The sequence below is a fragment of the Lonchura striata genome, chromosome Z (genome assembly GCF_050655825.1).
Source record: "Lonchura striata isolate lonStrDom1 chromosome Z, ASM5065582v1, whole genome shotgun sequence".
NCBI lineage: Eukaryota > Metazoa > Chordata > Aves > Passeriformes > Estrildidae > Lonchura > Lonchura striata.
The window spans coordinates 75,573,899-75,710,843 of record NC_140740.1 but is presented as its reverse complement, the minus strand read 5'-3'; the positions used below and the strand labels follow the sequence as shown (position 1 = coordinate 75,710,843).

General features: G+C 41.7%; 3 protein-coding genes and 1 long non-coding RNA gene across 11 annotated transcripts; 2 read left to right on the top strand and 2 right to left on the bottom strand.

Annotated features, from left to right (window-relative positions):
- The first annotated feature begins 7,166 nt into the window (after nt 1–7,166).
- On the top strand, nt 7,167–42,782 carry SERINC5 (serine incorporator 5). The gene is made up of 12 exons (XM_021531127.3): nt 7,167–7,313; nt 19,930–20,097; nt 26,284–26,462; nt 26,763–26,845; nt 29,661–29,754; nt 31,289–31,500; nt 32,222–32,317; nt 35,888–36,014; nt 37,592–37,658; nt 41,189–41,228; nt 41,915–42,062; nt 42,313–42,782. The coding sequence occupies exons 1-12, from the start codon at nt 7,290–7,292 to the stop codon at nt 42,458–42,460; spliced, it is 1,386 nt and encodes a 461-aa protein (XP_021386802.3). The 5' UTR covers nt 7,167–7,289; the 3' UTR covers nt 42,461–42,782.
- A 9,530-nt stretch (nt 42,783–52,312) lies between these two features.
- Nucleotides 52,313–91,433, bottom strand: THBS4 (thrombospondin 4). Its single transcript, XM_021531126.3, has 22 exons — nt 91,275–91,433; nt 87,150–87,353; nt 82,821–83,068; nt 81,580–81,685; nt 76,794–76,876; nt 76,170–76,221; nt 74,142–74,314; nt 70,935–71,072; nt 70,249–70,326; nt 66,836–66,988; nt 65,404–65,508; nt 65,072–65,179; nt 63,507–63,666; nt 62,693–62,811; nt 61,786–61,838; nt 59,570–59,763; nt 59,110–59,288; nt 57,649–57,697; nt 57,353–57,549; nt 56,679–56,851; nt 54,443–54,582; nt 52,313–52,551 (listed from the first exon to the last, which is right to left on the bottom strand). Exons 1-22 carry the CDS (start codon nt 91,357–91,359, stop codon nt 52,490–52,492), a joined length of 2,859 nt encoding a protein of 952 aa, XP_021386801.1. The 5' UTR covers nt 91,360–91,433; the 3' UTR covers nt 52,313–52,489.
- A 5,972-nt stretch (nt 91,434–97,405) lies between these two features.
- On the top strand, nt 97,406–108,080 carry MTX3 (metaxin 3). Of its 8 annotated transcripts, none has more exons than XM_085567243.1 (9): nt 97,406–97,533; nt 98,683–98,752; nt 100,231–100,307; nt 101,826–101,918; nt 102,968–103,150; nt 103,288–103,364; nt 104,206–104,363; nt 104,757–105,074; nt 106,189–106,475. In XM_085567243.1, exons 1-9 carry the CDS (start codon nt 97,507–97,509, stop codon nt 106,323–106,325), a joined length of 1,140 nt encoding a protein of 379 aa, XP_085423369.1. In that variant the 5' UTR covers nt 97,406–97,506; the 3' UTR covers nt 106,326–106,475. The 8 variants fall into 8 exon arrangements, with proteins under 8 accessions (XP_085423369.1, XP_085423371.1, XP_021386800.2 ...); XM_085567245.1 differs by having other exon boundaries at nt 97,416–97,533; nt 104,757–104,845; nt 106,215–108,080; XM_021531125.3 differs by lacking the exon at nt 97,406–97,533 and adding an exon at nt 97,747–97,853 and having other exon boundaries at nt 104,757–104,845; nt 106,215–108,080.
- A 942-nt stretch (nt 108,081–109,022) lies between these two features.
- LOC146763890 (uncharacterized) lies at nt 109,023–135,785 on the bottom strand. Its single transcript, XR_014951474.1, has 4 exons — nt 124,142–135,785; nt 123,755–123,825; nt 114,775–122,372; nt 109,023–114,637 (listed from the first exon to the last, which is right to left on the bottom strand). It is a non-coding gene; the product is annotated as an uncharacterized LOC146763890 (long non-coding RNA).
- Between the last annotated feature and the right edge of the window lie 1,160 nt (nt 135,786–136,945).

The following is a 136,945-nucleotide window of genomic DNA, read 5'->3' as shown; positions in this document are numbered from 1 at the left end:
GCAAAACCAGTGAGAGCCTTCAAGTCAGAAATACAATTTATTAGAAAAAGGGGAAAGAAACAAAATACATTCAGCGGCAGATGTGATTCTGTCAGAGCAGTGATCCTTTAGAAGGGTGTAGTCTTCCTCTGAAGTTCCAGTCAAAAGACCCAGCTTTTCCTCTTGGGAACCAGTGGAAAGGTTGAGTCTGGTGTCCCAAAAACCCAGATTATATCCAGTTAGGAATGCTTGGCTCCTCCCTCTGGGCAGAGCATCTCACAATGGGGTGTTGCAGTTCTTATCAGTCAGGCAGTGACATTCAGTAGCCCATTATCAGTAGATGTCTCCTGGAGGGAGAATTGGTTGTGAAAGAGATAAGGAAAACTGACACCCATCAGTTTTTGAATATCATTTAGTGTCTTAACAGAAGACAACTGCCATACAGATGGCAAATGGAATACATTTTGTCTTGCATCTGGGACATAGTCTCTGATCACTCCCTCTCAGTGATTTATAGTTGCAGGATGCTCTTGCCTTGCACTGGCAGATCCTTGGGTTGCTGTGGTGTTTGCCTGCTGTGCCTGCCCAGCCTCCACACACAGTCATAAGGGTGATCATCCAGCCACAGCACTAAAAAGGGCTGGGATAATCCAACTTTCTTCTTTTCAGGCCCACAGCTTGGGCATACTATGCTGTTCCAGCTGCTCCTAGCATGATTCCTAGGGTATGCTGGCCAGTGGAAACCCTTGGCTACCTACAAGAATGTGAGATGTGGTCCATAATCCAGATCCTGGTGCACACTTAGGAACAAATAGAGAAAGCTGTGACTTTATTATGGTCTTTAGCCACCTAGACTGCATGACATAGATGGTCTTGCAATGACACACATGTAAAACTACAGGTGGTTAAGTACGGTACTTCTACTGTCTGATCACACCTGTGCACAGTGCTTCCCTATACTGGAGTATCTTTTCCACAGGAAATAACTGTAGCAAGCAAGTAATGTCATTGGCTGGATCAGAACTCTGTTGTGGTTCCCAGAACCTGTGCACATATGTAGGTGCCACCACACACCCGAGCCCAGGCTTGCTCTCTGTTATTCCAGCGTGGTGACTGAGAAGTGGGGAACTGCCCTGGATGGGGTGGAGCCCAGGCAGAACTTTAGGGCTATCAAAGCTCTAAACAGAGAAGCAGTGCTCCTAAGCAGTGGGGACGGACTAGGCAAAGCAGAAAGAGGAGTCTCTCAGGCTGTGAAGTACCAATGCACTTCAACAAGATCAGAGGGACCAAGACAAGGAATGTCCCTGAGCACCTCTGTCCATGGGATTTTAAAGCATAGCAAAATGGGCTGTACACAAAATGAGTACCAACAGGGAAATACCAGAGGTGGAGTTTGGGGTAACAACTAATCAGGATAGGGGGAGGAGAGAGGTCTTGGTTGGGGATTGGCCTGGGGAATGAACGGCAGGGAATGTTCTAGAACAAGGGACAGGTTTGCCTTGACAGGCAGGGAAGAGTCTGGAACAAGGGGAGGGGACACCTCGAGGGACAGCTGGAAGGGAGGGCACAACTTCGGGAGAAACCAACTAGGGGAAGACATGGGGGATAACAGAACAGACCATTAACAATCAACTTAATAAAATCAACATAAAACACAAACCACAACACACAGACATTTCTTTTCCTTCCCATAACCATGTTTTTGTCTGGTTTCTTAACTACTAGGCTCAAGCAAAATACACATTTTCTCAAAAAGCAATTTTAAGCCTTTTTTGTTTTAACAGGCATCCAAACTCTAAATTTACAGAAGTCACCACCACAACATGTAACAATATGGTTTTGTTTTCTTTCTGCTTGCATACACATTTGGAAAAAAAATGCCATATTTAATTTCACCTGAAAAACAGCCAAGTGGTGTATTTCTTCTTCTCATTGGATGCAAACATTTTGTGCTCTTCATTTTGCCAATTGACACAAACTAAAACTGTCTAATTACTGAGAAAAACTGAAAATACATAACATTGAAAGCATCATTCTGAGTTGTAGCCTTCTTTCAGAAGATGAGAACAATGCAATTCCTAATGTCCTTATCCTAAATACACTGAGCTGGTTCATACTGAGGATGCAGAGTCTTTGAGCGTTCCTGGTAAGTTATGATTTCCCTGTGCTATGCCAAAAAGCTTTCTGCTTCACCACAAACATCTTTTGAGTTCTCTGCAGAGGCAGTGCATTCTTCTTACAGTGAAGGAATATGGTGAGAACCTCTGCTTCTGTAACAACAGCCCATGTAGCAATGAGTGGGGCAAAAGTAAAGCGGATATGTGTAAAGCTGCAACAAATGCTGGTGAAAGTGCAAGTGGTTGGCATCTGAGGGTAGTAACACCTGTCCCAGTGACCTGAGCAAAGCTGATGTGTGGGAGGTCACCAGTATGTCTAAAAATGGGTTGGCTATCTTGTGGGCCACCTAAAAGTGACATGCTTCAAGGGTTTCAGGTTCTGCTGCTCTGCCTGTGCACATTCTGGCGAGGAGAATTGTTTGCTGTGTTATAAATGGGGTCCCATATGTCCAATTTCATAAACCACAAGATTAAAATTGATCACTAATTTTTAATTGAGGTCTAAAAGAATAATACAATAAAATATAATTAAGTAGTTACAAAGAGTTATTTGGCAGTGGCTCAGATAAAGCATAAGCAAAACCAACCACTGTACAGGGAGGGCTTCCCACCCTGCCTCCTGTACAAAGTGCAAAAGAATCCAAGCACAACTTTTATATTGTATACTAATACATAATCATCAATAGTTCCCGTAAATCTCCTCCCATTTTCAATTATTGACATCTATGTCACTAAACTGCTCAGCACATGTGCCTCTTGTTGTTAAGGGGTCTTACTGGCTCTTTGGTGGTCTTGCCAGAGGAAGGCTTGCCATCTTCCTCGCTGAATGACCTGGCAGGTTGCACATTCACACTGAGCTTGATGTCATATAACTAAGCATTATGCTCCAATTGAGCCTTATTATTTCATACATAAGATCACTATATTAGGTTCCCTATCTGGAATAGTCCAAATTTTATTAATATGCAAGATCAATCCTGCTCTGGGAGTTGTCTTTTAATTTCAGTTGATGCTAGTTTTGGTTTGGGAGTCAGTTCCTAACTTCCTCCATTCCCAAGGCCGAATCCAACTCCTGCATTCTGCTTCCCACATGGTTTCTTGAATAAACTCATCTGCTTCATAACACTAATCACATATACTTTTCCAATTATTTTCCCAAATTATCGATATAATTACAACTTATTCAGCATGAGTCACATCCATTTATCACAGCTCCCAGGGCACAACTGGCTTTTAACCAGGGGTTTTCCTGAGAATTGCCCCATGGTTACTACTTCTAATCCAGTGCTTTCCTTCCTTCTTGGATCCCCGGCCCCTAAATAGAGATCAGAGTTTTAAGTCAGTTCTTGGGTATTCCTTGCCTGTCTTTTGTCCTGTGGGGACACTCCATGCCTCCCTTCTTCCTGACTTACTAGAACTCTGAAAGTCCGTGTGCATCAAATTCCCCATACAAAGCAAGACCAAAGCATCTTGCCTTTCCCTAGTGATGTAGTGAATTCTCTGTCATTTGAAAGCCCTAAATCAGAATTAGCATCTCTTCAAAGAGGCCCCCTGCCAAAAGGAAGATTTTGAGGCAGGAATTATTACTGGTTGAAATTTCTGCCCAGTAAATCAGATCAGCCTTCTCTGATTTTAGAATGTGTATTTGATAGATAAACCTTATTCTAAATGCACTGATAGTTTGAGAGTGACAGTTCTTTCCATGTAGTAATATTTGCACACTGCTTTGCTATTAGTCTGCATAAAGTTTGCCAGCAACACAGCAGGGAAGTTCAAGCCTTTATGGTGATGAATTTTTACTGAAAAAGCCAAGGCACACATCCCAGAGCTCTAGGGTGCTCTAACTTATTGGAAAGCCATTACAGAGCTTTGCTGTTTTCTTCAGTGCAGAGGCTGGGTTTGTTCATTAACAGCACTGGCTGACATTAACATATCTGCACAGAGCAGTGATTTAATGGTGCTCCCTATGCAGTGAATGCTTGTTGCTATTGCAGACATGCTCAGATTCTCCTTCATGTCCTGAGTTGATTTTGCAGATGTGGAAATTAAGCAAAGCCTAAGACAGCTTCTTGCAATTGTATAAGAAATCTGGAACAGAAATAGAAGACAATTGCAGTTTTGCTGAGTTTTTGCTATTCTCTGATCCTTGTGTTCCCATGTCTTAACCACATTCCTTGGGAAACTGACTCTGTTTCAAAATTAAACACACCAGTGGTTTTCCACTGCCCGTTGGCTGGTTATGCTGCTTTCCTGAGCTGCTCAATTCTTGAGTCTATCTCTGCAGCTTCTGGGGAAAGGAGCTACAAATCAAAGGTGTGCTGAGTCTCCAGCCCCAGTCCTGGCCTGAGGAGTCCTCACCTGATGTTGGGACTTACGCTGCTGCTACAAAGCACAAACATCGGCCACATCAGTGCCTGGACTGTGCTGGGGTCCTCTCAGATGCCCACAAACTGGTGTCCTTTGCAGTTTAATCACCATCTGGTTGACAGAATTAATCTTGTAAGTGTGGTAAATACCTAGTCTCTGTATATGCAGCAGTATATGCAGTTTTTGGAGCACCATTAAAAATAAAGTGCATATCTGGTTTTTATTAACTGTACTGCTATGGTAACTGGTCTCTTCAGTCCCTAGTATAACACCAAATTATGTAATGCTGATTCATCATATGATCCATTTCCTGAAGCATCAACTCCGTTTGTTTGCTTACGTGTGGAAAGAGGAAGGGGTTTTACATCCTGCAATCCATCCCAGTTTCCTTGGTAAGTGTTGCTACATTATCTACACATACATACTCCTATTCAGGATAATAGCTTTTAGTTGCACTGAATTCATAAACTAAGAGCAGTTAGGACTATAAATAGAGTTTAAAATAGTTATATTAAATATTACAGCATGCACAAACACACATACATACACACACACATAAAGAAGGACACAAAGCAGTCAAGACCGGGGTCTTTCCAGAGTCCTTAATTTTCCACTTTTCATAGCTTTGCAGTAGTAATTCCTATCTGTGTGGAAAATTCGTGTCGCTACAGGTTAGTGACCACAAAGGAGACAGAGGAGTTCTGTGAAAGTACAGATTTCCCCATCCATCTATGTGAAAAATGCAGATTAAATGACTGGCTCTTCACAAATATTAAATTGAATACTATACGTATTATGGTGGGTTATTTTATAATACTGTATTAATCCTTTTTAAGTAGTGTGTTAAATACAGTTTTAGGTTACAACATAATGTTAAAATAGAAACTATGTGATGTAAGATTATTTTTTATTAGCTCAAGAAAGGGATAAGATAATCAAGAAACTCTTCACACAGAGATAACAGCGACAGGACACAAAACGAGTTACAGCCTCCTTATCAGAAAAGACAGTCTTCCACCTTCTCTTTGTCTTTATGGAACCACCAGGATTAAGGGGAAGAAGTTGACAAAACCCAGAAAAAATCTTAATTTGCAAGGAATTTATGCATAATGTATGAGATATATGAATATGCATCAGTCTATTCTTTTGAGGTTTATTCCTTTGTTCACAAGGCATGTTTTTGGCAGCATAGTGCCCAAAAACATCCAGACATCTGTAATTCTTTGCTTTTTATTGTCTCATAGTGTCCTAATCCTCATGGTCCAAAATTTTATTACTCTAATTTTATTACTATTTTTATAAGTATTTTATTACTAATAAATTTTTAACATTTTTAAAAAGCGTTTTTCACAATCTACAACATATCTCCTTAATATGTAGCCCTCCTTTAGAACATAAATGATCATTAAAATTAGTTTTAAGTCTGCCCTAGGCAGAGAAGATAATATTCATCCTTCTATCAAGTCTTTGTTCTTCTTCACAAAGTTCAGTAGTTTAGCACGTCCTTGGCTGAGCAGCTGTCTGCATCAATTAGCAAAGCTTTCTAAAGTTAATGGGTTCTCTCGTTATTGTCTTATCAATCTCTGGCCTTATCTACAAGCAGTGTGTTTGTAAAGACACATTCATCTGATACGATGACGCCTGTCGTATCCGAATTTGGTTTTGCAGTTCCTGTCATCACACGGGAAGCTGAGAAATCCTTGGCTACTGCCTAGTGATACAGGGACCTGACCTGTTCAGAACTACTTAAGAGTTAAATGACTAGAAAAGAAGTAAGTGAAGAAAACATTATGTGCTATATATATGCACCAGTATCCTGTTATTCTAGACATTAGCAAACAGATGTAGAAACTTTGTCCTTGGCTATGTACTTTACTCTGATAAGCTTCCTGATTATATGTAAAGAATGCATACTCAGCAGATAGACTGTGGTCAGTTAAATAGGCCATATATCATAAAGGGAGAAAAAGATGGGGCCCAGAGCACAGAAAAACTACCACGCATGCTCGAAATAAAAGTTCAACTAGCGGACAGAGTGATGAAGACTATGGACGACCACCAGAAAACCCCTGACGACCACCGAAGACCACCCAAAGATGCAACTACGCTTGCGCATCCTTTTCTCGGAATAATCATGAATATATAAATGATTGTAATGAATATGCATGTTTTAGTAAGATAAAGCACAGCTTTCTCAGCTGCACGGTGCACATGTTAGGAAGAGAGATCCCCCATGTGCCCAGCGCTGCAATAAAGAATATCTGCTGCCCAGATTGCTTCCGTCTTTGATTCACTAGTACTGCCCATGATTCTTAGCGACTGAAGCTGCAGAAAGTATTTTGGAAACATCGAGAAAAGGTCTCAGCTCCTGCTAGGAAAGCACGGCCTCGCGGCTGTCCTTGGAACAAACATGGATTTCCACGCAGGAACGGGCGTGGGTGCCGGCCGTGCGATGCGCCACAGCAGCTTGCACCGGGGTCGGTGCACTGCCGCGTTAAACTTCAATTTGATGCCCGGCCTCTTCACACCCACGTTTAAATGCCCTATTGACTCAATTCATTCAATCCCAGCGACTCAAAACCAGGTGTTTTAGTGAGTATATGAGCAGGCAGGTGGTCTCGGCAGTGTCCTTGCGGCCGGACCCACCCTGCGCACCGCGGCAGCGCAGCGCACACGCGGCTGACGACAGCGGAAGCCGGCTGGCGGGCCGGCAGCGGGGCAGGGGCGGTGCGCTCCGCCCCGCCCTGCCCATCCCAGCACATCGCAGCCCTGCGCGCTCCCGCATGCGGGGGCAGCGGGGGAGCCGCCTCGGCCAGCGCCGCCAGCATGTCCGCCCGCTGCGCCGGCCAGGTAGGGCCGGGGAGCGCGGCAGGTGTGGGGCGGACATCCCGGGCTTTCCGCGGGGGACAGCAGGGTTCCGGGGTCGCGGGGAGCCGGGGCGATGGGCGCTCTCCGCGGCGGCGGGGCCGGGGAGGGCAGGGGCCGTCCGTGCGGCCGCGGCTCTGCGGGCTGCGGTCCGGCTCGCCGGGCTCCCCGCCGGGCTCCCCGCCGGGCTCCCCGCCGGGCTCCCCGCCGGGCTCCCCGCCGGGCTCCCCGCCGGGCTCCCCGCCGGGCTCCCCGCCGGGCTCCCCGCCGGGCTCCCCGCCGGGCTCCCCGCCGGGCTCCCCGCCGGGCTCCCCGCCGGGCTCCCCGCCGGGCTCCCCGCCGGGCTCCCCGCCGGGCTCCCCGCCGGGCTCCCCGGGCCGTCGGCGTGGTGGAGGAAAAGCAGCCCTCGCAGCGAGGCAGGGTGCTTGTGCAGCTCTGCGAGTGGTGTTGCTGCCAGGTCCCCGGGTGGATCCCGCTGGTGTTTCGGGCTGGGCGCAGCTGTCCCCGGGTGCGTGCGGACAGCGGGAGCCGCTCCGCTCCGGCAGCGCCGTGCGGGCATGGAGAGGCCTCCGCAGAGCCCTGCGCCGCCAGGAGCGGGTCCCAAAGGGCAGCCGGTCCCGTCAGCTGCTGCAGGAGGCGGCTGGGTGGTAGCCACGGCTGCAGGTGGTGGGGAGATGACACCACATGGTGTAAGAATTCATAATAAGAATTTAGCTAATCTCATAGCCCCTGCCTATCAGTCCTCAGACCCTTTCACAAACTTCTTTAAATTCGGCTTGTGGAAGGTTTCGGTATATTCAGGTGATGGCAGAGGAGGTGAGAGTAAGTGGTGATGGAGGGCAGTGCAGGACCTACACTGTTCAGTATTCATGGGGTGAGAATTGAGAACTCCTCATCTTAACCATGGTGCACTTGTTTTCTTACTTAAATCAATTCCATAGATGAAGGATCATGACTTGGAGGAGATAGGCAGTAATGAGGCCCTTTCCAGAGGCCCTTTTCCCAGCCTTTCCTTGGTTCCACTGAAGGGAAGGACTTCTGTTCCTAATAGTCTCTGGTGTGATGTTAGACATCTTCTCCCCACACTTTATTTTGTGATTTATTTTCATAAATCTCTGTTTCTTCAATAGAAACAATTTATTACTTCTGTCTACAGCAAACTAGCCAGTGAGCTTATTCTTGTTGTTTTATATATTTAAGTACCTTATGGCCCTAATTCTATTGATATTTCTTTTCCTTTGCTCATTCTGCCCACCCTTAGAATCTGATTATTCTCTTGCTCTTTTATGAACCACTTGGGGAAAAATGTTGCATCTTTCCTGCAGTTTGAAATCCTGGGGTAGATTTGGTCTTTTGTCTGTGGTTCTTTAAATCTTTAGTGGGACTCTTGCTTGCCTTCTGAGAGCTCCTCTGAGGCTCTGAGGCTCCCCACACAGTCCTGTGGACCTGTGGGACATCAGTAACTATATTTGCTAATACACTTCTTAATGCAGGGGCCTCCCTGACTGCTGCTTCCTAACCATTTTGGCAGCCTGTGAAACAAGGTGTGGAGCAGCTCAACTGAGTGCAGTTAGAAGGTGCTGTTACTACAGTGGCTCAGTGCTTTTTTTTTTTTTTTTTTTTTTTGGTGTAGCTCCTGCAGAAGTAACTTAAATTACCAAGAGGATGAAACTGTTGTGATGCTCGGTGGTGAATGGCATGGCTTTAGTGTGACCAGCCTTTGAGACATTCCTAAAGCCTCTGTCCCTACCCTGTGTATAATGTGTTTCACTATCAGGCAATCCCTGATAGTAATGTCTTTCATTGACACCGATGTGTCACTTTAGAATTTATAAATAAACTGAACTTAGTGTTGTTGAAGATGAAGCGACAGCCCTAATGTGGATGTAGTCATACTGCCAGAAATCTCTGGGGAGATTTATTCTGCTGGCTCAAGCACTACTTTTGATGTCAGACTTACCTGTGCTAATTAGGACATATTGCTGGAGTTACACCAGCAGACATAGTGTGGATAACGTTTTTATACACTATGATAATAAACAGCATGAAGCACATTTCAATAGCATGCAGTGTCACATTTTTAAAATAAAACATGGTCTTTGCCTTTTTTATTTCAGTTATTTCAACCTTGATGAGGGCATGTTTGTATAACTTGTGTGATAAATACACAAAAAAACTAGCTGGGATATAAGTTTTTCATTCTGTCTCATCCAAGCTTCCTCAGGCATTTTGTGGGTACTGTTAATCAAGCTGAAAAGTCAAGAAGGAATTTGGCCCCTCCTTCAGTGTTTCCCTGAAGATGACGTTAACATTATGTCCAGAAAGAGAGATTAAGTGCTCAAGGAAAGATAAAACTTTTACAAGAGTGATACAAAACAACTTCCATGTAAGGTCCCTGATTTTTTCCTAAAATATAGTAGTTTAATGTGATTGATGTCCTGTAGCGTGAGGATATTTTTGTGGTAAGTATTTTTGCCTTGTTGATACTCTATGCATGCCTGTCTGTGTATCTGTTTTCCTAGAGCTGAGAACTTTGGTATTGCCTTTCTGAGCTATTTAAGTGGAATTATTTGTGTGTAATTGCCATTTGTCTGCAGCTGTTACCAAAATTTTATTGTTAGTTAACATGACAATTAATTTTCACTCTAAAAAAAATCCCTGCCGGGAAGTAGATGATAAGTGATTGGTACTTTTTTGAGTCAAACCATGCTAAATGTCTAGTTGATGGTGCCTGTCAGAATGAATGCATCCAGGTTTTGCAGCCCAGATTCCTGTTGTTACAGGATATAGCAGCAAGCTGCCAAACTGCAGTGTGTTTTGGTTATGCTGATTTTGCATTTGCAAAATTATTTTAAATTATCTTAATGGACATTAATGTGTGACCTGCATCTTTGCCAAGTAGACTGTGGAAACTTTCTTTGAAGGAATTTGGCCATTTTTAAACTTTAATTTCTGGAGTTGTTCTTTTTGTTGGGCAGTGTACAACCTTGCTTTGAAGACAGTTGTGATATTTAGATTTCTGAGCTCTAATAAACTTGCTAAATGTTTCTTCTTTTGCTTGTGTCTCGTTGATAGACCTATTTTTAGAATGCAGTGAGAATACAGTTTGGCTTGGGCCTTCACAATGCTTTTGATTACATAAAAACTCTGCTTAAATTGACAGGAAACAGGATCTTATATTTGGCTTTTCCTCACTAGTGATTCTCAAGAGAATAAAGTTGAGATCATGGTTAAAGAAAGCAGCTGTTGCGGAAAATCTTTATTACAATGAATATGTTTTTTCCAGAGTTAAATAAATGTAATTTAGATTGTTAACATTCATTTTTGGTGGATGGTATCTTGTAGCTGGGTTATTCAAGAAGATTAATTTTCCAGTTTGAACTGGTAGCTATTCAAGATTATGAAGCTCTTTCTGTATGTCTTTTAAATATTGAGAGATGTCCTTAATAGTGTTCTGCACTTAGATATCATATCGGGTAGTACACAAAAGATGTGCCACAAGTTAGAAGATCAAGTTTTTATTTTCTACCCAGAATTCTAAGTCTGATTTTTTTTTTTTTTTAAGGGAAAAAAAAAAAAAGAGGGTAAAACCAGTGCTGCTATATTTTTAAGGTTGACCTTGGCACATCTTTTGACTTCTATTGACTCATAGCTTCTGGGGAAAGGAGAGACATTTCTGTGCACTCCAGGACTGCCTGTCTCTCTGCTGCTGCCTGTTTGCACCTGCAGATCGGGAAGGGGGCTTGCAGTCCTGTCCCCCATGGTGTCCTCTTTTCATTACATGGTGCAAAAGGGGTGGTTCTGTCATCTTCATCCAGATTTGTGTCCTCCGAGGTCACAGGAGCATTGCAGGACCTCTGTGTAGTGTGATCTACTGCCGTGCTGAGAGATGGTGCCGGTGGTGCTCCTGGCTTCACTCCATGTGGTGCTCCCAAAAATGCCATCTCTTGTTCTGCAGATGATCTTCCTAGGTTACAGGGGTTTGTTTAGTGTGTTTGACCTGAACATTTAGCTGCAGGTATTTCCATACCTCTGCCACTGCTGTTATTAATTGTGATAGAAGGTGAAACTAGCTGTCTGAGGTCAGGTGTAGGGTACTGCAGTGTACTCCAATATGTTAGAAAAAAAATCCTGGTGAAGGGCTATTTTCCCTGTTTGCAGAAACGTGGAGTTGTTGCTTTAAATAAATGGTTTCCTGAATAAGTGAATTAGCCTGATTTCCTCCAGCTTTGTCCATTGAGATTGGTATATCATACTGATTCCCTTTCTAATAAATACGAAGTTGCACTGCAGCCTTTTCCTTGCTTAGGGTTGGAGATCATTCTTTTCTCCACTAAAATTTTCCTATTTTCAAGGAAATTTTAAAAACTTATCTTGGAAATTTCATCTGCCTGCCATAGCAGGATAAAATATACTGCTGGATTCAAAAGTGATCAAAATGGGAAGGAAAAGTGAACAAAAGATGGGGAGATCCTGTAAGTGTTGTATCATTTTACATTGCATTTCTAGGTTGGAATCCTTTCTCTGTTACTCCACGTAAGAGGGAGAGGATGATCTTTCTCATTTCTGCCTGATTTCCAACTGCTCCCTGTTTTCTTAGACTTTTTCTCTTGCATCCCATGAGTTGGTTGTATTGTGGGCTTGAAGAAACACTTTAAATACCCATAGCTCTAGAGCTGTAGAGTGAAGGCAGTATAAGAGCAGGGCCTTCACTTTTAAAGCCAAGGGAATGTTTTTCTGTCAAAATATCTAAACTCTGCTGCTGGTTTAATTTTAGTTTTTGCGAGTGTGGGTGTTTCGGGATATGTTTTTCCCATTGCTGTAACTTTCATTGCAATGGAAGTACTTGCAGTTGTAGGTAAAAGACATTTTTAATTCAGGGATGAAGGTCTGACCTGTGGCTATGGTGGAAGCTGTAGGTCTTGTTGCAGCTAGGGACTGCTCTCATCTCAAACACATGCTGCAGTTGCATGATGTTCTCAAGTTAGCCATGTGAAGATGCTTGGACCTTAGGATGCTGCTTGTGTCCTTCTTAAGGACCCCAGTCAATGGTACTTCCATTTATTTCTCAACCAGTAGGGTGAAAGCCCTGATAGGTCTTAGCATTTTGAATGCCTGCCCTCCAAGATATTTAGGTTGCAGATGACCATTCTGTTGGTGGGATTTGACCTGCTGCCTTGTTCCAGTCATCCAGGAGATAAGCTTCAGCATCAGCGTGTTGCAGCTTGAGGGAGTGAAGCACTGAGCCACCCAGAGCCGAGGGGGACTGTAGGGTGTGCCTGTGATGGCATGTGGGGGTGGTGGCTCTGTCCCCATTTTGAAGGGAGACCTACACACCAGTGATCTCATCATCATTTTAATTAGTGGGAGCTACGCAGGAGCTAGTGTTTGCAGTTTAGTAATTGGATATTCTAGCAATTAAAGATGATGTGTGCTCAAGTACTTAAACACATAAATGTTAACAGTGTGAACACATAAAATTTTGCTCTTCTTTCTGCCCAGTAGCACTGATCCAAAATACATCAACCTGTAATCTCTGGTACTGAGTTTTTGCAGGAACTGTTCTTCATGTTTTCTCAAAAGACCTGTCTCAAGGGTTTTTCCTTTGGCTTATTACAGTCACTGACAAAACAGTGGTTCAGGAATACTTCTTCTATCAAGAAGGTGTAGGTGTTATATTTAAAAATGCTCATCAAGAAGCAGTGTCAGGATGTGAGCAGGCTCCACTTTGAACCTTCTGGTCAGGAAAAGTGTGTGAATGTGGTGACATTGATGTAAACTGAAGGATCTTTAGCAATGCTTTGAACAAGTAGGTTTTTTTTATTATAAAGGGATGAGCAAGAGTTAAGGCTTTGTCTCAGTTTATTGGCTTTTGTCTCTTTGTACAAAGTGTTAAAGTCTTTTTTTTTCTTTTTTTACTCCCCACTTTAAAGTCCTCTTGAACTCAGTGCTGAAACCATCTTTTAAAGACAGCATGTTTGTGAAGCAGCTCAAAGCTGTCTATTCATTCAAAAGCAAAGTCAATGCATATGAAAATTTCATTTTAACTGCTTCTTCACTCCAGTGATACATGGACTTAGGCAGTTACTGCCCTGCATTTTGTTCTCTGTACCTGGTGATGTACCATGTTATACCATGTGCCATCCTACCTCTAGAGTCCTGGTCTTGAGCATCAGCGCTAACCTGGAGAGAATCTGCACGCTGTATGAAGTGATAGCCCCAGTTGTGAGACTTTGCTGCTGCTCACTTCTCTTTCATTTTTCAGTTGCTCTGTTATTATCTCCTCTGCTATGAAAGTCTGAGAAGTGGCTGCAGCATGAGCTTAAACTACCTGCCGTGAAGTCTAAAATTATAAGAAAGGACGGCTGAATCTGTCACCCAGCAGAGGTTGCTCTCAGTGAAGAATGTCCAGGGATCAATGCAAAGAAGATTCAGGTCTGACTTGAGAGGATACTTAAAATTGCTCCCAGAAGCACATGGACAGATGAAAGGTCTGGTGGAGCAGAGATTACTATTGAAGCAGATGAAACCCAGATGGCAAAAATACTTTTATTTAAGTATGGCCATGTAGCTGGTTGCCCACCTTGTGTTTGGAGTGCTGCAAGGCTGAGTCCCATCCCCTTTCTGGCTGTGGGCTGGAGAAGAGAGTCAGATGGTTTGCTGGACTCTGCAGTTGGACTACCATGGTTTTGTAGGAGGGATGGGTAAATTTGAATTTTTTTGGGAAAAAAGACCATGAACGACTTAGGTGCTGGGAGGAGAAGTCCTAAAGCCTTCAATTGAGACTGAGGATAAGTGTTTTGGTTTCCTTCTCTGATGAGCAGGGAGCAAAGACCAGGAAATTAAAAGGCTGTCTAAGCTGGTAGAGAAAGCCTGGCCAGGAACCAGTGCCTGGGAAACTGTAGCAGACAAATTAGAAGATGGGTTTTTTTTTCACTTTTCGGTGTCAGATTTAAGTAACCACAGGGATGGACAGTTTTCCTCATACTGCTGTCAAATCCAGATGGTTTATGCTAATGGAAAATAGCTCAGTAGAGGAGATGGGTGATACGATACACTGTGAGGCTCACATCAGACTAAACAATTGACTTGATTTTTCCAAAATTATCAGAAGAGCAGTTGAGCAGGCTTGAATTTAGACATTTTGCAGTGATGTTATTTTCTCATGCTGAGCTGAGTCACCCCTTAGTAAGGTTTGTGCAGAGACAGAAGCAAATCGCTCTCAGCCTGGCTTAACTTCAGCTCCGCGGTGCCCGGCACGGCTCACCACGGTTTCACTCTCAGCCTGGCTTTTCTTCCATGGGTTTTGAGCTGCTGGTGGTGCATGGCAGCTCTGCCCCGGATGGCTGAGGGCAGGAAAGCCTCGCCAGAAAGCACGACTTGGACTTGTCTGGCGTGGCTTTTCTCTGAAATCTGCTTCAATTTTGCGCAGTTTGCAGTGTGAGATGTGCTCCTCAAAATAGGTCATCAGTTGATTAACTGGTATGTTGGTTCACAAGGCCTCTTGTCTTAACTCACATGGTGAGTCTGAATATTAAATAACAAGCAGTGGAAAGCCAGTTAAGTCAGGCAAAGGACAAAATAAAGGCTCCTTTTTGGTCAGTTTAGTTACTTCAGAGGTACAGACAGCTGTGTAATCATGTGACCTGTTGAAGAAGCTTTTGGAAAATGCATAACAGCAGTCAATTTTCAATAATAGTCTACTATTATTGAAAACCAGCTACTAACACTCAGGACACCTGGCATCAGACGTCTCTTGTTTTCATGAACCAGTGCACTAATGAAATATTTGCTTCTGGATGAAACCAAAAGTCTGAGCAAGGGCAGGTGTGTGGCTACTTCAGGATCATTTTCATGCAGGGCTGGCTGCTTTGCCTATCTAGCCTGTTTGGATGCTGCCTGTAGCTGTGATGGTAGATGTTTGGATGTTTTTTATAGATACTGCTGTTAACAGCTCGGTGACTGCATTATCTGCAAATCTTATGGCCCAGATAATGGTGGTAGTCAAGTAATCAAGCAGTGCATGAAAAACTAAGCTGCTCTAGGCTCCCATGAAAAGAAAGTTCAGCAAGGCACATTCCTGTGCTCCCCACAGGCTGGAAGGCACGATTTCTCCTTTGATGGTCTCACCAGGCTATCAGTGAGGAAGGAAGACATGAAAAGCTGCTAAGCCTTCATTTCATTAAAGAATGCAGTTTTTTTTTCCCTTTGTGCCCTTATCCTCTTTTATTTTTACCATTTCTGCTGAAGTCTTCCAAAAGGAAATTCTTTGTTGTGATAAGCTTGATATTTGCCTATGGTTTGTATAGTTTAAAAATACCATAGGCTATTTTGGGCAGTGATCCTGAAACTCTTCACTTTATTGACTACACAAAGTATTTTCTAAAGCCTTCAAAGTGTTTTTGGAAATGTATGTGGAAACTACATTCTTAAAATCTCACTGTCTCTATAAAAGCAGCAGGCAAGATAGGTTCCTTACTTTCAGGCTTGTATGTAAACAGTGACATGTGCTTAACGTTACTCTCCTACTCCATTCCACTGATTTATCAGATCACATCACAGCTTGCAAAAATCAAGACTTGAGTGTGTGGCAGATGTTAAGTGTGTGTGTGTGGAGTACTTATTGTAGGGAACCGATAGTTTGCTCGCAAGTTGGTAAGCTTGCTTTTTCCCTATTTTGTTAACCTGTCTAACTCTTGTTAACCATAGGTGCTCCCCAGGCTGTTGTAAGATGGGGCTGTTCAATATGTCCGTGCCTGCCGGTACTTGGAAAAGTGGTTTGCATGAACTAGGGCTGTTATGTGTCTGCTTACTTCTGCTCTTTACTGGGTGAATGTCAAAATTATTGTTCCTTGCATTGGCAGGCACCTACAGCACTCAAATTGAAGGAGGTGGTAGGAAGGCGCTGCTGAAAACATGTTCAGAGAAGGGAGAAGGTGTGTAGGACAGCTGCAAAATATTCACCTCTGCTTTCCCCTCCTGCCCATGCACTGTGCCCTCACATGAAGTGCTGTTTCTGCTGTTGTGTAATAAATTAGCAGCTGAGAAGGGCTGATGAGTAATTTTCACACCTTGCCACTAGGATTCTTTATTTGGTCACTCCCAGCAGAACTGTCAGGGCTCATGAGATGCTGGAGCAGGGGTAAGAGTGGGTGAGTGGCTGGCAGAGGAGTCACAGATTAAGGGAACCACAAGGGAAGAGACCCACAAGGATCATTGAGTCCAGCTGTTATGTGAATGGCCTATATGGGGATCATACCAACATCTCTGGTATCATTGAGAGAAAGGGTAGGTTGAATCTGGGGTTGTTAAGCCAGCCTGGCTACCAGAAGAAATAAATATCTGTGAAACTGCACTTTGAATATATTTTAAAAGAAACATTTCCCACTCAGCTTTCCACAGCTGCTGTTGTGAAACCAGTCAAGTCAATCATCATCCAGGCAGTTCAAATCTGTTTTCAGGTATAGTAGGCTTTCAGATTCTGGGGTCTCAGCAAGTTGGCTCTGTACTCTGTGAGCTCTGAGAGAGCAGCACTGAGCAAAGCAGGTGGCTGGTCTACGCTGTGCTGCCATGTGGGTTAGTGTGAAGGAGCTGGCTGATGGTGTTTGTGGAAAGCATGAACATTTGCCCACTGTTTGTAATTACTGTCAGACTGTGGTGTTCACCCTGCTGAGGAGATGTGAAGCCAGAGAGAGAGCCGGGCTGGCTGTGCTTGCTGCTCGACTTGTGGAAGCCTTTGAGCTGGGAAGGACTTGAAGCCAGAATCTGATGCAGGATGTCAAACTCCTTGTAGAGCAGCCTGGCTTTCAGGTGCCATTGTGCTGGGCTCTTGGAGCACCTTGGGGTGCTCATGAGACTGTGAAGGAGCTCTGTACATACAAGGCCTGCCTGCTGGCAGTGTTCACAGACCTTCATTGTTGGTTGGGTTGTGTCTTTCCTAAAAACTGCACAGCATCTTCCTCCTGCAGAACCCCATTCTTTGGAGAAGCTTTTAGTAATAAGTTAAATCTGTAAAAGATTTTTGACATTACTTTCTTTTTTTTCTCAGTCTGTTTTTTGTAACGCGAGAAAAATTCGTTGCTGGCTTGCAGTGGGTTTTCAGCCCCTCAATGTGCAGACCATTGCTGCAGTTGAAAGGCAAAGGATGGGCCATACCTGCAGTAAAGGATGTGGAATCAGAGTATATGTGTAGCTTAGCTGCACATTGACCAAAACTTAACAGAGAGCTCTTTGTATATGTGGGCTTGGAACTCTTGTCACTCTAAGATAATATCTTTAAAACCACTTGGGTCAGTAGGTTGTGGCCAGCATCTTAGTCTTCAGGACAGAGACTGTTCTCATTTATTTTTGGATAACACCTATTTCATTGTGGCCTATTCTGGAATGTTAGAGGTACAGTTTAAAAAAGAAAAAAAAAAAAACTTGCAAAAAACCCCAAACCACCAAATTTGAGGCTATGGCTGAATAGTCTAACCAGCTTTCTATGGTTTCCATGGCTATTCAGAGTGCTTGAAGAAATGTGTCTGGAATAAGATGGAAATACTGGTATTTTCACAAATATTTCCTATTTTTAGGTATGTGCTCAGTATTAGAAACTATCATTGAGGTCTAAGTAATGTGGAAAAGTACATAAATGACTTACATGTTCTGTTTAAGCATTTGTTGCTTTAAGTAGCACCTCCAAGGACCCAGGAGTAGAATAGCAGAGGCTGCTGGATGTAGATGAGATTTTACTGGCAGAGCTCTCTAGCACCTGGTGTAGGAAAATGTTTTTCTCCTTACATATGCCAAAGCTGCATACCTTTTTACTTCCTTACTGTAGTTGTTATGCTAAGGCAAGCAGTTTCAAGTTCATTGTAGATACTTTGGGTTTGGCTGCTACAAAATCCTTTCATGTTAAAAGGACCTTCAGTCTTACTTTTCTGTTGTTAAAATTCTGAAGTAGATGAATTACATATTTCTGGTATGCATTTGATTTGAAATGTTATTGCATTTGTTTGCTGAGTCAGTAATTTGCTGTAGCTTCTTTATATCTTAGACCTGTGTTGATGCTGTAAAAGGTAATGTAATTTCACTGCCTATAAGAAACAGAATGACCATTCAGCCACTAGAGCCTCTGTTTTGAAAGTATACGCTTTTGCACATAGTATTTTTAATTTCCAGCTTAGGTGCCAACATGAGCCCATTCTGTTTACTCCCTGTATCTGGAGCTCTGTGTTTTGGTCAGGATTTCTGTTCTGCAGTAGCAGCAGTTTTAGCAGCTGCATGCTTTGAGGCCCCGTCTCCCCTGGCATGAGATCCAGTGGTGAAGTGAGAGAAGAGCAGCATGAGGGCTGGGTTGGACTGTCCCTGTTTTATGTCTTCTGCAACTGAAGAGCTGCTGTTGAGAAAGGGAAGGAAGGGCTGGTCTGCCACCCCCTTCTTGGGGGCTGAAGTCAGGAAGTGTGACCTTGAATGTTGCAGAGATAGCAAGGAACTTATAAACTGGAAGTCTTTTCAATCAACTTCTTCAGAATGATTTGAGGCTCTTTGAACAACCAGTCTGGTTGTGATATTTTGTGGAGTTAGATATGGGTGTCTGCAAACACACATGAAGCCCTCTGCCCTTTATCGGACAAGTCTTTGACGCTGTAAGAGAAAGTGTCCTGGGAGGAAAACAGCGCCTGATGCTCGGATGCCTGAAGACACATACAGCTAATGAAGTTTGCCTGGACTACTCAAATGTGGCACTTGTGGGTTTTCAGTCTTTTGGCAAACATCCACCTTGAACAACTGCTTGCTGAAAGCAGAAGGTCCTCTGAATGTTCCTCTAAAAGCTGGGGAAAAGCCAGTAAGAAGCAGCCTTGGTGTGCTGGGGTGCCATGCTCTGGCAGCACACCATGCCTAGCCTCAGGAAGCGCCTGGAAAATGGCAGTGTAGCAGGGTGAGGTTGCTCTGGGTTGGCAGCAATGAGAGGACTGCTCCCTGCTCCTGGCTCCTTGCTGAAAGTCCCTCCTGTGGTCGTGGTTGATGGGTTAAGCACAGACAGGAACCATATGGAGCTGCTGCCTATTGCAAGTAAGGGCCTAGCCACGGACAGTGCTGCCTATGTTTATAAGCAAGGCTTACCTTTGTATTTTATATATGACTTTTCTAAAAGTAGAAGGCAGGGAAGGTGAATCCAGGTTCTTCTTTGAAAGTTAATGATACTGCTGACAGCAAGAAAATAATGAACCTCAATCTAGATACCTTTCAGGATTCATTCAGTACCTTTTTCCTTGTTTAATAAAATAATTACATGAGTTTTGCTATGTTTTGTGGATTTCATCTTGGTGGACCCTCAGATGCTGGTAGGAAACTAAAATACACAGGGAAATCTGTCTCTCATCCTTAGCAAACCTGGGAAAGCTAGACTCTGATGTGCTTAAAACTAGTGAGTTTCAATAAACAAGACAGTCTGCTTCCACTTAAATGCTACTCAGCTGGGAGGAGAGGACTTGAGAAATTCTGGAGTTTTTGCAGGAAGTCTCCCAGCTTCCCTGTCTTAACTTTTGCAATAGAAACATTAAGATGGAGAGTTTGGGTGGGTTTTTGACTTGTGGTTTTTTGTCTTACTTTTCAGTTGGCCTGCTGCTGCGGTATTGCTGCTTGTTCCTTGTGCTGCAAATGCTGCCCCAAGGTAAAGCAGTCAACCAGCACCCGCTTCATGTACGCGCTGTACTTCATCCTGGTGACCATCATCTGCTGTGTCATGATGTCCACAACAGTAGCCAACGAAATGAAAACTCACGTAAGTAACAGGGATGTGGTCACTGCTGCCCTGGAGGAAAATGCAGATCCTTCCACAGCTCTTTGTGCATAGGGGTGCTCCCTCAGAAAATCTGGTCAATTTCTTCCACCCATCCACTTCTAAACCCAGATGGGATGATTTTCCATGCTCAGTCTCTTGTTTTTTCCGTGCTCAGCATATTCCTGTAACCCACTGAGCATGTTTCACAACAGGAAGAGCCAATGCCAGGCATCATTCCTCTCTGGTGCAGAAATCTGCTGCAGTGAACCCACCCCAGGTTTGCTGTGCAGTGTCACAGGAGGGAGAAGTATTGAGGAAACTTGTTTTAGTAGAGCAAATCAGTTCCATCTAACTTTGATTTTTGTTTCTGGTTGTTTAGCAGCAGAATCAGCAAATTAGAAAATAACTCTTCAAGTGTTGCAATTTTAATTCTGCCTTCCTGGTGTGACAGACTACTGCAAAGCACAATGCTGCAGTGCCTCTACAAGGGGTTTTCTTCAGTGTGTGTTGAATCATTGTGTTCACATGGCCTCTAACCACAGCAAATATTGTTCATCTCTAATTGTCTTTTTAATTAGAGAGCTTCAGAAGCATGAAAGGAGCTGTGGCTGAAGCTAGATTTTAAAACTCAAGTTTTTTTCAGAGTCTTAATATAAGCTAAATGCTCACCAGCCTGCTTGTGCTCACATACTGGTCCTGTTGTACCACATGCTTGGTTTGCCTTCATAAGCCACCCAAGTAGCACAAATCCTCTCTCTCATCTACTACAAACTGCAGTAATAAAACTCTGCTTTTAACTAGAGGGAACAAGGGCTGCATTGCTTAATTCTTAAAAATGAAGATGCATCAAATGCATCATTGGGCCTGCTTTGGGGGCTCTGCATGTGCTTGTCCTGGAGGCTCAGAAGGCTTCCATCAGTGAGTATCTTGTTTTGTGCTTCTCTCCTAAGAGAGTGAGGTTGCACAGTGAGGCCTCTCTCCTCGTTGAACCAGTTGCTGATGCCCTGGTTACATTCTGCGCTTGACTTTTGGTTGTCTCTGAAGCACTTCCCTCCAGAGCATCCCAGATGAAGCAGCTGGTGGCAGCACCCCCTTCCTGCAACACAGTTGAACCAGCGGGTTTATATCAGGCTAATTCGGGGGCTTCTATGCTCTGCTGCCTGTGACCTTTCCTTCTTTCTTCCTATTGTACCTTTTCTGTATGCTCTATCCTAATTTTCTTTCATTTAATAGCACTTTGCATAAGTTATCCTAGTGCCACATTTTACCCCAGACCACCCCAGAAATTGATGACCGCCCTGTAAGAGCACCTGGTACAGACATGATGCTTGCCTGTAAGCTGGGACTTAAAAACTGTTCAACATGTGCGTGCTGAAATTGCTTGCCAGGAATTGCTTTGACTTACTAGATGCTTAGCTTGGCAATAAAGTGAATAACCCAAGGAACTTAAGTGTGTGGGAGACAAATCATGTGCTCATATCCAAATTTCATAAAGTTCTTTTCCATCAGTAGTGTGGTTTTAATGCAGCTTGTATCCCTAACAAAAAATACTCTTTATCCAACAGAGAAGTGATTCAAGAAGCCTTCAACAACATGCTTTTCAGTATTGCCAAATTTCTTTTCCAGTTCATAGTCTTGAAAGCTCAGTGTGGGAAGAAATGGCACAAAGAGTAGCTGTTAGTTTCAAGTGGAAGGATAATCACTGTCTTAGTTTAGAGCATTTGATGTCTTTGAATGGGAAATGGACCATCTGAAAGTTGGCTTTCTTTATCTGCTTTCTAATATAATAATTATGTTCAGGGCTATTAAAAGTTCAAAGACCCCTAAAGCTAATTCAGTTTTAATAGAGTGCACCTTGAAAATACTTATTCAGACTAACTAGTCTCAGCTCCTCAGTGATGAGCTGTGTTTTGGAAGTGCTGTGCACTTACTGATTCCTTTACTTCTGGCCAGGTCATGGAACACTCGCAGCTCCTGAAGTCAGACTGTAAGCAAATACTTCTCATGATATTTTTGGGACCTCACCCTCTCTTTTTTTTTTCTGAGAGAAAATAGATTTTGATTAATTTTAATCATATTTTTTTTTTTAATTTAGTATTTAGACAAAGAATGTCAAATTTGAAATTGTAGTGCAGTCATTTTTAGAGCTGTAACTTGGCAAGGAACCGTGTGTCTCCTTTACCAGTGTAGAGTTCAAATACTCATGCTGATCTTACACGGAAGGAATCTCGTTTGTCAGTGAGAGGTGTTTTTTCTCTTTGGTTGTTTTGCTGTAAGTTCCCAAGTCTACAGTAACAGATCTCAGGGGAAAGAAGCAAGAGGCGGTGCAGGAACAGGGAAGAAGTTGATGGTTATTTGCAGAAAAATTTTGGATAGTAAAATGTAGAATAGATTTTTCTAAGAGCAACGTTGCATATTGAGGCAAAAGATTGGGTATTCATCAATCAAGACATGTGAGGACAGTGATAGAAATACAGAAACTACCAATACGGATTTACACTTCATATTGTCCTTCTATACCTTGATCCATATATTATTTCTTTTTTCTTGTTATGCTGTTTTTTAAAAAAACAGATACACCTTTACTCTCATGTGTTCTCTTAAAGCAAAAAATTGGATTTCAGAGGCTTTGAAAGGATAATTTAGAGAAGAAAAGGGAAAGAATTGTTTTAGTCTCTCAAAACAACGTTTAGATTTTTTTTAAGTTAAGTTTTTAATATTAAAGCCCTTTCAAAACTAGTGATTTCAGTCTGAAAATATCCATTAGTAATTTAATGTCCTACTTAATTAATGAAAAGAAAAATAAGAAGGATATTTTCAGAAAAATAAACACCAGTAAACTCAGTTCAGTTGTGTGAAAGTATTTCAGTGCAGAGTTTCAGCAAAACATACTTTCAGGCTTATTTCCTCTGCTAGGTTTGTATCTTGGCTCTTAGCTGCATTATTGCATGTTAAACCCCAAATATGCTACCAGACATAAGGGTTCTGAATGCAGATGCCCGTTGTGTATTTCTGGTAAAAATTTAGCCTTAGATTTGTGATAATCTGTTCTGGTCTGATTGTTTCTTGCTTTTATTTAATTTCTCAGCTGCCCAGGACAGGTGATTTTATGTGGGGCTTTTTGCCCTTGCTTTCCCACCTACATGGATTTTCATTCATGCATCCTTAACAAAGTTTGCCTGCCATGTTCTCCCTCCTTGGATGAGGACATCCAGGTGAAAGCAGGGTCCTCCGGGGCTGTTTGGACACACTTCCTTCCTCTTCCCCTTGCCACGCTCCTGTGCTCACAGGTTTGGGTGCTGACAGAGCCCACCCAGGGATGGCCATGCCCCAGTGTTGGCTTCTTGCACCAAGGTGGTTCTGTGTGCCTGCAGCTTGCACTGAGAGGAGAGCAAGTTCAGGACATCCTCTTTCTGTAGATGCTGCTCAAATGTTGATCATCTCCGTGTGGAAGGTTGCCAGCGTTGCTGTGATAGCATCATTGCTTGCACAGCAGCTGAGGCATTTGTGTTATTGGAGCAGATACTGAGTTTCTGCAACAAGAATGCTTTGTCCTCTGATCGGAGGCCAAAGAATTTAGCTTCTATGCTTTTAAAGGTACAAAAGTAGCTATTTCACTGTATCTTGGCAAATGATGAATGTGTAACTAAATGGCTATCAAAAACACCCAGCAAATGGTTAGCATTGTAAAGCATATAAGGTGGGCAGCCTTCTCAGCAGTTGAACGTGTTTCAGACATATAGACTGAAAAGAAACATAAGTTTCTTTTGTCTATCAGTGAAGTCTCATAAGCCTTGATAAATTGTTCCCAGCAGTAGACCATCCTTTCACAAAAACATACACTTTTTATTACACCAGTTCTATTGTCCCCGGGGTTGTGTTTGTGTGTTGTATCTGTTAGGATCTCCAAGAGTTTGATTTTATTCTTGTTTTGTTCCTTCAGGACCATGGATCTCCTAAAAGAGCATTCAGCCTCATGGGACTGTTTCTGTGGCCATCACTTTTTACTGCATAGTGTGGTGAATACTACATGGTGGCTAAACTCTTTGTTGCTTATGTAGGGCAAACTGAGTATTGTTCTTGTGAATCCATCTAATTTCGCTCGGCCAGACCTGTAATAAAGTTAATATGTACAGGAGGAAAGAATGTATAGGTTCAAAAATCCCATCAAGGTTTCTGTAGAAACCTATGCAATTAAAGAAGGTGCCTATTTAGGCTAGCCAGAGATCTGTTTCTAATTAGCTAGTCAGTTAATCAAGTTCTGTGATGGTTTTGTTTTGTTGTGTTTTATTCTGAAAGTCTTGCAAGTAAAGTGAAAAGATCTTGTAAAAATCTGTCTCCTTTGTGAGTACTATCATCTATGTCAAGCAAATAAGTAATTTCCCCAGAAATATTTTAACATATTATGCCGTTTTCTAAACTCTTCTGATTGATGGTTATGATAAGCAAAGAACAGGAAAGCATTAATTGATAGCCCAGTTGTTTTCCCTGGCATTGTTTTGGCCCCTTGGCTTGCCCTGGCATCACTGTAGCATTGATTGTTCTCATAATTATTCCAGTCAATCCATTTGCTCAATTTGAATTCTGGCATGTTTGCCCAGTTTGACATTTCATTGCTTTCCAAGACCTGGGAAAAGTGTTGCTGATGCTCCAGACAATTTCTCAGGAACTTTCCAAAAGCTTGTGGATGCAAGTTAGCCACAGCTACTTGTTTAATGTCCAGCTTTTTTACGCAGTGGCTGCTAATCTCTGAGTTACTGCTGAAAGAGCAGCTCGGAGTGGCCCAGATTCTCGTAACACCACACAGCTGTGCTTTTGGTGATGAAACAGCAGATGAAACAGCAGTTTTCATCTCCTTGGCTGGTCCTAGCCCGCCAAAGATCAGCTCCAAATTGTAGTTAGGTTTGCTGCCCTTAGCTCAGCCACTCAAGTGTTGCTGTGAGCTCCTCTTTTTGAGAAACTGCTAGGAGGGTTGTTGAGCACCTGACTGGTTTGGATTCCTGGAACATGGATTGAAGTTGCATACCCTGCTGAGAGAGGTAGGCTTTCAGAGCCTGGTGGCTGGAAGCCGGCAGTTTACTTGTTTATCATTTGTTTCCTGCCTCTCAGAGGTCTTTCCACCCTGCTGGGAATGCTGCCTGATGGCTAGCACACAGATATTCTGTTTTAATCTGTTATTTTTTCTTTGTTGGCTTTGTGTACTGACCTGCTTGCTGAATAAAGGGGTTTCCTTTGCCATAGCTGTTGACTTGTGCATGCTGTGTCCTGCTGTTGGCTTCTCTATCCTCCAGTCACCTGCACGGATAGCAGCAGTCACTCCAGAGGGTTTAATGATGTTGTTTGGCTGGTCTTACCAGCCTCAGATGAAGGCTGTGAGCATACAGAGAGGCCCTTTTTTTCTTTGAAATGGATAGTGGTTTTCTAATTAAATTCCTGTGTTTCTGTGCAGCTAAATGGTTCTCTGGCTGTGAGGAGCGTGTGTCTACACAGAGGTGCCTCACAGCAGTGGGTCCTGGCCACACAGACCTGTTTTTTTGAGCACCCAGCATCATATTCATGTGGTGAAACTGAAGCCAGAATGTGCAGCTGTTTGTTTTTCCCTTTGCAGGGAAAGGCCTCAAAGGCAAATATTTAATGAGTCAAGAGAGGCAGGAATATTCCATCTTTCTGTTAATTTAAAACGAAATCGGGTCAACTGGCACAACTTCCTTTCAGAAGCTGTGATGGAGAGGAGGGTGGTTGCTGCCCCTGTGACACTTGGGTGTGTTTCAGTCTGCATTTCCAGTCAGAGCAGCACAAGCCCCTGGTATGTCTCAATTAAGCTGAATTATTACTGAAGCAATCAGAGTCTGTTGCTGTACAGCGTGGGAAGAAGGGAGAAGGTCCCTAGGGTGAGGGAATAAGCAGTAATGGACAAGAATGGCAAGAACCAGGAGAGCTGAAGGAAAGTGGACTTGCACCCCAAGGGATCTGTAAAGAGTTGAGTGAAGGCTTTGGATGAGTTCAGTCCCTTATGTTTTAGGTTGTTATATCCCCTTGAACCTTGAAATCCAGGCTGAAGGGGTGTCAAAAGTCAAATATATTACATGAAGCCGGTGGAAAGTTAGTAGTGCCCACACGTAGATGTGCTTATGTGTGCTTTGTGCCCTTTCTAACAGTTTATATATAATGTGTTCTGCTTTTCAGATTCCCTTCTACAAGGAGATGTGCAAGGGTATTCAGGCGGGTGAGATGTGTGAGAAGTTGGTGGGATACTCTGCAGTGTACAAAGTGTGTTTTGGAATGGCCTGTTTCTTCTTTTTATTCTTCTTGTTCACCATCAAAATTAACAACAGCAGAAGTTGCCGAGCATACGTTCATAATGGGTGAGTTTTTTGTTTGATTGGCCAATTTTAACATCTCTTTACAAATTCGTGCCATGAAATTTCTATTTGGGTGTAGTTCTAGGCAGAAAAAAACCCCAAAACTCAAAAAACTTCACTATGCTCTTACTGTTAGGAATAATGTGGTCAAGTGAAGACTAAGTAAAGTGATAATCAGTCACCAAAGGACAGTTTTGTTTCCACGTTATGCTTTAAATAAAGATTTCATGTAGTACTAAAGTTGAAAATCTCTTAATTCCTGTTACTATCAGATTTTTTTGTTTGTTTTCTTCTCTCATACAGATTCTGGCTTATTAAACTTATAGTTCTGGCAGCAATGTGCTCAGGAGCCTTCTTCATTCCTGATCAGGACACTTTCCTCAATGGTATGTCCTCTTGTTTTGTTATGCTGCTTCATTCTGTACTATCTTGTGAGTGATTAGAAATCCAAGAGGTCTGGTAAACATGGATATTGCCTTCTTTCTTCAAGTAAAGCCTTTACAGGCCAGATGCAAAAATAGTGTTTAGGGGGAACACTGTATGTGCAAACAACATGGTCTTCGCATGAATGTGCAGGGAACAGCATGTATTTTTTTGACCAAGAGCAGGCCAGAGTGGTAGGTAATGATACCACTGCAGCAATTCTTCGAGAATTCTTCAAGAAATATGGAACTATAATGTTGCAGAAGGAGTTGTCCACTCAAGAGCACAGATCTGCATATTAGTTTGGCTTGTGCAGGTAGCTCTGGCATAGTGCAGCAGTTGTGCTGCACAGTGGAGAGGTGCCAGTGCACAGGAGGCACAGTAACCTGCTGGGCACCGGTGTTTGCTGCCTGGAAACTTGCAGTGCCCCAAAAGAATTTTGGATGTTGTTAATTTTCAGGTTGGGGGCATACATGCAGTAAACTAAAATGAGAGTTCTTGGGCTCTGGTGTGTGTATTCTGCTGAGAATACTATTTCCAGTTTTGGAAGGAATGCGGACACAGCCCATGCATGCTGGTGCTAGCCCAGTACTGAAGTACCAGCTGGGTTGGGAGTTTATCACAGGAGTCTTGTGGGCTATGAGCAAAAATCCTGGTGATGCCAAGATGAGTTTGTTCTCTTATGTTTGCAGTAAGTACATCTTACAGGTACTTGTAAACCCTTGAGTTTGGGCTTAAGGGCTTATAAATTGGGACTGAATGTGTCATGGGGCATGGGATAGGGTCAGTAAAGCAAAGGAGCAGTTGTGTATGCTGCCTGCTTCCACAAAGACTTGCTTGGTTACCTTGTTTGCAACACCCATCTGCTCCAGCCAGGATGTTGAAAAGGGCAGGAGGAAGGGGTAACATGGGGAGGATAATAGAGTGGACAGACAGCTGGGAAACTAAAGTAAAAACCACTACAAGTAAACTACTTACAAGCATAATTCAGCTTCGAAGCTTTTGCTGTCTGGTCCTGGCTCAGTTTGAGGCCCTCTTCTATGTCCTCTCTGAAGCTGTGGGATGTCTGTATTTGTTCTTTGTACCATTCTGTTTGGATTAGATGTAGCAGTACAATGCCTTGTGCTCGTGAGACTGCCTGTCATCTTTCCTAGTGAGCCTTTTCATGGTGAAACATCTTCAGGAGCTGATGTGTTTGCAGAGAAGGAGAAAGAGAATTTTTTGTGCTGATTCTCAAGAGCAGTGTAATGTAGTCTGGAGATACAGCATAACAAGCTTTCTTCCCCAAACTAGCTCACAACTTTTCCAAAGCTGTATTCTGACTCCTGCTAAACTGCCCCTGAATTTGAAATTTACAGATGGTTTGCATATAGTATGTTTGTGGGGTTTTCTGCCCTCCTTTCAGGAAACTTATATTGTCTTTTAGTTGGTTGGTTTATTTTGGTTTTTTTTTTAGAGGGAGGGTGGTCATTCTTCCAATTGCTTTTTTTTTTTCTTGAAAAATAAAATCTCTTGCCATGTTTCCCAAGTGGTTTGTTAATAATGGAGGAGGAAGATTATATGCAAGCAGTAGGTGTCTGTGGATTGTAATGTTAAATCCACACTGGCTATGCTGATCATACCTGTGATTGATCCATAAATGTCTGCAGTATACTGTGTCAGAGGGAGATCAGGAGAGTCTGTGTATTTAATTATTCACTCTGCTGGTGGTCTGACTTTTCCTACTCTCCCATTCCTAAGTACACATATAACTTTGTACCTTGCCTATTTTTATGTGCTTTTTTACAGAATAACTTCATCAGGTTTTTTGTTTTGTATGTTTGAAGAAGCTTGTCAAGTGTATACAATATATTTAGCAAACCAGACAATGACGTTTTAAATGCTTTTAAAATTGCTTTTAAATAATGAGCTTATGATAGTGTAAGAAAAAAAAAATCTCTACATCCAATGCTAATGGAAATGAACCCTGACTGTTGATTCTTCCTAAGTTACATAGCCTTTTTTTCAAAAGGAAAGCACAATAGGAGGATGTGGCTGAATTTTGCTGATGCACTTCCTTGGTCTTTTCTTCACTGAAATAATGCAGTGATTTGTAGGCTGTGTACTGCAGAGCAGCTAAAAATTAAAATAAGTATGCATATTTCTTCAGACACTTCTGATGTTGCATTTACATAAGAAATCTGTTGTCCAAAACATGCAAGCAGCTACCCAAATGCAGTATATGTAGGTCAGCAGTCAAGTACCCAAATAACCTGTCCTAAAACCAGTCAGTGAATACTAAGTGTTCCTTGGGAGTGGCTTGGAACAGTATTTATGAATAGATAAACCCCACCTTTGTTTTTCTGTGGTACTGGAATCTGGAGGAGAAGAAATTGCCTGTTTTAGTAATGATTGGGTTCCAGGACCTTGCCATTTCAGGGTTTAGATTCCTGTGGAATGCCTTCACACCACCTCCTTTCTGCCAGTCACAAATAAAGTTTTCAGTATTTTCTGTCTGAACATAGTAACTCATAGTCTCCACAAAAATTTTCTAGGTTAGGGAAACCGAGTAGCTGTCCTGACATGATTATTGAAAATGTAGCAGGTTGCAAGCGGAATTCATAAGGGAGCTAATCTTGAGTTAACTGAGCTGGCCTTTCATCTGAAATCTATCATCTCCTGCTACATTTGTGAGCTTGAGATATTCAACCACATTAACAGCTTCACTGCATAGACAATAAATCCATTTTATCTCAAGGGAAAGGCATTTGACCTATTTTCTGCCTCTCTGCCTTGCAGCCTGGCGCTATGTAGGAGCAGCAGGAGGGTTCCTTTTCATTGCCATTCAGCTCATCCTGCTGGTTGAGTTCGCACACAAGTGGAATAAAAATTGGTATGTGTTGGTTATTTGCTTAAAATTCTGGTGGACTCCTGACCAATACTTTTTCTTGTAACAAAGAATGTAGATGTGTCTTGGATGTAATTTTTGAAAGAAGACACTTGAATCAGAGCTGTTCACATTTGCTTCATCTGCTTTCTCCTTCCCCAACAGAAATGTTTCTCCATTGCTCACTTCTACTCTGCTGATTTATTCTTAACCTGAACTGCTTGGCTTCCATTAAGTTGTAGTGGATGCAAAGATTTCTTATTTTAAGTTATTATATATATTTTATATGAGAATACATCTCCTAAGTAGCGTGGTGCAAGAGAATAAAACTGGATTTGCAAACTGTAATAGTGAAACTATGTGCAATGTTGTGAACTGATAAATCCTGCTTTTTCTATGTCAGCTTAATGCATGTCAATTTTCTTTCTCAAATGAAGACTGCTAATTTGTGTTCAACTTCTTTCTTGGCATCTAAATATGCAAGATTATCATTATCAACCTGGATATATGATATTTGGGCATTGACTTCAGTTTTGGTTCAAGTATATATTATATTACTGTCCTAGCCCTTTGACTCTCATCAAAGTAAGATGTTTAAGTTTTCCTCGCACATGTATTCTCCTGCTTCCACCGCCACCCTTTCTGTTTCACATTTCCTCCTCTACAAACTCTTGCAGCTCTTTCTTGTTCTAATTAAAATCCCTGCTAAGAAAGTTTTAGCAAACCTTAGGCCTCGTTAAATTTCTGTTTCAGGGAGGAAGATGTGAGAACTCCTTAAAATACAGATATTTTTAGCGCTAATTACTGTAGCTGGTTTTTTGTGGATGAAAGACTTCCCCCAGCAGCATTTAACTTTAGCTCTCTTTGCATTAAATATTCTTTTGAAATAAGTCCTGTTTCCACAAAACCACAGGGAAAAAACCCCCACTGAAAAGACTTTACATTACAAAACAGCCCATTCTTTCAAAACAACTATTTTAGTTGCTCCTTTTAAACCCTGGTGGGCTTTGCAAGAGATGTTTGGAAGGTGAAGAAAGGAAAACAAGGTGGGCCACTCTTTGTCTGAGGGAGACCAGTGGTTGGACTCAAATGGAGAGGAGGCTTTTTGAGTGAAAGAGTAGTCAAACTTTGAAGATAGTAGGAGCAGAAGAGAGGCCATGCCATGAGCAGTAAAACCTCTGGTTTCATTGTGTGGAGAGCACCAGTCGCTAGCCCACGTTGAGGTACTTGGAGTTGCCTGAAGTATTGAGCTGATGGGCTGCTTCCAGAGAACTCCTGGGAGTTGTAGGAGTCAGCTCTGGGCTATAATTACAGAAGGAGCTGATTGGGATAGAAGATAAACACTGATGCTAAGGAATGTTTCCCTCTGTTTCATGGGCAGGAACCTTGCAAGAGTCTGTGCTTGATGTAGTGACGCACACATGCTTTGGGAAAGTAAACACTGTCCTTTGTGTTTGAGGATGTGAGCTCTTCAGCTGTTAGAGTTTTATGTTCTGGGTAAGAGAAGACAAAGATAAGGTGCTTGTCTCTCTCTCCCCAGGACTGCAGGTGCAAACCACAAGCAGGTGTGGAATGGTCTGCTTGCCCTGGTCACTCTGATCCTGTACTCCGTTGCTGTGGCAGCCCTGGTGCTCATGGCTCTTTTCTACACGCGCCCCGAGGGCTGCACGTACAACAAGATCCTGATCGGGGTGAACGGTGGCCTGTGCCTCCTCGTGTCCCTGGTGGCCATCTCGCCCTGTGTCCAGAACCGTGAGTCCTCTCACCTGCCCTCCTCCTGGGTTTTGGGGCTGCCACAGCTGTGTGCCTGGAGGCATGAGCCATGTCTGGGCAGAAAATCTAGTGATAGTTCAGAGCTGGTGCTGCTCTTGACTCTGCTTATCCTCAGCTTGGCTGCTCAATCTGCAGAGGTGTGGGACATTCTGGGTGTGCCATCAAGCACATAGTGTAGAGAACACCCACCTGATGATGCCTGGCACTGTGTTGTGAAATTTACCTACGTGGTAGCTCTCAAGCTCACTACTGCTTTACCATTTACTTTTGACTTCTTAGGATTTATCATTTGTAAAGTCTGGACTTGGTAGAGTTGCTAGCAGTATTTTATACTTTGTGTGCTGTTAGTATCTTGCATACATTGGGCCTGGAAATAGTAGAGTGACTCCAACAGAGATTTTACAGGCAAATAAAATTATTGTGGCAGCTTTTGAAAAACAGCTGTGTTTGGCAAAAGCGCAGAGGTGATTATTTACTTATATGGGGATCCCTAATGCTTTCCTAAAACACAGAACTAAAGGATAGACCTTTTTCTCTGTATTGGACAGTGGAAATATATCTAAACTGCCTCAAACACTTACTGAGTGCCTTAAGTAAAAAAAAAAATAATACTGATGTGCTATTCTTTAAAGGGTATAAATTTATTTTCAGTTTGCCAACGTGTCTGTAAAAATAACTAATTTTCCTCATTCTCGTAAAGGCCAGCCCCATTCTGGCTTGCTGCAGTCAGGAGTCATCAGCTGCTATGTCATGTACCTCACCTTCTCAGCACTATCCAGCAAACCACCAGAAACTAGTAAGTTATCTAATGCTTTATGTAAATGCTTTTAAACATGTTGTGTACTAAAAACAAAAATTTAGCAAACCTGGATTAACAGACTGTTTAAAACTTTAGAAGTTTAATAGTAATGAAAATAATAATAAAAATTAGGATAACAAGAGACAATAAAAAGCAAAGAATTTTGGACGTCCAGGTGCCTTACATTCTGCCACAAAGCACACCTTGCTAACAAAGGATTAGCCCTTAAAAGCAGTAGTGTATTGCGTATTCATATATCTCATACATAATTTAGTCATTCCTTTTCAAACCAAGGTGTTTCTGCTTAATTTTAGCTTTCCCCCCTCATCTTGTAAATCAGTTTTCTTGGCTCCTCAAATTCTGAGTGTTCCTGATAAGGAGGCAATAATTCTTTTCTTGGAATTTTGGTGTCTTGTTACTGTTATCTCTATCCAAATAGGATAATGCAAATAATTTTTTTATTATCTTTTCCATTTCTTGCACTAGTTACAAAAAGTATCTTACATCACATAGTTTCTACTTTAATATTATGCTTTAGCCTAAAAGCTATATTTACCACACTACTTAAAAAAAGATAATACAGCACTACGTAAAAGAGGTTAATATAGCACTTTCCAACATAGCACATGTGAAAAACACATGTCACTTACTTTAAAATTTTAAAAGTTTAATAGTAATAAAATGGTTATAAAAATAGTAATAAAAATTAGAGCAATAAGAATTTGGACATTCAGAGTTAGGACAATAAAAGACAATGTCTGGATGCTCTTGGGCACTAAGCCACCAAAGCATATCTCACTAACAAAGGGTTAAACCTTAAAAGCAATAGTCTGTTGCATATTCATATATCTCACACATGATGCAAATATTCTTTTCAAACAAAGGGTGTTCTCTGTTTAATTTCTGCCCAACCCCCCTTCATTTTGTAAATAAATTTCTTTGCTCCTAGAAGTCTGGAAGAAGACTAAACAGTCCTGATAATTCTGTGGAATTTTTGGTGTTTTGTCACTGTTATCAGTATGTGAAGAATTTCTTGGTTATCTTATCCAGTTTTTGAGCTAGTTACAGAAAGTATCTTACATCATATAGTTTATTTTAATAGAAATGCTATAGCCTAAAAACTATATTTACCACCATTACTTAAAAAAGTATTAATACAGTAATACAATGAAATTAATACAACTTTCCAATATAACACATATAGTATTCCTTTTAATATTTGCAAAGAGCTAATCATATAGTGATGTGGGCGGTGGGGAAGACAAGCACCAAATCAATATGATTTATAAGCAAGCTCCCACCTTATTCAAAGATACTTTAGCTTATATAGGGTATTCTACAGGCATGGTCAGCAGTAAGCTCTGAGTGGTTAATTTACAAAGGTCTTTGTTTTACTTCTCCCACATGCAGTTACAGATGTAGCTGAGTTCTCCCAGCCAAGCTTGTCATTTCTAAGTCATGTCTTCCAAGGACAGAGCATATCTTCAAGGCTATGCCTGTCGTTATTATCTCGTTCCCAGACCTTGTACAGTGCAGTTTCCCAGGCCTAGAAACAGAGACTGGTTCCTAAGCTCTGTTTCCCAAGTCATACATAAGCCTGATTCTGGGGTCTTAGACAGAGGGTTTTTGGAACAGGTGTTCCATGGAATCATGGCCTTGTTCCAACAACCATTCCCCAACAATACAGTATGCATTTATGACAACACCTATAGCAATTAATTTTAACATTTGTGAAGAGCCAGTTATATAATATGCGTTTTTCAGAGTCTTCACAGAAAAAATTGCAAATGGTACAAATCAATCTGAGCAGCCAAGAGACCGTGCAATTGTCACTCTCCCTGTGTGTTAAATGCTTTGGTCTAGGGGCACTTAGCTTGGGTGAGTTGCATCTGTTGCACCATTTCCTATGAACAGGTTTCCCAAAGTCTTGTAGTCTATTCCTCTATGACAAGTACACATTATCATAATACTGAATATGACAAAATGCATAATGTGTTAGGTCACATGATAGGAAAGGATTGCAGCAAATGGCTCTTGGATTCCTGTGGAAGAAGCTGGGTGATCAGCTCCATCTAAAAGTTTACAAGGTCCAGTTAGTGGATGCTGGCCATCAAAATGGATACTAATATGATACTTTTTTCTCCTAGAATTAGTCTGCTAGGTAGGCCTGGACTCCTAATTAAGCAAAAACTTGATTACCACTTGTATTTAGTTTTGTGAGGAAATATTCCAAGAAAGGACTTGGAGTTATGTCTCAGAGTTACCTTACAGCTGAATGATGCTGTTCTTCAGCAGAGGTCTTGAACTCCCCTTGCCTTTCAGCCTCTAGCAGTTCATGAGTATGGAACTTGCTAGAGTTTTAAGTTTTTGACACAGCAAAACCAGAGCAAGATGTTACAGCACAGTTCAGACTTTACACAAATAAATGTCAGATTCATATGTTTGCATTGGAAGCATTCTTTTAACTTAGAGAAGATTTTTCCAGTTTGAGTTACTATGTCCTTTCTTTATTACTGCCCAGCTTTTGTGTTCAATAGCTGAAACAACAATAGCTAGAGGAAAATGCACCAAATGACAGGAAGGAAATTTTATACAGACGCCTCTCAAAAAGAAAGGGGGGAGGTGGGGGACGAAGTCTGTCATACTTGTGTAAGTACAGATATACATGCAAGAGTATTCTAGAGTTAGGAAGTAAACCAAGCAGTATTTAGATGTAAAATCTACTTAAAATTTACTTACAGAACTTTAGCCGTGTTTTGAATTAATATGAAGTTGAATTTAGAAGGCATCTGAGTTACTCAAAAGTCTTGCCACAGTGTAAAAAGAAGGGGAAGAAAGTAATATGTGGAGTTAAATCATATGCCTTGTGTTGCTCATGCTTAACAAAGTCTTCAGCAGTTAAGTGAATGTTCTAATTCTTCTTATATATATTGCAAGTGTGGTTATTGCATTAGTTAGCGTATGCATCAAGCACACTCTCAGACCTCCTTGTCTTCCCATGCCTGAGAATGTGCTTGTCAGCTTTCACAGTGGCACGTGCTAGAGAAGGTGTGAGGTGCTGGTACTTACTGTGGGGTCCCAGGCCCTGTAACTCAGGTTTGCCATGAACTTACCTAACATTGATTTGACTGAGTCTACTGACCACCTTTTTTTACTGTGTATGTATCTCATACTTGTTCTCAAGGCACCCTTGCTGTTAAAGAGATTTCTGCTCTGAGGTCTGTCCTGATTTGGTCTTACATGGTTTTGTAGCCTTGGGTGAAGTGTGGCAGACTTCCAACTTCCTATTTCTTAGTTCACAAAACAGTTGGGTTTTTTTCCTTGTTTGTTGTGGTCAGACAGGAAATTTTACTACCCTACTAAGTTGCATTTTTGTTTTGTCTGTAGTACAGTCTGTCAGGTCAGATTTACCCATTTTTGTTATTGTGTGATCTTTCTAAGAGAAAGACAGAAACAACTGAAATTTACCTACCTGCTGTCATAAGATAAAAGTTCAATTAAAGCCTTCAGTCTTTCAAATGCAATTAAATGAGCTCTGCAAACAGTTCTTTTTGTTTATTTGTGAAGTCCTGGATGAAAACAACCGGAATATCACAATCTGTGTACCTGAATTCAGTCAAGGCCTGCACAGAGATGAAAACCTGGTTACTGGCTTGGGTACTACAATTCTGTTTGGCTGCATTTTATATTCTTGGTAAGTCTGGGAGTTTGCAGTTATATTTCTATACATGCAGTGTTGTGGTCCAAAGAGTAAAGACTTACAGCAGGCCTGATGCAGAGTCACAGAGAGATGTGGAATAAAGCTGAGCTGGAGTTGTTCTCAGGAATTGTCCTGTGGTATTGTCCTCAGCTTCAGAATTTCAGATGTTTTAGCTAAAAATGTTCAACAAGATAATACAACTTTTAAAACAAATATATCTCATTAAAATCAAATAGGGTAATTCAGATCTAGAGGCAAAGGGAGAGAAATTCCACCTGTCCGTGATCCCAGATAATCTCAGCATTAAACTCTAAAATGCTATACAGTTACATTCACCTGAAAAAGCTATCTGAAATTTTTGTAGCCTCCTGGCAGATACTATGACTGTCCTTGAAGGTCTTTAAAACAAATGAATTGTTAGGAAGGTTTAGGGCTTCTTTTAAACAAATAATGAGCATCAGCATTGTCATTGATCTGCTCTAAAGAAACCCCTTCTTGTGCCCGTGATGCTCATTTTGTATTATTGCAGCTCACTTCAATAAATTAAATTATGCTTTGGGACAGGGAGTTGCTGATGATTGAAAGGTGGTGTGTCATTTATTTTGGCTGTGCAGCTTGCCAGGAGACAGCACTGCCTGTCTGCTGCAGGTTTTTGAGCAGGTTTGACTTCTGATCAGTCCACTTCAAAATTCACATACAGAAACCCCTTCATGTTTTTGTGAAGTGAAAACAAGAGACTTATTCTTCTGTTTATCAAATACATATATGTGTTGTATTTTGTTCTGATATAAAATATATAATATGGATAGAATGGATTTGGTTCACATTAGAAGGGCACTTACTGTGCATCAGGGAAGTGTTTCAGCACACAGACAATGTTCGTGTAGCCTGCCAGTGACCTGTACCACGTAGCTGGGGGGGTAAGAATACCTTCAAGGAGAGTGTTTTGAAGCATTGCTTGCCAAGGCTCAGTATGTACACTAAAGCCTTCCTGTGGGTAGTGGGAAATTTGCATTTCCCACCCTGAAAGGGCAGGACAGGGGAAGAAGTTTCCTGTTAGAAGAAAGTAGAAAGGATTCCCCCACAGATAACTAAGAAAGTAATTTCTAGGAACTGGTACACTGACAGCAGTTGATGGTAATTTGCTTTTGAAAACTGACTGCCAGAGACCTGTGAGTTTGCTGGCAAAGCCTTTACAGAAATGCTGAGCCAAGGTGATGGCTGTGAACTGAGTATAAATGCACTGGTTGTGCACAGCAGGGGAGATCTCTTCTGGCTTGCAAATTGGAGCACTTAGATTTTGCTGCTGTCAGATGGTGGTGAATTCATCACCTTTCTGGGGTGACCTACTTTTAAGCTGATGAATCAGTCTGAGCTGGCCAGTGGCCATCTGCCAGGCTGGACAAACTACCCTAGTGCAGGACAAACTTTTCACATACTTAGTGCATCCAGGCAAATGCTTGGCTGAGACATGGGAGTAGACTATTTATGTTTGCTGTGATGTTGAAGAGTTACCCTCTTGGGGTTATAGTTATGCCCAGGGCTTTGACACTGTCTTTTTTTCCTCCTAGTTTGACCTCAACAACACGTTCAAGCTCAGAAGCACTGAAAGGAATATATACAACAGCTGAAACCGAAGTGAGTTCTTGCTTCTTCACGCAGGATTTTTGTGTAGACTTTTCCTCATGCTTGTACTGCTGTTGTTTTTGTGGCCAGTAATCTGAAAACAGGAGCTGTTCTTGGTAGCATCTAAGCTATGTGCCACTGGGTATAGACTCATCAGAACATTTGTCCACATTGGCCCTCCTGTAGGTCTTGCTGGTCCTGTGGAGGTGCCTTTATGTACTGAAACTATTTGCTGCTCTTGAGGTTTATTCAGCATCCTGCAGACTTCCTGTAAATCTTAAGTTCAACATGAGCTCATGTCCTCTCATTTAAGGGAAAAGTATGCCGGAAGGCTACCAGAAGAAAAAGTGGAGGCGTTCCTGAGCATTTTCAGTCCTGCTTGCCTTTGTTCTCATAGCAACTAAGATACCAAGTTCTTAACTCTTATTTTTATTTCCATACATAAGTAGTTCCTTTCTTCTTGCCTATAATTTAATCTCTGATTGTATTTCTTGTCCCTATTTCAGCTGTACAAGTTGTTGTTCTGTCTACCTATTACTTTGGCTTCCTTGTCCTGGGAACACTCAGGAAACACGGGGAAATCAGTGGGGTTTTGCTAGGTAGCAGTTTTCCCTTCCTTAGGCTTGCTGGTGATGCCCTATCGCCAGCCAGGGGCTGTGTGCAAATCACAAACGGGACAGGACTGCTGTGGAACGCATCTCGAGCTGTTTATTTTTTAGCATCAGTCTCATTACATGGGTATGACAATGGGAAGATGCCAGCAGCTCACATCCCAGGCAGCAGACCAAGAACTTAATGTTACAACTTACTTTAAAAGCTTTTTGGCCAATCACACAAAGCAAAAGCATATTGACAGCAGTTCTATCCAATCACTATAAATGCACATACCTTTGGTTAAAACAATGCTCACTTATTTTGAATACAATACTTGCTTGTAAACCTTAAGATACAATGCACAGAGCTCCATTATTGAGCTTAGAACTTCCTAATATCTCACCAGATACACTTTTCTGCAACTTAGGGAGTTCCTCTACCCAAGCGTTAATACACAGACCATTGTTCTATTTGTCCTTTCTTTCTACTTCTTGTATAATTTTTCTGCTGACAAATCTTATAGCTACTGCTTAGCTTCTGTCTCTGAGGCCTGCCTTTTACAACGTGCCCAAAACCCTCTGATTTTAAGGAATCCCACAATGCCCTTCACATATGTGTGTGTGTTTGGAAGATAAGTCTCCATCCCTAGCTCTCTCTGCACTGGTGTTACTTGCGTCTGCAGTTTTAGTTTCCATTTCACAAGTCTTTAATCAGTGTGAGAGTATCTGCTGAGGTATCTGAAGAGGCTGTTGGTGTTTGCAGCAGCTGGGCGTGGGGAATCACAAGACATTCCAGTGTGGGAGTGCCAGGGTGCTTCCCTGTGGCAGGATGCTGTGGCTGCACAGGGCGCCAGAGCCAGCGCAGCCCTTGGTGCCAGCTGGGCACGGAGCTCCGAGCCCAGCCTTGGCCTGTCTCGGGCAGGTTCTGACAGCACTGCAGAGAAAGCCTTTTGTGCCCCTGCACCTCCTCTGCCAGCCGTGCACTGGAGGAGGCCTGTGCCCGAGCTGTGGGTCTGTGCCCTGTGGAGCAGCAGCGGGAACGCTGGCACATACGGCACGGCATGGATTTGGGATCTCACCAGCCAGAGTACTTGTCCGCGGGGTTAGTTCTGGACTGTTGGGTTTTAAAGAGTGTACAAGAGCCACTAAATGTAAATATAAAGAAAGGTCTGGTGGAAAGTAACTAATTGCACTCTTCCTCCAGCCCAGAGAGGGTCTGTTGACTGCTGGAGGCAGCCGAGTGAGTGTTAGGGGTCAGGGCGGGTGTGCCAGCGTCCCTAATTTCAGCCTAAATTAGGAGATGTTGAAGGGAACCTCAGTGCTTGCTGTGAGTGCAGCCCCAGCATAAGGCAGCCTGGCACTGCAGGCACAACAAGAGTAGAAAGAGGTAGAGAATAAGGGGTTTACAAAAAGTCTCAGTCTTTTGAGAAATAATGAGATTTTTGGATTTTCCTGGGTTTATGAACCCCTGAGTAAAGGTAGTCAGGGATATGCAGGGTAAACTTGCCACTTGGTGTTTCTACTGGGCATTTTACTTTAAAGACTTAATGTCTGGAAAAGCATGCAGCCAGTCCCTGTAACATGGGATAAGCTGAAACATAAAGTTTAGAAGTGCAAAGCATAAATAATTATTCCAGTGTATGTGGTGTCCCAGCCAAACTGGAGCACCCCGAATGTGATTTTACACAAGGGTCTTCTACCCTTCAGGCATTCAGGTGCAACATGATTTGACTAATCACTGGCACCCACACCATCATTACTAATCATGATAAAACGTTGCAAAGCAACTATATTTCTGCAGCAGTCTTGCTGCTCATCTGTTGATCCAGACATCCTTTAAGTCAGTGTTGAAACAGCTACTTATCTGTGATGCTGCTATGGTTTCTAAGGTGTTTTAGAGGCCTAGGATGCTGGTCTTTACCTTGGCTATCCAGGGCCGTGTTTTATCCTTCATGGACAGCTCTAGGAAGCAATACCCTTATTGCCAGGACTGGGCAGTCCTTTAGTTTGTTTTACTTAAGTGTGAACAATACCAAAGTCTCCAGTAAAATTCCAGTGCCTCATTACATTGTACAGTATACTGTGAACTAATACAAGTAAACAAAGTGTACACACTTCCATAGTATAAAGACTGATGTAATAGGAAAGTGAATTTTCCTAACAGGATTCATTGTCTTAATCAGACTACAAGTAAAAGAAATCCCAGAGGAGGGTACTATGAGTAGAAATAATATTTGTGATGCACTACAGCAAGTGCTGACTTTTACTGTAGTCTGGTGCAGGAAATATTCTTATATTTATTTTTTGGATGGTCAACACCTTTTCTTCATTTACATTACCATTCAACACAGTGTAAATTTCAGCTTTTCTTTCTCCATGAAGTTAAGAGAAAAAAGAAATCTTCATTTAAATAAAATAGTAAAACCAGGTTTCTGCTTTTATTCATTCTTCTTGTGCTCATTCTGACTATTTCAGCAAAATCTTGCAAGGAGAAGTACATTTCACACTGGTACAGTTGTAATTTCCAACCTATGCATCAGAATTTTAAAAGTTCCTTATATTTTCATCTTAGTACAGAAATGTTACAAAAAGCACTTTTATGCACATCTAAATAGGTAAGTCCCCTAAATATGAATGTGCTTTATTGTAGCTTTTCCATCTTTTGTCATAATTATTTGAATCTGTGTTGGACCTAGAGTTACGTAAAATGGGTGATTTTTAAAGACTGGCTCATTTCTTCAAATTTACTGAGCAGGTTTTTCCAAAGCTTGGAAACTGCTGTTCTGAGCTACTGAGAAAATCCTAATTTAAGTTGTGTGCTAGTTGGAAATACAAACCAGACTTTTCTAAATTAGTGTCTGTAGTTTAGGCATAACAGACGTTCCTTCCCAAATTGCTGGCTTTGCTGTAGCACAGGTTCTTACCCCCTTTCTGTTGTCTGTTCCACAGGTAGCTCGTTGCTGCTTTTGCTGTGCACCTGACGGAGATGGTAATTATGATTTCTCTGCAAAATTTACCATTTTTGTGGCTTGTGGACCAAAGCCAAGAGAGAAAGGACACAGATGTGGATGGAGAACTGCTCTTGCCCTTATTCAGGAGTACTGAATGCAAACTGAAGCTGATGAAGTTCTCCAAGTTAGGTTACAGAGGGAAGCAAGAGATGTCACAACACCATTTCAAAATACTAGGCTAGTTAATAATTCTTTAAAGTACAATTAATTCCTGCAACATACAAAGAGTAATCTCTGGTTTTGGCATGCCTGTGAGTGTAATTGGCTGCTGAACTTTTGGTTCAGCAGCTCTGCAGGGACTGCAGTTGAGGAGTGAGATAGGAAGGGAGTGTCCTGTTTGCAGACCTGGTACAATCAGGATTATCAGTTTGGTCTTGCCAGAAAAATATTACAGAGCAATTGTAGAGCAATTTAAATGCTCTCAATGCTCAAAATCTACTCAGTAAACCAGGAAGCTGTTACAAGGCAGGATTTCAGTCTTAATCCAGTTTTTCACTCAGGGTTTAGGCCCATGCCCTGAGGATGAGAAAATGTTCAAGTGTCTGTGTCAATCACACTTTCCCAAATCACAGCACAGATGTTTTGCTGTGTTCTCTGTGAAGCCAACTGCTGTTTTCAGTTCTCCTTAGATTTGCATAACTTTCTTGTTTCCTATCTCTTATAGCTGATGCTGAAGAGCATGTTGAAAAAAGGGGAGGCCAGACTGTGGTTTATGATGAGAAGAAGGGCACAGTGTACAGTTATGCCTACTTCCACTTCGTTTTCTTCCTGGCTTCCCTCTATGTGATGATGACAGTAACTCATTGGTTCCAGTAAGTGTATTTCTTTAATGCTGAGAAATGAACATCTCTCTGTGTTGAGAGGGAAGATGTGAATGGGAAGTTCTGCTCTGTGGGCGTTTCCAGCCCTTATTGGTAGAAATTTTAAGAGATGTTACAAATCTTTCTTGGGCCTTCTTGAGCAAGATCTTGCTCTGTAAAGGACTGTTCTCCCTTGCTTCCTCCATGGTTTAACCTTGTTAAAGCTTTTTGTGTCATTCAATTTTTTTTTTCCCCTTAACAGTTACGAAAGTGCTCAGATTGAAAAATTCTTCACTGGAACCTGGTCTATCTTCTGGATTAAGATGATCTCCTGTTGGTTTTGTGTCTGCCTGTACTTATGGACTCTTATTGCTCCACTCTGTTGCCCAACCAGAGAATTTTCGGTGTGAACAGTCTAAAGGTCATTTTAAGTTTTTTTTCTCTTTTTGTTTTTTCCTTTTTTTTTTTTTGGAATGAGGAAACACCAATTGCTCATTTATCATATTGTACCAGTTATTACCTTTTTAGTCAGACTAAGCAAATTGAAGACTTTTTTTTACCATTTTTTATTATCATGAGCAAGCATTGCCTAAGGGAACAAATCTGTTTTGAAACTTTACAATGCTTGTGTGGTGTGTATAAAACACAGTTGTTGCATAAACTGGAATAAGTGAAATACTCTTCAAATAACTGACAATCTTTCTCTGGCTTCATTGACAAGAAAAGAAAAACTCTTGGTGCAGATGGTATCTTCTTACTTCCTAGGAATGTTTGGTATTTTCCAGCAAATACCCATTAATTCCTTTTTATACTTTTTCATTAACTGTTTCTTTTACAGTTTGCAGTGATGATTTGAACTGCTGTTTTGTACAGCATATAATTCTTTTAAGTAGTATCAAGATAATTTTTTCCAAAACCATATCTAAATATGTCTGTAGAAATAAGAGAATATATAAAATTTGACTGCCAAAGCATCTACTAAAAATTGTTTATCTAAGTATTAAATATATTAAGTTATTTTATACCTAGATTGAGAAAGGAATGTACCAATGATAGTAAAGTATTTATTCTATTATTACTTTAAAAACACTTGGATATTTTATGCAATTCAGATTTAGCCCAGTTAATAACTGAAGGGGAGTTCTATACACAAATTCTCAAACTGAATTTTGTCCAATTTTGCTTTACCAGGTCACTCAAAAGTTGAGTGTACTGCATGGGGATTATTATAAGGTACATTCTTTATTCACATCATTTACTGTTGATAAAATGATATTTAAGGGAGCACTGCCTGTTGCTGTTAAATTGAAAAGTGGAGTGCTCATTTACTTTTCTGCCCTGCTGTTTCAGCTTGAATCTAAAGGTCTCCCAGGTCTTCAGTTCTGTTTCTATGAGTAGTTTTATAATATTTTAGGTGAATTGATGGTCAGAAAAGAACTACAGTGTGTCATCATCTTTTCTGCTTGTGTGTTGGTTGGAGAGTATTTTTTCAAACTGCTATATTTTTATACTCCTCTGTTGATACTAGTTTTGCTGTCAGGATGGGAGTTAGCCAGCCAATGTATTAATGAAGACAAAAATTCTCTTGTAGATTTCCTATTTCAAACACTGGAGTAAGCAGTCAGAAAAGCAAAATCAGAAGACACAAATACAACAAGCAGCTGCCTTAGTACAAATGACTTGACAATATTAAACACTCTTGTAACCCTTTTTTTAATTAATTTCAGCTGATGATTTGGTAGTAAAACAACAGCTCAAATGCCCTGAATGCTGAAAAAGGTTGAACCCCCATATTTACCTGCATTCTGGTGGGATGAATTTATGACTTGAGCTAATCCTGGTGGTTTTTGTCTTCTCTCACTCAACATGTATGTTCACACACATGTACAGTGTAAAATATCAACCAATTAGCAGCTCTCCTTTTTTAAAAAATATGATTGAGCCTTAAATCTTCATCCACTGCTTTCTGCAAATCAAAGAAAAGCACAACATGGATGCCAGTGGGTTGGCCAAAAGATTTGCATGCCTTAGTTGTTCTGTTGTAATAGTTAATGGCTAATGCCCACCTGGCATCTTAATCTTAACATATTGGGTCTTGATTCTCATCTTGTTTTCATTGCCATTTTTTAGCTGCCTTGTTGGTACAGTATCCCAGGGCTTCTGTCTTGTTTGGAGCTTTCTAGGGATGTGATCTTCCCCACCCTGTGCACTCTTACCTGAAACAAAATCTTCAGGTCTGCAATCTTGTCTACTTATGCCACCTATCCTAGTGATTGTAGCCTCAAAATACAGGTCCTGAGATCTAAGGGAAGGAGGAGCCTGTCTAGCAGTGACTGCCTTGGTGCTTGCACCAAGAGTTAGAAACAGCAGTTGAAGCTGGGCTTTGACACTGAGTTAGAAGAGCAACAAATAACTTTGGACAGGGAGGCAGATTTTCCTCTTTCCCTTTGCTTCTACTGGGGGGTTCTGATCCTGCCAAGAGCTTTGCTAGCAGGGAGACCTGTCAGAACATTTCTGCTCTGCATTTAGAGTCTTGCTATGCGGAACCTTCTGCAGCTGAAGAAGGTCTTTATTAATGCCTTTTCAATCCAGAAGCATTTATCTGTCCCATCTCTAAGATAAGAGCTTGTGGGCTGTCCAATGATGACTAACAGTTGTCCCACCTAAACTCACCAGCAGTTCTGACAAACAGTTTTGATCCAGTAGTTGTGTGCTACGACTGAAATAGTCCAGGCTCATGCCTTGCCTGATCCTAAGAGGCATGCCAGATTTACCTTCTAGTGCCATATATGTTGTACTATGAGAAGTCAAGCTTGGTTGGGTTTTTTTTTTGTTTGTTTGGTTGGTTGGTTTTTGTTTTGGTTTTGTTTGGTTGGGTTTTTTTGGTTCTTTTACCTAAATTAGCCATGGTTCTTGTAACAGAACAATCAGGGAAAGGAGCTTTACAGAGGAAGGCACACACTCTGTCAAGTTTTAGGACAGGGAAACATTCTTGTTGTCTGGCTCTTGTAACAGGCATCCCAGTCACAAATGTGGATGATAATACTGATCTTGGTCCTTGGATGTTCTTGTTTACAGAAACACTTATTTTATTTAGTATTTGCATCAGGACTTTCTGCACCTCCTTGTGCTGTTTGTTTTACAGTTTGTGTTTTGGGAAATAGGTTTTGCACAGAGGAAACAAGGCTGTAAAAAGAAAATCCATGAGTGAGGCATGAGTCCATTCTTCTTACACAGCACTCACCTCACTGAGCTGCTCCTTCATCCTTCCCTACTAATAACTATTGACCTTAAATGTGTAATCTGCAGGTATACACAGAGTGGGAATAGGACAGTGCCTATCTACACAGTTTTGTCTACTTTGAGCAAATGTTTGGGGGGAAACCCCCAAAAATAAATAACTTTGAGGGCCTCTGTGTCCATGGTGCCCCAGATCCAACTGTGAACTTTCAGGCCTCTCTTACGGGATCAGTAACTAGTAGCACTTGGGTGTGCAAAGACTCTAGTTCCTCACCAAGACAAGGCTTCCTGCTGGCCAGGCAAATATTGCAGCCTTAGTGTTTGCTGTAAAATCTGTACTGTGAACTTCCATGTGCAACTACATAAAATCCTTGGCTCGAGTCAAGGAATCAAATTCCCAGCCCATAGATTCCAAACAGTTCATGCAAATGGGCTTAAAAAAAACTTGTTAAGAAGTGCCTTCATACCTACTGCTGTGATAACTATTAATTCAGGTAGCACTAGAACTGGAAAACATGCACTGAGCCTGTGACTGGGTGATGCTGCCTTGTAGATTACACCAGTGTGTAAAAGGCACAATCAGATCTGGGGTGCACATGGAAGACCAAACAATCCGTGCTTGACAAACCTTTGGGGATAAGACTGCTTCAGGTATTATTGTGCAGTGGAAAATTAAGTGGGAAAACTCACAAGTAGCCTGATGCTTTTGTAAATAAATAATTTTTTTACATTTAAGCTGTAAACAGTTAACTTTCTCTCCCCATACCTGAAAGTGCAGGTGACTGCTGAGGCAGTTCACAGCACAGTGTCTATCCTGCCTTGTACTTTGTTTGTTCATTGAATTTGTTCCCAGATGTAAGCAGTGCAGCACTTCTGGCTCCTAGTGGTTTTAGGCTGTGTGAAGTGAGGAAGCTTACAAAGACAGCAAGACCAGAAATTTCCTCTGTTTAAATTTGAACTAATGCTATCTTTAATAGACTCTTGGAGGAACAGACAGTGTTGACAGAAGTCCTGCTGGGAAGGTGAAACAATTTTATTGGCTTGTTTCTACTTTGTCAAATTTGCCATCATAAAGTTTATATAGGACTTCACTGCTGCACTGTTGTCTGAGACTGGAACAATTTTACTTTTTTTTGTGAAGGCAACCAAGAGCCACAGTCATGACTGGTTCTTGGTTGGGGTGAAATAAGTGAGACAGACTTAGAGAGCAAGTGTCTGAATCCAAGTAACTGGACTAACAAATGAGATGATAAAACTTTACTAGGGATGTGTGGAAAACAGATGGGTATGCTTGTTTTGCATTGGCCACATAATTCCTCAAAGTATGCAGGCAGCCCTTGCAGCTGGATGCCAATTAAGGAGCTCCACTGCAATCACACATTGAAGGTATTGCATGTACTCTTACTATTCTCCTTTGAGCATTTCCATGAGGTTCAAACAGCTTGTACATGTCCAGCTAATGTGGTAAATCCTGCCTGGGCTGCTTTCCTCTGAAATGCAGAATTCAGTGTTGCTAGTGTATGTATAATCCAGAGAGAGGGTTTATTCCCCTCGCAGAATCATAAACACTGCATGCCTATTTATTTATTTATTTGTTGTTTTTGCACCTTTTTACAAGCCTATGAGCGCTTTGAGATTATAAATTAAGCATGTGTAATTGCTTTGTCAGCTACTGCTGCAGCCATTTCTGGGCTGGAACATTACTATTAACAAAGCAACCATTGCACTTGTGAAAAAGCTGGTTTTTAACAGTTCCTTGGTTTTGAATGATGGCATGAGGAAAATTTGGGTACTTAAGATAGTGCTGCTTGAACTTTGGCTGGCAGCCCACAGTATAGTGGGCATCTCTGAACAGATCAGCAACAAAATAATCCATTGACTGTTTTAAAACTGTGCTACAAAGATTTTATAAACTGCTAGGCTTTTCTCCTAGGTTAATGAAGCAAGACCATACCCTTGTGTCTAGATGAGTTGCAATTATCCACAGCTAAAATTTTGCTCTCATTTTTCTTCTGGGATTTAGAAGCAATGTCTTTCACTTTGATGCTGTATCTCCTTGTTTTACTTGCCTTTTTCTCCTTGGATTTGTTTTTTAAAGGCAGTGTAGACCTCCTTCATTCCCAGACAACCTGCTACCTGTCAAATGGGATGTCTTTGGTGCTAGAAATTAGCAAAGACCTCTTTGCCAAGTCTTACTGATCCTTTCCTTTTTGCAGGACAGCCTGCAGCATTGAAGCAGAGTCAAGGATCATAGTTTATTACATGGATCAGTTTTTCTCTGTGACAACTGCTTCTTTGTTTCCCAAAGTGGCCTATGAGTTCTTGTGGGCGGGAAACACATAATGAACACCATGACATTTTACTAGTGTTTTCAGTTATGTAAACAGTAGTTAAAATTCAGTGTTTCACATGACTGTACAAGTGAATGCCAGGGGTCAAGTGCTTAGAAATCTTTAGAGCAGGATGCATAGCTTGGGAACTGGTGTGCCTCTGCATTTTCTACATCCTCATGGCAGAGTGCCCAAGTGCCCCAGGATGGGGATGTAGACACACGGTACAGAGTTTGGAGCAGCAGCTTTGAGAGACTGGCATGATGACTGATTTCTAACGCCCAAGGAAATTCTGTAGGTTTCAAGTAGGCCTTAAATCCCATTTGTTCAGGGGTTTTTATTGAATCTGGATTTGATTCTTTCCACACCTGTTCATTAATGTTGTTTTTAAAAAGCTAGACTTTATTTCAGATATAAACCACGCTGGTTTCCCTGCTGCCTGCCCAGTCCCTGATAATTCCCAGCGCGTAGCATACAGACATTTTCACAGACTCGTTCAGAGCCACATTCATCAGCTTTGAAACCACTCCAGCAGCCTAAAGCTTCCAGGGCTTTTGCTCACCAGAGCTGCAGGGTGCAGCACTGCAGCCATGCTTTTGCCAAAGAAGCCTCAGCGTGAAGCCAAGAAGAAAGTGCAAAGCCAAGAATTTTGCAAAACTAGGGGGAAATAATGGATCACTGGACATACCATAGCTTTAGTTTTCCTCTTACTGATAGAAGTCCAGGTGCTTAGATGTCCTTTGGACATCCATGCAGACTTAAAGTGCGGAGAATTAACTTCCAGATAAAATCATTCTACTTGTAATATACAAGCTGAGAAAAGATTTTCTAGGAACATTTGGATTCAGTGTCTGTTTTTTGTTCACCACTGATGTGTGGTGTTCAGTCTCATGTATGCCATGTTCAAAAACTGGATGCAAAATAGTCAAAATATAAACACATTTTCTTAATGGTGAGGGGATTTAAATTAGTCTTTTTCAAGGTTCTTATATCTCAAGGGAACTTTTTGGTTTATATGTGTGGTTTTATTAAGCTGTAACACAGTGAAGTTTGCTAGTTTATTTAACTTTTTTGCAAGTGTTGTGGACTTTAGTAACTGTAAAAGTTCAACTTTTAAGGATTGGTAAAGATTCCAGAATTGTAAGATCTTACTTGTAAAATAGTCAAGAGCTTGGCCTTTTTAGCATGTTAATGGTTTTTATGGACATTTCCTTTTGTATACTGAGTGAATGTATTGTTTTAGATTTAATGTTTAATGGACCAATAAATTTTCTTACATTTGAAATGAATTGTTGTGATGCATTAAATTTTCAAAGTCAGTTCATTCTAGAAGAAACTTAAATAATAATCTAAATATATGAGATAAGCAGTAACTGAACCAGTAAAAGTAAATTGGTTGATTTTTTTTTCCACTAAATTTCAGTGTTGTTTAACAAAAAAAATGCTTCTATGTGGAATATTAGAGGCCTTCAATATCCATGTTGTTTCTGTATTTCTCTGGTGTGTGATATTGGATGATGGCACATTGCACAGATTTGTCTGTGGCATCTGTTTTGTACAATCCAGCTCCCCGAGATGTGTAAGATACCCTGGCAGTGCAAACAAAATATCTTCAAGGCTGATGTAGCCCTGAAGCACTATGCGGGTGTTCGAGATGCAGATCTCTGATTTTTTGGGTTTTTTCCCCCTCACTTGCCCAGATGGTGGGGTGGGCAGTGTTGAACTTCACATGCTGAGATCTACACCAGGGAAAGTGGTTTGTCTTCACGGGTGGTAGCTCCTTCCCTCTCACCATCCATGTCCTGTTTCACTGTGTGCCAGCTGCGCGCTGCCTCCTGGTACTGGTGGCACCTGTGCTGGGGAGCTGACCAGACCCACATCTGGACACAGTTCCCTGTGGTTTTGAGAAGCTGCTGACCAAACTTCCAGTGGTGGCTGTTATTCCCTGTGCAGCTCCTGGTGTGTGAGAGGCTCTGGTGCACGGAGCTGGGCGGGTGTTTGGACTAGGAGCAAGGCAGAGACAGGTTTATGAGTGGTGCCCAAGGACTGACACAGCCAGTGCCTGTGCTCCATGGCCTCCTGCCAGCCTGCCCACCGCTGCCCTCACCAGTGCTGCAGCATCCTGGCAGAATGTTCCCTCGGATGGTCTTCAGGAAGCACATGGCATTTGCCATGGTGTTTGCAGCACACAGGAAAGAGTTAACCTTTGTTGAGAGGGTAGATCTGATGTAGAAGCTGCCCAGCTCTGAACTCCAGTGTAGTTACAGCTACTGCTCCAGCTGAGTGCAGCCCTGCTGTGCAGGCACTGGGGTCAAGAGCGAGCTACGTGTTCAGTTTTAAAGATGTGGGATTGCAGCATCGTCACTTGCCAGAGGCCACACATGGAGCTATGTCTGCATTGCACAATAGTCCAGAAAGGGGCTGTGCTGCTAGAGAAGCTTGTTCTAACACTTCTAAACAGGGAATGCACAATCTCTGATGAGAATGTTAGAGGCAGGTTTCCCAAGCCCAGACTGTGATCTTCCTGGGACAAATGTGTGCTACAGCTGGCTTCACTCTTGAGCTTATGTGCTGTCCAGCAGTTGGTGTATCAATGTAACAGACACAGTAAGTTCCAGCATCCCATCGTAAGGTCCCAACAACACCTTCTGAAATGAAAGTTCTGGCTTTTGTCTGTGCCCGTCAGCACTGCAAGGTGTTCTGTCAGTGGGGGTTTTGAGGCTCACAGCTTCACAGTTACCTTTGGCAACAGCTTGAGAGCCAGAGCCTGTATCTTACCTTCCAGCCTCCAGTGGTCATGGACTTGAAGAAAGCCTGGAAACAGGCAAGCTCCATGGTGGTAAGCCAGCTGAGAGGGCAGAGGGCCAGGCTGCTCCCTCCCAGCCACTGTAGCAGGAGGGGACAGGGGGGCTGAGCAGAGCTGTGGAGCCTGGCAGGGATCTGAAGGCCAAGTGCAGTCATGTTTTCTGATGGAGCTGGTGTGTGCTGCCCATGCTGCAGACAGGTCAGGGTGGGCCAAGCCTGTTGCCTCTGCTCGGAGGAAACCACTTGTGCAAAATGTGAGTGCTGCAAGCTGCACATGTGCTGCAGTGGTGGTATGGGTGAGTGTAGTGACCGCCTTCTGCCCAGGCTGTGCCCTCACCATTCAGAGAGCATTTCTGCCTGGAGAAGGGGCTGTTTCTGGTGAAGTGCAAATGTTTGATAAGAAAGATGTAAATTTTTTTACAGTGTGTATTTTCCTTCATAAATGAACAACACTGCAGTTAAAGCCCATGCTCAGCTAGAAAAACACATTTTTTGTCATCTATTAAGCATAATTTGATGATGCCCTCTTTGTTGCTCCAGAGTAAATAGCCTTTCAGTCCTCAGACATCTGGTGAGTGGTTTGGTTGATGCCAAGGGGAAAGGAGAACTGAAACTGGAGGACCTTTCATCAAGAAGCACTGAACTAAAGGAATGTGTCGACATCATGTTTTTCATACTGGGACTCTGAGATCCTCATGGGACAGCTCCCAGGCCCACCCAGCTTCCAGAAACTTCAGCAATGATGGAGGAGCCCATGGGAAAATTCTGCCAGTAGTCAAAGCCTCTGATAGCTTGTAATATCCTTAAGGGTGTTTTTATTGTACTGAGAAGAAGTAATGTGTTTTTTTTTATTTGATGCTCTCACCTGATGATTTTAACTCAGCATTGCCCTTGTATCCTTGTCCTGGGAAAGAGCTAGGACTATTCATTTTCCCATGGTTACTTCCGATTTTAAAACTCTCACTATATTCCTTCCCTTTGTATTTCTTCCTTCCCCCTCCCTCCAGACTGAAGCTCCAATTCCAACTGTCCTTTTTAAAGTCATTATCCTACAGTTATTTCAAAAATACATAGTTAAAGTAACTATCCTCTCTATTCAACAGTTCTTAGGGCTTGTCCTCCCTCCCTTCCTAGCCCCATTTTGAAAGAGGATGTAGTAAAAATTCACACTCTGTTAACACCTTTCTGTGCTTCGAGAGTGCATTGTGATACAGTTTCTTTTGGCCTTCTGTTTTCAGTCCTAATGGTTACTAGTGCTTAATGCAATGTTCTGGGGTTTTAGTTTGATGACTGATTTGCATACTGCAAAGAATGTATTTGCAAAGAATATTGCACTACCTGTGTTGAGAGCTTGGCTCTGGTGACAGGTCAAAGCCTGGCTCTGTGTATGTGAAAGAATTGTTTTATCTAGGTGATTCTGCATTTATTATCTCTGTAGTCTTTTTGTTTGTTTGTTTTAGTCACATGCAAGTCATAAGATGTGACTGCAATGCTCTGATGTCAGCTTTTTTGCTTTGTGATAGTGACTCACAATTTTTTGGAGTAGGAGATCCAATACATTGCTTAAGAGGAGGTCTGCCAAAGGTAACAGTCTCCAAAGGCCTTAAAATGTCCTAAAAGGATATACAGCCTATTCCTAGGAGGACTGGAAAGGCACTACGTGGCTCAGCCAAACAGCTCTGAACCACTTTGTTACCAGATGCAATACCAGATTGTTTATAACACATTCAACGTAGAGAAAATTCCACTTTCTTCCCTACCCTGATTAATATGAATCCAAAAAAGTGATACATTCAAACTTTCCTTGAGTGTGTTTTAAGCAAGTTGTCAGCCCATTTACATGCTGCTCTCTAGATTTTAGGACAAATTTGAAAAGAAGTGGGGTCCAAGTATATTTAGTCTCATTTTTATTTTCACTTTTTTACAAAAAAAAAAAAAAAGTCTGACATAGTCACATCAATGAGAACAAAGCTGCAGTGTGCATTCTGACAACAAAAATCATATAAGTATTTAAAATATATTGTTTTACTGTTTGCAATAGCAATGTTAGTTTGCTTTTAGTTTTTAAATATCCCCAACACCAAATTGCTGCGCTTGAAATTCTTGAAAGTCCTCTGGGATGGTGTCTGAAAACAGGAAAATACATAAAAGTTTAGTCTCAAAAATTAAACAGCACTTAAATTACCCACCTATTCTCCTTTTAGGTAACATGCTTCTCTTTTGTGTCCATATTAAGAATGAACAAGGAATGTTTCCAACACAAAGAGGCAAACAAGACAGTGAGTGCTACAGTGCCCATCCAAAACGGAGTACTGGCAATCTTCAAATTACGTATCTCTGAAGACTTTGTGGCTAGCAGTCTTAAATTTTTATCAGTAAACACTGATCAGAAAGGCAAGACAGGTGTTTGTCTTGCTCTGCATGCCAGACACAGTTGTAGCATTAGCATCTCTTACTTCTCATGTATCCTAATTCAGCTTCCCTGTGATGGCTTCCCAGACCACAGGAAGGGACAAAAAGCATTAACCCCAGGACCAACAGCAGCTGGCACAAATACTGAGACTTGGACAAGGGAGCTGGAGATGGATCAGTGTTGTAAGAGCAGCTACAGTTCTGTTTGAAGCGGCATTTGCAGCCTGCCTTTGCCAGATCCCAAAACATTTTATCTGGAGAGCGACAGAGAAACCACAGAGTTAAAGCTGCAGCCAGCAGTGGAGCCACAGCAACAAAGCTCAATTGCATGACCTCAACTTCACTCTGATTATTTTCACCCTGATGCAGGAGAGGTAGCTCTAAACTCAAAGAAGGGACACGTGTATACACCTTCTTCTACATACACCACACAGGATGTAGAAAAAGGGGGTAAGTCCTTTGCTTTTTCTTGAACACCTTTAAAAGGCCTGAATTTCAAACCTTTTCTGCATACTGTTGTAACTTCTCTGATATGAAAACAGAGATAGTGTGGGACTTCAGAGTTCTTTTGAGTGGGTTTCATTGACTTTATACAGCCCCTGCAGCAGCCCCACTTGCCTGCTCACTGCCATGTAAGTGTGACTCACTGGCATCTTTGATACTTGCTTTCTGGGAAACTACAATACAGTTGAAAATACTTACCAAGTAATTTTTATTTGTAAGCACTACTGTCTAGAAGTTCCCTGTTTAACTGTGACCTCCTAAGTGTACTAAGTGTCCAAGTACCAGAGTCCATCAGCATAACATTCTACAGACTGGCAATGTCCCCTGCAGTCCTGGACTGGGCTTCTCAGGTCAGAAAGCAGACAAGGAAACTATTCCAACTTGGCTGGTGGATTATTTTCCAAAGACTGGATATGGATGCTGGGAGGAAGAGGGGCAGCCCCTTCAGCCCCAGTTCAAGTTACCTGAACTGCTGCTGGGACAGAAATACCCTGAAATGATCAGATTCTGTGTGAGTGATGAAAGTTTGAGTTACTTTGTTTAGTGGATGATCAGGGCTTAGTTAAAAGGCTCTTGCCCTGAGAAAAGGCAAGAGCCAGCACACTCCACAAAATCAAGAACATCCCTAAATGTGAGAAAAGGGATTTTATGATCTTGTCCCCCCACACACAGAATCAGCCAGCAAGTACACAAATGACAGTGATGCCTGAGCTCACTGCCTCTCTGCAGGTGTATTTTACCTTGTATTCAAAGCTCAAACCATCTACATACACTATGGTATCAGTGTATTTACTGTGTGTGTACAGCTCTCAGTCAGTTGGTTTTATGTAACATTCCTAATTCTCTGATGACAGCTGTGCCCTTCAGATGGCACATTCTCTGTAGAAGAGTGACTGCTCTGGGAGGAGCAGCTGTGTTAGTTCCTGTCTTGCTGGGCTTCCATGTGCTGCTGGTGTCAGGGGAAGTATTTCACAGCTGTGAATCACTTGTCAAAGAAGGGGAAAGGAAAGAATGCTAAATGGCTTAAAGCAACAGCCTTACTACTGGTTCTTCATTGTCACTTGCTGGTTGTTAGCTAAAATGGCATAAGAACAACATTACCATTGCAGCGATATTTCAGGTTGGACCAAATAATGTTTTCCTGAGAGAAGCAGAAAACTCCAAGCCGTCCTCCACGCATCGTGGTATCTATGGTTACACCAGAATCTGCCACTAGGTCAGAGCCTTCATAAAATCTTGCCCTTAATGAAAGCAAACAGAAGCTCTATTAGGTCTTTTCTAAGGCTGCAACATTCCTGAAAGTACTGTTGTTATCCATGGAGATTCTATTCTTGGACATGCTGTCCCTCCCATCTAGCCCAGGGGAGAAAAAGGAGTTAATGCAGCTCCTGTATAGACTGGAAACTGGAGCAATGCTGCACGCTTCAAGAAGGGGGAGGATTTTTTGAGGATTTTTTAGGATATCGTAAAAAAGCTTTGGAATGTTTTTTTTTTTCCCTGTAGTCAGTCTAGCTGAGTGCTTTAGCTCTTGAAATTTTCCACAGTCAATAGTGCTAGGAGAACTAGACTAGATCAGTTGAAAACGCCAGATGGATATTGTCTTCCACGGTTTGAACTTTTTTTTTCTGTAATAGGAAGAGTTTCAAACAAACCATTGGGATCTTAAACTTGTCTGTGACATTTCTTTAAAAATGTGAATATGATTAATTCCAGGAACTGTTTTGCTGATCTAGCATCCTCTTGTTAGAAAACACATCAGCAAATTCCCAAATAGCCCTGTGAAAGCTGACCCCCCCAACTTCCCAGTGTGTGCTCTGTATTGAGGGGTTGAACAGGACATCACTGGAGCCAGCTGAGCTCTTTGCTGTAGCCCACATCAAGTCCTCAGCCTATGGGATACGGGGTAAATGTCCTAGGGGACGATGAGCCTGGAGGGCCCTGTTGGATGGGGATAGTGCTGATACATTTCTGCATACAAGAAAAGAGCAAACGGTGAAAGGAATGAAAGTTCCTGTGTCTTTTCATAATATAAAGAAAAAAGCCCAAATCCTGATATGTTTCTGATTTTATTTACTGATTTGCTGAGGCAGTTCAAAAGTACCTGTACAATGAATAGAATTTTTTGTCTTGCAAATTTCCATGGGAGAGGCTGGCTCAAGTGACTTCCTTGAAGGCTTGGAAAACCTTTGCTAGACACACACAGTGGCATCTACCTTAACCAGACCACAGCAAGAGTAGACAGAGAGCTGACAGCAGCTCCCTTTAGGCCTGCCTGCCTTCAGTTTTAAAGGATTTTGTGACACAGACTGTGCTGCCTTTCCCAGTTACAGGGAGCATTACTTGGGCTGGTTAGAGAGACTGCAGCCGTAAGAGATGTTTGCTCATGTAGCAGCTTCATTAACTTCTTGGTCTAAACACAAGTTGCTGCCTGAGATCAGTTCACTACTGCCCTGTGGCTGGGGCAAAACAAGTGACAGTATAAATGTCCTTAATTCATTTTAGTGTAAAAGTCAATCATGCTCACTCCAGTTACCACTGAAGATGATGCTCTGCAGTAGAAAAGTGGAATAATTACACCATCAAGTTACTACATCTGAACTGCAGGGTGGTGATTTTCTTGAAGAAAAGGTGGCTTACCCATATTTCTAACGCTGAAAGACCTGAGCCCATCATGCCAGGGCAGTTAGTTTTTTGCATTTTAACATCAGCCCTGATCTAAAAGTATAATTCCTGCTGATTTGTTTGCTGGATATTGCAGAGTAAAATGTTTCATTCTGAATTCTGGGGTTTTTTTTCCTATTATTAACTATTTTTTCCCCCAAAAAAACCCAAAATAAGAATATATAACACACATTACAAAGCTTTGACAAACTTTCTAACTACGTGCCGAGTAATGTCAAACCTGTCACAGGAGGACAATTACTTGGAAGTTAGAATCACAACTTCTAAGTGGACAACTTTTATTCTGTTACCCTAGAATACGTAAATGAACTACCCCAATTCCAACAAAAATATTCTAAAATATCAAAATTAAGAAAATCTGAAATATATTGGTTTTCAGATCAGTGGCCAGCAGTAGCAGTGGCTAGTAGTAGGAAACAAGGTATTGAAGCCAGAAAAGAGCTCATCAGGGTAGGGCACAGTTAAAAGAGACAGATGGTCCATCCATACAAAGAAGTTTAACTTGGAATTGTCTCAGAAAGAGCTGCAGGCTGAATTCCAGAAGTTTAATTTGTTATAAGGTTTCATCAGTACAAAGCCCAGACATATCATCTAAATCAGGTGTTGAGAAATTACAGTATCTGTTACTCCCCTTATCTATCTTTTCCTCTCTTACCTGATATAACCAATCTGAGGTCTGTGCTGCAAGAACCAGCGATAGGAGACTTTGTCTTTCCACCCAACATTTCGGGGGTCCTTCCACAGCAGCCTGACCTGATCATTGGTGTCCCCTGTGTGCCAGAGGGAGTTGCGGAGGTGCTCACCAGGACCTGTCTTGGATTTCACAGCCTGCAAAAATGCAATTTTCCAACACTGACCACAAAGAAAAGTCACTTTCAGGAGCCAAGATTTTGTTCAGTGAGGAGCAGGTCTGCAGAAGGATCCTCTCTGCTACTAACAGACCCCTAACTTCTGTTCTACAGCCGCAGCCACTGCCTGCATGGACAAAGCGACCAGCTGGGTACCTGGACAAAGGAAAAAGAGGCAGTCTGACCAGTGAGGGTCAAGAGCACAATCACTGCAAAGACTAAATGCTCCAGTTGGTCAGAAAGGCAAGATTATGTTCCTTAAAGCAGTGCTATAAAAAGGGCTGTATGGCAGCTGCCTGACTGAACCGTTTTGACAGCAGTTGCCAATAGAGAACACCAGTCAAGCAGCACAGCTGACATGCAGTGCAGTGGCTGGGCTTATGCATGGCACGATGACCTGGCCCATGGCCAGCACATGGCCAGATGGCATAGCCAGGCTGCAGTGAGCACTGTGTCCTTAGCCAGGAGCCACCACCAGTACCTTTAGCTGAATGCCGGGCTCTGCAACAGCTCGGAAGGGAGTCGCTTGCCAGTATGTCTGTTCCGTCTGTTTCCACATTACTACGTAAAAGCTAGAGCTGTCTTGATAGCCAAAAATAAAGCCAGCATAGTCGTCATCTGTCACTGTGTTCACATGAAAAGTGCCCTCAAAGTCAACGCCGTTAAAAGCTGTGTAACCTAAGAGTATACACAAGTTAAAAACAATTCTGCACAACACATCTTCAGATTCTCAGCGTTTTCTGCTGTGAAATTTGAATCTCAGAAGAGGCTACATACCAACAGCAAGGCCAGGATCACTGTTCATAGTCTGCACAATTTCCATCCCCTGCAAGGGTAAATTCAGGGTGGTTAGCATGTGTGGCAAGCTGGATTGGCTAAACCTTTTCTGGTCTCCCTCTAGCACCTCCGTCATCCCTCTCTTCTGTTTGCTTACAACATATCTGTGATGCTTGTAGCTCTGAACTAAAATCAGTGAGAACTATAATCAAACAGTAATGTTTCAGCTTCTTGCACAGCCTGAGTCGGGAATGATTTGTTGGCTTTCCTAGTGCAGAATTAGTCATACTGGAATTTTGATACTTTCTTTCCCTAGCACAATCTTCTAGAAATCTGAATCTGGCCAAAACGGGGGTGTAGGGGAAGAGGGTTGTAGGAGGAAGAGAGCTTTTCCTATGCTTAGCTCATACAGTTGGATCACAGAGTTCAGAATTAAACTGACTGCCAGGACTGTGTTAAGGAAGATGTGTACACCCCAGCTGGTCAGCAGAGACTGTTGCAATGGGAAAAAACTGCACGTTCCCTGTGACTCAGAACACATTAGCTGCCTGAAGGCTAAAATTCAGTAGTTTAAGTTACTGGACTCCATCTAGGAGTACTGGACCTCTGCCCAGTCCAGCACTCTGGGGTCCCATTACAGGGACATGGACCTATTGGAGGGAGTCCAGAGGAGGCCACAAAGATGTTCAGAGGGATGGAGAACCTCTCCTATGAAGACAGGCTGAGAGAACTGGGGGTTTTCAGCCTGGAAAAGAGAAAACTTTGAGATGACCCAATTGTGGCCTTCCAGTACTTGAAGGGAGCCTACCAGAAAAATGGAGAGGGATATTTTACCAAGAGCATGTAGTGACAGGACAAGGGGCAATGGATTCAAAGTAAGATCAAGTAGGTTTAGATTAAGTATGAGGGAAAAAAGTTTTACTGTTAGGTTTGTGAGGCACTGGAACAGGCTACCCAGAGACACTCCAAACCTGTAAGTGTTCAAGGCTGGCTGAAGCTCTCAGAAACCTGATCTAGTGATGTGTGTCCCTGCTTATGGCAGGTTGGGGTTTGAATGAGATGATCTTTGAGATCTCTTCCAACCCAAACCATTCTAAGATCCTAGAAAATGCTGTTATTTAGCACATCAGACTTTTAAATTATAGGAAGGATTAATGAAACTTGTTTGCTAGAGAAATATTTCAACAGGGTAACACACACGTCTGCCTTCTGACAGCAGTGAAATTCGCCTAGAATAAGTTGGCCAGCATGTAGCTGTTTTAGAGTTTTGGGAACATAAATTTTGATAGCTTGAAGGCTATCCTTCATTATTACTCCTGAAAATATTCTACTAACCAACACCTTCCACTTTCCATGTCTACCAGAGGTCCAGCAATTGCAGAGCTAATTTTATTGTAGTTTTCAAATTATCTTTCTCAGACAGGTAGGAAAGATCAAGTGACCATGAAAAATCATTTTTACCTGGTTCAGAACCACCCAGTTGGGATCAATCTGTGCATCCCCCTCTGGGTCCAACACCACTGTCTGATAGGCCCTGAAGTCTGTCAAGGTGATCTCTGCATTCTCAGGACACACATCAATCCGATCAATCACTGTGTCCTGGTCAAAATCAGACTCACAGACATCGCCAACTCCATCACCTGAATGCATCAGAGAAGGAAAGGAGATTTATAGTGCAGCAAGTAGTCACATCTGCCCCAGCCATGGGATAAGGGTGTCCAAGAATCAGGCAGAGCATCAGCCCTGCTGGCTGTAGTGCCTGAGAAAGTGCCTCTGTTTTGGCTAAAAGGCTCCTGAGTGCTGCTGTTGTTCCTGGGATGAGTGTATGCATTGGTAATGACAGTGTTGCATCCTGGTTCGAACAGCCTGGAGATTAATGTGGTGCCTGAGAATCAGAATGGCTCCTTAAGGCTCATCTTACCATTATCATCTTCCTGCCCCAGGTTGGGGACCAGCCTGCAGTTGTCAGGGCCTGGAGGCAAGAGGTCAGGAATGCCGTCATTATCATCATCATCATCACACTCATCACCCAGCCCATCCTTATCTGTGTCCAGCTGGGAGCTATTAATAACAGTAGGGCAATTGTCTGTGCTGTCCTGGTGCCCATCACCATCGCTGCAAGCACAGAAACAAAAAAGAAATGGTATCCCAGTATCAGTTCCTGCCTCTGCACAGGGAACAGCACAGACACCTGAGGGGGAAACACACCAGTGGCAGCTCTGGAGCTGGAAGCAGACCAGTGGGCAACACATCCTGTTGTTGCTCAGGTGGCTGAACTGCAAGGAGAGCAGGAACAGAGACTCAGATAAGATGAAGTGGCAGGAAAGCAAAGGAGGCGGGAACTAAAAAAAACGTTCCAAGCCTGGAGCTAAAAAAATACTCAGGGAAAAGAAAAATAAGCCTTACACAGTGTGGAAAACATACTGGAGCCCAAGACCCCAGTCAACATCCACTCCTGAAGGGCATGGAAGGCACATCCAACAAGTGCAGTGTCACCAATCAAGAGGCACTCAGGAGACAACAAGAGCTGGACACCTTGTGTCCCTTGTCTTGTGTGCACATGTGTCTTGGTGCTCATGAACATGCAGGTGTGAGTGTGAATGAAGCTTTATGAGAGTCTTTACCTGAAATCAGACTGATTTAAAAACAAGCACTGTTCTTACCCTCCTGCATAGCAAATTTTTTGTAGTGGATTTGGCACTGCTACATTAGTGCTTGGACTCAATGGTATTGTTTTCCAAACTGAATGATTGCCATCCTGCAGGGGGAACATACAGTAAGAAATAGAGGAGAGAGTCTGTAGCTCCTTCCAGGTCATGGCTGCATCACCTGGTCACAGGGAAGAGCCACCAAGCACATGGACACATTCTACAGAAGAGGGTTATGTAGCTACGCCATAACTTCTTCATCCCAACTGTTAAGTGCATCCCTGAAAAAAAACTGCTTGAAGTATGGTATATTTTGTACACCCACCAAAACCAAATTACTTTCTAGCAATTAGCAGGCATGTTTTCTCTCAGTGGCTTCTTATTAGCACAGGTGGAGCAGAAATGACCTGCAGCCAAATTAAAGTCATGCTATGGCTTATAGATAGGAATATTCTCAAATACCTCTCCCTGGTTAAGAAATGTGCTTTAATTTTAGGTCAGAGTAATCAATGTTTGCACAATATTGAGATAAAATGCAGTAAGCACCATATGTGTGTATCTACTCAAGGTTAAGCATGCTTCACACAGGAAATGCTTCACACGCATTAGTGAATTTTGTTGGAGGGGGCAGGGGGAATACCTTTTTTAAAACAAGAAAAAGAACAAAGACATATTAACTTAAGAGTAAAATGCAGATGGCCTTGGTAGCTACTGGCCCAAGATTGGGAATGATCCCTGTTGGAACAGATAAGTAGGATCCCTGCAGGTCCCTTTGCTGAGGGAGCACCCACCAATGGCCCTGAGGTAAAACCCTGCAGCTCTCTGTGGCTGGTGAAAGGCTGTGACAGCACAGGATTTATCATTTCCCTTGCCTCTTGCTGTAAGTGAGGTGCACATGGGAGAACCTGCCATCCCTTAAGCTGATTATGCAGAAGCTGCTTCCAGACAAGTGATGCAGTTTGTCATGGAATGTGCTCCTGTGAATGCCCAAGGCATATGAAAGCCATAGACAGAGGATCCTTGCCAGTCTTGGTGTGCTAAAGCAAAGGGCTTGCTCTGTAAGTGTTATACACTAGATAATAAAATTTTGTTTCTGCAAAGAACACTAGGTTCTTAAGGAAATACATAGAACCCTTAACTGTGAAATTTCTGCTAAGGAAGCAGAGAATTGAAAGAGGAATGAAAAATAAAGCAAAAAAAGAAAGACATTTTCTCACTAAGAAGCTCTGAGCAGTGCTCTGGGGTTTACAGCCAGAGAGCTGTTTTGAGTGCCACTTCCACAGAACTCAGAGGAAGCCTGTGTGAATGGCTATAAGAGTGAAGGTAGGTGTAATACCACAGGGAAGTGAACAAACAAGGCTAATAAATCCTAACACTTTTCTTGAAATAACAACTCTGAGGAATTAAATCCAGGCTAGCCTGAGGGATTACAGCTCTCCAGGAATCAGCAGCATGCTTCAGCTCAGGATGAGCCTCTCTCACAGCATACCTGTCCTGATTGGTATCACATGAATCTCCAACCAGGTCATTGTCGACATCTGACTGCAAAAGGGAACAGAGAAAGTTCCACTATCAGCTGCCAAGAGCATCTATTTGCAGGATTAAATCAAAACACAACCAAATCAAATACAACTAAAATAAAAGTATGAAGAGACATTAGTTTTACAGAATATATTTTCTCTTTTGCATCATCCATCTAACCAAGAATTCAGTTTTATTAAAGAAAAAAGACAGTGCATAAACACGGTTAAACTTAATTGAAGAGTTCAAACAAGATTCCTCTGCTACTGAAAATAAGTATTTCTCATTTCTAGCCAAGGTTTATTTTTTAAGCATCTTTAAAAATCTATTATGTTTCTCTATAGTTTCCAACATTTCATTAGTCCCAGGTGAAATCAGAATTCCAACACATGAAAAGTTACAATGACTTCTCACCTAGCAGCACTGAAAACTTTGGTAAATAAAGACACCAGGATTTTTGTCCTGATTAAAGAAATACCAAGCACAACTAAATCACACCCCTGTGTGGAGTTTGGCATTGAACTCTGTGGGACTGGAGCCTATTTCAGAGCATGAGAGTAGAAGATACATGCTGGGCAGAGGTCCCAACAACATCCCAAGTGGTGAGAGTATAACTGGTGGCTCCCCCTTCTCACATCAGGAGAGTCAGCAAGCCTGTAAAACTCTCCTGAATACCTATATATATATATATATATATATATATATATATATATATATATATATATATTTATGTTATGTTATGTTATACAGGAAATACACTTTATTATTAAAATATAAACACTATGGCTGCATGGGTTGCTTCACTCTCTTGCACCTTTTTAGGCTCAGCAGTCCCTATCCCTAAACAAGAATAGTTTTTCCTTCTGCCTGCTAACCTGGTTTGGGTTGCTGATTGTAGGGCAGCTGTCACAGGCATCACCAACACCGTCATTATCTGTGTCCTCCTGGTCTTCATTGGGGATCCTCTGACAATTATCCAAAAGGTTCTTAATACCTAGAGTAAAGTGGATTGTGTGTTAAAGACAGTTCCCATATTTGTCCACACGGGGCAATATAAACATTAAAACATCAAAGACACTATTCCTTTTCAACAGCTACTTAATCCTGCAATGAAATTATAAGCCTACACAGTAAATCTTTGTTACATGTGCATCGCTCATTTAATAGTAGTTAGGAACATCTTGCTAAAGCACAGATGTTCACTCCATCACACTCTTTAATTACACACAATTAATTCTATCCTGTTCCTGTATCGCAATTTACAGGATGGGATATTTCATTTTTTTAATTACATTTGAAGGGGTTTGATTTTATCACTTCTTTAAATCCTCCTACAGCAATGAAAATAATATGTTATGTAGCTCTGGGCATAGTATAGTGGAGCACTGGAAACTCTGCTTCCAGTGACTGGCAGCAGCTGGATGCCTTGGAACGTTTGTAACTTTAAAGAAATGCTGAATGATCAACAACCTTAACTTCTACATGAAACATGGCTTGGTTTCTCTGTTACAGTGTACAGTGCTTCCAATGCAACCGAAGGTATGTATTAACTAAATTAAAGGGATGAAAACCACAAGTTTCACAAAGAAAGACTATGTGTTACAGCTGGTGACATGGAATCTCCTAACATGCAGCACACTGGGAAAACCTGAATGACATCAGAGAAGCTCAAAGTGAAAAATCACCAACCATCTCCATCCATGTCATCATCACATGCATCTCCTTTCCCATCACCATCTGTGTCCCTCTGGTCATTATTCAGGACACTACGGCAGTTGTCACAAGCATCTCCAAAGATATCTTGGTCACTGTTTCTCTGGTTAACATTAGGAACCAAGACACAGTTATCCTGCAAGAGAGACGGAATCAGACATCAGTCAGGCCATGAATCTTTAATTTCTACTTTAGATGATCTATAAAACTCTCATATTTCTAATAAAAAAAAAAAGTGTGAGCAGTTTTGACATTTTATGTCAATATTAGCTCTGGATCAGATTTTACTTGCACCCTCAAAGCTCTGCTTTGAGCCACACTGTGGGAACCCTAATCACAAACATCCAGGACTGTAAGGCTTTACTTATAACCTCGATTTCTGATTCTCATTTTCCATGGGTGCATGGTGAGAAACCTGTTTTGGTACCCAAGCTTTCTCACGTGGTCCTTTTCAAAAGCTGCAGTTCAGAGACTGACAAGGTTTGCAGACGCACTCAGTGAAAGGCCATTGCCCCCTTCTGGTACAGACTAGCTGGAACTGGGGAAAGAACTTGATGCAAAAAAGTACCTTTTTTGTTTGGTTTTGGTGGGTTTGTTTGTTTCAAACAAGCTGCTATTGACTTTCAAAGTCCACCAGGAGGTATACAGAGAAAATTTTATTTCAAAGTGGTATAAAATTTCTATAACTACTCAGCATACCCATGACTTGCTCCTATTGTACATAGAGAAGAACAATAGAAACAATAAAAAAGTTACTTGATTATGAAGGTGCTGAACCTGCAAATAGATTTAAAATTGTAGGAAGATTTAAGTTTTTAATTTTAGAACATTAATAAAACTAATTGATTTAAACTAGCATAATTTAGTATGGAAGTCTGTGGCAAAACAGCCTGAGACAGACCCTCTGTGACTGCTAGTCTGCCCAAACTCCAGGTGGACACTTGTACTCCGGATAACATATTCTTATGCCTTGGAAGCACATTAAGCAGTATCAGTCAATGATCTTAATATGGAACAACACGTGGCTTGCAAGAATACAGGGTGAAAACAAAACAGCTCTTCCAATCTGAATGTATCCTCTAATATAACATGGAAACATCTTCTGCTTTGCAGACAAAATCCAAAGCTTTTTCAAGTTATTGGCAAGACACACATTCATTTATGTGGGTTTTGGATCCCTGATGAATATGTTGTCAGGTCAACCTGCTCCTTAAATAGAAAGATGTTAATGCAAGTAATATTCCTGAAGGTCATGCTGTGGGAAAGTGTGACAGAAGGACACAAGCTCTGTACAAAAAGCATTAGAATTAAATGATAAAAAGGATATAAAGGAACAAAGGATTTAAGGCTGTGTGGTTTAAGTCTTGTAAGAATGAGTATTACATGAAAGTAAAAGGCAGAATTTAAGGGGCCACTGACAATGATGGGTATGTAACAATCTCTGGCAAACAGTAATGAGTCAGATTTCAGAATCATTTCCCATTGCAGCAGTGGGAAATCCTGTTTGCACAGACCCCTGCATCCTGATCTACACACAGCACCTGCTCATTGGGAATGCCATCTCCATCTGCATCGTCATCACAGGCATCTCCGATCCCATCACCATCAGCATCTTCTTGTCCAGAGTTTGGAACAAATCTGCAATTGTCCTAGACAGAAAAGCAGACAAGCCTGATGTCCTATAGGTAAACTGGAAGTCTTAATAATTTGAATGACATTTTTTTATTAATAACTAATTGAAAATTAAGCATCAAATTAAACAGAATTCAATCACCTGAATAAAGGATGAATACATTGAATCATATTTCTTACAGTTTTCCTCTTTATTCTTTCATGCTTTGAATTATTATAGAATTAGGAAAGCATTTCTTACCTTTCTGCAGTTTTCAGCAGAGCATGAGAGTTCTTCATTAGGGTAGCCATCAATGTCAACATCTTTTCCACAAATATAACCATCACCAGCCCAGCCAATGCCACACTATCAATAAAACATCATGGTAGTTATCAAAAGGTTAATGAGTTACTGTAGAAATATTCAAGAAGACTCACACCAGTCTTGAAATCAGCAGCGTATGGAAGTCATGACCAGATACTGAAGTACAATGAGATACAGAGAGCTTGAAGCAAAAGTTTTCTTTCCACATTGAGAGATTCTGCAGTGTATCCAGACATAGCTAGAAAGAGCTACAACTTGATGTCAGCTGGAATGCGTGCCTGACACAGCCAATGATTTCAGTGGGAGCTATAGATTTCTTATAGACACTGGCCAGGAACTAATCTTGGCTCCTCACTGGCGGGTTGAATAAAAGGAAAGAGCAACTAGGTAGAGTATGCACCTTGCATCTTGTCAAGGGGCACATGGTTAGATGGGATAACTGTTTTGTTCAGTATCTCAAGAAGAACACATCTGCAACTAGAGAAACTTTTAAGAGAAAACTGTGTTAGCGATTAGGAAGTTTGCATCAGCAAAATAAATGCATCTGCACACAAGTTTCTCCTAGCCAATTAAATTATTACTGTTTCAAACCAGCACATCATTTGTGTCAAAGACATATGCAAAGAACTGCTTGTCAAAATCTGGCCTTCCCTTAAAACCAGGACTTGCCTACTACAAGTATCTAGTCATCTTCCCATTACAGCATGGACTTAAAATATCCTAGATTATTTATCTTTGAAACAGATGTACTTAAAAATGAGACCAAAGCAAGTGCCAGCAAAAGCATGCACTGTATCCAAATTTAGGACACAGGATTAGTCTCTTGCTTTATGTTGCAAGATGGAAAAACTAAGTAATATACTTCAGTATACTCTTACAATGGAAGTTCATATGCTACTTGTGCTCCTCTGCTCGCATAGCTGGTCAGCCCCATACAACCTCCCTGTGCCTGGAATCTGCCATCTCACTTTAAAAAACATAGTCTCCATCAGCCAGCAAATACAGGCACATTGGCTATGCAGGGAGGATCCTTACTCACAGCTGAGCACCAGGAGGGGAATTTGTCCTTGTGATGTCTTCTGTAGAGTGACATTTGACAGTCTTTTCTGAGGAGACTACAGGAAGTCTACAAAAGTGATTCCTAAAGATCTAATTACACAGGCACAGTGAATATGATACATTAATATGGCTGCTTTACAGACATGTGGCAAGAACAAAATAATTGCAAGCCAGTTGTCACAGCTGGTCTTGGCCAGTGTGCCACAATTGGTAAAATATCCAACTGTATAAAATGACCACAAAGCCTTTCTCATTTCCAGCCCAAAATGGCTAGACTTCACTATAAAAATGCACAACTTAATGAACTCACAGTACATGTCACCTCTCCTCTCTTCTCCTCAATACATCGGGCATGGATGCTGCATGGATTGAGGGCTCGATTCCTGCAGCTCCGTTCAGCCTGGCATCCCCTGGTTTGGTCTCCTGTATACCCTGGTTTGCACTGGCCACACTGGTAAGACCCCTGTAAGAACAAGAAGTCACCAGCCAGGCTTTTAATGGTACATTTTTGGTTTTTAAAGCATGCACAAGAGCAAGATGAAGTCATACTGTTTATGCTGTGCAAGTGTACTTTTTCATCCACTGAGGCCTCTTGTACTGTGAACAAACTTTATTTTCTACAGGAAAATTATATTTGACTCCCAGAGTGCATGGTGGAAAACAGACTCAACTCTTGTCTGTTTAGACCAGTGTTTTGTTAAGCCAGAGAAAAGTCACATAGCAGCAAAAGCTTCCACATGATGCCTTGTCCTTGCCAGCACCACCCTGCACTGCTTCCAGGTGGCTGAAACTTTGTGCAAACTCAAGGCAGCAGCTGATTAATCAGGATGATCTTATGATCATATTTCACTGGATGATCTTATTTCACTGTAAAGCACACCTATCAGTTTATCTAAAGGCAACTAGGCACAAATTTTAATCAAAGAGAGATAAGAAAGTTCATCATGTCTTTGTCCCATTTTATTTTTAAGCTAAAATGTTTTTAAAGCCAATTTGATACAAATCCTCTTTTTCAGAAAAGAATTCTGTATCTGAAGACATAGCCATCCTCATTTACACTGCAATAAGAACATCCATGTAAGTTTTTGCTATGGTTTACCATGACACATGCATATGTATTTCATATGTATTACTCTCTCATATAAACAAGCACAAAAGAGCTAAGCCAAGTAATCTCATTATGTGCTGGACTAATCACTATACGAGATATAAATAGATAAATAGTGATAAGGTGAGATCTTCTTTAGGCATGCAATGTGGCTTTTGTCTCCGTCTCACGTTCTTGTAGACCAGTAACTTAAGACATAAAAGTCAATTGAGAACAATCTTTTTATCTTAGGGAGAATAATTATTTTTTGACATGTCAAGGGACAGAAATGGGCAGATCTCAGACAAACATGTGCATCCAACCATTGGTAAAACTGAGGTGCTGCATACAACTTCACTCTTCGTGCACAAAGTCTGTTGGAAGAACTGTCAGGACTGTTGTAGTCCACTATCACAGAGAAATCTACTTACTGCTCAGACTGGCATTATTTTTAATCCCTATTCCTAACTTTGTTACAAATTTTAACTCTGTTCTGTCTGCATACTTTGAGGATGAATATGAAAATAAACAGATGATTGAAGAGTAAAATAATCCCTGGGTGATGCAAATGGTATGACTTATTTAAACCACACCAGCCTGTACATTTTATCCTAATGGACACCAGGGTAGTATATACTGGAGTCTGCTGAATTTGCTTGGTATATATCCTATATCAAGCACTGGTATGCATGAAAATAGCCTCTTAGGCAGCATTTCCAGACCAGACTGTTTCTGAAGGGATACAGGATTAGAAACCCTACACTGCTCTGTTTGGACAGATGGCAGGACACTTGGTGCCTGCCCTCTGTAGACAGGGCCCGATGGCTTCCCAAAGAAGCTGCATGTCTAGTCATGCAGCAAGATACAAAATGTGACAGCGAATCTTCTAGATATTAAAAAAAGATATAAACATACTGAACAGTGAAAGCAGCCCTAAGAGAACAAGCTTATTCTCAAGGAAAGCTAACACTGAACACAAATGGTAGCCTCAATAATACCTTTCTGCAGAAAGTACCACCTTTACACCTGAAGGATACTTTTAACCTTTTTCCTGTCATGAAGAAACCCTGTGGCATGTCCAGGACAAGGAGATCAGGCCCTGCCAGGACAGATTTATGAAAGGTGGGTCCTGCTTGTTCTGTAACCTGCTCAGTGGATGAGCTTCTGACAGCAATCCCCCGGGGAGTGTGGCAGCTGATAGCGTGGGCAGGTGCACTGTTCGCTGGGTGAAAGAGTGTCTGGATGGCTGGGCCCAGGGAGCAGTACTGAATGAAGTGACATCCAGCTGTTCAGTCCAGCTCAGTGCTCATCCAGGTCTTCAGTCACCAGTGCTGTTCCCCAAGGCAGCTCCACAGGCTGGGGCAGAGGGGCTGGAAAGGCCCTGGGGGTGCTGGTGACAGTGGCTGGACATGAGCCAGCAGTGCCCAGGTGGCCAAGAAGGCCAATGGCATCCTGGGCTGGATCAGCAATGGTGTGGCCAGCAGGACCAGGGCAGGGATTGTCCCCCTGCACTGGGCACTGGTGAGGCCACACCTCGAGTGCTGTGTTTAGTTTTAGGCTCTTCCCTACAAGAAAGACACTGAGGTGCTGGAGTGAGTCCAGAGAAGGGCAAATAGCTGGTGAAGGATCTGGAGGACAAGTCCAGGGAGGAGTGGCCAAGGGAGCTGGGGGTGTTTAGCCTGAAGAAAAGGAGCCTCAGGGGGGACCTTATCACCCTACAAGTACCAGAAAGGTTGCTAGAGATGGGTGGGGTTCAGTTTTTTCTCCCAGTTAAGAAGTGACAGGACAAGAAGAAATGGCCTCAGACCCTCTCAGGTTAGAAGAGATTAACATTCAATATTAGCAAGAATTTGTTTACACGAGGAATTGTCAAGCAATGAAACAGGCTGCCCAGGAAAGTGGTGGACTCACTATTCTTGAAAGTGTCCAAAATAGGTGTGGATGTGGCACTTGGCAATATAGTGTAGTGGCGGGATTGTCAATGCTGTGTTAAGAGCTGGATTTGGCCTTAAGGGTCTTTTCTATTATAAATGATTCTATGATCATGTGATCCTATGTCCAGCTTGCTTCATAGCATTAAAGTGGTTGTGTGCCCTTCTTATTGGATCCTAACATCTTTCAAACCATTTTTACTTCTCCTATGCTTGCTCTCCTGCATTTAATGTATATGGGCATTAGCAGTCTTGTACCAATTGTAGCTCCTTGTTTCCATTTATTTAGAGGGATAGCTGTTACTCTATGCATAACTCCTATAAAGAAGGCAACAAGCAGGGAACAGCTTGTTTACACAGTTCTTCAGGAGGCAGGAAATAAGGGAAGCAAAGGTTTAATCTTTCAAAGGAGGCTTCTTGCAATAACATACCCATAAACACACATCACTTGATGGTATGGACAGAAGAGCTCCTGTTCTTCAGGGAAAGTGATAAGGATACAATTCAGATGAATGTGTTCATGACAAATCAACTATTATTTTTTTTATTATTAGCTAGGAAAAGAGAAAAAGCTTCTTTGATTTACAAGAAGAAAAAAAGTTGTATTATTAATTGCTCTTTCATCAGACCCATAAATCCAATCCTAACCTCATGGAATTTTAAAACAATTAATTTTTTTAAAGGCATAAATGAAAATACACTTACCAAAGTGTTTATGCAATGGGAGTTCGGAACACAGAGTCCAAGTCCTCCATTCTGACATTCATCAATATCTAAGCAGACCTAGCAATAAACCATATCCAGAAATAATAAAATTAAAGTAAATTTATTAAGACCAAAGACTGAAGAAACGCCACCAAAGTTTAATCAACAGTTTAAGACTAGAAAAGAGATGTAGCCTCTCCTGAAACTGCTCTCAGAATGTCACGGATATATCCATAGGCTAACTTTCCGAACCCTAAAGAAACAGAAAATTTCAGCTTTAGGATGTGCTCTGGCTTTATGTAAACAGAAGAGTTTACACAAAACTGTGTTCCCATTCTAGAGTGCTTACAGAAATATGCAAAAATATTACAGCAAAATGGGCCTTTTTAATAATTTTCTTTGTACTTTACAGCCAGTATACAGAACTCCCTGAAGTTGATCAGAGATACTTACAAAGATGACATTTTTTCTTGTCTCTATGCCAGTCAAGAATATTACATTGTTAATACTCCCATTAAAGCTGTGCAAACACAATTCAGATCTCTAACTGAAACACTCTGAGCTCTGCCTAACAGAATGAGGCAATTATGGAACAACTAAAAAATAAATACCATTCAATACAGATGCACTGCTAATATAAAAGCAGCACCTTGCAATGCAATTGTCATGGAGGTGCTGCCACTCACCTGCTTATTGTTCTTGGCATAGCTGAGTCCTATCCCTTGCACAGCTTGTCCCGTATATCCTGGAGGACAGGTCTCACATCGGAAACCTGGAGCAGTGTTCACACATCGCACACCAGGGAAGCAAGGGTTGTAACGACACTGCAGAGAAAAAACAAACCAAGCACGTGTTTGTGCTTCAGTAACATCCAGACTCTGTGTGTACAGACCTCTCACCAAAGGCAATGCTACGTAAAACACCTGTACATCCTCTGCTCAGAGAGGGCTTAGAGAGGAAACGGTCTCTGCAGGTATTTCTGACCTCAGTAAGTCTTCAGCTATCTTTGTAATTTAAATAACATTTGCAACCTTTCATTACAGACTGTAGTTGATATGTAAAACTCTCATCCTGAATCGTCCCGTTAGCTGGGAAGATTCAGGTCCCTTGGAGGCCGAAGGGTCCAGACCACAGTATCAGGAAAGCCACATAACTCCAAGCCTCCAAACACCCCTTCTAATGTGTTTTGTACACACAGAAGTGGCAGTAGCATTTTCCTTCATTTATATTTGGACAAATCTCATAGCCAGTAGGAATCCAAACATAAGCCAGATAAGCAGGGATGTGTCAGTGGCATCCACACATTTCTAGACCAGAGGCCCACAAACAATCCTTGGAACTTCTCCCAAAATATCACACGCCCACAAAAGCACCCTTGGCCTGAAGGCACCATTCACTTCATTGCTTTATGCAATTTTAAAAAACAGCTGTGACAGATTTCACTGGTGTTGTGGGTGCCAGTTTGGGAAATACATCTCACATTACTGCCTTTCCAACATCAACACTAGCTGCTTGGTAGTAAGAGTTTATGAGAGTACCATAAACATCAACACACCATCCTGCTGCACAGGACTCAAAGATAACAATAAATGAGAAACATGAGAAAGGAATACTAAAGAGTTTTAAAAAAATGCTTTTCCTCCTTCCATCACTAACGGAAAAACTTAGGCAAGACAAAGAGAACAAACCAGACAATATCCACCTACAACTCGTAACCAAACACACACAGAGAAGCAAATGTTTAATACTGTAGTGTGTTTGACAGAAAGGTTTGTTAATAGTATGTCAGTCAGTGATATAAGGAAAACGTCAAACCTAGGACAGACATTTTATGCCTCCTTATTTTGCTGTGGATTCCTTATTGTAGGCAGCAGAGGGCACCCAAATTACACAGCACACAGAGCAGAGCTGCAGATCCCAAGATAATGGGCACCAGCATACCAAAGCAATATCTTCAAACTGGTAATCAATTAGGGAGGGTACTGGAGAGATGCTGACAACCTCAGGAAAGATGATGGCAGCTCTTAGGGATGTTCCACATTTGTCTTTACCAGAATTTGTACAATACTTTCTTTTTAAATGCCTATTATCAGGAAGTTCAGAATTAGTTCATTCATAAAAGGCTTTAAATAAATTTTAAAAAACAAACCCAACTAAAAAAACTTTCCTGCACAACAGCTAACACAGAAAAAAAGTAATATGATACATTTCTCTCATTAGACAATTCAAAATTATTGCCATTTATTGCTTCTTAATTTCTTCATATGCAACTCTTAAGTAAAAATCCAGCTGATTCAGCAGGTATTTCCTGGCAAACAAAACTGCTCCTGACAAGGTGCATTTCCACATAAAGACCTCATAATAAGCAAGATTTTATGTCACAATTCTGGCAAAAATTCCTTGCTGTTTCTAATGTGAAAGCAGGTTGTCTGTCATGTGGAATGGTGGCAGGAAGATGAACGTACATGAATCCCCAGTGATTAGAGCCTGACTGCTAACAGACAACCACTTTAATATCAAGCCATCATAAACCATTCTTGTTTCTTTATCCACCACTGCTGTAATGGGTAGAGTTGCTCCAACCCTGGAAATGGCAGTGAGAAGATTATTGCCATGCTTTGCCTCAGTCTGAAAATAGCTCAGGAGGTGAAACCCACCCATGCTGGCAGGCTCCACCTAGGCTGGCTTGAACCTCACACCATGGCTGTCTGTAGCATGAAACATGTACCACAGCTGTCTTGGATCCATCACTTCCATTCACATTTCAGAGCTTCACTTCCATTTTTTGTGCCTTCTGTTGCAGCAGACACAGTTCATAGCACGTAAGGCAAAACAAGAGACATTGCCAATGTCGCAGGAAATTGCCACACTCAACTCACTTTCTCTCCCCAGTGCTTTTTGGAGACAGGTGTGAGGCACATCAAATCCTCTCCTGATGGTCTACAGGAGGGAGTAAATCAAAAGAGCAGTCAAAGCACGTTTCTTGTTGGCTAGGAAGAGGAAATAGGGAATTGCTTTTGCTGTTTTACATTATTAAACAGGTACACTGGTACTAATATGGTAGTAACTATCCACAGGCACAGTTTATGATCTAGTTCTGCTGGTTCCTTGGTCTACCACATCCAGGTAGTTTTTCACAAAAAAGACTAAAGAGTAATGGTGAAAATCATCCCACAGAAAAAATGCAGTGAACGTGTAAGTGGTTTTGTCATTTCTGTTACAAGTAAGTGTCACATTCCAATTAACACAGGTTTTCTTTAATCATTTAAGATAACTGTAGATTTATTAATTCAGTCCTCAATACAAGCAAACTCTGAATTTCTAACATACAGCACAAAAAAAAAAAGTAGATTTAAGTCAACATTATCAGATTTCAACACAAAGAAGCAAAAGGAACAATGACAATGATTGTTTATTTTCTTTCATAGAATTCTAAGGTAAGGATGCAAACATGACTCCGGTTCGGGTTGAAGCAATGACTTTGGTCTCCAAGGCTGGTTCGGGAACACAACAATTTAAAGAAACAAAGCCCATATTAAAAAAAGTGCTTCTGCAGCTTATAACAGAAGCTACAGCATCTTCTTGTGGAATAGAAATGACAATGTCAAAATGTGTTTTGGTTAGGTTTAGGTTCTGGGATTTTTTCCAAATATTAAGCTCCTTTAAGTGACTTCTCAACTCACCAGAGTGGTTCAAGTTTTCACACACATAACCTCCATAAGGTTGAAGAAACAGCAAAAAAGGGATATAAAATCAAATCAGAATTAATTGACATTCACTGTGCAAGCAGCCAGAAAATGCTGAAGACAAAGTATTTAGCAACCCATTGATATGTATGAAACAGTTGCTTTTAAGTTTTTTTTTTTTTAATTCAGTGAAAGTAACTATTTTACCTCATCAATATCTGAGCATGTAACTCCATTTCCCGTGAGTCCTTCCGGGCAGGGCCCACACTGAAATCCCTCTGCTGTCTCCATGCACCTCACTCCCCTGAAGCAGGAATTAACTTCACATTTCGGTTTAGTGCGCCTAGGAAGCTGAGTTGGAAAACTCACAGTGCCTAAACCTTTAATGCAGAAAGAACAACAGTTTCAAATGGTTGAAAGAAATGTTCATCATGGCTCTCAATTGGCAGGCATTCTGAAGGAATTCCCAAGACACTTCATGTCCCTGCACTGTGCTGCTGCCAGCAGCTGTGCTGTAGCTGAAAGGCTCCATGCTAGGAATGGCTCAGGAACTTACTTGTCCCCAGCAAGGGAAACTGAGGCTATTCATTTAGTTCCATGTGCTTCTCTTGGCTGCATATTGGAGTCCTCCTTCTAGGTTAGTCCTAAAACATATCTGCTTCTCGTCCCCAGATGGGCCACCAATTATTGGTATTGGTGTTTGGCACCAATCAATGGTGGATGGGAACTGTCACCTTTGGCTTATTATCTTACTGTAAGACTCTCATACCTTCTCTCTGTGAGTTCTCACAGGCAGCTCCTCGCAACACTGACTGCTTTTCTTTCTCTTCCACATGGCCAGCTGACTTCTACCTGTCCCTGTCACTGCTGCCCGATCCTTTCTGTCCCTGGCAGCACATACTGACCCTGACTGTCTCTAACATGAACACCTGATCCTTTCTGTCCCTGGCAGCACACATAAACCCTTACTGTCCCTTGCACAACTGCCTGACCCTTACTCCTTGCAGCACAGCCAAAAAACTCCAGCTCCCTCTCAGCTAGCTAATCCACTCTTTTATAACACCCATCCTTATTGGACACAGCTGTGTCCTATTAAGGGCAGGCCTGTTCCTACTCTTGGGTAATTAGTACAGCGGCAACGCCTCAGGGGCAAGACTGCCTTCAGCACTATCTCTATTCTCCTACAATCCATCTTCCCACAGGCCAGGGCAGGAAACTCTGAAAGCCTGTAACTTCAGACCAAGGGACTCAAGTATAAGGATACAAATACAGGGCATTTTTCTGGCTAAATTTGTAACACCTCTGCTTTGTAAGAAAAACACTACAACAGCATCTCTGACGGTCTACAAATAAGAAGAATAAAGAAGGAGCAGCAGGTGGCCCACAAACACAGCAGGACTATGCAAGTACACAGGCTTAGATGCATAGAGACAAGCCAAAGGTGGGTCTTTCTGAGACTCTGGTCAGTACAGAACTTTGGTACAAGTGTATGTAGGAATTTGAGCTTTCCTTTGGCACTTATAAAGGGTTACCCTCCTTAGAGCTCAACTTAAGTTTTGATGAGGCTGATAGACCAGGAGAAGAAATCAACTAAAAGGCCTGATAAGTTTAAGACCTTTCGTCTCACACAGTAAGGGAGTATATTGGTTTTTATACTGATTGCTCTGGTGCATTGATTGTCAGCTGTGTGTGATGCAGGAGGGCCATGCAGTAGCATTTAGAAAAGTATGCATTTTTTTCATTAAGAGAAAAGATAAAGACCACCTTTTTGGTCTTACTGCTGTTAACTAGTGACTGCCTACTCAGAATCAGACACACTTCAAGTGGACTGCATAGGATCTTCCTCAGACACATAATACCACCAGAGCAGAATATGATTTCTCCATTGTCCTTCTACTAAGACTGTGCATGAGACAGCTGGGAGATGGTGTCTCCCTCTACCAGAACATGTGGCACAGCTTTGTGACAGAGTGAGAACTGACAGTAGAACCTGAGTGTTACTGCTTGGTTCAGTGGCATTTTATCCACCAATAGGTGATTGTTGGGTCTGTGGAAGCTTTTTCTCTAATGAAAATCTATTTTAAATCTGTATCTAAATACAAATACACTAGAACTTTGGACACAGTATTTTTTGAAAAGTACTTTTTAGAAACCACATAAAGCTAATAGGATCAATACTAGTTTTAAAACAACTCTAATCTCTTCTAGATTACCAGCAATAACAGGAATACTCACCACATGCTTGGCACTCGGCTATAGTATTTCTCAGAAAAGTTGTTTCTTTAACCTTGAGAATACAGAAAATAAATGTTATTTAGGTGCAGATAGTTTCAGTTTGCATTTGGCTGAGTGAAGAAACAACAGTCCCCAAGATGCCACTCAAACCATGCAACACAAGTAATTGGTCTTAAATGAGATGCTCTTTGTACTCCATAAAATGAAGGCTATGGATAATGGATGTACTTAGGTTAAGCCTTCATCAAAAGTCCAAAGTGCCTTGTTTGACCAAAGGAATGTGCCACCAGCAATTTCAGTTCTGTAGCCCACCAGCAAGTGAAACAAATGCAATTTCAGTTCCATGCAACAGACCCATGACTATCTAATAGTGGGCTAGGAGAGCTACTCCCTCACCAGACACTAAATTTTCTTGATCTGAACAAGCAAGCCCCATACACTCCTACATTTAATGATCCTCCCTTGCAAGCACAGGGTACCAGGACCTATATAGTTATTTCTTAATTGTGTCATACCTTCAAGGCAGTAACTCTAGACAGGAGTATACTGCTTACCCACCATCTGTGCTGACTCTATCAAAGAAGCAAAACTGGGATATTTCACACCAAAGCCTCCTTATATTACCTGTTGTCTAAGAAGGTCTTTCACATCTCCCAGTAGTTGGTTCATCTGCATCATTTGACCCATAAGCTGCCTATTAAAATCACCTGCAGGGAAGCAGCAATGGAAAAGAGAGTACAACATAACTCTTTGTCATTTGTCATGGTAATTTCTGAGATATAAAATAGAAACCCCATGAAGAACAGACACTACTGTTACTCAAGCCCTGTAGAAACCATCAGAGCAAACACAGTATTTACTTCAAATTTTATAGGGTGATTTTCACAAACTCAAGGCTTTTCTGGACTGAACTCCTCATATACCACAGAAATGGGCAAAGCAGAAAGCTCTCCACAGAGAGGAAAATAAGATCATGATTCTTCTACCATTACTTCAGTGTTAAGGCTCTTTGGGCAATTAAGGTCGCTAGTGCTACTGGTTCCTCCCAAGGCCTGAGACCAGCAACCCTGAGTGAAACCTCAGGATTTCAGAACTGGTATTTGTGATAATCTATTTGGAGCAAGAGAGCAAGATGAGGCCATGAAGCACATGTGCATGCAAGCAGAAGACACCACGCGTAAGCGCATTCTGTGTCACAGAGTCAAAGTCATAGAATCATCAGTGTTGGAAGAGACCTTTAAGATCATGCAGTCTAACCATCCACCCAACACTACCACTGTGACCCCTAAACCACTATACCATCACCTTAGCACCAGATACAGCCACCATCTGAGCACCTCCAGGTAATTTCACCACCTCCCCTGGCAACTTATTCCAATGCCTGACCACCCTAATAATGAAAAAAATATTTCTAGTATTTAAGCTGAATCTCCCCTGCCTCAGTTTAAGGCCATTTCCTGATGTCCTCCTACTGCAGGCATGGCAGAAGAGACTGGTGCCCACCTGGCTATACCCTCCTTTCAGGTGGTTGCAGAAAGCAATGAAATCCCCCTGAGCCTCCTCTTCTTGAGACTGAACAAACCCAGCTCCCTCAGCTGTTCATATGACACATTTTCTAGTCCATTCACCAGCTTTGTTGCCCTTCACTGGACACACTCCAGCACCTCAATCTCATTTTTAAAGTGAGGGGCCCAAAACTGAACACAGGATTTGAGGTGCAACCTCGCCAATCTGAGTACAGGGGGTTAATTACTTCCCTGAGCCTGTTGGCACAGCACAGTTGTAACCACTACTGATTCATACATATTTTTCAAAGTGAAGCTACCCAGCTTTCTAATCAAGCTCACTGTGAAGCTCTGAGAACACATCAACAGTGCCTGCTCTGACAAAACACTGTTTTTGTAACTGCAACAGTCATTTGGCCTTTCTTCTCAAAGGCAGCTCATCACATTGCACAAGTTTCATGGCTGCATTTGTTTCTGACAGGTGCAGACTTTGTATGGACTCACAAAATATCTACTCAACACACTATTAACTCACACCAGAAGTCAGTCTTCAATACCAAGTAACCAATTAAAGACCTCTAAGACAAGACCAAAAGTTGCATCTGTAATGAGCCATAGGGAAGGACCAAATCAAACCCAAGATGTTCAGAGGAGATTTTAATATCTTAAATAAAACACTGGTTTTGAGCCAGTGACAGAGAAGCAGAGAGCATGTTTAGCACAGTAGCTTGTAGTTGCTTCTCTTTGCAGCTTACTTGTGAATTTGTACCTCTTAAGAAAAAGATATTTGTTTACTTCTCTAAATCTGTATCTAAAAACAAGCTTCACAAATATATGCTCTTCCACAGTCTAGGCAGGCAGGATATTTTGATATTATGCCTGATAGCTTCAGGCAGTTTTATTCACATGCTATTTTTGTGAGTACTGAAAGCTTATATGAAAAATGTGTCTCTTAATGTTTACCTTATTGTTTTGTACTTCAAAGCATGTCTAACTGTTTTCAAACATTCTAATGGGAACCATCCAAATCCTCACATACTAAGTTTTCTTCACTTTGTATTTTCTCATCCAAACACTGAACAAATTTGAAGTCAGGAATCACCTGTTCCAGAGCCTGCCTCGGTTCTAGTCATAACCTTGCCATATTTTTATTTGGATGACAACAGCAGGACATAATATCATGCGTATTTTAGAATCCCATAGTGGAACACAGGCTGTCAGGCAGATGCTGGGGTCTCTTCTTGTTTTATTTTTAAAATAAAGGCTCATTTAGGCATTAGTAATTGAAACTTGCAAAAAATTCTCAAGACTTCAGATGGTGTTTGTTGGCTAACATCTAAATCAAAACCAGATCTACTCTGTAGTTATGTTTTGCATTAAGGTGGACTAAACAGGTTAAACTGCCATGAACTACATGTCCTGTGTGCAAATTTAGACAGCAGAGCAGAAACAGCTGAATACCCCTGGTTTTGGTTATTTTCTCTTCCATTAAAAGTAATTCCAACAGCAGGCCCCACTTGCAGCAGAATAACCAGTGTTTAGGGATAAGTATTCAGAGAGGCTTTTAAGGAAGCTGTCAGTCCACAATATAGTGGATCCAGGAGAAAGCAGGTAAGCAAAAGGTACCAGCAAGAAGCTATACAGTTATCTGAAGTCCCCATCTTTCTCTTGCCAGGATGTTGCAGTATAGAACCAGCTTAAATGCACAGCCAATTGGCCCAGGCATGCACAAACACTTGCCACGGTGAAACACCTCCGAGCTATTGCTTCTAACTCTCTTAGGAGCAACAGCTCTCTGGCTCAAGCAACACATTGGCTGCTGTCTGTGTCACTCAAATAATCAATTGTCATTCTAAGAGAATGACACCCATAGAACTATGGAATAGCCTGAGTTGGAAGGGACTCATCAGGATTATTGGGTCAAATCCTGGCCCCACATGGGACAATCTCAAGAATCACAGCATGTGTGTGAGAACATCGTCCAACTTTTTGTACTCTAGAAGATTGTGGTTTCTTGTCTGGTGAGCAAACAAGGATTATAGTATAGATGACGGCTGACAATAAAACCATTTCTGAACAGCCTATAATCTTTCACCAAAGAAGCTGTACATACTAATTTTATGTGGAATTAGGAAGAGGCAGGTTCCAAGTAAACAGAAGGAAATATTCCTCAGATATGTGATAAATTTCTTGACCATGCATTTAAAACTAACTGGACAGATTCATGGACAAAAACATATATTGAGTACAAAACAAAGACAACACCTCTGAGACAAGAGCTCTGAATACCATGAACTGGGGAACAGTGAAGAATTCAGAGAAAACCACACTAAGACTCCATTCCACTATTCTCTTGCCTGTGGCTCTATATTGATATACTGTCTCTAACAGCAACTTGTTTAAAGAGCCTTTGGTCTGATGCAACATAGCTATTTTTTATACTTTGTCAGAGTCAAGTACCCTACATGAACTAGACAACCTCTTAAGATCTCTTGGGACCAGAATGATTTTGTGATGGTAATCACATGCAGCAAACTAATCTCATCTACCAAACCCAGTATACCTTGCATCCTATTTTCCTACCCAAACACAAAAATCCAAATATACATCTTCAGCTTGTGTCTGATCATCATAATCTCATCCCACTGCTTAGCTGTCTGTTTTGTGTTCAAATGCTGTTGATTTAATGAAAAAGAGAGAGCTTTGAGGATAAAATTCATTTTTTTATCTAAGTGTATATATGTTAAGAAGAAAGGAAACAGAAGTATCTGGAACTAAGGACGTACATAGCTGAAAGGTAGACCAGATTTTGTTACCACCACACACCAGTGATGCCTACATTCATGTGACATAACCATGATGCTCTCATAAATTTCTGCATCTTGTTTCTGTGCTTATCAAAACTAAGCTGGGTTTGGCAGGGGACAGGAAAGGGCACAAGAGACAAGGTATCATGAATACTGTTTCAAACCTTGTACTGAGTTTCCTTCCTATGGCTGTCATGTATTAATATATTCCATACACAGTGTGAACCCTTTCTTCTCCCTCACACCCACAGCAGAAAGGCAGATGGACAGGGACTAGAACGACTACAGATGGGACAGTCTAGGACAGGTTTTCTGTGCCCAGAGGTCGGGAAGCATCCTCACCTAACATAGGGGATAGCATTAAGCCCCTGAGGGCCTGCAGGAATCCCAATACTCTCAGTTCCTTGCTTTCTTCCCTCTTCCCTGCTCAGTCTGCACAATGCTCAGCAGAGGCCAAAAAGGAATTGCTTTTAAATCAATGTTCCATTCAGCAGGTGACAAAAACCTTGGTTAAACTGCGGCAGGACTAGTGGCTACTATGCAATGGCTTTTCCCACACAGATATACAGGCTCTCTAGCCATGGCACAAACATTTTCTTCAGTCTCCTGCAAGCTCCTTCACACCTCCTCCCCTCTGGGTGACAGTCCAGTGCTCAACAAACGATGGGTGCTGTCAGTATGGATAAGTACATGGGTAGGTCCTGCTACTCCATTGATCTTCTTTTCACAGAACCAGTAGCAATGTACCCCATTTAAAAGCACGGCTTTCCATCTGCAATTGTTTGCAATTATTACGCTGACACAAGCAGATTATCATCACAAAAATTTGCCTTCCAAATTAAGCTAAAAAACCTCTTTCAGTCATTACAGACTTGTCTTTCACTAAAACAACAATTCATTGTTATATCACTAGCAACAGTTTTATCTCCAAATGGAACATTTTCTAAAACATTTACAGGAAATTGTCATAGCTATAATTTAGTAAAGTAATTGTTATTACTTGACTATAGGCTTCTTCACATTGTCAATATTCATCACATTAGCTTTCTTGCACTGCTATCATTAAGAACAATTTTAACTCCCAGTTGCAGGCCTTACCAGTGTACTGAGGTACAGGCTCAATTTGCTGGAGAAAACAATCCTGCAGGTTTCCCACTTCAGCAAGGGTTCCTCCAGTTACCAGCTTTAGCTCATCTAGTGTATCCTGCACTCACAAGAAAAACAGAGCTCACAATTCTGGTACAACAATGGGAAGAATATAAAGTATCAGACAAAGTAAATTCATTTTTTTAAGAGAAGGAGTCCATTTCCTACGCAGGCAGGGGTCCTACACCATTCCCTTCAGGACTATCCATCACCACGTGAACTGTATAAAATCCCTAATATTTGCCTGCAGATTTTTGCATAGCTATGGTTTTATTTAAAACTTTTTTTTTTACAGTTTCAATTCATATGATCTCACATACTAGGGAGTTCACATATTTCTGTGGTATATGATTTTTTTTAAGTGCATCCAAAGCAGTGTTTTTTTCCCTCTCCTCTCAAACAGGTACATATATTCATGTCAGGAATATGGGCACATCAGACATTCTCCATAAAAACAGGCTCACTTTCAAGCCTGTAATGAAACAAAGCAAGTGGGCAACCTTGGGGGCAGAATGCCTTTGTATCTTCTAATAAGTATTTTTGATTAATGATGATGGAAGGTGCTGTGGAAGAATGCCTTTGTATCTTCTAATAAGTATTTTTGATTAATGATGATGGAAGATGCTGTGGAAGACACTGTTTATCTCAGATCACTGACACGGAAGCTTTATCAACTCCTGGTTGACAGACAGAGGAAGAAAAGCTATTGCACTCAAACAGGTGAGGCTTTCACTCTGGCATCACAAGAGTCCTCCCTTTCTTTTATCGTTTTTAGTCTCTTGTTGTATCATGAAGAGGAAAGCCACATACATAGACAAGAACTGCTAATACAGAATTGCTGTAAGAAACTAGTGAAAAGCTGTCCTTACTGCACTAGCTAAGTCCTTACAGAAAGTCCACTCCCCAGAAAAACAATTAGATTGAAGCAAAGGAGGCAGTAGGTTTCTTTAATTTTATTTAAAAAGCTAAAAATTATGTCTAAGACAAATAGCAAATTTTTTATAGGGCTCATGTGAGCTAACATTTCACCTGCTCCATACGGAGCTTCTATTTACATTTATTTCACAACTTAGTATTAACGTATTACTGTACAGAGCTTGGCTGCTGTGAGAACTGAAGTTTGAATTCAGTGATCCAGAGGTTCACTGGTGATCCCTCTAAGTCCTCAGCCTGTTCCCAGTTTCCATGCTCACCTGTGGCTTTTCCTGGAGTGTGCGCAGCTCAGCTGACACCACCTTCTGAGACAGTGCTGAAAATGGTTTTGGCAAGTCCTCAATGGCACCTACTTGCAGGCAGTCCAGATACAACTCCACTGTGCTCAATCCCTGCTGCAGGCCAGTCAGCCACAAGATGACAGCATGGGGTTTCCCATCAGCCAGCTGGATGTTGCTAAAGATCACAGAATTCAGCCTTCCATCACTCTTCAGATAGCGCAGCACCGCTAGGACAAAATACAAAGAAGAACTATCAGAGGGTAGCAGATAGCCCCAGGCTGATCAAGGAACATCCTGTGGAAATCTGCAATTGCTCTGGTATTTTTCCATGTGTCCGCTTTTGTAAATGCAACCCATATGCAGACACAATGGTAATAATAAATGAGACACTGACTGTCCAAGATGCTTACGTGACTCTCTATTTGCAAAGCTCTGCTGCCTGTGCTGAGTTTTTCTCTGCTTTGTCCAGGCCTCTCTAAATGGCTTTACCAAAGTCACTTTACAGGCAATAATGTGTTAAAAGGCAAGTGGTAAAGTTACAGGGCCTAGCAGGCAGCCTCCAGTCAGCACCTTGGTTTGTACATATCTACAGACCCAGAAATGGTTTGTATATTTGGTTTGTACATTTCTACAGACCCAGAAATATTCTGTAGCAGAAGTATGCAACTAGAAAATTAATTTCAGTGATGCATACCACATACAGTGGAGCCATCCTAAGAGTGTATCCAAATGTATAATTAGAAACCAAAGGAAGCATGTTTCCAAAACAATAACTGCACTTCTCTGTAAAAAACACTCAATAAAACCAAAGTATAATGCAGAAAAGGCATAGTCCACTCCTAGATATGACTAAACCTTCTCTCAGCTCTTTTTAAAAGCATTAATGACTGACCTACCTGATAAAAATTCTCATTTAATTAAGTAAAATGCACCATCAAAAATAGCCCACAACAGCAGACAAATACTCTTGCAATAAATACTTGCTGAGTAATTTTGAAAAGAAGGTCTCTTTCCTAAAGAAATTGGATCAGTAAGCTAGAATCTGTGAGCCAGATCTCTAAGATCAGCTAGCTAGTTCTCTCCACACATCTCTCCCTGGCTCTCCAACTGCATCTCTGCAGAAGCTATGAGCTGAATGCATTTGGACAGTGTACAACTACCCTGCAGTATCAGACAGACCTTCAAAGATCCCACTGGTCACCAACCAACAGACTCTTATTTCCTGATCCTATCAGTTATGTGCATGAGGAATCAAGCTGCAGAGACATCAGGCATCTAAATATTTACGTGCTGGCTCTTGCTAAAGTCTGAAATTCACTGATGGCTGCTACAGTTAGATCAAGTGAGAGCTCACAAATGATCTGACACTAAGTCAACCAAAAATTGTGGATATAGTGGAGGTAAAAGCTCATACTAGCTTTGGAACTAATAACAGCTACTTATTGAAACTATCCAATTTAACAAACTACCTTCCCATCTTTCCACTACTAAGATAATTGCTTTGATCTATGATACCTGCGTGCTAGTGACCTCCCAACTTACTGCACATATGCTCCCTAAAATTTTTTTAATTCCACAGTACAATGATTAAAAAAAAATCCAGATTTATACCAGCATGAACGGGGCAGGGTATGTTTCCATCTTTGAACTCTAGACTAGTGCTAGAGCCTCAACAGCTGTGATCAATACCAGGATTGTTTTCACTTCTGTCTATGTCAAAACACTGCCAGAGCTGAGATTTCCGCAAAGGTGCATGAGGTCACCAGTAACTTGCTAAAAGGTAGCATTTCTTGGCAAACTCAAAGATATGACAAGACAGAGTACATTGCAGGCATTTTATTTATGTGAATATTATGCACGCCTGGCATATAAAAGTAAGGTCTTTGGATCAGGGCCCTGCATTCAGAGTGACCAAACAAAACAGTAGCCTAGAGAAAGAAAGAGGAGATGGAGGCAGGGCCCAGAACAGACCCTGCCAGAATAGTTTCAGGACAAGGAGCAATCAGACTTGGAAGGAAGATCAAGTATTCTTTCCTCAGCCAAAGCCAAATATTCATCTGGTAAACTAGAGTAGGCTTTTGAAGAGAGATTTTCTTGGATCACAGCCTCCACCTCTAAGATTTAACTCATACAAGCCCCTGCAGTATGTTTGCTGCTTGAATATTTTACAGATATTCATAAGATGTAACATAAACTGCTTAACAAACAAATTTTCAACTAAAATAGGAGGTGCGTCACAAAATTTTTAAACTGAAACACTTCTATGCACTTACTGTGCACTCTATAAGAGAATAATTTAAAAAGAAATCCATAATTAAATCCATAATTAAAAAGAAATCCATGGATGCTATCCGTCTCTGAAAGGCACAATTGTCAACCATAAGTCTAGCTGTTAAGGCAGTAATTCAGACCTGTGCTTTTATAAACGTTTAGGTGTTATAAACTACCAGTTATACCCCAATAAAGCCAGAATATGAAGCAACTATTGTGAACAAAACTCTTAAATGTGGCATTTAAAAGTATAACTAAGGCCTGCTTTGAGCTCCCTAAATTAGATTTGGGCGCATAACTAGAAATACCATGCAGAGAAATATCACAGATATAAAGACCCTCCCTTTTGCTGAGATGCAACATTGGTTAACCACTTCAGCGATGATGCTCAGTCTTTAGAAGATCATACCCAGCTCACACACTCCATACTTGCAGCTACATGACAATCCTGTGGATGCAGTTTAACTTACTGTATGAAGCAGCCATATGGGATTTCGCTAACATTTCCAGAGAAATCACGCATGAAAACACTGCCTACCACTTTTCACTGTCATATGCCTTAAACAAGGTGCTCTAAAGTAGTAAGGAGGCAAAGAGATCCAATGCACAGTCTTGCTGCAAAAAACCTCCCTCTCTTTGGCCAATCCTTTACGGCAATCTGATGGTCAATCCTTGACATCAGACAGGTTACAGATGTCCCCCATCCACTCAACACTGTCAGCAACAGGACAAGTTGCTTCATTCTGCCTATACATAGGCCATTACTGCATTTGCCCTGTCACACAGATGCTCCTCAAACACCGAACTACTGAGGACAAAACCAAAACCATGTGATCTTCCACCAGAAACACTCTAACAGGCTTAAGAGACTGCCAGTAACCATCAGACATGAAGACATTTTTGAAAATCAGTTCAATATGTTCAAACTTGTATGTATATAGACACATTTATGTGTATATATATGTGTTCCTATATATATATATACAATATTTGAACACATAATTATGCATATATGAGAGAGGAAGTATATGTAATTTATCATTTATTTAGCAATTAAGTAAGTCAGTGTTAGGAAATGTATGGCACTTGATAAAGCTATTACCCTTACACATACATAGCTCTTATTCCCTTACCTCAGAAGGATTTTGGCAAACCTGACAAAACTACCAATGTTTTTTCTAACTCATTCCCCAATGATGTTTAACAAAAAAGATATTATTTTCTTCTTTTGCAGCATATTGAAAAATTTCCCTATATAGAAACTGAAATTTCTCAGTAGAATTTCACAGTATATTTGATTCAATTATTACTCAGTACCAAATTACTACAGCAGTGAAGTCAATGCAGCAACAATAATGTACATAAATCAACAATCAATGATAAATCAATAAATAAATCAACAACAATAAATCAATGAACCTTAAAATTGTAGTACATCCTAGATTTGGTTTACAGATCAATTAAACTATAATTATTTCTAAAACTGATGCAGTTCCTACTCTGACTCCTGTTTAACTAAGTCCAGTAAATAAAGAACAAACACTTTATTTCACCCAACAGATCTTGTAAGTGCCAGGAATATTTGTCTTGCATAGTCACATCTAACCTCCAGGGTCATTGGAACAAGAACCTGCCTTTCATATGCATGAGGCAGCATGTTCGTGTGTCCCTCACATTCCTGAGTAATAACAACCAGTGATTGTCCCTAGGGGAAAAAGGGAAAAAAAAAAAAAGAAGACCAAACCAAATTGACTCCTTGCTCCATTCTCCATTGTTTTTTCCTCCTTTCTCAGCATTGCTCAGAGCAGGTATCAGCTGATTGTCAGGTCAGCTTCCCCTGGCCAGGAGAGACCGGCATCAAGGAGATGAAGGAAAGAGATGAAGGAGTGAGAGGGGATGTGAAAAGTGACAGTATGCAACAGGAATGAAATGACTCAAGCACAAAGGTTAATCACACAGCTGTCAGCATTCATCTGTCACACACCAGTGACTATGGAACCAACACCAGTTCTACCATATACATTCCAAGCAACTCACCTTTACTCATCCGTCCCATTACCGTAAATTCAAAATACTTGCTGTTGTCAGCTGATGAATATAGGCCAAAAACAGTGGCTGTGCTCTTTGGCTGTAATTTGAATGTTGAGAGCAAGTACACTTCATTCAGCATAGGATCCCCAAATGCTTGTTGCAAGAAGTTCAGTACTACTCGCTTGTTGGAATAAGGAAGAAGATCAAAAACTGGGGAGAAAAAAAAAGCAAATTTAAACAGAAAATTAAATATAACAATGACCAAGGAAGAATGAGATTTGAAGCCACATACTGGTGATTGTAGACTCTTCCTATATAAAAAAATCAATATGATGATTATCTGTAAATATAACGAAGTTCAAATCCCTGGCATTGGAAGGGATATCATAAGAAATCTGGTCTAGTGAAACATGTCCCCATAGATGCAAGGAGTTTGGTCTAGATGTTGCCTGCCAGTTAAAACTATTCTATGATTCTATAAAAATATTTATAATTTGTTGCAACTGATACTATTTTAGCAATTTTTTTTTTCAAATGAATTGTTGATAAGTTACTCACATAGAAATACCTAATCTTCAAACTGAGGTACTCAAATATTTTTAGGTAGCTCTCAAAAGTGCTTCTCTTCTGAGGATTCATCTCAACAGAAAGCTTTTAATCCTTTTTATGCTTTCATAAATTCAGATGTTTGTGTTCATACATCAATTAGATAAGAATTCAGCATTAAAATTTTCAGACAGATTTCCAGGGTGCTTATCCTTTGATTGCATTTGCAGGGCACCAATTAAAATGCCAAAAAGCCAGGTAAGTAATATCATGTTCACAGCCTTCTCAATTCATTGACTTTTCAGGATATATATTATATAAATAAGACTCATCTTTCCCTTCTGGCACAGAAAACAAAGAAATACAGGCCAGACAAAACAAAACAAAACCCACAAACCCTGAAGGCATAGTGAAAGCTCTTTCAAATTTTTATTTTAGATTTTCCACAATGCATCAGCAAAGAGTCTATGATTTTGCACATATGTAAGTCAGCCATGTCCTTCATGGCACTGAAACAACAAACTGTGGTTTTCCTCAAATCCACATCTCCGAACTCAATACATGCTTTCATTAGGTTTTTTGATTATCTCCTATGCCAGCCTGCTGCAATTAAAGCAGTATATATATTACACCCTGGCAGTAAAGTTTGATAAATGATTTTGCACAAGTATTGTTTAAATATTAGAGCACCCTGAGCCATTGTATACCACTGTCACTCCATAGACCTACCATGAGGTGGGCACTCTTCTCCCACACCAGAACAATACTACAGAGCTGTCAGCATAGAAGGACCGTAACACCAGGCAGATGGCAAAGGCACATGACAGCACATTGTGCCTTAGCTTGATTCAATTCCGTGGTTGTACTAATAAGTTTAATTTCCTAGGCTGAAAAAACAGCAGTGGACCTTTGCAGATGAGCCTTGCCTACACAGCACAACCCCAAAGCTGCTGTTGTCTCTAAGGTGATGGGGTCATCCTACCATTTCAGTGTTTTCATATGCTACACACAGGAAAAGACTGAAGAAACTCAAAGAACAACCACATGGGCACACACAGACCTTCCCACAGATATGTGGGAAACCCTGTTCCCTTATACAGGAGTGCTGCAGATACAGATGCTGCTCCCATCACTCATTCTGAAGCATCTATTCATTTAGACACTAATGTTATTTCCAAAAAAGAAAAAACGGAGACGTTTTTCCATTAATTTCATGAATTGAAATAATCTCTGAAGTCTACACTTGCACAGGGTCTAAAGATCTCATGACTCTATAGAGAATTTTCAGGACACACTACAAATGATTTGAATGCACGAGAAATACCGTTGTCAAACAACTAAGAAATATATATCTAAGGTGGACCTGGTCTCTTTCATTCAGTTCAGATTTACAGTATCCCAGGATAACCTCCACCCCCACTGAAACCAGTGACATGGAAAGCAGAAGCAAAAAGCCAGGTACCTCAACACAGTGCAGAGAGAGCAGAGCAACTGCCCACGTAAGAGACTGAAATGCAACTCGCTACTCTGTACAACAGCATTTTACAAGGAATAGCCATTCATAAAGTACAGCTATGTTTTCTCAGCTGGAGCAATGCAATACAATACCAAAGACTTTGAGAGTGTGAAATATAGCTATATATTTTGTTCAGTTCTAGGTCTATTGGCTGTGATACTCATTAATCTATGCTAGATTACTAAACACTAGAACACTAAACACTGTGAAACATTGGTCTAATGTTATAGAAAACATTTATTGTAATTTTTGTTATTTGCATATTTAAATTAATACTCAAACTGGTTTGGCAGTTGTGTTCCACAAAGCACAGTGCCTGAGCCAGATCCTTCAGCACCATGTTATCAAATTCTTTTCTGGGATATCTTCACTGAGTAGCATGTGGATGCACTACATGATCAGATCCATCTTTAAGCAGAACTTACACACATGCTAGCAAATACAGCTAGCAGAAGAATGAGTGGGCTGTGAAAATTCATTTTACATCCTTTGCAGGGTAGGCAGTGAAAGACAGCTCTTGGCCATTATGGAGACAATTATTTGTTTGGGAGAAACAGGGAATAAAAAGATCACAAAGATTTCACATCTCATTTTTTAAAGGACCTTTTCTCTTTGTTTCTTTCCATGGAAAGGCAAACTTGAAAGCAAATGTACAGAATAGGACTGCCAAAGCTGAAAAGCACAAGCAGCTGGTTCTAATCCATGCAATGGACCGAAAACTTCGGCATGCCTTCATGCCTTCAAGCACGAGTGTGCATACGCACTAAACTGAGACTGCTTGTGAGACAGACCAGGAATTCTCTCCTGCACCTTCCTTCTGTGGTTTTTAAAATAGAGCTGCTTACCGTCCTAGACAAATGCTAACAAGGGACAAGCTACATGGTGAGACAGTGGCAAGCCACACTGGAAATCTGCCCAAACCCATCAAAGCTAGCTTTTCAAATGAGAGCTAGAAGATATGACAGAAAGTGCTAGGATGAGGAGTCATGGAGGAGTGAAATTACTGACACAGGATAGCATGGAACTTGAAACACCCCTTCCTTCCTCTAACTCTGATGCTATATCACACCAGCTTTTTAAGACCTTCCAAGGATGTTTTCTGGTCACACCTAATAGCTGTACATGTAAACACTGCTCCACCACTGTTCAGCACTTTTCAAAGCAATTATTAATGGCTTAGACACTTGGAGAGAAATCCTAACCCCTGCCACAACAATTTCCCACTCACCCCAAGAAGCTGAAAGCATCCCTCGTTGAGAGTGGAGTTTTTCATTGGCCACTGCCCCCAACAAGTTAGAAAATAGCTTTTTTCAAACTGGTAATATGCAACTTGTCTTTACAACAAATCTCTAAAATATCTTCCCACCCTAAAGGTCTTCAACAAAAGCTTCTGGAAATGCAGCTATATTGTTGTGATTGCCTGTATTTTAGATGTGCTTAAGTAATAACCGATTGACGCGTCAAAAATCATTCTGTAAGGCAGTAGAGTGGGTTAAAAATGTAGCGAAAACCACAAGCAGCTTTAAGGCTCTTGGAGCAGCACGAAGTTCCACTAACTGCTGCACTCGGCAGCCGAGCTGGTTCCAGTCACAAGCTGCTACCGCAGAGCAATACCACCCACTTAACTCAAGCTCTAAAATACAGCAGCTCCTACGTGCATAATATTGCTACAGCAATGCTAGGTTTAAAAGTACGAGTTTTCCTATGGACTCTACTATGTAGTAAAGTTTTCCCAAAGAGTTTTCACGGGTAAGAAATTCACATCTCACGGAAGAACTTGCAGCTGGAAAAGGGCTATTCAGATGCTCCACGCACCCACCAGCACACCTACAAAAGCACTTCTGGCAGGCTGCAGGGGAGCGGCTGATACCGCCATCTCCTCCGGTCCCATCCACTAGTCCGGGCGGCTCCGCTCTGCGCCCCTTGGGCAGCGGCGGCTCCTGCTGCCCGCCGCGGCTGCGGCTGCCGCAGCACCTGCAGAGTGCTCCCTTCCGCTGGCAGGCAGGGCAGAGGTCGGGACGCCGCAAGCCCGGAGCCTTGTCAATGGAAGAGGGCAGAGGGGCGCTTACCTCGGGGGCCGAGCGCGGCGGCGCGGCCCGGGCACAGCTGCAGGGCGAGCGGCAGCAGCAGCAGCGCGGCGCGGCCGCACCCCATGGCGGCCGCGGGCCGGGCAGGGCGGCGAGGCACGGCCGCCGCTGCACAGCGCGCCCGCCGTTTAACGGGGCGGCCCCGGGGCCGGGCCATTGGCCGGGGCTGCCCCCGGAGGCGGGCGGGGGCCGCGGAGGGGGACGGCCGAGCGCTGGGGGGACCAGAGCGAGCGAGCCGTCGGAAACGGAGCCGGGAGCTGGCGCCGCTGGAGGTGGCTCGGATAGAGTCGGAGATCCTGGCGATGACCCTCAAAATCAGCACCTGTGGGGACCTGTCTGGAGCTTGCCCTTTGAGGAGCCCTGGAAATTGAAATGTGTTTAATTCATACTATCACAGAATTAGCTAGGAAAGACCTTTAAGATCATGGAGTTCAGTGGTTAATAAGCCACTATGCTTACTCCCAGCCACAAGAAGATGGCCCCAAACGTGAATTGGGTGTGCTTTAAAAGCCGAGTAACAGTTCTACATGTTCAGGAGGGACAGCAAGTTGCAAGCTGTTGCAAGCAGCCCTTCAGAGAACCACTAGCCTGGTGAGGGATGCATAAGAACATGAGAAGCATGAAGATAACGTGGCCTTGTTCACCCAGTCCTGTTGACTGCAGAATGCTTAACTTTGAGGTTGCCACGATTTTACTTTAAAACCTCTCTTGCTTCCCTTTCTATGGTTAGCAAGTGGTGACCGTGTATTTCTTTGTGTCTTCTGACAACAATACAGCTGTCATCTTTGCAAAGCCCCCTCACAAGTTTCTCTGCCTGCCCTGCGGTCAGGTCTTTAGTGTCAGCTGTTAAGGTTTAGTATATATTAGGTTCTCTCTCATGCATATCTAAAGTCAAAACAAATGGGGATGCTCTGGTATGTTGACTTGGTCTTGGTAGGAATTTAAGTATTCCACTCTTCCTAACTGAAGATTGTCACTAAAAGGGGTCATGCAGATTGCAGACTGGGGCAAACTGGGATTCTAGAAGACTCTGACTGGCAGACTGAGGAATGTATCATCTGTCCCATTGTTTCATTTAAAGAGCTCAGAACCATTGGGAGTGCTCAAACTAACCAGATGGATACTATGGAAAAAGGCTGTTTGTCTTATCAAGCTCCCAGTCTCAATAACTTAGCCAAAGTCAATTAAAAAAAAATTCTTTCAACTACAACAGTTCTCAGCACTGTGTGTTCCCTTAGGATATCATTATCCCATTGTTTGTCCTCTACTTCAGAAAATTCTAGCCTCTGCACTGCTGATGTTAAGAAAGTACAGGAGAAAGGGAGCAAGTGAGAAACCCAAACACATCATGAGCTTCCTATCCTGCTGCACAGCTCTCTTTGTGCTGTACATCTCTGTATGTATCAGCTCTGCTGATGAACCTGTCACATCAGAAATCCAGGAAGTCCTGCTTGGCCCCATCACAGCTTGCTATCCATACTCAGTTGGAAAAGTTGGAGCTGTCTGATATTATTTACATCATAAAAAGTAGGGCAACAATAGAACAGAAAGTTTATGTTAAAGTGAGCAAAATAGTGTTGATTAATGTTCAGTCTCATCAGGCTTGGTGCACACATCTAAGGAGCAACACAGAGAACAGCCCTTGGGGGGGCTCATTACACAGCACGCTGCAGGACAGGGGCTGCAAGCACTGCAAAGGGGCTGCCCGAGCAGCTCTACACCAACAGAGCATGGCTGTGGGCTGCTCTCCAACACAGCCCCAGTGTGAGTTTCAGATACCTTCACATGACCTCTAATTGCCCTCCCCACATGGCACATCCCCTACAACGCACCCTCACTTCTTAGCTTATTCTTGTTAGCAGTGTCGACCCACTCCATAAGTTGCCCGTTTCTGCCTCTGCCCATTGTCAGACAGCAGGGTGCTCTGCCATATCCCCTGTGTCACAGCATGGTGCTATTCCTCCTCACCCTACTGCTCTTCTGTATACATCTCCAGACAAGAAGCATCATCTCAGCTTCACTCCCACATCTTGTCCCTGCAGTGGAAGTGACAGGATGACACCATAGCATCAATGAAATGGCCAAGAGCTGCACAGGGGAGTGAGAAAAACAGATCATCAGGTGCGGAGTGCTGTGGAGCAGGGAAAAAAGGGAGGCTAAAAGGGGTAAGCAAGAGGCAAGAAGATGCAAGGAGGAACTTTGGGTGTCATAAGCTCCTTAAAAAGAAATGTTAGTTCAGAATTTGTCCCCAACCTAAAGCACAGTACAGATGCTGCAAGGCTAATACATGGATCTAGAGCAGTACTGATGATGTCCAGTGTTTATTACGGAAAAGCCTTGACTCAACAAAGAGCATTTTTTGCAAACATATACTTAAGTTCATGATAGAAGAACACTCTGAAGGTCTGCAAAATCATCACAGTTCAGGACAAAAAAAAAAAAAAAAAAAAAAAAAAAAAAAAAGAGAGAGAGAGAGAAAAGGATAGTAAGGGTTTGCTTTCATCTAAGGGGAACACCATCAATAATTTGCAGCCATTTATTATGTACTTTGAGTTTATTGAATTTGAGATTATCAAAGCATATGAAATGTTTTCTTGAAAGGTTTCCTTATCTGACAGAAATATTTAAGTAATTATAACTTAACATTTCTTACTTCTGATTTAAATACAGAAGAGTCTCTTGCACTGGTGCTGACCAGCCCTCCCCTGAGGAGGATTTTGTCTGTAGTACTGTATCTTCCTTAGTGTTAGATTTGTGAGGACCATCTTCTGTTCTTGCTCTGTATCTGCTTATTCTTTGTGCTTACTCACAAAGAAAACACATGGAAGCAATGTTTAGCAAACAGCCCATGAGGCACAATCCAGTATGACAGAAGGAAACTGGTTCATAATGTATATACACAGAAGCTTAAGTCCATGTTTAGATGGTACAGTTTAAAGGTCACTCTAATTTTTTCAGTTTTCATTTATATTCTGAGTTTTATGTTGGAATATGGTACAGATTAAAGGGGATTTTGTGCTCAAGTACAACCTTCTTTAAGGGATTTCACAAAGTAGAAAGTTTATCTGCTGTCTGGAAGGGACTATTTGACTTTTTAATCAACATTTTCAATAAAAAACTGTAGAATACTAGCAATTGCCTTTTCACTCATGTGTATTCTCTGAAGTACAAACTCCAGCTTAAATTACTGGAGGTTAAATAAGAAGTAAGAATAAAAACATGATTAATCAATTGTGTTTCCAAGAAACTTTCATAATGCCAATCACATTTGGTAAGGAAGTCGTAAGTATGTGACTGTAATTTTTATATACAATCTGCAAGAAAACCTCAATCACTATAATGTTTGACCTGATTATATAATTTGATAAGCTTTTAAGTATACAGAATACAGAGAAGCTGCAAACATTACAGATTTTGCTTTACAGAAGTGTCTGTAACTTGTTCAAATTCTAAATAATGGGGTAAGGGAAATAGAAAAGAACCCTGCTGCTTAATTCACCTTACAGGTTTTGTTCCTAATATGCATCCGGAGACTCACTGTTTTCATGGAATTATATGGATGATTAAAAATCAGGATTCACGGGCAATTAAGATGTAGAAATCTTAAGGCAAGTGAAGTATCAGTTCTAAAACACATCCTTTCATATATATGTCAACACTCCTGGTTTTGATCCTGCTTCATTTAAAAAAATCTGTTGGTTTCAAGGGTTTCAAATTTCAAAGACGGGTTTCAAAAGAATTTTTGCTCTTCTAAAACACAAATTGAAGCTCCACTTTTTCAAGTCAAGTCATATATCCATCTTCAATGCACTTATTTACTTTTCATTTACACTGATAGGAATTCCATGTAGGCAACCAAGAGGAAAAGGTTCCTGACATGGGGGAGGGAAGGTACAGATTGCCTCTTTTTTTATCTTTGCTCCAGACACTACAATAACACAGAGACAAACTGGGGCTGAAGGCTATGCATAGCTTATTTCCCTGTTTACCTCCTAACCCTTCTTGCAGCCTGCCTCAAGAAAAGACATATGACAGAAAAGCTCATAGAATGATTAGGTTTTTCTTAAATAAGACCTCTAAGTTCATCAAGTTTAACCATCAACCCAGCACTACCACCATATCCACCACTAAAACATGTCCTCAACATTTCCAGGAACGGTGAAACCACTTTACTGGGCATCTTGTTCCAATGCTTGACAACCCTTTCAGTGAAGAAACTTTTCATAATGTCTAATACAAACCTTCCCTAGTGCAACTTGAAGCCATTTTCTCTTGTTCTAACATTTCTTACCTGGGAGAAAAAACTGAACCCCAGCCATCTATAGTCCTTTCAAGTACTTGTAGAGTGATAAGGTCCCCCCTGAGGCTCCTTTTCTCCAGCCTAAACACCCCCTGCTCCCTTGGCCACTCCTCCCTGGACTTGTCCTCCAGATCCTTCATCAGTTGTTTGCCCTTCTCTGGACTCACTCCAGCACCAGAATGACCTTTCTGTAGGGAAGAGCCTAAAACTAGCACTAGCCTAAACACAGCACTCGAGGTGTGGCTCACCAGTGCCCAGTGCAGGGGGACAATCCCTGCCCTGGTCCTGCTGGCCACACCATTGCTGATCCAGGCCAGGATGCCATTGGCCTTCTTGGCCACCTGGGCACTGCTGGCTCATGTCCAGCCACTGTCACCAGCACCCCCAGGGCCTTTCCAGCCCCTCTGCCCCAGCCTGTGGAGCTGCCTGGGGTTGCTGTGACCCAAGGGCAGCACCCCAGCTCTGGGCCTTGTTGAACCTCACACCATTGGCCTCAGGCCATGATCCAGCCTGCCCAGATCCTCTGCAGAGCCTTCCTGCCCTCCAGCAGATCAACACTCCCACCCAGCTTGGTGTCACCTGCACACTGCCTGAGGGTCACTCCATCCCCTTGTCCAGGTCATGAAAATCAACAAAGATACTAAACAGGGTTGGTGTTAAGTATTGAGCCCTTCGTAATATACTCCTTATAGAAACAGATCTTTGGGATCACAGCTGCTGGCATCCACAATTCCCTTTCAGAGCTTTGCATCTCAGTTCACATGGTGAAAGGACCAAAGCAAAGTACCTGGACAGACTGAGAAGTTAGCTAGTGCCTGTAGGAAGGAAAAGACATAAAAAAATACCCTTAGAATATGTATCTTAAATAAGTCTTTAGAAGGAAAAATGTAAAAACAGCAATTAAAAAAAATATTGGTTCTGTTAACATTGCCAGTGGTATGTTTTTTTAAAGAAAAAAGTGGGTATGTATTTCTTATCCCATCTTCCACATAAAACAGAGCAGAATGATCTCAGATCTGTGGCATAAATTTTTATCGTGACACTTTCTTCCACAAATTTCATGTGAATCTGAAATTGTGGATCTGGGAAAGTGAAAGGAAAAATGAAGCTTACTCTCCTTCTTATCCACAGAAGACCTGAATAAGGGTGGTCAGTGCAGGGAGTTTTTTTAGTCAGTATGTGGTATTTTTTCCTTTCGTAGGAAGGACGGAAACTTGACTTAGCATTTAGATGTCCTCTGGCACGTCTGCACAAGCTCTGGAATAAACAGCTGACAACTTGATGCCTCTAAAGGTTTGCCGTTAAAACCACACTGAATGGTTATTATTATAACCTGGTCAAAACTGGTAACAAATGGTCAAATCTCCTTGGTTTTAGTGCCAAACTACTGATGGCTGCTCATCACAGTTGATTGAGAACCACAATATTTTTTTGGTTTTTGCTCCTATGAAAAGTCGTAACTGTGTGCAGGAGGGTGAAGGTTCAACCAGACAGTACCAAAAGCATTTCAAGAGGACTACGGCTGCAGCATTTCCCCACAGGATCACAGGTACGATGCCCCTTCCCAAGAGGCTGACCCCCACCTGGATACAACCTGAAAGGACTTCCTTCCCAGGCAGGGGCTGGCCTTTCTCCCAGGCAAGCGGTGACAGGACAAGAGGACACAGTTCTCAGTTCAAAAAGGACATTGAGGTACTGGAACAAGTCCAGAGAAGGGCAACAGACCTGTGAAAGGCTCTGGAGCACAACTCCTGTGGGGAGGGGCTGAGAGAACTGTGTTCAGCCTGGTGAAAAGGAGGCGCCTCGGGGAAGTCATTCCTGTTTTGTACAATTACTTAAAGGAGGCTGTAGCCGGAAGGGATGTGGGTAGTATGAGGACATAAGCTGTGTCAAGGGAGCTTTGGGCTCCTGGACATGAGGAAGAACTTCCTGACAGAAAGGGTGATTAGACACGGGAATGGGGGTGGTGGGGTCACCATCCCTAGAGGTGTCCAAGGAAAGTCGGGATATACGCGGTGTTCGGCCACAGGCTGGTCGCGATGATCCCAGCGGGCTCACCCGACCCAGTGGACTCGGCGCTCCGCAGCGGAGCGCGGCGGCTCCCGGGGCCCGCCGCTGCCTCGCGAGCGCCGCCGTGCGGGGCAGCGGCGCCGCGCTGCCCGGCCGGCGCGGCGGAGAAGATGGCGGCTCCCATGGAGCTGAGCTGCTGGGACGGAGGCTGGGGGCTGCCGTCCCTGCACCCGGAGTCTCTCACCGTCATGGTAACGGGCGGCACACACCGCCCGGCCCGGGAGGGAGGGAGCGCCGGCGCCCCGGGGCCTGCCTGCCGCTCGCACGGAGATCCGCGGGGCTCTCCTTGCCTTGGGAGAGAGGCCGGGGGTGGGAAGCAGGAGGTTGGGCCCGGGTGCGCGCCTGGCTCGCTCCACCGAGAGACGCGCGCGACGCTGCCGCCCTTCCCGGACACCGAGCCCTTCCCGGGACACCGAGCCCTTCCCGGACACCGAGCCCTTCCCGGGACACCGAGCCCTTCCCGGGGCATCGATCCCTTCCCAGACACCGAGCCCTTCCCGGACACCGAGCCCTTCCCGGGGTGCCGAGCCCTTCCCGGACACCGAGCCCTTCCCGGGGCATCGATCCCTTCCCGGGACACCGAGCCCTTCCCGGACACCGAGCCCTTCCCGGACACCGAGCCCTTCCCGGGGCATCGATCCCCTCCCAGAGCCCCCGAGCCCTGCAGAGGCACCGAGCCCTTCCCGGACACCGAGCCCTTCCCGGGGCATCGATCCCCTCCCAGAGCCCCCGATCCCCTCCCAGAGCCCCCGAGCCCTGCAGAGGCACCGAGCCCTTCCCGGGACACCGAGCCCTTCCCGGGACACCGAGCCCTTCCCGGGGCTGCGGGGCCTCTGCCCAGCATTCCCTGGAGTCTCCTTAGGGCAGTGAAGCCGCAGCCAAACCCCCAAATCCGTCGCGCACCTGCTGGTGGTTGGTCCTCAGTGCACGAAGGTTTAACACAACTTCTAAAGCTGTGTTTTAAGCTTTTCGTACACATTGTGACAGGTTTTCTTCCCTGCCCTTCGATCTTTATTGCAGGCTTACGCCAAATTTTCTGGTGCTCCCGTGACAGTGAATTCTGTAAATAACTCCTGGAGAACTCTGAAAGGTACCATCTTTGCAGGCTCTATTACTCTAACCACAGCTGTGTTATAAATGCAGTTTCCAGTTTCTGTGCTTGCTTTGGGTTTATGTTCATGAGTGCAGTCTGCCCCAATTAAATGACTTAACAGGATCAAGTGTGATGAATTTATAAGAGTGAAATAATGGAAGTCATAAGTAAAGTGCTCCAGAAGACAGTTTATTAAAATGTGTGTGGGTGAGGCAACAGACAGTTAACAAAGCAGTAATGCCAAGTACATAACTGTTTCATTCAGGCAGTCTGAGTTGATGGTGTAGTGAAAGCAAATTTGCAAGCTTTTTGCACTTTGCATATTTATGAAGGTAGTAACTAGACATGTGTATGGAGGAGCTCTTTAATTACCTGTAGCTTAATGAGTTGGTACAGTTGGAAGTGCAATGTGAGCCTCAGCAAGTACAGCTTACGCTAGCTGGGATGTTTGGTATTGTGCTGAATTAGAGGGTTTGCCTGAGAAAAGGTGAAGGTAAGCTGTCAGAGAGGATTTCTTTGTTTAGGATGCTTATATTAATTGTTTATTTGCTTGCTCAGCAGTTACTGTCTTGGTGTATTTAAGAGAGGTAAAGTGACTGCAGGGTTAAAATTCTCTGTCATTTATACTTAACCACATTATCAGATCAGGCAGTACTGTACTGAAGTTGAGAAGTAGAAGTTGCAGAAGTTGAGCCTTTGCTTCTTCCTTTTCAATGTCTTGTGTTCTGTTAGGGGAAAATACCAAGAACTAGCTGGGTGGACTTGTAGAAATTTGGTGGCTGTCCTCATAAGGAAAGTATATAGAATCATTTAAGAAAGCAGTTTAAATAGTAATTATTGGTGATAATTGATAATTTAATAGTATTTAGCACTGTCCTGTTGGGCTCATTCTGGCAGATCTGTTGTGAATGTGCTGTAAGGTAGCCCCTGTTGCAGAGACTTTGCACTCTGTAGGCTTTGATCCTGCAATCTTATGACTAAAGGCTGTCCACCCAACTTCTGGTAGAGGGGAAGTACTTAGTTCTTTTAGTAATTCATGGTTATGCAGTGGTAGCTTGGGCATTGTTTGTAGCAAGGCTAGAGAAAAAAGGATAGTTAAAATGGATTTGGAGGGCAAGGACAGAGGAAAAATTGAAAAGAGGCTGAGAGGTGGATGAATTGAGAGGGCAGTTGGACAGAGCTGGAATTTCTGTCTTAAGATGAACATCTGAAATCCAGATAAGTAGCCTTGTTTTCAAAGTATTGGATACCTAGTAAAAAACATTGGCTTTAACCTGATTTGATGTTGCCCTTTTTTATGTTTTTTATTAGTGAAGTATTTGTAACCTTGGTGGAACTCTCATGCTAAATTTTACGTTTATGTTTACATGTTAGAAAAATGAGAGCATGCTATTGAGAAATGTACATACAGTGACTGATTGCTTTCAAGTTAGAAATCATCCATACAAATTGACTGTATTATTTATGCCTTCTAGGAGATCTACCAGTCCTGGTATCAGAAGATGTTGTTATTTCTCAGCCAGCAAAAATACTAAACTTTTTAAGAAAGCAGGTAGGTCTCTTTGAAAAGGATTTGTTTTCCTTGACTTGCAGTGACTCTTGCATGTCTCTTTTGTGCACTGCTACAGGCTTCCAAAAACCTGGAGTTTAGTTCAGAACCAATGCTTTTGTTTTTCTCATACAGGTATGAGAATTACAAAATGGTGGACAAGAAATTGCTCTTCAAAAGTTTGATCATTAGTTCTGTGAAAGATGTAAAAATAAGCATGAAAAAAAAAAAATTGAAAAAGAAAACAAACTGTTCCTAATTGAGCAGTTTCTTACTGATCATCCTGCTTGTAATTGTAACACTTTTAATGTCATTATGACTTTGCAGACCTAGGATATCATAGTTTAGATTAACAGTTTAAATGGGTCATTTCCCAGTGCTCTTTTTTTGAAAGATAATACATACAGCATTGTTTTTAATCTATGTATTTTTTCTATAACTTGTAAAATAAAAAGGTCTGCAGGTGTTTCTTGATGCACACCATTTTACAACCTCTTGCTTGCCTTTTGTAGGATTCTTAGTGTTTTGTACACAAAGGATAAAACTACAATTTCTTCTTTCCACAAAGTATAAGGATAGCTAATAAACCATGGCATCATCTTTTTATTCCCAAGATGGTTCTCTAGTCCACTGTTCTACTTTTACATTAGAAAGGCAATTCCTCTCTTGTCAGATGATCTGATGAATGCCATGTTAGTGAAACTTCAAATCTTCATGGGGAGAAAAACAGAATCGAAAACTGCATTTGAGATGGAATTTTAGACAGTTATTTTGAAATTCTTAAATTTCAGATTAATTTGGATTGAATTTGGTATTCCTGGGAATACCAAAGGCTCCATAGTGTTGGGGGGAAAGTCCTGTTTATGTTAAAGTATAACAATTGTATGTTTGCTTTTCAGATGTTCAAGTGTCAGCACTGGTCCTTTGTTTATAAATTAATGAAGCAAATCTACTGACTCCCCCCAATAATTTTTCAATCTTTGTAATGTATCTTAGAAGAATCCACTGTTAGAATTAAAAGTTCAGTTAGTAACTGCATTAATTTTGCTGTAAATTTGTTCCCTTACATTGTTACCATCCAATTTCTTAACTTCGAGAATGTTCATTAAAAGCAAAATATGGGAATGCATGGGGGTTTTTTTATGCTTACACCTGCTGAAGTATCAGATGCTTCTTGAAAAATAACAACGGAGATTTACCAGAGGTTTGCTACATCTCTGAATATTGAAAAATTGCCTCTGTATAGCTGGACATTTGCTTGGAAACCAATAGAAAGGAGACACAAGAATTATTTTGGAAATAGGAGGTCCCAAAGCTGTAGGAATAGGAAGGTGTAAAAGTGAGATGTAACAAGGTTTGGCAGAGTTGGCCTGAAGAAGGAAAAATCTAGTGAATGCATGCTTTCTGTTCCAAAAATTGTTTAGATATTTACTGCCTTGATAGCTGTTAAGTTATAAGTAACTTTCCATTGATAATGTTTTTTGAAAGTTCATTGTAAGTCTATTTTTTTTTAATTTATAGAAATACAATGCTGATTATGATTTGTCTGCAAAACAAGGAGCTGATACACTGGCATATATTGCACTACTTGAAGAGAAATTGCTTCCTGCTCTGGTAATTATTAATAAATACTTTGTAATGGTCCGAATACTTTGAATTTAATACTGTAAGAAGTGCCCAATGTGAGAGACATTAAAGACTGTCAGCCACAGCCCTGGATAAAACATAGTTGTTTTGTTAGTCTGTTTTTTGGAATTACTGCCTAGCAACTTCTGAAAAGGAAAAAAGTGTGTGTTTGTGGAATGTCAGTAATTTGACTTAGTAGATTTATGAAAGACATTTTAAAGGACACTTACTTAGGGATTTTTCTTTCTCTTGGTCTTCGGGAAACAGTATCCTGAAAACACCTTATTGTGGCCATTTTTTGGTTCATTTGATTTCCTGAAAAACTTTTGATTGAGATGTGTCTGATGTGAGATATATAGCTGAAAGTCTTTTGAGCTGCTGAGTTAAAATTTTTAATAAATGTCTGTAACTTGTTTAATTTTTCAGTTCTACATACAATATCTAAATACAATGTCTAAAGACATGGCCATTTGCCCTCACTATTTAAGTGTAATTACATTAGAGCTATAAGACCCACAGATACTGAGTCTCTTGAATGACTTTGGCTTCAGTTCGTACAGCAAAAAATACTCTGACCAGATGGTCAGAGTTATCATGAGCTTACCTTTTCAGCTGACCTTGGTTTCAAATTCATCACTTAGAAGTATCTTGTATTTTAAGATTTATATAAAATTTCAAAACAAAATTCCAGGAAGTTCAAATCTGTTGCTGTATGTCTGCAACTCCTTTGCAATATATTTTTGATATACTTGGTGTGTGTATGTATCTGTACACACAGTGTGTACATAATTTTATGCAGATGCACATAAATCTCTGTAATATCTTTGGTGCTGTTCTTTATTTGGAAGATAACTTTCCTTACTTATGTACTCCTATGCTCAGAAGATTAGTATATTCCACTACAGAGTTTGATAGCCTTAAATTACAGTAATTCCTGGTTCTTCTGCTTTTCTGAGAAGGTCTTGCATATCGAGTGTCATGAGATGTCTGCTCATGTCATTCAAATTTCAGTTACATTTTTCCTCATGTTGATACAGCTGCACACTTTCTGGATTGAGGCTGAAAATTACTGCAGTGTGACAAAACCATGGTTTGCCTCAAGGTTTGCGTTCCCACTGAGTTTGTATCTGCCTGGAAAGATGTCCAGGGAAGCGCTGAACAGGATCTTGCTGACCAAGGGGGGCCCTCCACTCTACAGTCTCACTGAAGTGGAAGCACAGGTATGGGTTGCACAGTAAGGAATTTGTAAGCTGGTTCTGTCAAAGACAAGAACTTAAACAGTTTAGCACACTGTCAAACGATGAATGGTGCTGTGCATACCAGCCTGGCTACACCTAGGGCTCTTGTGTCTCATCAGATATACAGGGATGCCAAGGAGTGCCTAAATCTCCTGTCGAAGAGATTGGGAACATCTCAATTTTTCTTTGGAGATATGTGAGTGTGATTTTCTAAAAAATTATTTTGATAAATGACTAACAAAAAAGGTACCACACCACTCTATGAACATTTGAACTTCCTCTTTTCTTTTTAACCTGCCAGAATGCTAAAAGTGCTTCCCAGTAGTTTGATTTCTCACACTTTGCTTTTCAAATAAATCTAAAAGAGCAAACAGGGCGCAAATGAGATTGTCAGACTGAGTCAGTGTGGTGTCTCTCTTATCCTGCTTTGTTCCACAGAGAGAGCTAAGAAAATGTGAGGTGCACTGGAGAACATTTTTCTAGCCACTGAATGTCACCTCATGGCTTTGTATGTAAGAAAAAATGCTTTAGGCTGAGGTGCTACTACTGCCCTCATGGGAGGAGGGCGTAGGTCCAGGAACACTATTACTGTGGTATGTGTGCAGAGCAGGAAGCAGATAGGGCCAGCAACATAGAGCCAACAGGTCCTGAAAAGCATGATCTCTTCTTTAGCTGTTGAAGTTGGATCACTCCATGAGGGAGGATCCTGGTCCCCTGGTGCCAGCACAACTTTTGTGGTGCCAGAAGGGTGTTCTAGAGGGGCGTTTATCAATGTGTGGGATAGCATGACTGTGTTGTGATGCTGACATTACTGTTTCAATTTATCAGCATGACTCTAGTTAAGAGATGCTGAAAGGAGTAGATAGTTGGTACAAAGTATTAACCAGGTTCATAGTTCATAGGAAAAAGTGGAATGAAGAAGGGCTGACTATATTCTGTCCTGAGTAGTATTTGACATGCATGGAAAACTAGGTTGTAGAAGTCGTAAAAGGCTTATCTCGAGTCACTTCAGTATTTTTCTGTGTCACTCTTTTTAGGCCTACCACCTTGGATGCCTTTGTGTTTGGTTTCCTAGCACCAATTTATAAAGTGTGCTTCCCGAGGGTACATTTGCAAGAGCATTTGAAACAGCTTCCCAATCTGTGCCGATTTTGTGATGATATTTTAACTCGCTACTTTAGGTTAACTGTCTCAAGTAAGTTGTGTTTTCTTCTTTTTGTCACCATTTGTACCCATGTTGGGATTAGTATTCCAGGATTCTATTTGTGAACCAAAGCAGATTAGATTTCATGTAGTTTATGCTAGACTTTCTATGGGGAAATGAAGAAACTTCTAAAGTTAGGCAGAAAGAATTTAAAATTAAAAGCAAGTGTTAATACTCAGTTTTAGAGTCTGTCAAGCACTGGCAAAATCTTATGGCTTATGCTTAGTACTCTTTATTTTCTCACATGGAATGGCTTTTTCACTTAAATTCTTCTTTGCGTAAAAATACTGCATGAACTGCCTCCAATGTGAGTTTATTTTTTAAGAATTTAAAAGCTTCTGTAAATACTTTTTCACTCTTCATCTTTCTGCCTTCACTCTCCAGGCCATTCTCCAGCTGGACAGGATACAGCAGATGCTAATCTGCAGAAACTCACACAGCTTGTAAATAAGGAATCCAACTTGATTGAAAAGGTTACTTTTGCTTCAGTATCTTTAATTTTACTGATTTGTTGTGGTTACTTGTTCACAGATATCCTTGCATGGCAATTGCAACTGTACACTGGACTTTATTCTAATTACTTCTTTTCTAGTGAGTGTGTAGAGGGGCAGGAAGAATATTACATCATTTGGAAGGAAGAATTAATGAAGCCTTGCACTAAGAAACTATTTTTAATACAACCAAAAGAGCATTGTCTTGCAGGTGTGTGCACCAACAGAGGAGTGGTATCTTTCTGCAAGTGTACATGCAGCTAAGAAGGAGGAAAATGTATTAGTCAAAACTCAGAGATGGTCCTGCAAATTAAGACTGATCACCAGCTTTCCTTGATTGCAGCTGCATGCTGTAGTGATTATGCGTCAGTCACTTCTCCTGCTTGTTCTGCATCTAGCTGTTTTCCTTATATTCTCTGTTTTTAAGGCTGTTACTCAGCACCTATCAAAAGCTATACAACTTAATTGAAAATTGCATGTGAAGAATTAGCCTTTTCATGCAGATAGAACTCTCTAACTGAAAGGGTAGAAGGCATTTCTTCCTGAAAAAGATCAGTGTGTGAAATAGATCATTAATTATGATCAGCTTTTGTAGCATTAGGTATTGGTGCTCTTTCTGGCATTGAAGTGTGGCAGTGGAAGTTTTAAACGATGGGTTACATAGCCATTTGTCAGGGATGGCTGAGGAAAATCTGATCCTGCCTTGGAGAAATGGAATAGACAAGACAGCCTCTGCAGATCTCCCCTGTGCTTTTGTTCTGTACCAACTAAACCTTTTCAGACCACATTACATAAAGGGCATTAACAGGATTTCCTATGAAAATGTAAATTGTTTATATTCAGGTTAATTTTAACCTGTCTTTGAAAAGGTCTTATCACAAGTGCTTTATTATGTACTTTCTGAAATGTGTACCTAATACAAATTCATTCAGCATCTCCAGAACATGTTTGATTTCAAAATATTTATTCTTGCATGCTGCTGAATATACAGAAGCATCCATTGTTAGCAGTTTCACTCTTGATCTGCCTTCTCACAGCATTTGGATATTGTGCAATATTTGACCTCTTGGAATTGTGTTGCTTCCTTCAGTAATCTTGACCAAATAACTTGAGCAGAAGCACTTCCAGGTGCCCTGGGTTTGATGCATCATGTGTAAGGGAATGATTAGCAGCTCTAATACAAACATATATTTGGGAGTGGAAAGAAACCAGAGCACCAGTTGTTTCTGGTCCTGACAGTAAACATACGCCAACCAAGCCAGTATTATTGATGGCAGCCCTGACAAATAAGACTAATCGTATAATCTATATTCTGCTGTTGCCAGATCCAGCTCTCATTGTTTCTCTGCAGATGGATGACAGCCTTCGTAAGAGTCCTCAGCATCCCCCTCGTAAGCTCACAACGCTCAAACTTGCTGCAGGAGGAGAAGAAAGCAGTCCAATGAGTCGTTTATCACCTTGACATCTCCTGTTGTCCATAAATGTGTGTTTTGTAACTCAGCTGAGTGCCACAGTTGATTTTTTTCATATGAATGTTTTGCGAGGAAAGAATCTGCTAATGGGTACAAGTAGAGCAGAACTAGAGCTTTACAATCTTTTATCTTCCTCTTCTTTCAAGAAATTGTATAGATCAAGCTGGCCACACACTATGCTGAAGCTAAGCTAAACAAAACCTATTACTGAGATGTTAACATGATTTTGTACAGCATATTTTTGCCTTTAGCCTAGCAGAAATGTTTACCTAAATTTAAGAATCTGCTTATGGAATGTTCACTGTTATTTTATTTTTTGGGTTTTGATTTTACTGTACTGTCATATTACTGTATATGAGTGGGTATACTCTTTGTCTGAAAAGGACAAAGTCCAGTTGCAAAGTCTGAAAAGACAAAATGTTGCCATTCATGGTAGCTGAGACATGAAATCAATGACAGAAACGTAAATATTTATATTGTGCTTTAATGAACTTGGGATTTGTGTTTTATGATTGTTTGTATCTTCAAAAATTTGTCATGTTGTACTTCGAAGGGGATTACTGAAAAGCATGTGCGCTATGGGGATTAAAATGATGCACAATGCTAACATTTCACAGTACCTCGTATTAGTCCTTTGTGAAACAGGCTTAACCTGTGCACAGAGTAATACCACATGCTGCAAAACTGTTAAGTCAAAATCACAGAAAACTTGTAGTGGATGAAGACGTTTGATTAGTTGCTGTCAGGACAAGACTTATCTAGCAAATATACTGCATTTATGGATTGAAAGGGACATGTTAGGGTTTTATAAGAAAGCTGACGTAGGCTTTTAAAGGTGTCACAAATGCCTCTTAATTAGTTTCATTTTTTTTTAAGTAAGCACTACAGTTAGTTCAAAAATTAACTAAAAACTGTCAAAATTTTTGTTATATGGTGGGCTAGTCAAGATCTCTTTTCTTTTTGCAAACTGTGGTATATTGCAGGGCATAATTCTTCAGTTACATTTTGTCTTTAACAGAAGCCTTGCCAGTTCCTAGAGACCCAAGCAATTCTGTTGCAAGAGAGATGCTGTAATTTTTTACTGGCAAAGTACTGGCAGATGCTTCATGAGTAGGTGTAAAAGAGAATTAGACAAGAAGATTGGCCAAAGGGCAGTGCTTGGGATATAGAAGTCTGATAGCAGTATGTGTGGGATAACTGTTCAGGGGAAGGGATGTTTTTTTTGTTTTTCTGGCCAAATCAAAATAGTCTTTCAGCTTCACTTTGGCTACTAGTCATGTTTGTACACAGATAAATGACTTCCTGTTTGTAAAGACAAGATGGTAGATTGTGTACATATTGTACCTTTGGACTTGATATGTAAGGAATGTAATATCTTTAACATTTCTTAATTGAAATGTTGGGTTTCTAATGAGCACTTTAAAATACTGTTTAAGTTTCATGCTCTTACTAGAGTATTTATTGCAGTGATTTGAAACTAATTTAGCTCATATTCATAACTGTATAAACTGATAATCCATTACATGCAAAAGTAATTTAAATATTTAAAATTTATACTGCCTGTACCTTAACAAGATTTACATGAGATCAAGTCACATGGCTTTCCAGAGCTTTTCTTTTACAAACACGGCTATGGAGAATATGCCTTAGTTTGTTGCTTTTGTGAATGCATACACTCAACCTATAAAATGTCTTTGTAAAAAGCGTTGTTATTCCAAGATTAAAATTCTGGATTTTTAGGGGAATTTTGGTAGAGTTTTTTGTGGTATCTGCATTGACTTTTTTGAGTATTTTTATGATTTCCTTGTAGAAAAGTTTATCTTGTCCATTAAAAAACAACCAAAAAACCAACAAAACAACCCTGCTGACTGCTAGGACAGAAATTGAAGCATCTTAGCATATTCATGAGATCAGATTTTAAGTTTTTATCACACCTTCAGTACCATTGCTTTCTTTCAACACAACTGCTTTTGGGAAAGGGAGAATGAGGAGACACACGTTTGCTGATATTACTAAATGTGAGCTTTGGGCCATGTGATTGGCCTGATCTGAAATTTTGGTAAACCAGTGCTCAAGGAACATCATGCACTTGATGGCAGAGGACAACAGGGCTGGAGATGACAGCAAACATAGCCTGCAGTCATGCACACCCTCCCAGGCAACCAGTGACAGTGCACAGCCATAGGCTTCCATATTTCACTTTCTATCCAAGGTGAATTCAAACCAGGCTCCTTTATGTGGACAGTGTCATCCCTGTCCTGGTAACTCAGGCTTGCCCATTGGTTTACTGGCATATTTGGTGTGCCTGAGTTCTGAAGCTGGGAGGTGAATGCTTTCCATGGTGGGATCAATTTGAGTAACTCTCTTCATTCGAAGTAATCAAATCTATTTCTCTGGCTAGGGGAGAGAGATGGGATCGAGGTGTAATTTTCTTCTTAGAGCAGATACCTAACGATTGAGTCCTGGACATGTGCTGTGTCTGCTGCGTGCAAAGGAAGCCCTGGCTGCTTAACTCTACCATAAATGAAAACCTGCTGTGGTGGTTGGCTTTTGCTCGACTGCCTGAGCTGGTGGGTGGTCTGAAGCACAAGGAGTCAGACAGCCTTCTGCCTGGGCAGCAGTGGTGTGGCCTTGGAACCACTGCTTGCAGCCTGCTTCCTGTGCAGAGCACGCAGCTCTGTGTCTCTTAAGTACTTAAGATTCACATGTTCACTTCTGGCTTCTGGTGAACACACCTACAATGTGCAAGTGTGGGATACAGACTGGGTTTCCAGGGCCTTGCTGCTGCCATGGCAGCTGATGAGCCTCATCCTCCTTGCCCTCCCCCTGGAAAGGTAGTGGCTGTAACAGTGGCTTGAAAGCAGCTTATCCAGCTGCCAGTTGTAGGTGAAGTGGACCACTTTGGCAGGTTGCAAATTTTATGCCCCTGCTCCAAGGCAATTTTCTGGTGAAAGCTGTATGTAGATACCCTTAGGGCTATTTTGTGTTTTTCTGTTTCACCTGGTTGTAGGAATATATATATTCCAGAAAAAATGAGATGAAAAAGGTTACAAATTAATAGCTACAAATATGTTCTACTTAACATTTCCAAGACTGCTTCAAAGATGTCTGCTGCTCTCTTCCCCTTTCTCTTCCCCCTTCCCCTCCCTGTTCTGAAAATACTCTTATGTTAGGCTTTTATATACACTTTTACATTCATAATGCCACATCACTTTTGCTAATGTAGCATAACAGTCCATTAAGAAAAAAACCACCCTGTTTGATTCCTGGTTAAAATGGTTTGCACACTCCCTCGAGTAGGTTTCTTGGTATAATTCTTGGCATTGCAGCAGGAACTATTCATAGTGTGCTTTTTTTTTCACTCCATGCAGAAAGGCGGACCAGCTTTGTATGTTAGCTTGACAAACTACACTGTAGCTCAAAAATCTGGATGGCCTGTGCAGTTGGCAACAAGCTGTCCTAAGCAGTTGACCTTAGGCATGTTTCTTGGTGATAAGCTATTCTCCACTTGCCAGGCTTACGGTATATGATATCTGGTATGGAGGCCTTCAGCAGCTCTGCTGTTCTGCATCTGTGTGAGACCCAGCCATGCCAGGGTAATGGTGATGTGGGGCTTAATGCTCCTGTAGTGCCTTGTGTCCTGGTCTGGGCAGCAGGGCAGAGGCCAAGCCCTACTCTGTGGTCTCCTCCTCACCCAATGGAGACCTGGCCAGCAGAGGTAAGGGCCAGGAGCAGCCTCTTCTGGAGCTGAGTTCTGTATCAGAACCAGCTGCCAGGATGGCAAGTGAGTTTTTTTCACTGTCTAAGGGAGGTGTTAAAGCAAAGAAGGGAAAAGCCAAGTCCAGAATTCCCTGTGCCATGCTGGTTTGCTGTTTGGTCCCAGGAATAGATCCCAGCTTGGTAAAGATATCAGATCAGGTTGGACTGAGAACCTAGGAAGGAGAAGGAAAGAAAATGTGATCAAGGGAGAGACATCAGGGGCATCTGTTTCCACCCACCCTCAATGACTCTTGTCAAGAGTTTTATCAATGTCATGGTATTTGGGACTGAAAGACTGCTTTATGAGTTCCAATATACTGCTTTTGTGGGCAAAACACGGGGGGAATTTGGTGACTTGCTGCAAGTTTGGTAAAAAAAAATTTGTAATATGCTAGGCCAGTCTGCCTCAGTGCAGGACCAAGTGAACAAGGTTCACTATATTTCATTAAAAAGTTAAGCTGAGACCAGGAATCACTGTACTTCCAGAGCAAGCAAGATACTGCAGTAAATCAGCCCATGGCACAAAGATGTTCCTCAGTGCTGTTCACCTCCGTTTTGCACATTTATCTTTAAAATCTCATGGGTTTTATTCATCATGAATGTCAATGTTCCAAATTTGTATATGTTCAAGTGTTGCATGTGGGTTCTGTTGGTGAATTACTGTTGTCAAAATTCAGAATGTGGTCCTTCATTTAAGCCCTCAGTGCACAGAAATTATATGCCTTGAGTATCAAGCAGCTCATTAAGTAAAAGCAATCCTTGTGTAAACATTCAGTGCTCTGGTCAAATTTACCAAGCCATTTTGACAAGGGAGCTAGGCAGCCTGCCAACTCACACAGACACCTGACAGTTTTTGTTTTCAGGAACAAAGAGGTGAGAGAGGGAGAGTACAACAAGAAAGTGGAAGTCTCTACAAAGCTGTGGCTTACCCAAAGCAACCTCCAAGTGATGGAGGTAGAGTTTGTTTTGCTTGTATTGTCATTTGCTGTGGTGAAAATAAACATTCACTGAACGTATAGTGAGCTATGTATGTTCAGACCAGGATTTCACTGAGTTTTGCTCTGAGTTGACCACTAGTGAAAGACATCTCTGAAAATCCCTTCAGTAGTATGTTACAATTTATCATGGTTTGACACTGGTTGAAAGACCAGGCATCTAGCAAAACTGTTCATTCGTTGTCTTCTCCCATAGTTGAGCAGAGGAGAATGAATGCTACAGTTGAGCAGAGAAGGGAAAAAAACCCAAAGGGCTCATGGGTTGAGATAAGGATGAGGAAAAAACACTAAAGGCAAAACAGGCTCATATTTAAAAAGTATAAAGAAAATGTCATTATTAACAGATTTAAAAGAGTGTAATGAGAAGTAAAATAAACTGTTAGAACACTTTTTCTTCCCCCCCTCCCCCCCCCCAGTCTTTCCCACTGACAGCTCAGGGAGACAAAATATGGGTTTTTTAGTCACAGAATTACAGAATCAGAAGGTTGAAGAGACCTTCAACATCATTGAGTCCAACCTGTTCCTTGACACCTGAACTAAACCATGGCACCGAGTGCCACATCCAGTCTTTTTTTAAACACATCCAGGGATGGTGACTCCACCATCTCCCCAGGCAAACCATTCCGGTACTTTATCCCCCTTTCCATAAAAAACCTTTTTTCTAATATCTAACCTATATTTACCTTGATGCAGCTTGAGACTGTGACCTCTGGTTCTGTCAGTTGCTGCCTGGAGAAAGAGACCAACCCCCACCTGACTACAACCTCCTTCCAGGAAGTTGTAGAGTGATAAGGTCACCTCTGAGTCTCCTTTTCTCCAGGCTAAACAATCCCAGCTCCCTCAGCCGTTCCTCACAGGGTTTGTGTTCCAAGCCCTTCTCCAGCCTTGTTGTCTCCTCTGGATGCACTCAAGCATCTCAACGTTCTTCCCAAACTGAGGGACCCAGAACTGGACACAGTTAGTTCATCACTCTGAATTTTCTTCTGTTCATTCAGGGAAAAAAGGTCTTTCTTCTGTTGAATTGTGAGGTCCCCCCATGGGAGACAGTTCTCTGTGAACTTCTACAACTTGATTCTCTTCTCGTGAGCAGCAGTTCCACCCAATCTTCTGCAAGTGTGAGTCCTTCTCATGGGCAAAACAGGCTTCTTGGAAATGCTGCCTGTGAGTCACTCATCCACGTGAGTGCAGGTTTTTATAGCTCCTTTTGACATCCACTTGCTCTGTCATGCAAGTGGACCTCTGCATGTTTCTTGTGGACCCAATGAGCTGTGGGGGGACAGCTTACTTAACTTTAGTCTTTTACCACAGTTTGCAGGAGAAACTTTCAGCTCTGGAACTTGGAGCAGGTCTTCTGCCTCTTTCTTTACTGACTTCAGTGCCGCCATGTTGATTCTCCTCACGTGACTTCACCTCTTCGTATTATCTGACTTGGAAGAATATTGTTGTCCATAGGCATTATTCTCAAGTTCTATCAATTGAAAAGTCCTTAAAGGGTTTCACAGCACTGAAAGGCTGATCTCATCTGGGTCCATGCCAAGGAGCCGCTTGCCATGTTCCTGCCACAGGCCATGTGGCCCTGCCAGTCACAGCACTGGCACCATTCTACATCTCTCCCCATGCAGGGTGCAGGAAAGAGAGAAGATGCACCTGCCACCCCTGCCCTTCTGCCTGCAGCGCATCTGGCTAGGGGTGGCCAGACAGGCAAGGCTCTTTGGCCACATGGTCACACCAGCCACATGGACACTTCTAGTGCCAGAACGGCCCCAGCCGCTGTGCCTCCCTACCCCTCAGTAGAACTATGCATGGTTTTGATTTCCTTCTTAAATATGTAATTACAGAGGCATTACCAACTTCTCTAATTGTCTGTTCTCAGAGCCAGCCAAGGATTGGCTTTGCCAGGCACAGAGGAAGCTTCCAGAAGCTTCTCACAGAAAATCACTTCCCACCAAAAACCAAGACAGAACTGGTCAGCAGCAGCCATGGTGAGAGGAAGAACTTCATCAGCTCCATGGCTAGTGAAACTTGTCTTGCTGAAACTGCTGTTGGAAAAAGCTAATTATTTATACCTACATGTTCTACAACAAAAAACGTAGTGATTTGGACAGGAAGGATTGCTCATACCCAGATAGAAATTTGGAGATGAGGGAAGGGAACTGATGGATACAGAGCAGTCAAATTCTCCTGGAATAGCTGATACTCTGTGATTACGTGGGAAAGGGATTTCAGCTCTCTGCTCTCAATTAAGGAAAGTGATAACTCATTTTGGCTGCTCCACAGCTCTTGGCAAGTGTCTGAGCCAGTGGATTAGTAGCTTCTCTGCAGTGGGCAGAAGTACTTTATTTTTCATAAACATCCCTGAAAGGTTCCGTTTCCTTGGTGCAGGATATGAAAAACTCAGAAATCCCCTTGGCATCCATGGGATAAGAAAGCAGTTTCCCACCTGCTCTGTTTGCTTTCTCAGCTTGCACACAAGGATTATTCTGTTTATCTGGTGTCCTTATTTTAGCTGAGCCAGGTAGCTGTCTTCACAGAGGGAAGACGAAGTGTTGAGATGGTGTTGGCAATTGGTGGCACCCAGTGCAGAGAACATAGCAACGGAGTGACATGCAACGGAGCAACGGAGCTCAAAAGGACTGAGGAGGCAGAATTCTTTTTTTTTCCCCTGAAGAATATTTTGTGGGAGGTACCCTATCTTCTAGATACTGCCTCCAGCATTGCAGTCATGACAGCAATTCCAAAGGGCTCTGTGCTGTTTGTAGCCCTGATCAGTGGACATCAGTTTTGAGAGACTCCAAAGAGAACTAGGGCAGTTGAAAGCACAGTCCCCCAGAGAAAGACAGTGGTCACTACCTACATTTATCCTCAGATTGCCAGCTCAGCTTTCTCTTGGGTCAGCCTCAGGTCACACTTAGGTATGATTATGTCGGTTTGGTGTGGGAGGCTCCTGACTTATGTTGTTGTATCTTGACACTGGCATTGTTCCAGTTTGCTCTCCTCCAGTCCCACCAGATGGAGGAAGACTGAACCTGAAGCTGCCAGCTGTCCATATAATTGCTCATCATGTTTAGTTTGGGAAGTTCCAACACATGTCAATATGTTACCATTCCTGTTTTTACATCTTTTGTCCTGGAATTTAATAACTGGTTGGTACTAAGAGACAAGACAAATAAATATGGTTGCCCTGTCCTGGGACATAAAAAATTAACCCATAGCTGTGACAAGGATTGACTGAAACAAGCCTGATGCACAGTTTAAAGGAAGGAAGCTGTGATACTAGTGATAGGAAAGTGGGGGCAGATGTCTCTTTTACTAACCTGTATAGTTCATTAAGGCAAATAGGTGAAGAGGAGCCCATGGTGATTTTAGGGTATTTTGTTCAATGTTCAGGGTAGACTTTGTTCAGAGTGTTTGTTCACTGTGCTTTCTCTTTTATTAAGAAAATGTCAGTTCTCTGTGCTTCTTTTCTGGGTTTCTGAGTGGGCCAGATTCCTGGAATGAAGCTCCTGGATGCTGTCTGACTCATCTGGTTGCAGGAGAGGTGGGTGTTCCTGAGAAATACAAGGGGCTGGTTTTCAGAGCTGGTTAAAGTACGCACCAAGTTACTAAAGTGGTTTGCACTCTGGAAAATCTTTGCAGAGCATGAGGTTGCTATTTTATCTGGCAGAGTAAAGGAAGACTTCCTTACCTCCTTCACAGTAAGGACACATGTTGGTAGAAGAGTCCTGCCTTCATCTTCATAACATTGCATTTTCCACACTTGAGTTTTTAATTCATATTTCTGGTGCACAGAATTCTTGTATTCTGTTTTTTTCTTGCGCCTGGCAAAGTCTGATATAAAGAAAAATCAGTTTTCAGCAGTTCTTTGTTCATCATTAAGAAAATTGTCCACTGTCATAGAGAGGATATCTTAATTCCTGAATCACAAATTGTATTCTTGGAGTAAGAAAGAGTAAGTGCCAGAATGACATCTGCTCCCTGAATTGTCAGGGTATTTGAAGGGTTTTCAATAGCCTTAGAGCCTGCATTGCTTCACTGCATCTGCTGATCTGTTAGAACTATTATTGAAATAGCATATTGCCATAAATGGGCCAGTACAGAACAAAATCAGACCAACTTTCTTCCAAAGGCCATTTGAACAAAATAAAATAGGCTATGCTCTCAGAAATTACCATAGTATGTAAACAATCTAATTTTCATCAAGTAATTAGCTTCTAGTTCTGAATAATAATGATATCCTTTTCATTATTTTTCACTCAGTTTAGTGTGGCCTGAGGTTTTAATAACTGTTCTGTGCATCTTCAGCTTTAGTTGTAGATTTTACCAGATATCTTCCTGAAACTTGATTTGAGATCATCACTACAAAAAAGTTAGGAAATTCTTCAAATAAAGCTGACACACCTTGGAGAGAGGACTCTTACACAGCCATTTTAAATTGATATAGGTGAATTTAGATTGCCTACTTATTTCTTCTGACTACATTTGATGGCAGATTTATTAACATACTCCCACTTTTCCCTCTCCCATGTTTTTACCAAAACAGTTTATTTTTGTGCATTTTTGCAGAAGCTTCCAATGCTTTTACAGGGCAAACCCCAACACTGAACAGATGAGATGGCTTGATGTGATACAAGCACGTGTCTCGCTTGTGCTCCTCTGCTCTTCATCATTTTCCAGGACATTCCCAATTGATCACTAGCTGAATTCTGCAAGAAATTTCTGGTAACTTCAGGTACATCCACAATGCTTGTTGTGGATGTTGGAAGGATGTTGTCTTTTGGAAGGAAAACAGGATGTGTGCCTAGGATCTCCTGTGCCATATGAATGAGGATATAGTAAACTAAGTATTTTGGCAAAGACATGTATGCATTTCTCTTGTTTAACTCACAGAACAAAATTGCTGATCACGGGAAAATCTTTAGGAAAGCTTTTTTAAAAGGACAATATTATTTTTTAGGGCCTGAAACTTAAAATACTGTTCTTTATAAAACAGCATGCATTTAGGACTTACCTAAATTGTTTCTTACTGTGTTTTAGTATCTCACTCATGCACTTGTACACTGAAGCAAGACAAAGAGTCTTTAGTGCTCAGATATATCCCAGCCTGATGTGCAGCTGTATAACCTCTTGAGACAGACCCCCAAGGTGCCCTTGGAGACCCCATCTGCTGATGGGATCACTTTATCCATCTATCAAAAGTGAAAGCAAAGAAGTTTTTACAGCTCCTGGTGTTACTCCTCGGAAATGACAAGACAAGAGCTGAAGAAGGGCACTGCACTAGGAACCAGGAGCCAAAGAAAGACTTGGAGAAGTAAGAATCATATCCAGGAATGTAAAGAAAGGATCCTGCATGGGAACCTGTTAGTGTGTTTATCACTTAGAGTTTGAATCCCACTGCCTGATTTTGCCAAGGTGTTCTATAGCACCTTCTGCTAAAAGTGCATCCTTTTACAAGTACTTCAGTACTAGACAAAGGTACTCAGAGTAGCAGAAAGGAGAGTGAAATTTTGGTTGATTCTTCAAAAGAGCAAGCAGGTTGATATTCTAAATTATGTGTACTCTTTTTGTTGAGGACCAGTAATTTTTTTGCCCCAGAACATTTGTGAGTGAGAATATCCTGGGGTTTTTGACAAAATGATATGGTAAAAAAAAAAAAAAAAAAAAAAAAAAAAAAAAAGGCAAACATAAACATTATTTCTTGATTATTTCTTGATAGAAGCTTTTTATCTTGTTCTTTCCTAATGATTTAATTCTCACCCTTGAATTTCTTTGTACAACATTAGCTGTGTTAAGGCATGAGTGAATTTTGTTTTCCTTCTTTCCCGAACTTTTTTCTTCACTGAAAACTATCTTCCTGAGGAGTCAAATATATGAGGCAGAGCTGTGGGTTTTTCCAAAAGGTATTTTAAAGTCTTTAGGTCTCTGGAAAAAAGAGCAGAACTTTAGTTTCTGTGGAAGTGCCAAACTTGATGATGCCTTGTCACCACAATTAGTCTCAATTCTCAGCAGACCTTGAACTGAGTGATTGAAGATTCTTCCAGGAAGTGAAATCCTGGATGTCACAGTACAAGCAGCAAATGCACTTCAATTCTCTTCAGATTCCAGAAGTCAAGTTCTCCGTCATATTAAAATTCAATACATATTAAACTAAGATGTTTTACATGTAAATGAAGCCAACTGATCAAGTCCTGGGTTTTGTGTCCTAAAAGTAGAACAGAGTGGCACTCTGTTTCAGTACTGACTCTGAAAAAATACTTTTTTACTCTTGAATCACTAACCCTATAGATAACCAGAGGACATTTTATAGCTACTAACACCTGTGGCTTAGTTTAAAAATGCAGTGTAAAGTTTGCATAACAAAGCCTGTTTGCAACGTAGAGTACATTATATTACTTGTCTCCAAACTCTAGTTTTAAAACTTCATTTATAGCATGGCTGCTCTTTGCTAATAGTATTTATTTGACATGAAATCTTTTCCTCCAAGCCACTACTCCTACAGACTAATGGAACAGAACCTATTCCTTATACTTCAGGAGTTGTAGTGCTTCCTGAGCAGATCTGTTTGAGCTATTAAATGAGTCATTATGCTGATTGTAACAGCTTTTCATTTTTTCAGATATCAAGAGGAAGCTATGGAAATGTTTCATCTGCAAGAAAGAGTGTGCTACATTCATTAGACACTTTAAATAAGCAAGAAAGAAAACTATTACACTGCATATTCTATTGATTGCTGATGTCTGCTGAAATACGGCTCTTGATGAACTTAAAAAATATACTGGAAATCAAACATATATAGAAATCCTAAAACAAAGACAGATCTTCTTGTTGATTTGCAGTTCAGATGTAGTTATAGAAGATGGGGTTTTAATTTTCTGTATCAATTTGAGCTTTGCTAATCTTGACCAGAATCTCTCTCACACTGTCTTGCTCAAAGAAAGAAAGAGCAGATATATAATGTTTAACTCTTGTTGGACAAAAGCAAGACCACCAAATATACCTTTTCAATTTCCCAAAGACCATTAAGGAAGTAAAGCTTCCCATTACTTTTGCCTCTGTGTTAAGGGATCAGCATCAACAAAAAAATGCACTCCAGAGAGGGTACTTCTCACAAAAAAAAATTTAAGAGCTTTTCACACCTGCAAGGTAAAATGAAACTAAAGATTTCTTTTGCTAGCCACTGGTACTGATGAATAACCCAACATGAATGTTAAAGTCTCTACTCTAGACATGGAACTCTCATGTGTGTCAGCTATTTAGTTGTAATCTTAAGTTCTGTGCAAGACATTGTAGTATCTTCATAAATCTGTATTGCCTTAGGCTTTTCTCTGCATACTTACTACTAACTTCATTGATGCAGTTGTCTGTGGCTAGCAGGAGCTGATTGTGTTATAAATGTTTGCAGCATGCAGGTTGCCTAGTCCTCTTTGAACTGCTTGTAAAATATGGATAGTAAACCATCTGTTCCTGATGTTTTTCCAGGGTGCAAATGGGATCCAAGAATACAGAATGTATTGCTAACTGTAAATCAGGTATCACAATGGTGGTCAGACTCCAGTTCCCCCTAATAGCTTGAAAGTCTTTAAATTTCTATCACTTAAACATGTGATGCCAATAACATGCATGCAGAAAGTAATCAAGCTGAAAAAACAACAGGGTTCATTAGAGCCGATGCTCCTGTTCATGAGCACCAGTTACACAGCTCTGCTTTATGTGGACTAATTATTGTGCTCCTCCAAGAAAGGACATTATAGAAATTCCCCAGAAAATATAATATTTTTGAGATCTTACCAGTTAAAATGAAAGGCACAATCTGAGCATGAACTTGGTGTGTTGTGACACCACTTGCAGCGTCTTGCCCCTGAAAGCATCCTGTGTCTGCCTGTTATACAGCTCTTTCAGAAGGCAGAAAAGGGGTCCACTGCTCCACTGTGTGTCTGGCTTGGCATGGGGAGTGCCATGACTTCTCCCTCATTCCCTGCTGGGGAACTTTACTTTTCAAAGAGTACCCAATCCTGGGCATGGCCTGCAGATACAGCAATAAAATTGTGGTACCACTCTGCCTGGTCTGGACATTCTGGATCACTGTCTTTATCCCAGGGTTGAAGTCATGGTCTCCAGCATCTCAGACTCTGGCACACAGCATCCCCAAAGTATCTTCAAAAGATCAGATCTTCAAAAGAGTAGGCTTTTCCCAGAACTTTTTTGGGGTTTGATATGCAGAGCAGAGAATGGAGGTTGAGATGAGGATTTTATTTACATTGGTAACACCGGACTTGGAAACCCTACATAACAAATTACTGGTTTAAGTGATGCACAATTAGAGCACTGATAAGTCTTCACAATGCTGGGAAAACCTGGGAGGTATATATGTGGTACATTATTCATCATAACAGCTTACTTGAGTGTGTAACATATGCTAAGCAAGATGACATCAGATCTCAAGAATCTACATTGCACATTGCTGAGCTGATAATCCCGAGGGTTGTGAAAAGTGGGAGGAAAAGGAAAAATGCAATTTTGAGCAGAGGGTGACAAAACAATTTCAACAACTGGAATATAAGAGAAGAAAAAAGTTTACTTGGGAAGTGAGGGAACTGGAGTAGCCAAGAAGGAATCAAACCTCTTGGGTTATCAGTAAAACCGCAGGCACCTAGGGTGGAGTCTGGCCTCTGCTGCAGAGACTGAGCTTGTTTTCAGTGAAGAGATATAATTTCCTAGGGTTAACATAAGCACAAATAACCTTTTCAAGAACCAAACACTTAGTGAAGTTTTGGAATTACTATAGACTTCTGTCACAAGCTGCTGGTATATTGAGTAGAGTACTCTAAGCCCCTCAGCAGGTTTTACAATGAAATATTCTCCAGTTTTGCTGGTTTGCTCCCTTTGGCATGGATTTATTCATCATTGCAACCCTACTAGAGATGGTAATAACTTCCACTGAAGTGGGTCCAAGTATATGCTACTTAACATCCTTCCACCCACCACTGAGTGTGAAATACAGGAATTGTTCAAGTGTATGAAGTAACTATTAAAGTCAGATTTGAACACGAAATGAAAAGTTATTCTGTAGCCAACTGGAGCAGCATGGAAAATTTGCAGAGATAGATGGTAACCGTCTGAATTGGAAAACATCCAGCAAATCCAAGCTAGCATCCTGATGCAAAAGACTTACTAGACACTCACTCCTACACAAAAGTACTCCTGAAATGGGAATAGCAGTAAGCAATGAGGACTTCTCTTTCATGCCTCATGTCAAAAACAGCACTGCTTGTAGCACACTCCAGCTATGTTCTTTTAAAGCGAACTTTGCTTAGTCAGCCAGTGCCATCACAAGTTGCATCATGCACGTCACCCCTGTAGGACTGCCATCCAAATACTGTCCTGCTTCATTTGCAAGACATGACAAGGGATGGGGTGTTTGCCACTGACTTAAGTTTTACCACCTAGAAGATATACAGCCCAACTGCAACAGTTTGAAGCTCTAGCAGCTCCTGGTCTGGACAGAGGCTAGGTGTAAGCACTACCTTGGGGCAGCACTGTTGGGGGTGTCTGTATGTGGCAGCCACAGCTGGACACATATGTAACATGGCAGCACAGAGCTCCTTAGGCAGCTGTGCTCTGACACTTACTAAATACTGAACTTTTCATTCTCCTGGAGTAATTCTTGCGGGTGGGAGTGAACCCATCACAGAACCATTTCAAAGTGTACCTGTCATCAAAATACTCATCACATTGGGCATCCTTTGGCATAACACTCATCGCATTACCCCCTGGGAACCACAAAGACCAAAATGAGCCTGGGCTTTCCTCACACTGAAATGCTGAACATAGGCTCATGACAGCAGTAGAATACCCACATGGTGAGACTTCTGGGTCAGCATGTCCACATCCAGCCTGCTAACCCTCTGAGATGGTGCTGAGTATGCAGATAAGTTCCTTCCTGTTGCAAGGATTTTTTTTTGAGATACTATCTCAGCTTCATCTCACCTCCAGCTCACCTGTGGAGTTTCCATCTCCAATTGACAGTGGAGACATACAGATGATGCCCATGGAAGCTTGCACAGCCAGTGTTCACAGCCCTGGAAGCCCCATCCTGAACTCTCAGTGCGGCTGAAAGCCATGAGATGCATGCATGTAGAGTGGGAATCTGAGGTACGGTTAAGTGACTGGCAGGTAGAGGATGACCAAGGCTCACTGACCATAGACTGGGGCTGTGCAATCATCCTGAGCTACATCCCAGACTGTGACACACTGAAGTACTTCCTGCTGCAGTTCCAGGCTCCCCAGCCAATGCACACCAGTGCACCTCTGAGAGACCAAGGCTTTTGATTGCACAACTCTTTCTCCAGAGATATGACCAGCCCTCCCTGATTCTTAGCATTTCAAAACCAGTATGACAAGCTCTGTCATTCTGGTTTTTTCTCTCTGAAACTGCTGGCTAAAATTCACGAGTTTCAAACATTTTGGCACAGTAGAATTCCTCCTGAGAGATAAAAAATTGTAACCCATTGTGCTCCGTTGTCTTTCCAGCTTCCTCCCTGTAATGTTCAACCAAGGCAAATGGAAAAGACAAACCACCTCTTAGACAGCACAGGGATAAAAAACAAACCAAGGCAAGTTTCATATTACATCTGAGAATACTGTCTTTGCTGTGTCTGCTGGTGAGGTCACCGGGACCTCTGAGAGGGCATAGAAAGCACTGCAGCATGTGAGATCTCCTTAGGGACAACATGTCTTTCTGACAGAAAATCAGATTAATCTTTTTCTGAGCTCTTTCCAGAAAAGCTCCAGTTCACCCAAGTACTGATCTAACTCTCTACTGAATTTACTGGCTGTGCCCAGAATGTTCGTGGCTCATAAAAGGGCTCTGCCTCACCATCTGGACTGCCCAGCGGTATCAGAGAAGCTTGGGTCACACTTTGACTTGCAGGAGGATGAATTTCATGGTTGTCAGGTTGGGAATTTAGGCACATTTTATTTCACCTGATTCTCTTCAGCAATTTCTGTTCTGAGTGACTGAGCAGGGATCTTTCAGTTCCCATATTGGACCTCTTCTGAGAGATCAAACAGGACCCCCAGCCACCCTTTTCCATACAGGGAAACATGACCTTGTGTCAAATGAGCAGTTAACATTAATCTGTGAGCTTAGTGGTACTCTTTTTTTGTGGGGACTTCTGGTCCAAAGTATCAGTAAGCAGATGCTCTTGGCAGCCCAGGCTGAAACTCACTTCAGGTTAACTGTGCTGTGATGTGAAGTGATAAAGATCTCCTGCATGATCCCATGGACTAAAAAAAGAGAGGAAAAAGAAATAGTTGAGGAAAGAAATAGAGGAAGATTTTGTTACCAACAAGGAAAACAACTTCTTGAGGAATACAGATATTCTATTTCTACTACAGTCTTTGAAAACCAGAGATAGCAATTAGAAGTTAACACTTTTTATTTAAATAGCAAGAGTGCTTTCCTTACATTCATGTTTCAAGCAAGAAAAAAAAAGCCATGAGACTACACCTGAAGCTGACAATACCTGGCTTTTCAGGGGCTTTTGGTAAATATTTTGAATTCCATGTTGCCTACGTGGTCTATTCTTCATGGGACAAACTGGTTATTTCAGGCAGACTTTTGCCTCCAGGTGGAGACAGTGACTAGCTTAGTTGTGGTTTTGGTTTGTTTTGGGTTTTTTCTCTTCATTTTGTAGTGATTCTGGGAACAAATTATTGCTTTTATGGTGGCATTTCTGCTGGTGTCTGAAAAAACAGATGTGTCATCTGAAGAGTCCCAACTGTTGTATAAACATGCAGTGTATTCTGACGAACTTTGCTTCCTTCTGAATAAAAGCATTCAGCTGTGTCCCCGCCAGAAAAACACCGAATTTCCCAAACATCAGCAGTTTTTTAAATTTTGGAGGGTTAACACTACCTGAAAATGAAATCTAAGTGTTTTCATGAGGTGATCTTAAGTATATGCCTTTGCATAAACCTTTATTGTTTTTCTGACAGGACTATTGGCCAGTATGCATTAGGATAAACTGGTCTTTTCAGTCTGGTTAATTTAGTGGGACATTCAGCTAAGGAAAGAAAAATATGCTTCTTTTCTAAGTCAAGATTACTTTGGGTATAACTGCAGAGAATTTATAGTGAATGCTTCAGCAGCAAAGAAAGACGGGGTGGCAGATCTCCTGCTGGTGTCCTGCTCTGTCTGACTAGGATTGCTATACCCCACAGCAGCCCTTTCCTTGCACATCTTCCCAACCCAGGGCTTGCCATCTGCTCCTACAGCAGAGCTACCCTATCTTCATGGCCAGACAACACTCAGGGAGCTTTGGGGTTTGTCCTGCTGTTAGTGCCCTGCAGGGGCACAGTGGGATCTGGGGATTAGTGCTATGGCAATTTCACTGCCTCCACCTGTAAATCTCCCCAGGGGCTTAAATGTCTTGTACTGAACATAGCAGAGACTAAAACTAATTGCAAATTCACTGTGCTAGGCTTGACTAACTGTGGATTCAAAATATAAGCAGATGGAGAAAACCTCTGTATTTACTTCTAATTACTTCTCACGCTGTTAAAACCCTCCATTGAAAGATAAATTAGAAGAGATGGTGACAAACATAAGATTTTAGATTTAGAGCCTCCTCAATCACTATGACTATATGACAAGTTTTCCTACTTACCTCAGCATTTAAGCATTATCACCTCCTGAGGTAGCCAGCTGCTCCATGACTCCACAGTTAAGAAATTGTGACTGTAAGAAAACACACACCTGTAAAATGTGTATACTGGGCAGTGTGCTACCCTGTTGTACTAGGATTTCTTACAGGCTCTAAGTGCTCTACTTCATTTGACAACACTGTGTTTCTAGAGTTTTCTCGGAATTAAATAGGCCAAAAAAATAGCATGAGAGAGTTGTTGCATACTCAAGATGCCTCAAAAAAGGAAGTTCATGTACTTTCTTCTGGAATTTCCACTTGGCATTTCTTCTTGACTAGATGAAGCCCCAAGAAGGCCACTTGGACAAAGTCAACAGCATTTCAACATTTTCCCCCATCTTGTCAAAATACCTTTCTATTTCATCTGCTATGCAGAGGTGCAGAGTTTACATAAACTGCAGTGGCTTGAACTTCTTGGAGGTGACACAAGGGCTAAGCCTGACATTATAAACTAAGTGAAGATTTTCAAGAGCCTCCCTATATTAATTCTACCCTAGTAGAATGAAACCAGATCTGAGCAGCCTGGTAGGACCCCAGCATTTCACAAAGCACAAGAAGTTGGTGATGAGCCCCTGTTGTAGCAGCATCAAGATACCACTGAAGTAGCAGTTAATATTGAGAACAGCTGAATGTGGAAAGTACAGCCTCTCCCAACCCAACCACCTGCAAGCTGTGTAATGCAGAGGAGTCTCAAACCTGGCAGCTGTTGATAGTTAGTGCTCATAGCTTGGTCTTAATACTCATCCACTCCAGGCTTTGCTATTCAAAACAGTCTGGCCTTAGAGACCCACTTCTCCTGCGTGACAGTTGTACATAGGGTGAGCTGATCTGTGTTTTGCTTTTCCAGACCCATTTCCTGGCTCTGCATAAGGGTGGATATATCAAGACTACACTGATGCTACAATATATGGCAGGACTGATTTTCAGACCAATGAAGACTTAAGCCCAGACCAAGAAACTTTCGGCCTCATCACTCAGCCAGAACTGGGGACTCACGACACCTGTGTCTTTTGGAAGGCACAGCCAGATGATGACACAGGAGGTAATTTAATTATAATATTCCTCACTTCTACCCAACCTCTCAGGGGTTCAACAATAGCTATGGAAGATAATATTTTTTTCTTAGAATTAATCCAGCTGTAAGCTGGGTTTATTGACTCAGAGGCTTCTGGTCACCAGCAGGTGCTTTCAAAGTATCTAAATAGTAATGTGCCTCTGCCTTTTTAAAATCTGGTTTGCATTCATGAGGAACAGGAAAGCAGGGAATCATTTGACCAGTGTTGGATTTGTGTGATAGAAATGACTGATAACGAATTTTGTTTGTATGTCCTCCTATCCAGAAAACTGGTCCTTAAGACCCATGTAATCTCAGTAGTTTTTGTTTTGTTTGTTTGTTTGTCTGTTTTAACCCTAGAAAAATGTGATATGTGAGGTTTGAATCCTTGCTAATGGAACACCTCCTCACAGGCTTATGTTCAATGCAGAAGTATTGGTAGTGATTTAAAGTCATGTTCAGACAACTCCTGCTTCTTCTGCCATTTAGCTGGTTATTTTATCTTAGCATGACCACTGATCCCATTATTTCTCATGGCAGGTTTTGCCTACCTTAGTGAGATCACGTCTTAGGCAATGCTTTCCTACCTGAGTTTTGTACTACAAAGGACATGCAAGGGTTGACATGGTGAGGTCTGCTGCAGCTCCTGCTTGTACAAAAAGTAAAATTTCCCTTGAGTGCACCAGGATTGAGCCATCAGTCCCAGGGATTAGAATTTGCTACAGTTTTTGTAATACTGTAAAAGTTCCACCGCCATGCAGATACTCAAGGAATTAATGCACTTGAATAACATTGCAGTAGGGGCATCAGTTTCTGATTACAGCTCAAAACATGTAAGGGCTAGTAGTAGTCATTACATGGCAAAGAGTACCCCTCTGACAACTAGTCAGAGCAGCTCAACCTGTCTCAAGACATGTCTTTCAACACCCTTCTCCCTTGCCTTCCAGCCAGGGGATGAGCATGGCCTGTGCTAATTACAGGAGTTCATCTTAGCATTAGGAACAATGGAATTTTCTTTGCATTATGCCCTTGGCTTATTGAGATCATAAATGAAAAAGCTGTCCCATTATCTTGCTTTGGAAGAAGCTTGTTCTTGTTCTCCACTCATTAACTGCTGTCAATATACCCAATGTAAAAGCCTTGTGGTTTAACACAGCTATTTTAATATTGATTCAACAAATGTCAGCTGGGACTGGATCTCTATCTAATTCATCTATTTGCCTGTCTTATCCATCTGTCTATAAATCTTTTTTGCCACACAGACATTTCATTCCAACAGGGTCTTAATGCACGCTATAGGAACAGCCTTTGCTGATTCAAGCAGAGAATAGCACCTGTGATTTCAAAAGGGCCTCCAGTTAACAGGGCATATTGTAGCCAATAATAAAAGATCACAGATGAACCAATACCAAACCACAAGAAAAATTAAAAAACACTATTTTAAAATCTTGACAGAAAAGAGGCTATGCATCATTCTGGGTTTGCCTGTTAAAATAGCTGTGCATGTATTTCCTTCCAAATTATTACAATTTTTAATATGTTACGAATGTAGTAACAACAATAAAAAATGAGAATTGATCATGCAGTGACATGTTCCAGATTAGATTTCTTCATTGTTTTGTTTGTTTAATAGCCCATTACACAGACTAAAAAGCAAAATTTCAAAGCCATAGATTTAGTTAGCAAATCACTATAGATTCAAAAGGCAGATATATAATAAATACCTAACCATCATTCTTCAAATATTATGACTAAAGATTTTAATTTAAAAAGTTTTATCAGGAGCTGGCAAAAAAATACTTGAAAGAGTTAATAAACCAAATTATAGTATTAACTTACTTAATATTAACTTTCATATATGAATGAAGTTATTTTAAAAGATGGGAATGTTATATACTCCTCCTTCCTCAGATTAAAATGATTAGGTTATTATTGAAGCATCAAAATAAAAAATAACACTTAAAATCAGTTCTGCAATAAACAATATCAACTCAGATACATTCCTTTTATTGTATATAAAGCTGTCATAGTTTAACTGCAAAATATACCATACATCTTTGCACATACAGCATCTCCAGCATTTGTAGATAAAAAAAGGAGCAAAATGTGCCTGTTAGTCTACAGGCTTTAATTAGCTCAGATGAACAGTACATGCACATCATTTTAAACATAGGAACAGTAGGTTTCTGAAAGAAGCACACCAAGGATGACATTTGGATGAAGTCTGATGAGACTCTCTGAGAGCTGAATAGACTCAAGAAAGTTCATATAGCTTTTTCTGCTTCCTGCAGTTCTTACACTCATGCTGATACTAATTAATTCCCTTTGGTATCAAAAGGCAAATGAGAAAAGACACTGAGGTATACTTTACAAACTCTAATTCTGGAAGGTGTGCTTAAAAAGTACCTTAAAAAGTTAAACATTACTGAACCTAGAGTGGCCTTTGAGTACACAGCACACAGCAGAGGCCATGCCAGTTGCAGAGGTGGACTTGGATGCCACTGGCACAGCAGTCAAGACAACTGGGGCTCAAGGAAGAGGCTGGGTCAGCTGCCTGTGGTTATCCCATGGCTGGCTGCGGGGATAACTGGATAGCCAGCTTAGAGCTTGTTCCCCTGCTCCTGCCAGAAGCTCGAAGGCATCAGGTGTGAGGTGATCATCTCTGTGTCCATGCCCTGCCTCCCGTGCATTGCATGGGGGTGAGCACTGAGGCAAGGCTCTCCAGCAGATTGCACATTCACTGTAAACAAAAGCACCTTCTCCATCTGCGTTACTGTGCACTGTCCTCTTCTGTGACAGTCCTTATGCTCAGCCAAAATGGCAGCAGCTACAGGAGAGAGAAAAGGGAAGGGGGATGCTGAAGAGTAGTCACCCTTCCTGCTGTTCCTGGACTGAATAACTAATATTCTCTTTATTTTCTATCACACTGCCTGTTAGCAACACAGATGGTAAAAAAATACCCCTGCATGCTAAGGAGTGCGAAGTAAAGATATAACCATGTGGAACCTAGACAGGCTGACTGTGTGGGATAAGCAGAGTACATTTGAATACAGCTAAATGACAAACCATCCATTGAAGATGACAAAGTGTCAGGAATATTTGCAGAATAATGGAACTGTCTCAGCAGTTTGAAGGAGGACAAGGGTTCATGGCAGATAGTTAGCAAATTGTGAGCTCTACATGGGACGTGAGGGCCACAACAGCTAAGGATATTGTGAAAATGGGCCTGTATCTAGTTGCAAAGGAGTTGCCATGTCTGTCTCTGACATCAGTGCAAATTCCAAATTGCTCAGATGGTTTCAGATGCCTGCAGTCCAAAAAGGGTGCTGGTGAATTAGAGGCAGAGCAGAACTAGGAATGATTAACAGGTAAGAAAATGCCTTCTAGTAAAGAACTGCAGGAATTCTGCCTCCATGGAAACTTTAAAATGGAGAGGGCTACTTTTCCAATTGGTATGCTCCAACATAGGCTGAAAATGAATTCAGGATGCATTTCTGGCCTAAGTTTTAGAAAAGCTTGGACTGGATGGTCACAGCATCTCTTCTGGGTTTTGAGCTCTGAGGCACTTCCTCCCACCCTGGCCCATTTGTCATGGAACTGCACTTCATCTGCATGCACCAGGCCTATGTTTCAGCCGTATGACTGGGGCTTGGTCCTGGAAGTAGATAGCCCAAAGGATCTGACTGCAAATATGGGAAGAATCAACAGGTTTTAGTGCCAGAAATCAGATATGGCTATTATCTGTAGAAACATGGAACTTGTCTGCTAATAAACTCATTATTCCATAGCTATCTGAAGACCTTATCTTTGAAGTTAGATAAAAAGCTTTTCTCTGAGGAGTCTTTCCCTTTCCTTACTTGGCCGCTTTTCTTCTCTGGGAGCAAAGAAGCATCCTGCGCAGGAGTTTGGCATTTCTCGAAGAGGGCAGCCAGGACATTCCCTTGACATCCAGGGGTGGTAGCAAGTGATAATTTCTGAATATAGCCTCTGAAAGACTTTGCTTAGAGGCATTGGCTGGTGAACCTGTTGTATGTTAGAGGCGAGCTTGAATCGCCTCTGTAAGATGGCACTCATGCCCTTGATCCTAACCCAGACACTTGGGGGGATCACAGGGTGGAGTCATGGGGCCCTGGGAGCAGGTGGCATGAGAATAAAGGCATGTGCATGACGAGCACTACCATTAATCTCTTCTGCAAATAGCATTTAAGAGGAATCCATATGAATGTTTCCACATCTTTCATCAGGATTAATTTTTGCATGTCACCAGTTCATGCTGCTGCCTTTTCACTGTGTGTTTTTGAGGCTCTCTGGAGGCCAGAGTAAGGCATATTAGCTGGGGTTCACTAATGGCAGTGAGACCACAGCCTGTGCAGGCCCCAGGATCCCACAAGGACAGGGCAGAGCTGCTAAAAATCTGTATACTGAGAGACAAAGCCCTAACCTGTAGTTCTTGGGCAAACCTGGAATGATAGCTGCACCATTCCCCAACAATAAACACAAGTTTCCCTAAAGAGGAGGTTTCTGGATCTGGATTTAAGATGTGGGAAAGAAAACATTTGCAGTGCTTTGATGGGAAGGATCAGTGAAGATCCTATCTACACTTGGCTAAAAGTGGGACTGGGAGGCAGTGAGGAGACAGAACCTCAATTATTTTTATGTATTAAAGGTGGCAGGTACATATTCTCTGTCAACTTTTTTCCCAGGTCCTTGACATATGGGAAAAACATTATTTCTCCTTTTATAAAAACAGATGAAGGCTGCTGGTCATCACAGCTCAATTGAGAGTCAGTTCACTATTTGGAATATACATGGACTTGGTAAAATATATTCCTGTTATGAACTGGCTAATCTTTTGAAACTTAAGCTTCTGAGTTTCCTGTATCATCTTCAAAGAAAGTCAGTTGATGCTTTCAACCCCTGTCTTAACAATCATGGTCTAGAATTCAAATAACTCAGAAAACAGGAAATTAAAAGAATTACTAAAAAATCCTGCAGATGATTCTAATTTTGCTTTTACATCTAATAAAGATAATATGTTTTTATACATAACTAGAGGATAACTATATTGCTAGAGGTTTTTTGCATGTAATTTATTTGTTTGCACTCTACTTAGTGTTAGAGCCATTTTCTGTAACCTTTATTTATAGCAAAAGAAAATGGGTGTATTTCATGTAAGGTCTTTGGAATGTATGTCTCACAAGGACTTCATCATGACACTTTTTGGAAGCTCAGCAGCTTCCAAGCTCCAAGGAGATTCTTTGAGCCCAGTGTTTAAGAAATCTGCTTCTTCAGCAGAAACAGGAGTCTTTAAATAAAGACAGGCCCAGTTATGATTCCCAAAATATTAAGGCAAGAAACTAAAAGGATGCATTTTCTTAAAGAATGAAGAAAGCTCTGCTAACATATTGAAAGTATTACCACTCCCTGTTCCATGCCAACATTTCTGCTTGCTGAAAATGACCGGCATGCCTCTGCTGTGCTGGAGACAGCAGATGGCACAGTGTGCCTTCCCTCAAGCGGCTGCTGGGCCATGTATGCGAAATGTGTTTTGATGCTCTCATCCCAGACAGGCCTTGCTTCAAAGGCAGTCAAAGGCTTCATAGTCTGAAAGCTGTATCTTCAGCAGAGAAGCCAGCTTTTTGTGTACACAGCAAAAATTCGACCTGAAGTGTGGCCTCCTATTACACTCCTCCAAGTTAATTTTAGGTTGTTTTTCTTTGAAGAGACCATCCTCCTCCAGGCCTAATACCGCTGCAAGTATCAGGAATGTATGGCTCCTCAAAAAAATATAAAATGCTACTCAGTATTTTGTGAAAACAAATATTGGTGAGATGCACAGAGTGGGGTTGTATTGGCATTAGTATGTGACATGGGACTACATTTAGTGAGAAAACCTGCCATATGGTATCCTTTGAAAATCTCCACCCCCAAGCTATCCTAATATCTGCTGGCAGGTGCAGAGAAATATGCATGTGGAAGCAGGGGAGGAAGAAAAAAGAGCAAAGTTTAGAAGAATGGCCTGTGTTCACAGACTTGAGTGGAAGCAATGAAACTGATCAACAGACAGGAAGATGAAGTTTACAAAAAGGTCAGACAGCCTGTGATGAAGCCATGCTGTGGTGCAAGGAGAGTGGTGACAGAAGTACAGCCTGCTGCATGGGGCTGTGCTTCTTCCAGCTCTCCCAACAGGGCAACACACCATAGTGGCACAAATGCCCAAAATTGGGAAAGAAAACAGTCAAGAAACCTAACTGGATGTCTTCCTGCTTTGGAATTTGTGCTTGTGAGAATGTCAGTGGGTAGAAACAACTTACACAGAGATTTGCAAAATAAAATCCCACTCTCCTTTCACATGGTCTTTTGCTTAGTCTTCCTACACTAATTTCCTACACAGACAGTAAATAACACTTTAATCTACAACTGGGGACTTCACCTAAAGGAGCCCAGTGCCGAAGCTTTATTGAGAGGTACTTGTTTTTGTCAACATTAGATCTCAAAAAGAAATAACTGACAACCAATAATACCCAGAGTCCATGGGAGCTAGCTTTATCTCCAAGACATTTTGATTCTCTGTTTCTAGAGAAGGATGACATAAGGTGGGTTTAAAAAAAAAAGCACATTTGCACTTTCAAAATGTCATTAGTCAAATGACTGTCTAGACCTGTAACTTCAAATATGTTAACAAATGCCCATTTGGGAGCTCAGAGTCCCTCTTTTTTCACCTCGTAGGAAATTATTAGAAGCAGTCAGAGGGAAAACTCCCTGCTGTTCCCAGCCTGGAAAGAATGTTGAGGCTGAAATGCTACTGCCAAAGGTTCCCACACAAATAGCCAGGGGAAAAAGTCAACACCCCAGCATGGAGGGGTGGGAGAGAGAACATAGAAAGAATGGGATAGGTTGCTGCAGTACCAAAGAAAAGATTCAACACTACAGAGTTCTGTTCCAGAGGTTAATGGCTTCTGAATGAAGCGAGAATAAATAAAATGCCAGAAATCAAATTTTCTGCTTTATATGCTTTATTCTGAGCTAGAGGGTAAAAAATCACAGAGGAAACTTTTCTAAAGAAATGCCAACAGTGCCTATACGTCAGAAAAAATAAACAAAAATGTCTTTATTTATATGAGGCAGGTAGTCTGAAGTAAGCAAATAGCAGTAAGAGTGGTAGGGAACTCCCCCTGGGATCTGACTCTCCCAGCCCTGAAATAAATGCAAATAAAGTACACTGAATTTGGGAGCAGAAGAGACACAGCTGTGACAAGAAGCTACAAAAGATGAGGTCTATCAAATCACTAAAAAACCAGGAGTAACCCCACTGGAAGACGGAATGAATCAAAGGAAATAGGTCCCAAAGATGATCAGTGTGCTATTTCTAAGATCATTACTGAATTGCAGAACTCCTCAGGAGGGGCGGCATCTATAGCTTGTTGTCAGGATAAAAAATAAAGCTTCTGTCCACTGTATTGTACTAGAAACTTTCCCAAAGACGAATATCAGCCCATGACTGGAATGGCTTAAAGTCACTTTCCTCAGTATCTAGAGGGGCACATGTTTCACCTAAGATGATTAAAAACTATTGGTAAGCTGCAAAACCAAGACACATGCTACGTCTGTATGAAGTCTGTACAAATTTAACAAGGACCACTGAAACAGAACAAAGGTACTGTATCACCCCTTTGGCATCAATCTTGCTTGTGTACAATATCAAAATGTCACAGGGGCTTCAGAAACTCTACAAAAGAGTGTGTTTCTCTAAGACCAAGAAGGCACTGGATTGCTGTACATATGACATTTAGGTAAGGGAAAAAATCACACCTGTGGTAATTCCAGTACAGCTTAACATGCGGCTAAGATATACTATAATTATGTGAAAAAATGCACATCATCCAGAAAAGTCAGCTACTATTCTTAGCACCTATGACTGATATATGGAAGATATTCAGAAAGGGTCAAACCTGAAATATCATAGCTGAAAAAGTGTATGAGGACAGGTGCATTCCCCCATGCGAAATACTTATGGAGGAATATCATGTCTAATTTGATCTCACATGGTTCCTTAAAGGAAGACCTAGAAACACCTGATCATGTACTGCAAGCTATATTTGATGTAATTTCCAAGGCCGCTGACACTGCTCCAGACATCAGCAATTTTGGTGTTGATGGATGCAATACAAGTTATGCAGACATGAGTGGAAACCTGCAGTGAATTGCTCAGCTGGTTATCAGACACCAAAGCTTAGGCAAATAATATTTAACAAACAATCAGCATCTTCATTGACTCAACAGATCACAAGCACCTTGCAGCCTGAACAGACAGGAGCTATGCTTCTCTCATAGTATTTTCTCCTGATCTACAAGCAAATGAGTTGTCAGAGAGAGAGCAATGCATGACAACATTAATAGGAAAAAACAACAATTCAGAAACCCCATCATATTTACCAGAACAATTCTTCTATACCAGACAGCATTACAAGGCTAAGTCAGTATCTACACATTGAAAGTAACAGGCTAGTGTGCTGCACAGTTTTAGGGGTAAGTCTCATCCTGCCATTGGTAGCTCTCTTTAAAGCATGTGGGGCTGAAAGGCACCCAATCTACAAAGATTTATTCAAGGTAACTTTTAACTATCAGATAAAAGAGTATGATCTGCCCAGACTTAAACAAATTCTAATCAAAAACTGGATCATCATAAAGTACAGGCAGCAGTGATTAAGAGCAGACCCTCAGGAACATGCCTAGGTGAAACACTGAGAATGCAATGTGAGAGATGAGGAGGAATTTTCTGAAAAAATACTTTCTCTAAAACTTGCCCCCTTCAATTATCATCTTAAAATTCCTGTGTAAAAACCCAATTAGCCCTTATGGTTTGAGTTTTTTACATAGGAATTTCAAGATGATAATTCAGCTGCCTGCTCTTAGCAACAGCAGCATCATTGAGTAGTAAATACTAACAGGAAGGAAGGACTGGAGTTCATCTGGTCCATCATCTTGCCCTGCTGAGAGCTCTGAGAACACTAACACACACTGAGAACACTAACAGATCCCTTCTCAGAACCTACTAATTATCTTTTCTTAATGGTATTCGAATTTCTGTCAATAATTAGGTATCCGAGTCCCAGGAACTGGAATTTTAGAGACATAGCTGGACTCAGTAGTTTGTGGGTGGATAAGACAATCAATTTTTCATGACAGAAGGTCTTAGTCTCACCCCTGTTTGGAAGAGCATTGTCATTGAAATATGCAGAAAATTCTGTAGGATTAAAATCTCTGGTGTCTTTCGAGAAGTACAGGGTCTAATAGGAACAGAGTGAATCTTCACATGGTTTTAAACACAATTGAATATAACTCATTAACAGCATTATGGTCTTAGTGCAGGGAAGATTCTGAGAAGGCTTTCAGAGACTATAATGAGACACCTTCAGAATTTCATAGATAAAAGAAAAAAAAGTAGTGAAAATTCTTCTGTGTGCTACATGATTAAATCTCAATGACAGGTGAAGCTGGTGACTCGAGGGCACCGTTACAGTATTTTTAACTAGCAGATCCTATTAAAGACTGTACACTGTCTTCACAAGCCTCAGCAAGTGACCAGGTGAAGAAGGTGGCTTTACTGCTAGGACAGAGGGCACTCCCTATCCATGGAGCAGGGCTCTGTTTGGGGGAGATGTTGTACAGGTGGACACAGATACCAGTCTCCAGTCTCTGTACCCTCACCCTTACAACAGTGTTCTGCAACCCACAGATATCAATACCTCATCTGATCAAGACCCTTTCTCTGCAGCGAATCCCTTAAGGTTTTTCTGTCTCGTCCACAAGCCCACAGGCTGTGTCCATTTCTACAGCCTCTATCCAGGTTCATGTTCTGCTGGATGAGATGTCTGTTGAGAGGTGAATGCTGACTCAAGGGAACTTGCAGAAGGGTGCTCAGATAATCTGTCCAGGAACTATGTTGCTTAAGAGATAGGGTACTAATATTAGGTGTCAAAAATCATCATTATCTTTGTTTGGGTTGTTATGAATCAATTCTCATCTTTGTGACATAGAACAAGATTTGGGTTAAAATTGTTTAAAGTTAAAAATATTTGCGTGCTATGACAGGAACTGGATTTCTAGTGGTGGTTTTTAAAGGTAACAGATATTCTAACATCCCCAAACTGAAGACTCATGACAACTGGAAAAAATCAAAGCAGAATTAACTGGACCCACAGATTGCAATAAAATCTCATTGTGGATATCAGATGTCTGCAATCATTGTCAAAAATTGGATATACTATGGCAAAACTCCTCAGGAAATTCCAAAGCACAGTCTTGGTAACTTCTCAGTTGTTCCACTAGTTGACAATCAAAAAAGCCTAGGGATCTGAGAGGATATCCAGATATGAAATTTCAAATTCTGTTGCTTTAAGCCTGAAAGGTGATACATGTTTGTCTAGCATCTTGTAGTATCTGGAATTATCACTGATGATCTTTCTGGCAGAGCCTTGTATGATGTGTGCTTTATTTTCTACAATATTGCCAAAGTGAACTTTTGGTTACATAAATGTGATGATGGCAGAACCTGATCTCCTGATGAATTTCTCGATCTCTTTATTATAGAATTGTCTAGTACAAAACCTGTTTATAAAATGCAATATATGCAAAAAAGTTCCTTCTCACTTATTTTTCTGATGATATCACAGAATGGGTAATGCTGGAAGGGACTGGAGCGGGTCCTGTGGTGCAACTTCCCTGCGCCAGCAGGATCATCCCAGAGCACATTGCATAGGATTGTGTCCAGACAGTTCTCCCTTGCAGTGAGGGAGACTCCACAATGCCTCTGGGCCACCGCTCCAATGAATGCCACCTGCACAGTAAAGAAGTTCTTCCCCATGCTCAGCTAGATCTTCCTGTGCATCAATATCTGCCCATTGCCTCTTGTCCTGCTGTTCAGCACCACTGAGAAGAGCCTGGTATTTTTTCTGCAGGTACTTGTACACATTGATGAGGTCTGCTCTCAGTTCTATCTCCTCAAGGCTGAACAGCCCCAGCTCCCCCTGCCATTCCTCATAAGAGGGATGCTCTAGACCTCTCATCATCTTTATAGCCTCCACTGAACCCACCCTAGGTGCTCTGTTGTCCTGAGGAGCCCAGAACTGGTCACAGCACTCCAGGTGAGGCCTCACCAGGGCTGAGAAGAGGGGCAGGATCACCTCCCTCCACCTGCTGGCAATGCTCCCCAGGATAGCACTGGCCTTCTTGGCCACCAGGACACACTGCTGGCCCACGGACAGCTTGTTGTCCACCAGGACCCCCAGGTCCTTCTCCACAGCGCTGCTCCCCAGCAGGTCGGCCCCAGGCTGTGCGGTGCCTGGGGTTGTTCCTCCCCAGTTGCAGGACCCTGCATTTGTTTTTGTTGAATTTCAGATGGTTCTCCTCTGCCTATCTCTCCAGTCCAATGAGGTCCTTCTGAAGGGCTCCGCAGCACAACACATGGAGTGTTGGCCATTCCTCCCAGCTTTGTGCTCTCAGTGAATTTGCTGAGCGGGCATCTGCCCTTTCATCCAAGTCATGGGTGAAGCAGTTAAACAGTACAGCACTGGGGACACCACCACTGACAGACCTCCAAATAGACACTGTGCCACTCTTTACAGCCCTCCAGGATCTGCCATTCAACCACTTCTCTTCACTAAAGCCTTGCTGAAATTGAGGTAAACACTATCCACTGTTTTTCCCGCAGCCATTCAGGAAGAACCTCTGAAGGCCTAACTAATATCGTCAAAAATGTCCTGTTTCGCTGTCCTTGCATTTATCCTTAACCATAAGTTCAAATTATCTCAAAGAAAAATTTGCTACTGAAGACAAAAGCCATCTATATTTTAGGACTAAAGTAACTCCATCGTACTCTATTTGCCCCAACATTTTTTTTTCCTAATACTTTCTCACTCTTTCTGATGGCTTATAAGGATCATTGATTTCTCCTTTTTTTACACCTCCTGTGTGGTATAAAGACAGAAACTCACTACCACATTACATTTTTAAGGTGTATGACCAGGTGGGATCCAATATAGTAAGAAGCAAGGGGCAAAGGCAGGAAATCCTATCAGCAACTGGTTGGGGTTTCAGGG

Coding starts and splice junctions, on each gene's coding strand:
- SERINC5 (XM_021531127.3), top strand. CDS start 7,290: ATGTCCGCCCGCTGCGCCGGCCAG. Junction 31,501..32,221: donor CTCGCCCTGTGTCCAGAACC/GTGAGTCCTCTC, acceptor ATTCTCGTAAAG/GCCAGCCCCATTCTGGCTTG. Junction 36,015..37,591: donor GGCTGCATTTTATATTCTTG/GTAAGTCTGGGA, acceptor TTTTCCTCCTAG/TTTGACCTCAACAACACGTT.
- THBS4 (XM_021531126.3), bottom strand. CDS start 91,359: ATGGGGTGCGGCCGCGCCGCGCTGCTGCTGCTGCCGCTCGCCCTGCAG. Junction 63,667..65,071: donor ATGGCATTCCCAATGAGCAG/GTGCTGTGTGTA, acceptor TCTCTCTTGCAG/GATAACTGTGTCTTGGTTCC. Junction 57,698..59,109: donor ACTGGGTGGTTCTGAACCAG/GTAAAAATGATT, acceptor TTACCCTTGCAG/GGGATGGAAATTGTGCAGAC.
- MTX3 (XM_085567242.1), top strand. CDS start 97,773: ATGGCGGCTCCCATGGAGCTGAGCTGCTGGGACGGAGGCTGGGGGCTG. Junction 101,919..102,967: donor AGAAATTGCTTCCTGCTCTG/GTAATTATTAAT, acceptor ATGTTGATACAG/CTGCACACTTTCTGGATTGA. Junction 103,151..103,287: donor TCACTGAAGTGGAAGCACAG/GTATGGGTTGCA, acceptor GTGTCTCATCAG/ATATACAGGGATGCCAAGGA.